The 122,347-nt window shown below is 46.3% G+C and overlaps 6 long non-coding RNA genes across 11 annotated transcripts; 3 read left to right on the top strand and 3 right to left on the bottom strand.

Moving 5' to 3' along the window:
* The first annotated feature begins 5,880 nt into the window (after positions 1 to 5,880).
* Positions 5,881 to 7,101, top strand: LOC310668230. The gene is made up of 2 exons (XR_014506663.1): positions 5,881 to 6,038; positions 6,078 to 7,101. It is a non-coding gene; the product is annotated as an uncharacterized lncRNA (long non-coding RNA).
* A 12,141-nt stretch (positions 7,102 to 19,242) lies between these two features.
* On the bottom strand, positions 19,243 to 25,660 carry LOC310667922. Its single transcript, XR_014506419.1, has 3 exons — positions 25,482 to 25,660; positions 22,224 to 22,565; positions 19,243 to 19,433 (listed from the first exon to the last, which is right to left on the bottom strand). It is a non-coding gene; the product is annotated as an uncharacterized lncRNA (long non-coding RNA).
* A 120-nt stretch (positions 25,661 to 25,780) lies between these two features.
* LOC310668017 lies at positions 25,781 to 57,220 on the top strand. 2 transcript variants are annotated; one of them, XR_014506545.1, is made up of 4 exons: positions 25,781 to 25,840; positions 36,799 to 36,912; positions 52,122 to 52,169; positions 56,631 to 57,220. It is a non-coding gene; the product is annotated as an uncharacterized lncRNA (long non-coding RNA). The 2 variants fall into 2 exon arrangements; XR_014506546.1 differs by lacking the exons at positions 25,781 to 25,840; positions 36,799 to 36,912 and adding an exon at positions 48,627 to 48,721 and having other exon boundaries at positions 56,631 to 57,179.
* On the bottom strand, positions 39,695 to 48,851 carry LOC310667941. The gene is made up of 2 exons (XR_014506456.1): positions 48,313 to 48,851; positions 39,695 to 40,051 (listed from the first exon to the last, which is right to left on the bottom strand). It is a non-coding gene; the product is annotated as an uncharacterized lncRNA (long non-coding RNA).
* Positions 57,221 to 59,516: 2,296 nt separating the features above from the next.
* LOC310668202 lies at positions 59,517 to 66,056 on the top strand. Its single transcript, XR_014506657.1, has 2 exons — positions 59,517 to 59,565; positions 65,688 to 66,056. It is a non-coding gene; the product is annotated as an uncharacterized lncRNA (long non-coding RNA).
* Positions 66,057 to 68,777: 2,721 nt separating this feature from the next.
* LOC310667930 lies at positions 68,778 to 99,498 on the bottom strand. Of its 5 annotated transcripts, none has more exons than XR_014506435.1 (3): positions 99,330 to 99,497; positions 96,232 to 96,447; positions 68,778 to 68,868 (listed from the first exon to the last, which is right to left on the bottom strand). It is a non-coding gene; the product is annotated as an uncharacterized lncRNA (long non-coding RNA). The 5 variants fall into 5 exon arrangements; XR_014506434.1 differs by lacking the exon at positions 68,778 to 68,868 and adding an exon at positions 75,241 to 75,398 and having other exon boundaries at positions 96,197 to 96,447; positions 99,330 to 99,498; XR_014506438.1 differs by lacking the exon at positions 68,778 to 68,868 and adding an exon at positions 75,241 to 75,398 and having other exon boundaries at positions 99,330 to 99,495.
* Positions 99,499 to 122,347: the final 22,849 nt, after the last annotated feature.

Genomic DNA, 122,347 nt, shown 5'->3' with positions numbered 1-122,347 from the left:
CAGCGCACTTAAGGCATGGGACGAAAAGAGATTAGGGTTCTTTGTCCTCTCGCTGTGATTATCAAAGTTTCTAACTGGTAAGAAGACTCCTTTCCCTTTGTTCTGCTTATCTACTGCCATGGGGGGAGGAAGCCAGTTCCCTGAAGCCTGACACAAAGATATGATTGTTGTACCTGCAGTCTGAAGTGGTATGGTCTGTTCTACGATCCCAGGGCTCTCCCACTTCATTCTGTTGTGGGTTTAGATACAACCTGGTTTCTGCTGCCAGCCCGTTACATAATTGTCGAAATTATTAATTTGTTCAGGGCGCTGGCCAGTCTTCTCTTCTCTCTGGAGGCTCTCTGTTCAAGCAGTAGTAGGTCTGGAGCTCAGCAAGGCATTAATACTCCGTGCCAGGACTTGGATAGAAGAAGGGTGGCAACTTTGCTTGACAAATCTATCAAAACAGAGTTTGACCTTTGATGGTTATTCATTGAGCTGATCGTCTTTGTAAGTGACTAAGGTAGTTAACGCATCATAAAAATCTACACCAGCGACTTGGCAAGTGTCCTCTTGGTTGCCTTGGCCAATTACCACATCCATCACTTAGGCTGATGGAATGAAAGAGCAATGTTTTATATGTAAATCACTCGCTGTACCATTTTCATTTTTCATGGGAAGTCTGCACAAGCCTTTTAAAATATCCATCTCCGGCACCCAGAGATTTGCTTTTATCTTTCACCATTAATATTTACCACCACCCAGGCATAGGAGATAGTCGCTGGGAAGTTCCAGTTTCCTTGCCAAGACAGACTTTTGTTTAAATTTATAATGGTCGCTCTTTGGGGAATAGCTGAGAAGTTAAGTCTGTGCTTTGTTTTGGATTGGCTTGGATTTGGAGCATCTCAAGTAAGAAAAAAGGTATCACACATCTGAAGAGTGTCATGTACAGTAGTGCTTTGAGTGTTCTGCTAAGACTGGGGAAGAAATCTCCACCACCCAGTTATGAAGCTTACCGGGTGATCATGGATGAGTCACTATCTCTCTCAGCCTAACCCACCCCCCAGAGTTGTTGTGAGGGTAAAAGTGGAGGGAGATAATGTTTGAATTTGTAGGCTACCCTGTGTGCTGGTCTTGGGGGTGTGTGTTACCGTACGGTGTGGTCCGTGTCCGGTCCGAGGCTGAAGCGGGGTCCAAGGCAGGGAGTCAGGCGTGGTCAGGAACTCTGGCAGAAAGCAGGACAGGGTGCCGGCAGGAACAAGTAACCAACAATGTTGCTCCCGCAACCTGGGACTGGGGCTGGCTGGCTTGTATCTGCCCAGAGGCATAGGGCGGCCCCGGTCCACAGGTGACTCGCCTCTCCTGGCCTGGAGGCAAGCACTCAGAACTGATTCGTAACTGGTTGTTGAGTGGAACCATATTCAGGAACTCGAAGCCAAGATGACTCAAGTCTCTGGCCCTCAAGACTTTCCCCAAGCCATGTCATTCTCTTCCCAGGTGGTTACATTCTGTCCTACAGGGAAGTGGGTGGCGCTGTCGTCTTAACTACTGAACTTCTTGGGCTTGCCGATCGGAAGGTTGGGGGTTCGAATCCCTGCGATGGGGTGAGCTCCTGTTGCTCTGTCCCAGCTCCTGCCAACCTAGCAGTTCGAAAGCATGCCAGTGCAAGTAGATAAATAGGTACCACTCTGGCGGGAAGGTAAACGGCGTTTCCATGCGCTCTGGTTTCCGTCACTGTTGCGCCAGAAGCGGTTTAGTCATGCTGGCCACATGACCTGGAAAGCTGTCTGTGGACAAACGCCAGCTCCCTCGGCCTGAAAATGAGATGCGCACCGCAACATCATAGTCGCCTTTGACTGGACGTCACTGTCCAGAGGTCCTTTACCTTTACTTTACCTTACATCCTGTCCTGACCCTTATCTGCATCCTTTTCAAGTGCTGGAATGTGCCCTGGCCCCATGACAGTTCCACTTTCTTGTCTGAATGAAGGCTGAGGGAGGGTGCAGTAACCTTGAACTTTTAAACACACACACACACACACACACACACACACAAATTCATTGGTTTTTAAGCAAATACAGATACAAGAACCATTAAACACTTATCCAGCAGTACACCTAATGGTGTTTGTTCTATCCATTGACTTTAGACACAAGCTTACACGTTCCATGTTAAAACCTATTACTTAACCTCTCCACTGAGAAGATGGAGCAGTTAGTATAACAAGTTCTTGATGTGGGTCATTAACATTCTTAAAGCAAGGGGTTCACCTTGGACAGTGTCTCTATTTGTCATGCCTTTAATTTCCCTTCTGTGTCTGGTGCAGTGGCGTAGCGTGGGTTGTCAGCACCCGGAGCAAGGCAAGTAATTTGCGCCCCCTAACCCGGGGCAAGGCAAGTAATTTGCGCCCCCCCCCCACTGCACTGTCCCTCCCCCAGATAGTCCCTCGCTCTCTCTCCGCACCGCATGCCTGGCACCCCCCCCTCCACAGTGGGCAGCGACCCGGCGGCTCGGATCGGATTCGCACAGCCAGCCCTGCAGTGAGAGAGAGTGAGTGAGCCAGGTAGGGGCAGAGAGCTGCGAGTGCGAGCGCGCCCCCCCCCCAGATGTTGCGCCCGGTGCGGCCGCCCCCCCCTGCACCCCCCACGCTACGCCACTGGTCTGGTGAGAGACATTGCTGTATCCCAGATATTATTTCCCCTATCTTCTTCTTATTTAAATATATATATTTATTTGCTTTTCTGTTACGTCTCATAATCAGCACATGCTGTGTTACAGTCATACATAAAAAAATAGCATAGATATAAAACATAAACATATGATAGTGATAATAATGTATCTAAATTATAATGTATCTGGGAAGGACGAGGTATAACAAAAAAAAATATTATTATAAATTCTTCCAAGATTTGAATCCTCTATGTCTTTTTTTTAAAAAAAAATATGAATTTTTTCTTTTCTTTTCTTTTACACAGTAGTCATCATAAATAATGAGAATAAAAATGTGCACCCCACTATCCAACCTCCCAAAATTTCAACACCTCTTGCGATGGTTTGACCCCTTTCCATTTTAACAGTAGAAAAACCCTCCATGTCTCCCCAAAATCATTTCTCCTGCATTTTCCCCATCTTACTTTAATGGCACATGTTAATTTATCATTAATAGCTATATCCCATTCCCTTATCTTCTATCCCCAACATCTCACTGCCTCTCCCCAGCATATGTCAGCAGTGGCAATTGCCTCACTTTGCCCAATGAAAGGGCTGGCCCTGACCTTTATGTATTGCACCACCACCACCAGCAGAGATCCAGACTTCAGGTCCACCCAGGCACGCCAGAGTTAAATTTGCTGGCATTCCAAAGGGAGCACTTTTCTTCTAACCTAATGAATGGAAGACGGACAAAAGGCAGGAGGTAAACAGTGAGCCCAGGCACCAGGCCCACAAACTTTTGTTTTGGTCCTCCGGTGAACAAGCGGCCTTTTGTTTTCTGCTTATACCAGCCTATGGAGCGCATCTCCAATTAGTGTAATTCAGCCCAGCTCTTCGCTGGAACTCTGCTGACAGTCACCACCCGCAGATGTCCTTTTAACAAGACTTGGACTGCACTGCCTGCCAGTTACATCGCTCTGCCGTTTCATTACATTTTGCAGATTATCACTGATATTCATTTTTAACTAGGTATTCATCCCTTGGCCTTCCCATGCAGGAGGCCACTGCATTTAGCTCAGAAAAGCCTTAGAGTGGCATAATCATTTCTTCCAGTGATTCAAGTTCTCATTTGTTCCTCTTGTGTGCACCGTGAATCCCCAAGGGACTAGAGCAGTCTTCCCTTCTTCTTCTTTGGCGATCACTCATAGCTGATTAAGATTGTCTTCCATGAACACGGTTTTAACAGTGAGTCCGTAAGTGACTGTGGAGGCCAATTCTGAATCCACACGTCCTTCCACAGTGGGGACATCGGTTTCCGGGTGGGAGTTGATCACGGTGAGGGTTTGCCAAGCGTGCCTTCCTCTTAGCACGTTTCTCCTTTTTGTCCTGAGTTTGAGCGTCTTCAAAGCCCACAATACCTTTGGTAAAGGCTGTTCTCCAACTGGAGTGCTCGCAGGCCAGGGTTTCCCAATTGTCAGTGTTTATACTACATTTTTTTAGATATGCCTTGAGAGAGTCTTTAAACCTCTTTTGTTGACCACCACTTTCCATTTTTAAGTTTGAAATAGATTAGTTCCTTTGGAAGACGATAATCAGGCATCTGAACATGACCAGTCCAACGAAGTTGATGTTGAAGACCACATTATGATAGACGGCAGAGGCCCCTGGGTCTAGCAGCACTTTTTGTGATGTCACATGTCAGCAATGTCATGTGCTAATGATGTCATAATGACGTATGTTTCCTTAACTCTCACAGCTGTAGCTGCTCCTGGCAAGGGGGCCACTATGTGATCAAGACTGGATCTACCATTAGGCAGAGTGAGGCGGTGAGACGAGTAAGCCAGCAGCAAATCACACTGAGTAAGTTGGAGTCAACTCTTTATTCACAAACACAGGAATGTCAGCCCCAATGAGAACGGCAACTCACCTCCGGCAGGTCTTGCTGCCACGAAGCACTTGCTGAGACTGAAGGTCCCTGCCTCCCCAGGGTTTCTCCCAAGCAATCTGAGGTGATGCCTGCATGAAGATAACTTTACCTCCATCCTCTTCATGAGGTTCTGGGAGAGAAGCTGTGAGGGGAGCTTGTCACAGCTGGAGGGGGAGACACCCGTGCCTCTTCACCAGCCTGACTCACCTCTGCTTCTTGGCCTCCCTCCTCTCCTACTTCAGTTTCTGCTGCTTATTCTGGACTTCTTTCTGCCACAGAGTCTCCCTTCTCACGAAGCCCTGTTACCTCTTCAGTTTGCAACACCTCCTCTTCCCAGTCATCCCACCACCAATCCACTCCTCTGAGTCCTCTTTCCTTGGAGGTTCCCCAGTGGGTTCCTCCCAACATTCCTTTGCATCCATCCAGTCCATGACAGACAGCTGTCTCAGGTGGAAAATGCTGGGAGACAGGCAGTAGTAGATAGGATGGTGGTTCGGTAGCAGGAGGCTAGTGCAGTGCAGATGTACTAGCTCAGCCATTTTGGCACTCCTCGCTGCCCCCTGATATCCACATCTCAAGTAGATATTCCCCATTTCTGACAAACCATTGTGGCAAGGGAAGTTACAACTCAGTCTAGTTACCGTTGGTATTCAACTCCCAGTAAACTCACAAAAATGTATAAAACAGAGTCAAATATATGTTGGAAATGTGTGGAAAAAGAAGGCACCTTTTATCATATTTGGTGGATGTGTAAGGTAGGAAAAGAATTTTGGGAAATGATATATAATGAATTGAAAAAAGCTTTTTCTCAAAAAACCCCAAAGCCTTTCTTTTAGGACTTATAGGTGCCAAAATCTCAATAGAGCAGAAAATATTATTTATGTATGCGACCACGATTGTGTGGATGTTATTGGCCCAGAGGTAGAAAGAAAATAAAGTCCCGACCAGAGAAGAATGGCAGATGAAGTTGATTATGTTGAAATGGCAAAAATAACCAGAAGGCTCAGAAATCAGGAAGACCAAAACTTTAATATAAGGAATGGGGAAAATTTATAATTTATCTTAGAAATCATTGTAAACAGTTATAATTGTTAGTAGGATTGGAATAATACTTGTAGCTTGAGGGTGTATTTTGGATATACAGTCATAGCTCGAGTTGAATGCGCTTCGGGTTGAGCGAGTTTGAGTTGCGCTCCGCGGCAACCCGGAAGTAACGCAGCACGTTACTTCCGGGTTTCGCCGCTCGCGCATGGGCAGATGCTCAAAATGACATCACGCCCATGCGCGGTAGCAGCGAAACATGACCCACGCAGACACGCCATCGTGTCTTGCGTTCCATTCGGGATGCGAACGGGGCTCCGGAACGGATCCCGTTCGCATCCCAAGGTGCCACTGTAATGGAGATGTAAAAGATCTGGATAATTATAAAAAATGCAGTAGGAAATTATTAACAATAGGACCCACAAAGGAGAGGAGGGAAGTCCAGTAGATTCTTTGGAATCTTGTTTCTGTGATGTAGGATATTTGATGGTAAAACTTTAATTTGAAAAACCAAATAAATAAATTTATAAAGAACAACAACAACTCAGTCTAGTTTGAATTCTCAGACTTGCCTCACGCTTCTCATTCTGGCTACCAGGACTCTGTCGACAATTTCCCCCCCTCTTCCCAGAGGCCACCTGAGGTTATTGTTGACAGGGCATTAGAGCGAAGTTTATTGTATGTGCTGCAAGACAGATTACGGCAAAATCAAACATCAGATTTTCTACCTTGGAAATAAACCGCCAAGTGACTAAGAAATAAAATGCACTTTTCCCGGAAATATGTAAACAACTATCATTCATGCTGAAGTTCCAATGGCAGTATATGAGTTTTTCAATTAAATTCAAGTCAGCCATGCAGGGACTATGACATCCGTAATTAAAATGTGTTACTTGGGAACTAATAACTTCGAAGCCGAGAGGACGTTTTTGTAAATCAAGTGTAAATACCATTCGCTGCCTCGGATGCTAGAATTATGCTCTCAAGTTTATTTCTGATTAACCACATTGCATATGTCTGAACTAGGACTATCATCCATTTTTATTGATCAGTCATCTGCTTTTTAACCAACTGATCCATTAATCACATAGATTTAAATAATGTGCATGTTGATGCAAACCTCAATATAAGTGTCTTTTGAGACACGGATTGAACGATAACTTACAACCGAACAAGGAAAAATCAGCTGCGGATGATTTGTTAGAGGAAATATTAAAGCTGAACATTTGTTTGTTTTCATTCATTGCCACAGTAACTCACAGTAACATTGCCACAGTAACTAAAATAGTTGGGGGGGGGGGGAGAGATGAATACTTAAGGTGCAGTCATCACCAAAGAATGTAAACTAAAATGCAGCCCCTTGCAATTCTCCACCTTATTTGTGGCCAAGAGCCACAGGGCGAACCATATCACCAGATTTCTCCAGGAGTAGCAGAAATTCCCAAGTGTTTTTTAGGAGTCGGGCTCCCCATTAGCAATGGCAGTAGCACAAGTGCTTTCTTTTGTTAAAAAAAACATTTTCCTGAAGGAGTATCAGCACAGCCTGGCAGCCATTTTGAAATTTCCACGAATCCTTCGCCTCCACATTACCTAGGCTAGGGGCATGGGTGTAGCTGGAGTGGGGTGGGGGGCAGTAAATAAATAAAAATACTTAACTAAAAGCAGAGATAATCAGAATATTTGAAACTGAAATGCTCGCTTGAGGCCGCTTGTACTGTAGAGCGGTCATTCAGTACCTTGCGGAGAGTAAAGATCTGGTTAAAGTTGACAATGGCAAGCATCTCAATGGGTTATGCTTACTGGGTATGCAGAAAAACTGCATTGGGGGAAAAGGAGGAATTTGAGAAGGAAGTGTTGAAAAGTTTGTTTTAGTTTAGATTTTTTAAAAAGATCAGATGAAAAAAGCATGTTCTTTGTAATTTTGCAAAATATACTCATTAACAGCATGAAAGGTACTCCCTGGTGTTTTTTTTTTTTTTTAAAAAAAATAACTTTCTAGTTTTCAAATGACTGAAGATTTTGACAGATTTTTCTGAGCACTTGGGATCAAAAGAAAGTAATTTATAACAACTGGGTGTTGTTGTTTTTTAAATTTATGCTTTTTGGGTTTATACATTTCACTAATTTTGCAATCATTTTAACATTTCAAAACTTGGCTTCCTCCCCCCTCTTTCTGTGGTTCCTTAAATTTATTTTTAATATCTTCTGCATATCTGGATTAACTTAATTTGTTCATTTATGCATCTACTTTAAATATATACTCTTATGAAACTGCAGGTTATTACAATAATCGTGCCAATGTTCTCATCTGTTTGCAAAATGGTCAATAAACCATTTCCATTTTTTAATAAAAAGTTTGTTATCTTGATTTCTTATCCTTCTGATAAGCTTCGCCATTTCTGCATATTCCATAAGTTTTTGTATCCGTTTGCTGGGACTTCTGCTTCTTTCCATTTGGGGGCGAGTAACATTCTCGTCACTTTAGTCGCAGACGTGAATAAGTTTCTGTACAGTTTTGGTGCTTCTGTCCCTATAATTCCCAAAATTATAAATTGTTGAGACATTTCATTCCGAATCTGCTAGACAGAGGATGCTGACAGGTGGCTGCCCTGCCCCTCCAACATAAATCCCAGCTATGCCCCTGCCCAGGGGTAGCACTAATGCTTCCTCTGCTGCTAGGCACACAACATTCCCGCTATTGAAATGGTTCCTTCTAACTCCCATGGAGGTCAATCTGCATAGCTAGGGTCTTATCCAAAGATCTCAAGAGAATCGGTGAAGAGGAGACTGTGGGATGTGATACACAAGTAGCAGTCAAATACAACATTCCTTGTTTTCCTAGAGTGGACATGCAAGGGGATGTTTGGTCCAGCCAGTTGGAACTTCCTGTTTCCTCCTGGGCTGGGACATACTTCCTTTGCATATGACCAGAGGTGGGCGTGACCTTACCTGTGCAGGTAACAAAAGCACAAGGCACACAGCTCTCTCTCTCTCTCTCTGACTTCTTCCGTCGTGGGAGCAACAGCTTTTTAGCTAGAGATGCTCTATTGGCTTTCAGCCAAAAGAGGACACCGGAATTATTCCCATATGGGATAGTTCCGCATGTAAATACTTTGCAACTAAGTCTGCCTTCAGGGAGCCAACTGCGGACTGATGATGTTGTGAGTAAACTTCTTTTGTTGACTTTAAATAAGATTGTCATGTGTTTATTCTTTTGAGAGGGATAAAATGGGGAACTTACCAGGAACATATAATTCAATACTGAATTGTATGATAGTGAGAGGCTTAAACAAGCCTGCAACCAGCCACCCGCTGTGTGTTTGAAAGGGGAATGTATCCTGCTAAGTAAAGGGACTTGCTAACACAAGTTACTGCACCATCACTGCAGATGGTGACAGCAGTCACAAAATTAAAAGACGCCTGCTCCTTGGGAGAAAAGCAATGACAAACCTAGACACATCTTAATAAGCAGAGGCATCACCTTGCCAACAAAGGTCCGTATAGTAAAAGCTATGGTTTTCCCAGTAGTGATGTATGGAAGTGAGAGCTGGACCATAAAGAAGGCTGATCGCCGAAGAATTGATGCTTTTGAATTATGGTGCTGGAGGAGACTCTTGAGAGTCCCATGGACTGCAAGAAGATCAAACCTATCCATTCTGAAGGAAATCAGCCCTGGGTGCTCCCTGGAAGGACAGATCCTGAAGCTGAGGCTCCAATACTTTGGCCACCTCATGAGAAGAGAAGACTCCCTGGAAAAGACCCTGATGTTGGGAAAGATGGAGGGCACAAGGAGAAGGGGACGACAGAAGACGAGATGGTTGGACAAGGTTCTCGAAGCTACAAACATGAGTCTGACTGAACTGCGGGAGGCAGTTGAGGACAGAAGTGCCTGGCGTGCTCTGGTCCATGGGGTCACGAAGAGTCGGACACAACTAAACGACTAAACAACAACAACAACAACAAACACAAGTTAGGAAGGATATTAATAAACAATATATCCTCTCCTGCCTTCCTGAACATTCCCACAGAGACAAGGCAAATGGATACCTGATACATGGAAGACCATTGTATTACATTACTGGAGAGCATCAAGGGACTAGATATGATAATAGAGAGAACCCTTCTGTAGATGAGGACCAGCAAGTTTTCCTGCTAGTCGCCTCTAGCTCAGTCTTCCAAATCTGCCCACAATCCTGTGGGCCAGTTCATCTCATTCATTTGTTTGATAGATTGAGCTTTATTTCAGTTAAAAAAACCCACCCCACATTATTTAATTAGTGCTGAAACACTAAGCGTGATTGCCCAATTATTGCCTGCGAAACATCAAAAGTGTTTAATGTAATTTTTTTTGCATAGGAATTGTAGCTCAGAAGTGGTTAATTTAAAAAAAGGCTGGGCATTATTGCATTGGTGGATAGTGGAAATGCGCCAAGCTTTTGAAAATAAAATTTAAAAAATCAATTCTTCAATTAGTGCTATAATGCTCTTTTATTTCAATGCTAATTGCACATATATTTCACTATATTAAAAATACAGCCCTGGAAAGCATTTTTTAAAACGCTGATTAAAAACAAGCATGCCACCCACAGAAATAGTCTTAAATATAGCAAAGGGGTCTGCCAAGAGATGGTCCTTTTGCTAGCTCAATACATCCCTAGGCACGTTGAAACCATTCCTTTTTTTATTTTTCATTTCACTTTTATTTATAATATTGCCTTTCTACATTACTATACGCAAAATGCTATATAAGGTGAAGAAACAACAAAGATCATACACCTTATAAATACTGTATTTTTTGCTCTATAAGACTCACTTCCCCCCCCCTAAAAAGTAAGGGGAAATGTGTGTGCATCTTATGGAGCGAATGCAGGCTGCGCAGCTATCCCAGAAGCCAGAACAGCAAGAGGGATTGCTGCTTTCACTGCGCAGCGATCCCTCTTGCTGTACTGGCTTCTGAGATTGAGAATATATTTTTTTCCTTGTTTTCCTCCTCCAAAAACTAGGTGCGTCTTGTGGTCTGGTGCGCCTTATAGAGCAAAAAATACGGTAACTTGTACAAAAATGTCTTCTAAGGCTGGAGGTTGGGGCAGGGTCCGTGGAAAAAGACTTTGCCTGATGGCCAAGCAGAAAGTCTCTCTCCCTCATCATGGCTCTGGGAAGGGCAGAAGAAAGGTTTCTCTGGGTTCCTTTCCCATTCCTTCCAAAAGAGTTTCCTGCAGTTGGGGGGACTGTGGGGGTGGAAAAACTGCAGGGAAAACATAGGAGGACAAATATTTGATTATAATGTCTGCCAGATGACCCAGAAAAAGTGAATAATAATAATAATTTTTATTATTTATATCCCGCCCTCCCCAGCCGAAGCCGGGCTCAGGGCGGCTAACAACAATAAAACAGTACAACAGTACAACACAACACAAAACTCTAAAATCTCCCTGGGAGAAGAGTCAATGGAGGAAGACTGGAAAAAATTCAAAGTATATTTACAGAAATATTGCAAAATTAATGAATGTTAGAAGAATATTGGAATGAAATTATAAGGTTTTAGCAGAAGTGTTATTAAGAATTATATGAATATTAATTGTTAATGGGATAAAGTGGAAAATTCAAAGTTAAAATGTGTTAGGATAAATTATAGAATAAAAATTGAAGAAGAGGGAAAGGATTTGTTGAACCAGCAATTTGAACTAGAATACAAAAAAGGGAGGTGTGAGGACGTTGAGGAAATAAGCAAATGAAAGATATAGATATAAAATTTGGATGTGTGCTTAAATGTTTTTGTTTTCTTTATGTTGTGTTGTTGTATTGTATTCTTTTTATTGTTGATGTATTGTTTGTTGAAGTTATGTATTGTTTTTCTTTATTGTCTTTCTTTTCATAATTATAAAATATTCAATAAACATTATTTTTTTAAAAAAACCACACACACAACACTCTAAAATCATTCATTATAAAATTAATTCAAATCAACCCAATGGCAACCATTGGGCCAATGTTTGGCCCACTTTCAGAGAGAGTGCATCGGATGAATATTCTGCATTTGTGAATATTAATCCTTCCCCTGCTGAAATTCCCTCTGCTGTATCTCCCTCCCTTCCCTGTTTTGTTGTTTCTTCCGCTGCTAACAGTTAAGATTTGTAGACCTATTAGGGCAGGAGCAGGCATTTCGCTGATATCAACACCGCCAGGGACATCAACATTTGCAGCTGAGAATTCCAAGGAGAATTTGGGGAACAGATTTCTGTTGCAGTACATGACGTGAAGGGAATTCTAGGTGAACAGGAGATACTGCAGGGGGTACTTGAGTAATTTCCAGTGCTGCTGCAGAGCTCTGCCTGATAAGATGGCATCTGCAGGAGGGGTGAGATGATTTTTCAGGTATCCTGAGTCCAGGGTGCATAGTAGGAGTTTATATACCAATATCAGCACCTTATAGGTAAAGGTAAAGGACCCCTGGATGGTTAAGTCCAGTCAAAGGTGACTATGGGGTTGCGGCACTCATCTCACTTTCAGGCCAGGGAGCCAGAGTTTGTCCACAGACAGTGCTCCGGGTCATGTGGCCAGCATGGCTAGACCGCTTCTGGCGCAACAGGACACTGTGGCAGAAACCAGTGCACACGGAAACACCGTTTACCTTCCCACCACAGCAGTACCTATTTATCTACTTGCACTGGCTAGCTTTTGAACTGCTAGGTTGGCAGGAGCTGGGACAGAGCAATGGGAGCTCACTCCGTCATGGGGATTCGAACCACCGACTTTCTGATCGGCAAGCCCAAGAGGCTCAGTAGTTTAGGCCACAGCGCCACCCACGTCCCAACTCCAACTCCAAGGAGCGAGTGGCAATGGCAGCAGCAGTGGGCGATGCATTTATTGGAGGGCAGATCTGCTGCCCCTGTGGGTTCTGCTGCCTGAGGTGGTTGTTTCACCTTTCCTCATGGGTGGGTCAACCTGGGCTGGAAAGTTCATAGTAGGGGCCACAGCCCATCTCTTCTGTCAGTCTTTCTTTCTTTCCTCATTCCAGTTATATACACACACACACACACACACACACACACACACACACAGTGGAACCTCGCAACCCGCAGCGTTCGCAACCTGTAGCGCCGCTTCTGCTCACGTGCGGGTTGTGATTCGGCACTTCTGCCAAGCGCAAAGCGTGATTTAGTGCTTATGCGCAAGCGCCAAAATCCAGAATTCACCTGTTCCAGTACTTCTGGGTTTGGCACAGTGCGCAACCCGAAAACGCGTAACCTGAAATGTCTGTAACCCGAGGTACCACTATACCATATTTTTGCTCTATAGGACGCACTTTTTCCCCTCCAAAAATTAAGGGGAAATGTGTGTGCATCCTATGGAGCAAATGCAGGCTCCTTGGCTTCAGCGATAGCAACGCGAAGCCTCCGAAGCGCAGAGGGAGCGCTCCCTCTGCACTCTGGAGGCTTCATGTTGTTTTCGCTGAAGCCTGAAGAGCGAGAGGGGTCGGTGCGCACTGACCCCTCTCACTCTCCAGGCTTCAGGGATAGCCGCCTGAAGCCTTTGGAGTGCAGCGTGAGTTCCCTCTGCGCTCTGGAGGCTTCGGGTTCCTTTTGCTGAAGCCGGGAGAGCAAGACTCTCCTGGCTTCAGCAGAGAGGGAGAGCTGCGCAGCGCCCCTTCAGCCAAGCGGGAGGAGAAATGGAAGAGGCTCCGTTTCTCCTGCCGCTTTGCTGAAGGGGCGCTGAGCAGAGAGGGGGAGAATTTTCCCCCTTGTTCTCCCCCTCTAAAACATGGTGCGTCCTATAGTCGGATGTGTCCTATAGAGCGAAAAATACGGTATCTATATCTATATCTATATCTATATCTATATCTATATCTACACACACACACACACACATAGACCTTTTTTCTTTATGCTCTACAAATTGGAGAAGACAGGAGATTATTTGGATGGCCTCATGGCTTGATTGTGAATGTTATAATTGCACTTGAAACCTTATGCAAGTCTCAGCTATGAGGGCAGGCGCTTTTATTACACTGTCTAGCGCGTGACTGGCGAAGGCTCATTCTGAGCTGGCCAGCCTTGGCCAGATGCAGAGCTTCGTAAAGCACCGATATTTATACAATATTTATTGGAAGCAGATTTTGGCTCGGCATCAAGGCAGCCGCATCAGAGCAGATGTGTGAGTCACTGAAAGGCTCCTTCTACACTCCGGCAAGTCGCCACAGCTGCTTTGGTTAACCGACAGCTCTTTAGATTATAATGAATAATTGGCAGTCAGACAAAACAACGGCTCTTCCTACATGAACTCATTAGCCTAAACTGTTCAGCAAAAGTATACAGAAAAGGGAGAGCCTTAACCAAACAGTGGTGGAACTAGGCCAGAGGCCTCAGGAATAGCAAAATACAAAAGCGATCTGTTCGCTCTGCCTTTGCTTGCTTTCAGCCAATGGCTACCGAACCATAGCTGTCAACTTACAGATTTGAAAATAAGGGACCAGCAACCTCAAAAATAAGGGATCAGCAGCCAAAATAAGGGATTTTCCGAGCACAGGTATGTTCAACTTCTGAGCACCTCCAAGCTAAAGGCAGAAAGCCCAGCCAGCAGTCAAACGAAGCCTCAAGCGGTGGTTCCCACAGCGCAGCAATCCGGCAAAGGGGATGCAGCAAGGAAAACCACCGTCCCCTCTCTGCTGGGAAGTGCTGAGCAAAGGCGAGTCTCCAGGCAATGCGGCCAATTTGATTGGCACAAGGCATGCAAGCTCCACCCCCCAGTCGTTCTTATTGGGTGAGCAATACAGCCACGCAACACAGCTGGAGCTTCCCTCCTCCCTGGCCAGCAGGGAGGGAGGGAGAGGAGCTGCTTCCTTTGAAACCCGGGAAATTTAAGGGACATCATCAATAAGGGACAGCAGCAGGACATGGTGCTTGGATAAGGGACTTTCCCGTCAAAAAGGGACATTTCTCACTCCTCCCCCAACTGACCCTCCTCAACCCCCAAGTTTTGGTGTCCCCTCCACCCACAGAGCATTTGCTAGCAGAATAACGGCAAGTGCCATCGCCACTTCACCAATGGGACACAGCCCACACGCCCTCCACCGTCCTAAGAAATCCCCTTAATCTCCAATTTTATTTTATTCTTTGATAAATTGACAAAAAGAACAATGCACACCAATAAATGAATTTTAGAAAGGGGCAAGATTAGACACAGATGTACAAAGCATTTTAAAAAGAAATCAAGACCTCTTGCATTCCACTCTGCTCCCTCTTTCTTTCCACCCAGGGCGGCCCTGCCCTCTGCTTGCCCCTCAGAGCCAGTGTATCATTCAGGTCTGGGCCTCTTCTCCTCCTCGCCCGCAGCCTCTTTGATCTGCCCAAGGGAGGAAGCTGGTAGCGGGAGCCGTGGAGAGTCAACGGGGTGCTCTCTTGCAGCTGCCACCATTTTCATCACTCAGGACAAGCACCGACTCATCCTCCTCCCTGAATGTGGCACTGGTGGGGGAAATAGGGACATTCCAGGATCAAATCAGAAGCCGGGACTTTTGCAAAACAAATTATGGTGTAAAAGATTAAAATACAGTGGTACCTCGGGTTAAGAACTTAATTCGTTCTGGAGGTCCGTTCTTAACCTGAAGCACTACTTTAGCTAATGGGGCCTCCCACTGCCGCCGTGCTGCCGCGCTGCCGGAGCACAATTTCTGTTCTCACCCTGAAGCAAAGTTCTTAACCCGAGGTACTATTTCTGGGTTAGTGGAGCCTGTAATCCGAAGTGTATGTAACCTGAAGCTTCTGTAACCAGAGGTACCACTGTAGAAAGAAGGGGGGGGGGATGAAGTGAGAAGGAAACAGTTTACTAAATGTGAAAGTAGAACTCTGCTGAGGACGAAGGAAATCAATTAGAAGAAAAGAAGAACTGAAATACAGTTACATGTTCATTGTCCATTATTTGTTCCGTATTGGTTTTTGTATCTTCTTTTGATGTTTTCTTCCCCCCCTTTTCTTTTATTAGTGTTATGTGTTTTTGTGTTGCAAAATAATTTAAACATATTAAAAAAACCCCAAACAAACCAGAAGCCAGGACGGCTTTTGCAATTCCGGACTGTCACTGGAAAATCGGGGCGCTTGGAGTGTATGTCGCAGTGCACCCACAATTTAGCTAGGTTTGCCCAGTTGCGCTTGTGCCAATACGGTCATACCTCATGTTACGTCCACTTCATGTTACCCGCTTCATGTTACATTCTTTCAGGTTATGTCCCGTGGCGACCCGGAAGTACCAGAAAGGGTTACTCCTGGGTTTTGCCGCTCGCACATGCGCAGAAGCGCAAAATGACGTCACACGCATATGCAGAAGTGGCTAATTGCAACCTGCACATGCGCAGAGGCACCACTGAGGGTTGTGTTCTTTTCAGGTTGCGAACGGGCCTCTGGAACAGATCCTGTTCGCAACCAGAGGTACCACTGTACTGATTTTATTATTTTTGTGGAGTAGGATGATTTCAAAAGCGGGCCAAACGGGCGGCCAAACGGGCAGGGAACTCTGTGCGCTAAAAAAGGCATGATGCCATATTTTAAGGGATGAGTAGCAACCCTCAGTTCTGCACACACTCATATCTTCCATCCAGGCAAACTGAGGCATCGTCAGAGTCCAGCAGCCACTCCAGACAGGAAATTAAGGAGGGTATAAAGCAGGTTTTAAGGGACGCGGGTGGCGCTGTGGGTTAAACCACAAAGCCTAGGGCTTGCCGATCAGAAGGTTGGCGGTTTGAATCCCCGCGACGGAGTGAGTTCCTGTTGCTTGGTCCCTGCTCCTGCCAACCTAGCAGTTCGAAAGCACGTCAAAGTGCAAGTAGATAAATAGGTACCGCTGTGGTGGGAAGGTAAACGGTGTTTCCGTGCACTGCTCTGGTTCGCCAGATGCGGCTTAGTCATGCTGGCCACATGACCCGGAAGCTATACGCCGGCTCCCTCAGCCAATAAAGTGAGATGAGCACTGCAACCCCAGAGTCATATGTGACTGGACATAATGGTCAGGTGTCCCTTTACCTAAAGCAGGTTTGGTAGGGGTATGGCTGGGGAGGCGGACTCTGAAGTGCTGCATAAATACTATAATGCTAAGCATGATAGTTATGCTATCATATTGGCTATTGGTGCTGTTCCACAGGATCTGGGTACAGAGGGGGAAAACACCCTAGAATTTGAAGTCTGGTTATGTTATCTGGGGGATGTGACTGTACAGAATCCATTGCAGTGGATGCAACGAGGCCCATTCAAAGCTACATATCCATAGAATGTGGTTATGTCATAATGGCTCAGTCGACCACTTTTCTGCAGGGGATGAAACCAGACAGTTACATCAGAATTAGTCTGCTGGCTTCTCCAAAGGCTATAAAAATTGGTGGCTCTTCCACCTGGCAGGTGTCTAGAGGGGAGAGACGGCTCAGTTTCTCCATCAGTCGGGCTGGGTTCAACTGCCACTGGGCCCCTCTAGAACCAAAAAGCTTCCATATGCAGCCATTCCACCCGGTCATTTGTAAAGTGATCTTGCCCGACCTTTGAATGTGCATATTTTCCACTTTCCCCCACCATCTTTTCTTCCCAGTGTGTCTTGTTGATTGGGCTGCAAACCGTTCAACCGAAGACCTGCCTATTTGATTCTCTGCACAGTCATGCAACACAGTTTTAAGTCCTTAATTGAGATTGTCTAGGACCAACAAATCCCCGCCCGCCCCCCAACTCTATAACAACAGCTTATGTATGCAATACGATATGTGATGGCCTGGGAATTGGATTCAGAGGCTGAACCTGAGGAATCCCAGCCTGCATAGGAGTCCCCGCCTCCAGGACCAGCTGAGCCGGGGCTGGGGCTTGAGCCTGAAAGGTCCTCACCTGTGCCGGATCCTCAGGAGCAGGCACCAGCTGAATCTGCTCTGGCTCCTGAGGGGATGGAGGACCCATTGCCTGCAGGTGCTCCACTCTCAGCCCCATCAGAGGAAGTTGAGGTGGCCTCTGGGTCCAGTAACCCTCTAGCTTCTCCTGAGCTACAGAGGCTCAGGGCAGAGAGGCAGAGGGAACTAAGTTCCTGCAGGAGGAGTGCTCGCCTCCAGGCCAGGAGAGGCGAGTCACCTGTGGACCAGGGCCACCCTATGCCTCGGGGCAGATAAAAGCCAGCCAGCCCCTGCCCCAGGTTGCGGGAGCAACATTGTTGGTAGCCTGTTCCTGCCTGCACCCTGTCCTGCTCTTCTGCCAGAGTTCCTGACCCCACCCGACTCCCTGCCTTGGACCCAGCTTCAGCTTTGACGGACAGCCTCCATACCACACCCTCGACCTCGGACTGGACTCGGACCATGCCGCATGGTAACCCCCCGGGACCAGCACATGATATCTTTATTGTCATTGTCCCATTCCATACAATGAAACTAAAAAATCTACATAAGACATTCAAAACCCCCTAAAAACTCCGAAACCCCATTTTAAAATATGATATATTATAGAGACTCCTTATGCTGCATTTAGAACCAGAATTGCATTTGGGTAGAAACTGTTTCTCAGGCAGCTAGTCCTGCTCTTTATAACCCTATACCTTCTTACAGAAGGCAGAAGCTGAAAGCAATCATTTCCAGGGTGCGTACTATTCTGCGCTATCTCTGCAGCTTTCTTATGGGACCTGACAGCATAGATTTGATCTTAGGTGGGAAGAGTGCACCCAATTATTCTCTCCGCAGTCTTTACAAACCTGGACAGCATTGTTTTTCCCCTGGCCGTGCAGCTCCCAAACCACACACACAGACCATAAGTTAATACACTCTCCACAGTACAATGGTAAAATGCCATCAACAGGTCCTTTGAGAGGTTGTTTTTACGGAGGATTCTCAGAAAATATAACCTCTGCTGTGCTCTCTTCATCAGGTCTTTGCTGTTTTCTCCCCAGGTTAGGTCATCTCTCAACTCCATTCCCAGAAATCGAAACACCGAGACCTGTTCCACGCACTTCCCCTCAATAGTAAGTGGCTGAATATTCAATTTACATTTCCTAAAGTCCATAATAATCTCTTTTGTTTTCTTTAAGTTAAGGAGTAAGTTGTTTTTCCTGCACCACTCCCCCAACTGCTCAACTTCCTTCCTATAGGCGGCCTCCCCCTCTCCAGCCGTGATTAAACCAACCACCGTTTTATCATCTGCAAACTTAATGATCTTATTACTGGGGTATTTGGGGGCACAGTCAGCTGTATAGAGCTTATATAGAAGCAGGCTCAACATGCACCCCTGCGGCGTCCCCATTCATGATGTGATCTGCAGAGACGTGGGAACCCAACCTGACCCTTTGGGAACGGTCTGATAGAAAATCTAATATCCACCTGCACAAACACGGTGGAAGTCCCAGGTCTAATAATTATGGGGTGAAACTTGAGGAAAACTTAAGACTCGAGTTAAACACCGTGTCTAATAACTAGATTGCCAGCTCTGCCGGCTATGTTCACAACTCCGTCATTTACGCAGACAGCTAGGGAGGAATTGGACAGCCGTGTCAGATCAGCCCGAAAGAGCTAATGAGCGCTTGTATGTTTCCCTGTGCCCGGGGCGAGTGTCACTGCCATGCCCAGGGGGCAGAGGATGCCAGCAGCCAGCCAACGCTGTATCCCATCTTGTGCTCACATATGCTTCATTCCGGCATCTGGTACTCTCCTTTAATTAATGCTCGTTTCTATGTGATAGAATGTGTCCGGCCACAGCTGAGAAGGTTGAATTTGCATCCCAATGTTTGAGGCAGTGAAATTCACTATCTGTTACCAGTATGGGACCAGGAGCTAATTTTTTCAGCAGGTCCAGTTGGCTGTCAATCATACTTTTTGTTTGGCTTTTCCCTGCAAAAGATAATATGTCATGATGGCTCAAGATGCCTGGAGATATTATTTAAGGACGCCACTTAGTTTTGCTGGGCATTATAGAAGTACGTTTATATTATTGTAACCTGTTTTTATTGCATTTTAAAAACAATGTGTATTCAACACGGCGCAAAGGGGACTTAGCTGCATTTATTGTTTACATTCACATATATTTATATGAATTGAATTTATATACCACCCTATACCCAAAGGTCTCAGGGAGGTTCACAGAAAAGATCACAATACAGTGGTGCCTCGCAAGATGAAAAGAATCCGTTCCGCGAGTCTCTTCGTCTTGCGGTTTTTTCGTCTTGCGAAGCAAGCCCATTAGCGGATTAGCGCTATTAGCACTATTAGCAGTTTAAGGGCTATTAACGGCTATTAAAGGCTTAAGGGATTAGCGGATTAGCTGCTAAAAGGCTATTAGCAGCTTAGCGCTTTAGAAAAAGGGGTTGGGGAGCGAAAAAACCCCCTCAAGAATCGTAAGACATTTTCGTCTTGCGAAGCAAGCCCATAGGGAAATTCGTCCTGCAAAGCACCTCTGAAAACGGAAAACCCTTTCGTCTTGCGGGTTTTCCGTCTTGCGAGGTATTCGTCTTGCGTGGCACCACTGTATATAAAATCAAAATAAGAACAATAACCCAATAAGACGCCCCAAGAGCCACATTTTAAAAGGGTATAGGATGTCAATCAGGTCAACCAAAAGCTGGTTAAAAAGGAACATTTTATCTTCTTTTGAAGGTAAAAGACTGTTTATGTACGCAACAACTGTGGCAAGAATTCTTTTAGCCCAGAAATGAAAACAACAAGAACTACCAATGAAAGAAGAGTGGCAAATGAAGATGATGAACTTTGCGGAACTGGCGAAGCTGACAGGAAAAATCCGAAACCAGCATGATCAAGTATTCCAAAAGGACGGGAGTAAATTTATATGATATCTGAAAGATTATTGTGTAAACAATCAACATCACCAGCAGGGTTGTCTTAAGACTGACAACGAGAAATTTTCTACCTTTCTATAGTTATATAGAGTCATTCTGTAATGAGTGTACAGTGGTGCCCCGCAAGACGAATGCCTCGCAAGACGGAAAACCTGCTAGACGAAAGGGTTTTCCGTTTTTCAATGCGCTTCGCAGGACGAATTTCTCTATGGGCTTGCTTCGCAAGACGAAAATGTCTTGCGATTCTTGCGATTTTTTTCTGCTCCCCACCCCCTTTTTCTAAGGCACTAAGCTGCTAATAGCCTTTTAGCAGCTAATCCGCTAATCCCTTAAGCCTTTAATAGCCGCTAATAGCGCTAATCCGCTAATCCGCTAATAGGGTTGCTTCGCAAGACGAAAAAACCGCTAGACAAAGAGACTCGCGGAACGGATTCTTTTCGTCTTGCGAGGCACCACTGTAATTAGAATGGGAAAACGTTTGAATTGCAATGATATGAAGGTTAATTTTGAAAGCCATGAGGTGGAAGGAATTCAACAGGCTCTAAGAGTCAGTGCGGTATAGTGGATAATGATTGTGTGTGTGTGTGTGTGTGTGAGAGAGAGAGAGAGAGAGAGAGAGAGAGAGAATGTTTTTGTCTGGCAAACTTCCCTGGGGAGAGCATTCCACAGTCAGGGAGCCACTGCAAAAAAAGGTCCATTCGTTCTTGGATTGCCACCTCCTGCACCTCTCGAGGAGGAGGCACACGAAGGAGGGCCTCAGAAGATGATCTCAGGGTCCAAGCAGGATCATGTGGTTATATCCCACCTTTCTTCCAGTAGGCTCAAAGTGGCATACAGAATTCTCTTCCCCCTGCCCCTCATTTTAACTCCCAGGTCATAATCCAGCACTCTAATCCCTACACCACGCAATGTACGGCAATAAAAGCTTTCTGGGAAATGATATATAATGAACTGGAAAAAATGTTTAAAATAACTTTTGTAAAAAAAAAACAAAAAAAAACCTAGAAGCTTTTTTATTAGGAATAGTAGGCACCGACATCCCAAAGGAGCAGAAAAGACTTTTTATGTATGCAACAACAGCTGCGTGGATGTTACTAGCCCAGAGATGGAAAGAAAACAAAGTCCCTACCAGAGAGGAATGGCAAACTGAGCTGATGGACTACGCTGAAATGGCAAAACTGACCGGAAAGCTCAGGAACCAAGATGACAAAAACTTCAAGAAAGAATGGGGAACAAATATAATTTATTTAGGAGGCCACTGTAAGCAGATGAAAACATTAGCAGGGTTTTAACAACACTTGTAATGTAACAAATACTGTGGACAATATGGAGAGATACAAAATATAGACTGTGACAGAATATGCAGCTGAAAATGTTGACATTAGGACCCACGGAGGGGAGGGGGAGGTATTGAGATTCAGAGAAATCTCTGTACAGTGGTACCTCGGGTTAAGTACTTAATTCGTTCTGGAGGTCCGTTCTTAACCTGAAACTGTTCTTAACCTGAAGCACCACTTTAGCTAATGGGGCCTCCTGCTGCTGCTGTGCCGCCGGAGCACGATTTCTGTTCTCATCCTGAAGCAAAGTTCTTAACCTGAAGAAATATTTCTGGGTTAGTGGTGTCTGTAACCTGAAGCGTATGTAACCTGAGGTACCACTGTATATGGAAATGTATTTGCTTGTTTATAAATTTATAATTGAAAAAACAAATAAAAACATCTTTTTAATAATAATAATAATAATAATAATCTCAGATAGGAAAATAGCTCCTCCCCACCCCAACCTCAATTCTCTTTCCACCATCACTCCACCTGCTGCCTAAACCTACCTGTCGAATGTGCAAGGCACTCTTGCCTGTCACGTTTCAAAATATGAAATTCAAACAAAGGCATTCCCCTGACAGCGCCAGTTTCAGAATGTTCCACTTCATCCTTTGCTTTGTTATTTGCAGCTCAGCCGCAACCATCTGCTTCAGGAATTTGCATAACCCTGGAGCGGCTGCCTCGGTATGCAGATTAAGCATTCAAATAAGGCAAGGGAGCCTGCCTTCAAGGAGAACTGCAAGGCTGGATTTGAGGCTCAAACATCACTCTCAACATTGCTCACCACAGGAAACCTCCGGGTAAATACACGACCATCCCTTGCTCAGTTGATGGTCTGATCCGATGAGCTGTTGTGGCAGAAAAAGAAGTGGATTTTTAGGCACGACGGCTGATGATCCAGATCAGTGACCAGGCATGGCCTTGCGCCTATGTCACGAATGACACTTTGCCAACTCAGAAACTTGGGCCTATTGCCTAAATAATAATTTAAAAAATGGTGCTGTGCTGGTCACATTAGTAAACTGGCTTACAGTCTAACATAAGAGGTAAAGGGACCCCTGACCATTAGGTCCAGTCGTAGCCGACTCTGGGGTTGCGGCACTCATCTCGCTTTATTGGCCAAGGGAGCCGGCGTACAGCTTCTGGGTCATGTGGCCAGCATGAGTAAGCCGCTTCTGGCGAACCAGAACAGCGCATGGAAACGCCGTTTACCTTCCCGCCGGAGTGGTACCTATTTATCTACTTGCACTTTATGTGCTTTCGAACTGCTGGGTTGGCAGGAGCAGGGACCGAGCAACGGGAGCTCACCCCATCGCGGGGATTCAAACCGCCGACCTTCTGATCAGCAAGTCCTAGGCTCTGTGGTTTAACCCACAGCGCCACCCGTGTCCCACAGTCTAACATAGGTAAAGGTAAAAAGGTAAAGGACCCCTGGACGGTTAAGTCCAGTCATAGGTGACTATGGGGTTGTGGCGCTCATCTCGCTTTCAGGCCGAGGGAGCCGGCATTAGTCCCCAGACAGCTTTCCGGGTCATGTGGCCAGCATAACTAAACCTCTTCTGGCGCAATGGAACACCGTGACAGAAACCAGAGCGCACAGAAAGGGCATCTACCTTCCCACTGCAGTGGTACCTATTTATCTACTTGCACTGGTGCTTTTGAACTGCTAGGTTGGCAGGAGCTGGGACAGAGCAACAGGAGCTCACCCTGTCATGGGGATTTGAACCACCGACCTTCTGATCAGCAAGCCCAAGAGGCTCAGTGGTTTAGACTACAATGACACTCGCATCCCTAGACACTCCTAAACAGAACCATGTATGTACCCATAACAAATTCACTTCCTTTGGTGTATTCTTGGATACTGAAATCTCTCTCTTTCTCTGTATTTTTACATTATGTTTGAGGTGGCTGTCAAACTGGTTGCTTCCCTATTGATGAGAGCTTGTGGATTTTTCTTTACACACTCTTTTCCTCTCTTTTCCTCTCTTGTTCAATCTCAACAACACCTTCTGCAGCCAGAACTCCTTTTGCCCAGTGTGATTGACAGTGGACTCTTCCTGCTCCCCATCATGGTCACCCCATCTTTCAGTTACGCTTATGTCGGCTATGGTTTTAAGACAAAACTGCCCCCTTTCCCTTATAGGGTATCCAAGAGCCCGTATAGAGTCCTTATGTAGGTTCTCTATCAGTAGGAGAAGATAACAGAGGCCAACCAAAGAATATTGAGAAGTAAGGCAGCTAGCAAGCCTGATCTTCATTAACTGTTGCAACAGGGTGCTCGCTCACCACACGCAGGAGGCAGGAGGGACCCTGAACAATGGTGCGCAAGCCCTTATATAGACTTTTGAAATTGCCCACCCTGTAGCTCAAGACCACCCCCCAAAACACCATACATACATCACTGAAGGAGGCGGTCTCCAACAGAAATCATGTTTGTCAGGCTACCTGATAATGGTCACTGATTGCTTTACTTGGGCAGCCTGGCCATTCCTTTTGAGATGCTAAATACTTAGTTCCTGAATCCAGGTCACAGGCTCACCCTATTCCTACACAAATATGTCCTTAAGACAGGATTTGTGAGCAAAGAGACAATGGGGAGGCTTTTCTCATTTCCTTCCTCACTGCAGAGGAATATTTGAGGTCACTGGGAGAGTAAAAATGGTTTCAGGATTGTTCTCCTGTACTATTTCAGACACATGGTTTATATACTTACGTATGTGTTTGCCTTGTACATTTATGAACAGTTAATTTATATATTTGAGACCTTAAATTCTTATAACACTATGATTATTAATGTCTTGCTTGCTTAACCTGACTACTGCCATTTTCTTTTTAAAGCAGAAAATGCCTTTGGGAGATGGGAATGCTTTTGAGCCTGCAAAGTCAGCCATTTGTAATTGATACGCACGCAACCGCTAAAGTCTTGTTGCCTTATCAGCCTCTTCCAGAGTTCTATTATTATTAGTGATGAATGTTTGTCTTTTTTTGGGGGAAAAAAAGGCAATCGTTGTATCAGACACAAAGGACAAAGCAGCCAAAGGAAAAATGAACCACCTCCCATTATACTTACATCTCAATGTAAAAAACAGCTCATCAATACAGTAGCACCTCAGGTTACGCAACCCTCAGGTTTGACTGGGTTTCGTGGTGTGCGCATGCGTATAACAATGATCCCCAGGTTGCGAAAACCTTGGAATCCAGCCGGACCTCTGGAACGGATCCCATTCATAATCCGAGGCAGTGGCGTAGCGTGGGGGGTGCAGGTGGGGCCGGACGCACCGGGTGCAACATCTGGGGGGGGGGCGCGCTCGCACTCGCAGCTCTCTGCCCCTACCTGGCTCACTCACTCTCTTTCACTGCAGTGCTGGCTGTGCGAATCCGATCCGAGCCACCAGGTCGCCGCCCACTGTGGAGGGGAGGGTGCCAGGCGTGCGGTGCGGTGCGGAGAGAGAGCGAGGGACTATCTGGGGGAGGGACAGTGCAGCGGGGCGGGGGGCCCAAATTACTTGCCTTGCCCCGGGTTAGGGGGCGCAAATTACTTGCCTTGCCCCGGGTGCTGACAACCCACGCTACGCCACTGATCCGAGGTACCACTGTACAGCCCTGGCTATTATGAGCCGTTGTTGTATTGGGGGGGGGGCGCGTGCAGTAAGGTGCATCCTTCTAGCAGAAACAGAATAAGACCAAAGTGTAGCTCATACATAAGCAATAAGCTGAAAGCCAAACAACTGAATCATAATTACGATGGACGCCTTGGAACTTACAGGAGCTGGGTTGTTTTAGCAGAGTGAAATAGTTTACTGAAGAACTGGGTTTCCTCCAGAATGAATAGTTTTGCATCATTGAAAGGGGCCGGACACTTCTGCCAAGGGGGGGAAAAAGCAGCCCCAGGTTTTATTCTTCTTTTTCTCCTGCCTGCTGAGCTTGTAATTGGAATTTTAATAAGTATTGTTACCTGGGGGAAGGAGGGGTGGCTGCCTATGATGTCACTCATGATCTCACAATGGAGACATGGAGGTTTGCCCTGATTATTTAGAGGCAGCAAAGCTTCCTATTTCAAAAAGACAGGGGTGTTAAGGAGCAGATTTCTCTTCATCTGACGAGACGCTTGCCTAGGAGACAGGTAGGGTTGTTAGAGAGATACCAGAGCACCAATAAGATGCAAGCTCAGGAGCCTTGCTGATTTTTCTGCCATTGTGCCTGGGCTATATTTCTCTGATCCATATTTCCCAGTTAAACACATTATGGTCTTGCCCAGCCTGGTGGCCTTTGCTGATTGGGGCTGATGGAAGCTGCAGTCAATTTAAAAATCAAATCAAATCTGGAGGGAGGGCCCTGGGATGTGGAAAGGTGGATCTGTCATTACACAACGTGTTTACTTTCTTATTGTTACTCCCACCCTGCAGAAATAGTGGAAGGTAGCTGCAAGTAGGAGGAGGGCGGAGGAGACAGGTAAGTAGTCAGTGTGGTGTAGTGGTTAAGAGCGGTAGACTCATAATCTGGTGAACCAGTTCACACATAGCTGTCAAATTTCAGATTTGAAAATAAGGGATCAGCAGCCTCGAAAATAAGGGATCAGCAGCCTCACCTGTCCCAGGGACAGTCTACGGGATATCTAACAATTCGGGATAGCAGTGGGAAACAACACTGGAATAAGGGAATTTCCCGCAAAAACAGGGAAGGTTGACAGCTATGGGTTCGCTTCCCGCTCCTTCACATGCAGCTGCTGGGTGACCTTGGGCCAGTCACACTTCTCTGAAGTCTCTCAGCCTCACTCACCTCGCAGAGTGTTTGTTGTGGGGAGGAAGGGAAAGGAGAATGTTAGCCGCTTTGAGACTCCTCTGGGTAGTGATAAAGCAGGATATCAAATCCAAACTCTTCTTATTCTCCTCCTCCTCCTCCTCCTCCTCCTCCTCCTCCTCCTCCTTCTATCACCATCAACTGCAGTTCCCTCTAGCCGCACCTGATCCAACCTTTGCTGCTAGAATTTTATTTAAGCAATAGCGAAAGAAACTAACCTTCCCCCACCATAGCCCTGAGGATAGACTGCATGGTTTTCCAAACTTGGGTCTCCAGCTGTTTTGGGACTACAACTCCCATCATCCCTGACCCCTGGTCTTGCTAGCTAGGGATGACGGGAGCTGTATTCCAAAAACAGCTGGAGACCCAGGTTTGGGAAACACCCAGAAAACTGGGGGAAACTGATAAAGTGTGCCAATTTCAATGTGATGAGGAGGAACCTGGAAATCCCATGCCCTCCACCTGCAGCTGGCACAGTAGGCAGAACAGGTCTCTTCCCTCTGCAACCCCAAATAATCTGGTGTGAAAGGGGGGCAGATTTGGTGGGGAGGAGGCTGTGTGTGTGTGTGTGTGTGTGTGTGTGTGTGTGCTATCTCGCCCTCAGGATTGTGGGCAGTGGCGTAGCGTGGGTTGTCAGCACCCGGGGCAAGGCAAGTAATTTGCGCCCCCTAACCTGGGGCAAGGCAAGTATTTTGTGCCCCCCCCGCTGCACTGTCCCTCCCCCAGATAGTCCCTCGCTCTCTCTCCGCACCGCACGCCTGGCACCCTCCCCTCCACAGTGGGCGGCGACCCGGCGGCTCGGATCGGATTCGCACAGCCAGCACTGCAGTGAGAGAGAGTGAGTGAGCCAGGTAGGGGCAGAGAGCTGCGAGTGCGAGCGCCCCCCCCAGATGTTGCGCCCGGTGCGGCCGGCCCCCCTGCACCCCCCACGCTCCGCCACTGATTGTGGGTGCCCACCTTGCGATGGCCAGCGTTGACTTTTCCTCCTCCTATCTGCAACCAGTGAGGCACCCTTTTCCGTGGGAGAGACTCGGACTCATAGGCAGAGAGGCTGTGCCACCGCATCTGAGTCCCACACCTGGAAAAGGTGTGGGATGTAATCCACTGAAGCAGTCAAACAAACACCCCTTGTTTCCCTAGAGTGGGCACAGGGAGGGAGAAGTTATGACAGCCAGTATAACTTCCTGTTCCACTGGTCTGGAGCCTCCCCCCTCCTGCATGTGACCAGGGAGATGGGCCTGACCCTGGCTGACTCCATAAAAGAGCCAAGTCAAGCAGCCATCTTTCTCTCTTGCTGCCATGCTGCTCTCATGCAGCCATTTTCTTCTCTTGATGCTCTTCTCTTAATGGATTTTTGCTGTCTGCTGGCTCTCGGCCAGCAGCACACGACCTCAGTCTCCATATGAGATGAACTCAGTTAATAATAATAATAATAATAATAATAATAATAATTTATTATTTATACCCTGTCCATCTGGCTGGGCTTCCCCAGCCACACTGGGTGCCTTCCAAAAAAATATTAAAATACTGTAATGCATCAAACATTAAAAGCTTCCCTAAACAGGGCTGCCTTCAGATGTCTTCTAAAAGTCTGGTAGTTGTTGTTCTCTTTGACATCTGGTGGGAGGGCGTTCCACAGGGCGGGTGCCACTACCGAGAAGGCCCTCTGCCTGGTTCCCTGTAACTTAGCTTCTCACAGTGAGGGAACCGCCAGAAGGCCCTCGGTGCTAGACCTCAGTGTCTGGGTAGAATGATGGAGGTGGAGATGCTCCTTCAGTTTGTTATGTAACAACAAGCTAAAGTCTGCCTTTAGGGATCGTACTGTGAACTGCATGTGAGTAAACTTCTTGTTACTTTTAAGGAAAGAGCCTTGTGTCTTTATTCTTTTAAGAGGAATCAAAGGGGACAACAGGAATAATCCAGTCTGATCAAGTCAGAGAGGATTGCTTAATAATAATAATAATAGTAATAATAATAATAATTATTTATACCCCGCCCATTGAAGAGATTCAAATGAATCTGCAAACTAGCTTCATTTTGAGAGAAATCTGCTCTGCTACATGAGAGCCAGTGTGGTGTAGTGGTTAAGAGCGGTAGCCTCATAATCTGGGGAACCGGGTTCGCGTCTCTGCTCCTCCACATGCAGCTGCTGCGTGACTTTGGGCCAGTCACGCTTCTCTGAAGTCTCTCAGCCCCACTCAACTCACAGAGTGTTTGCTGTGGGGGAGGAAGGGAAAGGAGAATGTTAGCCGCTTTGAGACTCCTGAAGGGGAGTGAAAGGCGGGATATCAAATCCAAACTCTTCTTCCTCTTCTTCTTCACTAGCGTGACTGAAGGAAGGAAGGATCATATTTAATCAATATATCCTCTCCTGCTATCCTTAACATTCCCACCAAAGGTTGCTTTGCTTGCTGGCTGCGGAGGACAGAGGCGAACTTTTTCTCTCCCTGCTGGCTTTTTTCATTGACTTTGTGGGTGCTCAGCTCCCACAATTATATTATAGTGGGTGCCCAAGCACCCACAACCCCCTGTGTGTTGGCTCCTATGGGGTGTGTGTGAAGAAGGGGAAATCCCATTGTATGAGCAGAGGTTTGATCAGGAATGTTGGGTGTCGCCCTTGTCATTTTCAGCAGGGGCAAAGACAAGGGTTGTGTGTGTGTGTGTGTGTGTGTGTGTGTGTGTGTGTTGCTACTGCTGGTTCTGCAGAGGGCTGCCTTCCTTCCAAATAGTTCCTTCCCCCCTTTCTATGGGGGCTGGACGATGAGGACTAGGTAACTTGCAAACACTGCTGAGCAAGACTAGCTCATATATAAGAGTTGGTGAATAAATAAGGGAATGTTTTTATCCTTTTCGTCACTCAAGCTACCTGCCGCAGTAAACCACCCTTGTTGTCCAGAATTTTATGTAGAGCTGCAGGAATGAAAAGCAGGGTGAAAGCTTTCCGTTTGCTCATTTTTAGCCTTGTTTGGTTGAAGTTGGTATTATTAAAAGCATGCAGAGAAGAGGGGATAATGAACTTAACTCCCCAGTGGTAATTAAGAACCTCAGTCAAGCATGAGGATGAAAGAATGAACAATCATTTCCACTGGGAAACGGGCTTAGAGAAAGAATGCGCTTTAGAGAACTCATACTTGCACAAGGCAGCCACATAAGCAAAATTATTATCTCTAACCCCCCCCCCTTTCTTCTGCGTTTGCCTCAAGCCAAATTCTCAGATAATTTTTTTTGTACCAGTTAAGTCCTTCTTGGCAGGCCTGTTTACATTGGTTCTTTTTCGGTTGTCGATAACTAGTTAGGGTTGCCATATGTCTGGGAATTCCAAGATATGTCTTCTTTTTGGGGAGCCTACATGTCCATCCGGGGGAAATTTTACACTTTAAAACAAATGTCCTGGATTTTGGCCACCCTTGTTGTTGTTGTTGTTGTTGTTTAGTCCTTTAGTCGTGTCGCCTCTTCGTGACCCCCTGGACCAGAGCACGCCAGGCACTCCTGTCTTCCACTGCCACCCGCAGATTCATGTTTGTAGCTTCCAGAACACTGTCCAACCATCTCGTCCTCTGTCGTCCCCTTCTCCTTGTGCCCTCCATCTTTCCCAGCATCAGGGTCTTTTCCAGGGAGTCTTCTCTTCTCATGAGGTGGCCAAAGTATTGGATTCTCAGCTTCAGGATCTGCCCTTCCAGTGAGCATTCAGGGCTGACCTCACCCGACTCCTCACTTTGGACCTCGCTTTGCCCCTGACGGGCAGCCTCCATACCCCCGACCTAGGACCGGACTTAGACCACGCCGCACGGTATCACGCCCTTCCCCCCCAGGACCAGCACAACAAGGCACTGGGTACAGATTTTTCTTCAGAGTTTACTTCTGAAGCCTTTTTCACTTAGCATTCACAGTTTACATATGTTTGCATGGGTGTGTGTATTTGGGAGCAATGACCCATTGCCCCCTGCGTTCTCAGTAGATCCCACACAGTTCCCATCAGAAGTCTCTTTTATCATCAATTGCAAGATGCAATTATCCCAATTACATTGACTTTGCAAAGGGACACGCCTTACAACTTAAAAGCTTTGTCCTTGGAGAAGTGGTTTCTGAAAGCATATAACTAAGAGGAACGGCCTTTTTTTTAGAAAAAAAAAAAAGAACGAAAGTGCTTTCTCCTTTCCATCTCCTCTGTATTAAGGCACCTCTATCTCAAACACAGATAATGATCAAGGAGCCACGTTTCTCTGTTCAATAAGATGGACATGAAAAACACTTTGCCTTTTCATCATGGAAATAAAAAGGATCTGAAACTTGAAAACTCATTAGGCACGGATTGATGTTCAACTCGGCTTCCGAATGATCCTCACAGCAATGGTGGAGGAGCCAGATTTTCCCCTCGTGAAGACAATAACCTAGGTGGGTATTTTGCTGCTTGAAATCTGCTCAAAATGCAGCCCTTCTACTTTTAAGGAAATGTGAAACCATAATTGTTTTCTGTCAGACACCCATTTCTCAGAGACAGGCAACAGAGGCGCCCAAAGAAATGGTCTCTGGTCTATCAGCTAAAATCTCCCTCCCTCGCCTTAACCTGTGCATCCTATCAGATGCACAGATGATAAATTTGCATACGCAGGGAGAAAGTTTCCTGACTTTTTTTTTTTTGCTCAGATGGCATTGGTTCCCCTCATCTATTCCCTTCCCACCCAGATTTAATGAAATTTCTACCTAGCAAAATCATTTTAAAAGAGCTCTCAGAGAGGCTTAACCATGAGAAATCATCGTTAAAAAGAGATTATAGAATTGTAAAGATGGAAGGGACTGTGAGGGTCATCTAGTCCAACTGCCTGCAATGCAGGTATCTTGCGCCCAATGTGGCCAAGCCCACCCCACTGTCTCCTCTCTGCAAAATCACCATCTGGCTCCTCACTCCCAGAACTCTGTCCCTCAGTGCCTATAACTTCGTTGGACTGGTCATGTTGTTCAGATGCCCAGGGCCAGATTTAGATGAAGAGAGGCCCTAGGCTACTCCAACTGTGAGGCCCCCACCCCCACCCTCACAACTAGAAGAAAATGGAAGAGTGTTCTAAACAAAATTAAGTGAAACCAAGGATGATGACGGGTATTTAAAATTCTACAACTCACAATTTCTCCTCTAAAGGATGTAAGATATTATTGTTAAATACTGGAGGCCTGGGCAAGCCGGGTCGTCCTCTTATATACCTGCTGGGATTGTCAAGGCATCTGACTCTCACCTGAATCTCATAGCTCTCCTGTAGCTGCCTCTGATTGGTTACCATTTAACTCTTGGGGGAAATAATTAGCATGACACGACATGTGCATGAAAGTTGCCGAACCAATTAACCAACTAGAAGGATTGCACCAGGGCAATCTAGATGGATTTTATTTATATCTATAAGATTTTGCAGACTTTGGCTGTGAACCGGGGCCCTACAAAAAATAAAATAAAAAATCAAGTTGTGCCCCACTGTTTCAAATTGGGCCCCACTGGCTAGACCTGAGTCTCATAGTTGCTGGGCTTGAGTTGCCTTGCCCTTGCATGAAGTATTGGGTTTGCAATTTTGGGAGAGGGGAGACTGTGGCACTGGGGAGCAGGCAGGCTGATGAGGTCCCCCTAGATTTAGAGGCCCTAGGCTTCAGCCTACTTAGCCTATACATAAATCTGGCACTGCAGATGCCTGATTATTGTCTCCCAAAGCAACTACTCTATTCTGAACTTAAAAATGGAAAGCATAATGCTGGTGGTCAACAAAAGAGGTTTAAAGACTGTCTCAAGGCAAATCTTAAAAAATGTGGTATGAACACTGACAATTGGGAAACACTGGCCTGCGAGTGCTCCAGTTGGAGAACAGCCTTTACCAAAGGTGTCAAGGACTTTGAAGACGCTCGAACTCAGGATGAAAGGGAGAAATGTGCTAAGAGGAAGGCATATTTGGGAAATCCACACCGTGATCAACTCCCACCCAGAAACCTAGGATGTCCCCACTGTGGAAGGACGTGTGGATCCAGAATTGGCCTCCACAGTCACTTACAGACTCACTGTTAAAACCGTGTTCATGGAAGACAATTTTACTCAGCTGCGAGTGATCGCCAAAGAAGAAGAGCTATTGCAAGCTAGAAAATTACCTCCCATATTAAGGAAAACCCAGGTTCTCCAATTAGCGGTGACCAGCCTATCAGACCATGCCAGAGGCACTACTCTTCTCCCGCCTCAGACATCTCTGGCAGAGCGCCAAACTGCCAGGCCCCATTACTTGAGAGAGGAATGTGAAAAGGGATGAAGCTACATCGGCGGGAGGCTGCTTCCCTGGATTTTGGCACTCAGACTCCAATTCTTTCTGGCTAGGATTATGTTTTATTCATCAAAATATGCATAAAAGCATGCTCTAAAAGTTTGGTTAAGACATGCAGTATCTAAAAGCATGCAGTTGGAAGAATGTTAGTGCTGAAATGTTGGCTCCCACCCCCATGTAAAAACCAAATATCCAATGTATTTTAGTCACACTGAATCCCGAATGGCATGTAAATTCAAAGTGTTATCACTTTGAAACTCTGTCAGATGGTGCTGGATTTGTTCTTCAAGATTAATCTTGAGTTTTATCCCAAAAGGCTTGTTGCTGTTGTTTAGTCGTTTAGTCGTGTCCGACTCTTCGTGACCCCATGGACCAGAGCACGCCAGGCACTCCTGTCTTCCACTGCCTCCCGCAGTTTGGTCAAACTCATGCTGGTAGCTTTGAGAACACTGTCCAACCATCTCGTCCTCTGTCGTCCCCTTCTTCTTGTGCTCTCCATCTTTCCCAACATCAGGGTCTTTTCCAGGGAGTCTTCTCTTCTCGTGAGGTGGCCAAAGTATTGGAGCCTCAGCTTCAGGATCTGTCCTTCCAGTGAGCACTCCGGGCTGATTTTCTTAAGAATGGAGAGGTTTGATCTTCTTGCAGTCCACGGGGCTCTCAAGAGTCTCCTCCAGCACCATAATTCAAAAGCATCAATTCTTCGGCAATCAGCCTTCTTTATGGTCCAGCTCTCACTTCCATACATCACTACTGGGTTAGAAACCATTTAAAAAAACACCAACCAATGAAAAGTGGGGAATTTTCCGGGGAGCAGGTGATTCTGGGAGACTTTCTTTATGTGATGGAGCTCCTGAACAATGTGGTAGCGGACAGGCATCTGTTGCAATATATTTGACCTTAAGCACATGTTTGCCTGGCTGACTAGTCTATGGCTCTGTATGTAATAGCAGCTTGAAATGATCTGCCTTCACATTTCAAGACACATCTTTACATTGCAGTACACACTGGAGAGAGGGGGAGAGAGGGATGTTTTTGCCTGATGCCTCTTACCTGATTTGCCCACAACCCTCCCCTGTTTTTAATCTTGTGTAATGTGCTTTAAAATTATTATTGCATTTTAATTGTTGTAACCCGCCCTGAGGCCTTAGGGTGAAGAGTGGGAAATAATAATAATAATTGTTATGTACTGAGTTGAATAGGATCCAAAATGCAGCAGTCTGATTGGTCCTAGAACAATAGGATCCAAAACGCAGCAGTCTGATTGGTCCTAGAACAATGCAGCAGTATGATTGGTTGGCAGGAACCACCCAATCATTCTCCAGATAGAAGCGAATCCACAACCTGATTGGCTTACTGTAGAATTCCGGAATTAGCCAATCATGTGCAGCCCATTGTGTAAATAACGTATATAAAGCAGATACTTTGAGGGGACATTCATTCATTCCTCCTCACCACTATGAGCTGAATAAAGAGCATGAAATCACTTTGCGACTCTGAGTACATTTCAATAATAATAACCATTGCTTTTTTCTAAAAAACATTTTCTTGACTCAAGAAAATCACCATAGTTCAGATTGGAAAAAGTAAATACAGTGGAGCCTCTGGATACGAATTTAATTCGTTCCGGGGGTCCATATGCACACCAAAAATTTATATCCAGAGGTGCCACTTCTGCATGCGCAGCGCAATAGAATGCTTCTGCGCATGTGCATGGCACGCAGAGCTCTTCTGCGCATGCGCGAACAGTGAAAGCTGGAAGAATACTTCCGGGTTTGCCGCTTTCACAACCCGAAGTTTACGTTACTCGAGAGTAACGTAACCCGAGGGTCTACTGTACAGTAAATGGACAGAAGTACAAAGATTCACCAACTGTTTAGAGGTATGCGTACCCCTGCATACCCCCAGAAAAAAAGCACTGATGATGATGATAAAATAAAATAAAAAACACAATTCTTGGCTTACTCACAACGATGTCCATATTAATTGATAATAAAAGTAAACATTGGTCCCAGCTGCGCAGGAGAAGTAGACTCTCATTTGGACTTGTTCCAGCTCATTCACATCACACCAAATCATGGTTTAGGGCAGTGGTTTTCAACCAGTGTGCCGTGGCACCCTGGGGTGCCCCTGCATGATGGTCAGGGGTGCCATAGGCAACCCTGGCCTCTGTCCCTCTTCCCTCCCTCCTCTGATGCCCTCTCACGTCTCTGCCTCCCTAAGGCTCACACAGTTGCTTGTTGCAGCAGCCCTGGCTACAAGCTCCGCAGGTGAATGGTGCCTCGGGCGCTGGCCAGGGGGTGCTGGTTGCCAGGAGTTGAGGCAGCATCAGAATAAGCAAGCAAGTGGGCGAGGGAGCCCAGCCAGCGAGTCCGCCAGCCCTTGCTGTTGGGAATGGGCAGACAAGTCCCAGGCGCTTTTGGGGCACTGTGAGGAGGCACCTCTCTTTGGGGAGGGGGGTGGGGCAGGACCAGAAGGAGAAAAAAGGAGGCTGAGGGAACACTCCGCAAGGGAGGGTGTTCGAAAAAGGGTGGGAGGCTGCCAGCTCTGCAGGCAAGGGGTAACACCTGGAGTACCGTGTCCAGTTCTGGGCACCACAGTTCAAGAAGGACACTGACAAACTGGAACGTGTCCAGAGGAGGGCAACCAAAATGGTCAAAGGCCTGGAAACGATGCCTTATGAGGAACGGCTACGGGAGCTGGGCATGTTTAGCCTGGAGAAGAGGAGGTTAAGGGGTGAAATGATAGCCATGTTCAAATATATAAAAGGATGCCACATAGAGGAGGGAGAAAGGTTGTTTTCTGCTGCTCCAGAGAAGCGGACACGGAGCAATGGATCCAAACTACAAGAAAGAAGATTCCACCTAAACATTAGGAAGAACTTCCTGACAGTAAGAGCTGTTCGACAGTGGAATTTGCTGCCAAGGAGTGTGGTGGAGTCTCCTTCTTTGGAGGTCTTTAAGCAGAGGCTTGACAACCATATGTCAGGAGTGTTCTGATGGTGGTTCCTGCTTGGCAGAGGGTTGGACTCGATGGCCCTTGTGGTCTCTTCCAACTCTATGATTCTATGATTCGTAAATGGGCTCCTGAGCCCCACAGGGGTGCCACAGAAAAAATGTGGTTGGTCAAGGGAGCCGTGGACTCAAAAAGGTTGAAAAAAGGTTTAGGGTGTTATTCAAACATAGGCACAGTTTCTTGGACCTTTGCCTCAATTTCATGTTTTATTATAACTTTTTTAACAATACAAGGACTGAAATATACTCAGAGTCGAGAGTGGATCTCATGCTCTTTATTCAGCTCATAGTGGTGAAGAGGAATGAAAGTCCCCTCAAAGTATCTGCTTTATATACATTATTTACACAATGGGCTGCACGTGATTGGCTAATTCCGGAATTCTCCTGTAGGCCAATCAGGTTGTGGATTCACTTCCATCAGGAGCTGGATTGGGTGGCTCCTGCAGACCAATCATACTGCTGCATTGTTCTAGGACCAATCAGACTGCTGCATTCTGAATCCTATTGTTCTAGGACCAATCAGACTGCTGCATTTTGGATCCTATTGTTCTAGGACCAATCAGACTGCTGCATTTTGGATCCTATTCAACTCAGTACATAACAAGGACTATTATTTGTTGTCATACACAGATTTGAAATTTCTATCCCAGCTTTCTGTCCACTAAGGTATAGAGCAAATCTTGGAAGGAAATTGGAATGGTGGAGGCTGACTCAGTCTGATTGTCAGATGCCATCATAGATATGAGATGCCATCATAGATATGTTTGGGCCATAAAAAAAGAGCTGTTGATGGAAGGAAGGGGCAATTTCATCATTGCCTATGGGCAGCAAACTGTGCAGAAAGAGAAAGTCTCCGCTTCGGCCATTGCGTTCTCTTCACCTCTCCTCCTGCTCCTTTAACTCGTTTAATGAAGCTGTCACTCAATACAAGATCTTTCCTTCAGCAGAACAGCAGCCAAGGTCACTTCTTCATTTCACAGACTCCACAAAAAGATCAGGAGCTTGAAGCAAAGGTCAGATAAATCACCCCTTTCCCTGTGTAAGGAGAATTTAGTTGCCTGGACGCTGTTTGCTGCTCTTTGTACTTTTGCGAGGTAAGTGCTATAGTGCAAACATATTCAAGAGGTTCAGTTAGTGCCAGTTTATATAATACTTTATCAGTGAGAGAAGTTTTGATCCAAATGCTTGCCGATATGCACTCATGTGGGGAAACTTAAGTGTGGGAAGCACACAATCTTTCTTTTTTATATATAATAATATTTATTAGTTTTCCAACAAATTGAACACAAACTACAAAAAACCAAAAAAGAAAAAACATACAAAAATACAATACAATACAAAAAACACACACTACAAAACACTAGCATACAACTAACAAAACAAAACAAAACCCATTTAAAACACAATCCAATTTCAATATCTTGTCTTTCTTTCACTAATTTCCACGACCTCCTCACACCTCCCTTTTTGTCTTCCACTTATATTAATTGTTTCAGCAATTCCTTTCCATCTTCCTCTGTTTTCTATCCTGTAATTATCTTAACACTTTCTAACCTTATTTTTCCCTTTAATGCTCTAATAACCTATTTATACTTAGTTCCTTATAACATTTCTACTAAAGCCATATAACTTCATTCCAACATTTTTCTAACATTCATTAATTTTACAGTATTTCTGTAAATAGTCTTTAAACTTTTTCCAATCTTCTTCCGCTGACTCTTCTCCCTGGTCTCGGATTCTGCCAGTCATTTCCGCCAATTCCATGTAGTCCATCAACTTCATCTGCCATTCATCCCTGCTGGGTAAATCTTGTGTCTTCCAATATTTTGCAATGAGTATTCTTGCTGCACACAAGAAGCACACAATCTTTCAGGGACTGGGCAGGGGAGGAGTGGTACCCTTCCAGGGAGGAGGAGGAGGAAAACAGTACAGTGGTACCTCGGGTTACAGACACTTCAGTTAGAGATGCTTCAGGTTACAGACTCCACTAATCTAGAAATAGTACCTCAGGTTAAGAACTTTACTTCAGGATGAGAACAGAAATCACATGGCGGCAGCAGCAGGCCCCATTAGCTAAAGTGGGGCTTCATGTTAAGAACAGTTTCAGGCTAAGAACGGACCTCCAGAACAAATTAAGTTCTTAACCCGAGGTATAAATTTACAACAGGGGTTTGAGGGAGGTAGCAGTTCAGAGGCAGATGAGGGGAAAAGCTCATAACATCACCTCCATTGCAATAGAACAACCCTGAAAGAAGCTGATGAGCAGGGGGCCTGTGTTGTGTTTTCAATTGTCTAGCTAAATGCAATGTAGAAAAGATGCGGTTTGATGAGCGCATCTGGGACAGGGTAGCAGACATTCCTCCATACTCACGATAGCAGTTTCTTTTTTGAAATATTTTTTATTTGAGAGCCAGTGTGGTGTAGTGGTTGAGAGCGGTAGTCTTGTAATCTGGTCAACCGGGTTCGCTTCTCTGCTCCTCCACATGCAGCTGCTGGGTGACCTTGGGCCAGTCACACTTCTTTGAAGTCTCTCAGCCTCACTCACCTCACAGAGTGTTTGTTGTGGGGAAGGAAGGGAAAGGAGAATGTTAGCCGCTTTGAGACTCCTTAAAGAGAGTGAAAAGCGGGATATCAAATCCAAACTCTTATTTGGTTTTACAAATCTAAAATTACAGTAATACCGCACCACACATTCACAATTGAAAGATTCCTCTGAATCTCTGGACTTCCCACCTTTCCTTCCATGGGTTCTGTTGTCAAACTTCTTTTACTGCATCTTTTCCAGTAATCTATATTTCTTTATAACTCCATAGTTCTGGTTCCATTACAAGTGTTATCGCAATCGTGCTAGTGTTTTCAACTGCTTACAGTAGTCTCCTACCAAATATGGAGTCAAGTTGTACCAAAATGGAGGAGGAGGAAGAAGAAGAGTTTGGATTTGATATCCCGCCTTTCACTCCCCTTCAGGAGTCTCAAAGCGGCTAACATTCTCCTTTCCCTTCCTCCCCCACAACAAACACTCTGTGAGGTGAGTGGGGCTGAGAGACTTCAAAGAAATGTGACTGGCCCAAGGTCACCCAGCAGCTGCATGTGGAGGAGCGGAGACACGAACCCGGTTCCCCAGATTACGAGTCCACCACTCTTAACCACTACACCACACTGGTGTAGGACTAATGACTCTACGAAAATCCACATCCCTGTTTAGGTTTGCATGGGCATAGGACGTTTTTAGTGAAAATCAGGACTTCCCAAATGGGTTGTTGAGGCTAATTTTCAAACGTACTGATACCCAGAGCAAGGCCATGAGGTCAACCAGGCATACTAGGGGGTGAGCTAGAATGAAACATGCCAGATTACGAGTGGAAGAGCTTGGCAGACTCTGGAGTTTGCTGGTCACCTGCGATAACTGGTTTTACTGGTCAGTTCAAGAAAACATTTGTTAATTGGCAACCTGCCACCATTCAGCTGATGCCTTTGCCTGAATTCTCATTACTAGCTTTTACTTTTAATGTAGGAGCAGTGGGTAATGGCAAATAAACAAACCCTACATTCTCCTGGTTATCCGCGAGGGAATATGCCTCCGAAAGCTAGGTTTCTGCTCTTGAACTTCCATACCAGCAATTTTTAGCCAGAAGGCATTTAGAGTAGAAAGGGCAGGAAGGTAACCACCCCCTCCCCACACGTCCACTCCTCCTAAAGCTCTTCTTCATAAATAAATGCATCTTAAATAATCCAATAAGTAAACACCACCGCTGAAATGTAAGCAGATTTACTGAAAGATCCTGCCGGTTTGTTGGCAGAGTTGGAAGATACGATAGCCCAGAAAGAAATCAATAAGCACTCGGGTCTTAAGGAAGAAAAGAAAAGAAACTTGGCAAAGCTTGAAACTGTTTAATTATTTTGATGAGAGTGAGAAAGAAAGAGAGGGAGAAGGGAGGGAGGGAGCTTTCGGTGGAACCTGCTGCATCAGCGAAATTTCCTTTTTAAGTGTGCGACAGGCACCGCCATGCAGCGGACAGGACATTTTGCAATGCACAAGGCGGGTGGGAAAAAGCACAGGAGGGGAGGAAGAACGATGCGGCCTCCCTTGGGTGCAGGCGGATCTGAACAGCGGGATCTGCATCTCAAGGTATCTCCGGACTGTCGCTATTCTGTAAGAGCGATTTGACTGCAGACGGGAACTCCAAGTTTGAACAATCAAAGTGTTCTGCTTGCCGCAGTGCAACAAATCCACTGTAAAAACAAAAAAAGAAGACATTTTGCAGTCGGGAAAGTGATGGGAAATGCATCAAAAAGTGTGGGAAGAATGAATGATTAATGGGGAAATGTGTGTTTTTTTTAAATACATCCTGAATGCAGGATGAATACTCATTGACCTATAAGCATATCAGATCAAATGTTCCATTGTCAGGCTTCGGGGAATTGGTGCCCCCCCCAATGGCAATCGATAAGAGATCAAATGAAAGGAACGCCTTACCAGTTAGAATCTTTAATAACCATAGCGAGAGAACAAAGACCATATCTCCTAGAAATGGCGGTGCTCCCAATTAAGGGACACTCCCCCCCTCTGTCCCTATTAATCTACGTCACTCTTGTAATCTGAGCTTGTACCCTCTGTGCTTTCTGTTCTGACACTTTCTGAGCTCTCCCTGACTTTGGAGAAGGGGGTTGGATGCTGTCCAGAGACTGTGAATCTGTTTAACCCTCTCTCTCCCAGTGTTTCTTCTCCTAGCTGTTCCCCGTCCAGTATTTCCCAGCTTCTGCCTTTGGAACTATGCCCCTCTGCAAACCAGTGTTCCAAATCTATACTGTCCTCCTGCTCCTGGGAAGATTCAGGAGCAAGAACAGGGGGAGGGGATGGCTCCCACCATTCCTCCTTAGTGTAGCCCTCCTCAGCATGATCCCGGACATCCATAGAGACCAGACATAGTCTAACCAGCATGTAAGCTTTGCGCAAGCAAATGAGGATGAATGCTGAATATGGGTGTCTGGAGGAGCCTACAAGTTTATTGAGTCTGGTCCTGTTCTTCAATATGAGATATGCACGCATCTCTCAGTGCTGACACTTCTCCATCCACTCAGCCCCTTCCTTGAAAATGACATCTTATAAGAACACAAGAATTACTGTGCTGGGTCAGGCCAATGGCATCCAATTCCCACCATCTCATGCCTAGGGGGATCCCACAAGGAGGACCTGAGTGCAACAGCAGCCCTCTCCCCTCTTCTGGTTCCTCTGATGGTCCAGTAGAGCATGGCTATTGTGGCCTGCTCAGTGCCCGCTGTGGGGAAACTGACCAAACTCCCCTAAAACTCCCCTAAAACCACCTCTGCAGTGGCCCTCCTCCCAATGGGGCAGCATTTTCAGTTTTGCTTAGAGCAGCAAAACGTCCTGGGCAACAGTAAAAGGTAAAGGGACCCCAGACCACTAGGTCCAGTCGTGGCCAACTCTGGGGTTGCGGCGCTCATCTCGCTTTATTGGCCGAGGGAGCCGGCGTACAGCTTCCGGGTCATGTGGCCAGCATGACTAAGCCACTTCTGGCGAACCAGAGCAGCGCACGGAAACGCCGTTTACCTTCCCGCCGGAGTAGTACCTACTTATCTAATTGCACTTTGACGTGCTTTCGAACTGCTAGGTTGGCAGGAGCAGGGACCAAGCAATGGGAGCTCACCCCATCACAGGGATTCGAACTGCCGACCTTCTGATCGGCAAGTATAGGAGTACAGCATCTAGATCAAGGGAAGTAATAGTGCCACTGTATTCTGCTCTGGTCAGACCTCACCTGGAGTACTGTGTACAGTTCTGGGCACCACAGTTCAAGAAGGACACTGACAAACTGGAACGTGTCCAGAGGAGGGCAACCAAAATGGTCAAAGGCCTGGAAACGATGCCTTATGAGGAACGGCTAAGGGAGCTGGGCATGTTTAGCCTGGAGAAGAGGAGGTTAAGGGGGGATATGATAGCCATGTTCAAATATATAAAAGGATGTCACATAGAGGAGGGAGAAAGGTTGTTTTCTGCTGCTCCAGAGAAGCGGACACGGAGCAATGGATCCAAACTACAAGAAAGAAGATTCCACCTAAACATTAGGAAGAACTTCCTGACAGTAAGAGCTGTTCGACAGTGGAATTTGCTGCCAAGGAGTGTGGTGGAGTCTCCTTCTTTGGAGGTCTTTAAGCAGAGGCTTGACAACCATATGTCAGGAGTGCTCTGGTGGTGTTTCCTGCTTGGCAGGGGGTTGGACTCGATGGCCCTTGTGGTCTCTTCCAACTCTATGATTCTAAGTCCTAGGCTCTGTGGTTTAACCCACAGCACCACCCACGTCCCAAAACTCCCCTTAAACCACCTCTGCAGTGGCCCTCCTCCCAGTGGGGCAGCATTTTCAACACTTGATCTTAGCCAAATGGCCGAGAAGCAGCATTTTCAGTTTTTCTTAGAGCAGCAAAACGTCCTGGGTAACAGAGCATCTTCCAAACACAGTGGATGCTCAGGTTGCAAACGTGATCCGTGCAGGATGCACGCTCACAACCCGCAGTGTTCGCAACCCGCAGCAGTGTGTCTGCACACGCGTGGGTTGCGATTCAGTGCTTCTGCGCAAAGCATGATTTAGCATTTCTGCACATGTGTGACCGCCAAAACCCAGAAGTAACCTATTCTGGTACTTCCGGGTTTCGGCGGGTCCGTAACCCGAAAAAACGCAACCTGAAGCGTCTGTAACCCGAGGTATGACTGTACGGCCACATCCATCATGCCAGACTTTGTACTTCATTCCAGACTGGCATGGCTGGGCATCTATTTCTGCTGCATTCCTGAATGATTTTGGGAGCTTGCTCACGTGAGAAAAGCCATCTGCCTCGGATGCCCATCTGCGGAGGCGAGCCTGGGTTGCATAATGAGATTCAAAATACCAGAAAAGAAGAGAGCATTTTTTAGGCAGAAGTCAAACGGCTACAGAAATTTCCCCGAGTAGCTGCTGTCTCCTGCTTGTTCTTTGCACTGTGTTTTGAGCAATGTGCCAAATGATATGATGGGTGATCTTGGGGCATTTGGGTATGCTACAGTGCATTCCCCCAAGACTAATGGCTGCTGTGTTTCTGGCTTTAATTCTATATATATAAGATTGTCTATTCGCGTTAGGCAGGCTTACTCTTAGTGGCTATAGTTCTTGGCATCCAAAATCATGGCCCGATTTCCTAGGAAGTAAAGGGATTGGGAGTGCCATTAAAAGGCTGCTGCAGATCTCCAGTTACTATTCTTGTTGTTTGTGTTCTCTGCTTCCCCAAGTAGCAGACATTTTCAGGGCAGGTTTTCAAGGTCAAGTGCCTTGTGGGGACAGATTATCGGAGACCTACAGTATTTTAAAAGTCATATTTGATTACCTACAAATGCGCAGGTTGAGCGGCCCCGAGGGTGGGAGGAGGAAGCCGGCACAGGGACAGGCTTTGCTAGTGCTAAACCACCAAAATCTCACCACCACCTCAAAACCACTACAGTGGTACCTCGGGTTAAGTACTTAATTCGTTCCGGAGGTCCGTACTTAACCTGAAACTGTTCTTAACCTGAAGCACCACTTTAGCTAATGGGGCCTCCCGCTGCTGCCACACCATCGGAGAATAATAATAATAATAATAATAATAATAATAATAATAATAATAATTTATTATTTGTACCCTGCCCATCTGGCCGGGTTTCCCCAGCCACTCTGGGTAGCTTCTATAGAAACAAAAAATACAGTAAAATATCACAGATTAAAAGCTTCCCTGAACAGGGCTGCCTTAAGATGTCTTCTGAATGTCAGGTAGTTATTTATCGCTTCTCGCAATGAGGGAACCGCCAGAAGGCCCTCGCCGCTGGACCTCAGCGTCCGGGCAGAACAATGGGGGTGGAGACGCTCCTTCAGGTATACTGGGCCGAGGCCGTTTAGGGCTTTAAAGGTCAACACCAGCACTTTGAATTGTGCTCGGAAACATACTGGGCGCCAATGTAGGTCTTTCAAGACCGGTGTTATATGGTCTCGGCTCCCAGTCACCAGTCTAGCTGCCGTATTCTGGATTAGTTGTAGTTTCCGAGTCACCTTCAAAGGTAGCCCCAAGTAGAGCGCATTGCAGTAGTCCAAGCGGGAGATAACTGTTCTCATCCTGAAGCAAAGTTCTTAACCTCAAGCACTATTTCTGGGCTAGCGGAGTCTGTAACCTGAAGCGTATGTAACCTGAAGCGTATGTAACCCAAGGTACCACTGTACATGATCTTGTGACTCCCCAATGCTTCATCTTGCCAGTTGTCTCCAAAACTCGCTTCTTCTTCTTCCTGCTTGTTCCCTTCTCAAATCCTCTTAAAATCAAAGAATCATATAATTGTGGAGTTGGAAGGGACCCTGACGGTCATCCAGTCCAACCCCCTCCAATGCAGGAATCTCAGCTAAAGCATCCATGACAGATGGCCATCCAACCTCTGCTTAAAAACCTCCAAGGAAAGAAAGTCCATCACCTTCCAAGGGAGTCCGTTCCACAGCTCTTAGAGTCAGAAAGTTCTTCCTGATGTTGAGTTGGAATCTCCTTTCTTGTAACTTGAAGCCATTGGTTCGAGTCCTACCCACCAGAGCAGGAGAACACAAGCTAGCTCCATCTTCCATGTGACAGCCCTTGAGATATTTGAAGATGGCTATCATATCTCCTCTCAGTCTTCTCTTTTCCCAGGCTAAACATATCCAGCTCCTTCAACCATTCCTCATAAAGCTTGGTTTCCAGACCCGTGACCATCTTAGTTGCCCCCCTCTGTATATATCACAGCTCCATGTGAAGTTGCCTTATCCTCGCCAAAGGTGACCATTGGTGCTTCTGGGCCAGCCCACCCATGAGGCAAGGTGAGGCAAGTGCCTCAGGTGGCAGGATCCATGGCGACAGCAGATCCCAATGTCGATCATCCTTCCATCCTTGTTCCTTACGTAGATCTTCCCTCATCCCGGCTTCCCTAGAGCCATTTTGGGGTCCGCAACAGGTGCCAAAATTTCTTGGGCTGGCCCTGTCTAGAGACCAGGATTGTTTAGACCCATAGCTGAGAGCTGCCAAGAATATAAAAGGCAGAATCTTGCCTTGGAACCATGAACTCCAGCTTTGCTGTTGGAGCTCCAGGTGAGACCTTTGCTGTGTGTTCTGACAGCTTACCTGGAAAATTAAGATCCCTTGAGTGCTTGGTGTGGTGGTTGAGGGAAGCATTCTGGTCCATTCTTTAAAGAGTCTGAACCCCTGCCAGCTTGCAGACATAGAATCCTCTTCCCCGGCTGTCCTGCAGAGTGATCTTCCTTGAGGTCAGCAGCATCTCTGGACACAGTCCTGACAACCTGAATAAAGGGTGCATCTGTCTTGATGCAACTAATCATTACACTGGTCCGGATTTATTCACTATCACCTCCTATACCACAAGAAATGGGGACCCTGTGATCTTCTAGGTTGGGCTCCAACTCCCATCATTCCTTTGGCCTTGTTGGCATGGGATGATGGACAGTTGGAGTCCAACCATGTTTGGAGAGCCACACTTTCCCCACCCTGGTCTTATTTACATCCCAACTCTCTTCCCAGCTCGAAAGCAAACCAATTTATCTACAAGGAATTGGAATCTCGCCCTTCCTTGGTTGAGATCCTGATGGAGCCAGCTGTCATTATGCTGCTCTGACCATTTTGGGTTAGAGAAAATTTTCTTGGGAGAAAAGCAATGGCAAACTAGACAACATCTTAATAAGCAGAGACATCACCTTGCCAACAAAGGTCCATATAGTTAAAACTATGGTTTTCCCAGTAGTGATGTATGGAAGTGAGAGCTGGACCATAAAGAAGGCTGATCGCCGAAGAATTGATGCTTTTGAATTATGGTGCTGGAGGAGACTCTTGAGAGTCCCATGGACTGCAAGAAGATCAAACCTCTCCATTCTGAAGGAAATCAGCCCTGAGTGCTCACTGGAAGGACAGATCCTGAAGCTGAGACTCCAGTACTTTGGCCACCCCATGAGAAGAGAAGACTCCCTGGAAAAGACCCTGATGTTGGGAAGGATGGAGGGCACAAGGAGAAGGGGACGACAGAGGACGAGATGGTTGGACAGTGTTCTCGAAGCTACCAGCACGAGTTTGACTAAACTGCGGAAGGCAGTGGAAGACAGAAGTGCCTGGCGTGCTCTGGTCCATGGGGTCACGAAGAGTCGGACACGACTAAACAACAACAACAACCATTTTGGGATCCAGAGGATTTTCCTCCCTGGCAGCCTTTCCAGTATACAAATGTGTCCGGACAAAATTACTGGAGTGATTTTGCCTCCCCAGCATACATAGCATGTGGGGGATTTTTGAAAGTCAGTTGGGAACGAGCTCATCTGAGTTTAAGTCTTTGTCTCAGGCTTGGCTGCAGATCTAATTAAACGATGTTGGCTTGTTGTTAGTTGCTCATTTATCTGATCAGATTGCCCAGAGGCTTCATTCCCTTCTTTCTGTAAGATCTCCCAAGCCTTTGATTAAAAGACAGAAGACAAAATGGCACCCCTCCCCCTTTCCATTCATTCTGCACTTTGATGGAGCTTTCTCATTTACCTGCCCTGAGCTTTAAGGGAGGGATGGAGCAGTCAGTTCAGAGGAGCAAGGAGCTCTGCCTCCCTGGTTATTATCTTCCAAACCAAGCTCATCCTCCCCACCGCCCCACACGTTGCTGCATGGATTGTAACCACGTGGTCCTAGGCTGCAAGCTCAGACCTTGAAATAAGCTCTGTGCGATGGAGCCCTTCATCCAGAACTAAGACTCTGTGATGGGCAGTGGCGAGATGGAGGTAGGGAGGCCTGAGTAGAGCTGGAATGGAGTGAGAAAGAGGGGGTCAGGCCTGAGCGATGCTGTCATACGAAGCCGAAACAAATTTGCTTCCTGAACTCCTGCGACTGTCCTCCCCCCACACCCCCAATCTGGATGTGCACATATTCACCGTTCATCATCAGCATTCGACACGGAAAGATGCTGCAATGCCAGTCATTTGACACTATCTGACAGCTGGCATGCAGCAGCTGTCAGCGCTGAGCATTATCAGATAGGTAGCAGTTAGCCTCTGAATGTATATATATATGGACACCACACTGTCTAGCCCTGGGTTAGGCGCATGCGCACTGCTTCTCTCCTTTCGAAAATAGCTTTGGAAGATGTGTGTGTGTGTAAATTAGGTTTGAGTCATTTGGGTGGGGGGGAGTTGCAGCTGACACATGATAGCTGCCAGGATTTGACACCTGACTCTAGCAGCAGTGAACATTTGACAGTATCAGGCTGATGATGTAACCCATGCACCGACTCTCTACTGAGCACATGCAGCGATGTTGTTAAAGGAAGATACACCACTAGGTAAAAAGGTAAAGGACCCCTGAAACAAGTCAAGACAAAGGTGAATATAGGGTTGTGGTGCTTATCTCGCTTTCAGGCCGAGGGAGCCGGCGTTTGTCCACAGACAGCTTTCTGGGTCATGTGGCCAGCATGACTAAACCCCTTCTGCTGCAACAGGACACAGTGACGGAAACCAGAGCTCATGGAAGAGCCGTTTACCTTTCCGTCGCAGTGGTACCTATTTATCTACTTGCACTTGTGTGCTTTCAAACTACTAGGTTAGCAGGAGCTGGGACAGAGCAATGGGAGCTCACCCCATTGTGGGGATTTGAACCGCTGACCTTCTGATCAGCAAGGCCAAGAGGCTCAGTGGGACTTTCTTCATCATCACTTTTAATTTGTATACCGTCTTTCTATCTTACAATACCCAGGGCTGTTTACAAGTTCAAGAAACAAAGAATGTACACCTTATAACAATCTAATGCAATACAACAATGTGATAATAAAACATAATTTTAAAATAAGCAACCTACATCAACTAAAGCAACATTCAACAATCATTAGCATAGTATAGAATAGTATTAAGTACCAGCATATAAAAATTAAACAGAAATCCACTCTTAAGAATTACAATAAATAATTTCTAAACTACAATCAATAAAACAACAGCAAGCCACAGTGCATAAAATAATAAAATGCAAATTGAGAAGGAGAGACTGGAGGGTGGGGCAAGGCAGGTGGAAAGTTTCCAAATGGTCGAGCCCTTTCTCTGCCCAGTTTGGAGGACGAATCTGCCTTTCCAAAGCCAGCCCCGGCCGTCTGCGAAGGACAGATTGTATTAACAGCAAGATGCCCATCCCAGGCCCTACAAGCAGATTGCTGTTTGCCTCTTCATAAATTAGCTTTTATCAAAGGTGTCAGGATTTAAGTGAATTACCGCGCCTTTCAACAAATTACACGAGGTCCCCCCCCCCACCGTACTCCTCCTTATCTTGAATTGCTCTCGATAATGGCATCAACTGGACTGTTTTCTCTTTGCCCAAATTGATGCGCGCCTCAGACATTCAATTAAATGCTGAGCCATAGATTGCATTATGTAAAGGTTAGATGGGTCCCTGTTTGCAAACGAAAAGACATGAACCCTGCTCACCTTTGAATCGAGGAGGTCAACATGCCATTCATCCCCTACTGAAAGCCGCGCTCAGCCCAACGCCAGTCGCCGCTGTTTAAAGGCTTCTTGGAGACAAAGAGTCAATGACCTTTGCGGGGAAAGTTTTCATGAGGTCTTGGAAAAGTTACGTTCGATTTACACTGAACCAGCAATTGCCGGCGGGCTTAAACAAACAAAGCTGATTTGAAGCAGGAGGTCAGGTCACTTGGACGGCGCTTGGAGGGCAAAGGCTGCACGTAGCCCAGATTCTTTTGCTCCCGCCCTTCTTGTTCCCTCTCAGCTGCTGGCTTTGTGAATTTGGCATCTTGCAGATCTGTATGTTCCCTCCTGTCCTGCTGGTTGGGATTTTCCAGGCCTCTGCGAAGCTGCATGTTAGATGCTCAAACAGGTAAGGGATTTTGTGGCAGTGATGAAGCCCCAGGCAACAGCTGGATGGGCAGTGATGATGTCACAAAAGCTGAGGGGATGATGTCATAGTGAATCTGAGCAGCAGAGGAGAGCTTAGGAGTTGCTCTCAGAAATGAAACATACCCCCCAACATTTCTCCATGAAAATAGGGACGTCTTATTCAACAGCAGCAGCAGCAATAATAATATTTATAGCCCACCCATCTGACTGAGTAGTCCCCGCTACTCTGGGTGGCTTCCAACATATTTAGAAACATGTTGTTGTTGTTGTTTAGTCGTTTAGTCATGTCCGACTCTTCGTGACCCCCTGGACCAGAGCACGCCAGGCACTCCTGTCTTCTACTGCCTCCCGCAGTTTGGTCAAACTCATGCTGGTAGCTTCCAGAACACTGTCCAACCATCTCGTCCTCTGTCGTCCCCCTCTCCTTGTGCCCTCCATCTTTCCCAACATCAGGGTCTTTTCCAGGGAGTCTTCTCTTCTCAAGAGGTAGCCAAAGTCTTGGAGCCTCAGCTTCAGGATCTGTCCTTCCAGTGAGCACTCAGGGCTGATTTCCTTCAGAATGGATAGGTTTGATCTTCTTGCAGTCCATGGGACTCTCAAGAGTCTCCTCCAGCATCAGAATTCAAAAGCATCAATTCTTCGGCGATCAGCCTTCTTTATGGTCCAGCTCTCACTTCCATGCATCACTACTGGGAAAACCATAGCTTTAACATTTAACATAATAAAGCATTAAACATTTTTTAAAAACTTCCCTATACTGCCTTCAGATGTGTTTTAAAGGTTGTATACTTATCCCCTTGGCTCAGGGGTTACCCCAACATTTCTCCAATGAAAATAGGGACGTCCTAAGGAAAGGTGGGACATTCTGGGATCAAATCAGAAATTGGGACAGCTTCTGTCAATCCAGGACTGTCCCTGGAAAATAGGGATACTTGGCGGGTCTGGACGGAGTAACTGGGACCTAATTAAAGAGAAAGTGAAAATTGATAAGGGGACGAGGGAAAGCATAGCTGTCAACTTTCCCCTTTTCTTGCGAGGAATCCTATTTGGAATAAGGGAATTTTCCTTTCAGAGAAACTCTTTCAGAGAAGGCCAGGCCAAGGCAGCAGGAGGCAGAGAAGTTGGAGTTGAGGAATCTGTGGCTCTCTAGATTTTGCTGTACCACAGATCCCCTAATCCTTGATCGCTGGCCATGTTGACTGAGGCTGACAGATGCTGCAATCCAGCAACATCTGTCCTGAAGAAAGAGTTCTGGGCAAGGAAATAAGGAGAGAGATGGAGGAGCTTCGAAGCTGGGGGGAGCTAATATTTGGACCTCTAGATGCTGCTGCTGGGTCATCTGAACATTGGCCGAGATGCACAATCCTGTAGTTTGTTAAGGGTGCTGAGCGGGGTAAACCACAGTTCCAAGGATTCTTTTGGTGGTGTTGCTGTTTATTGAATTTATATATCCATGGGGTCTCAGTGTTAAATGTATAGTCTTTACCTAGTCCGAGCCTCTTGAGAACCAGTGTGGCGTAGTGGTTAAGAGCAGTAGACTCGTAATCTGGGGTTTGCTTCCCCACTCCTCCAGATGCAGCTGCTGGGTGACCTTGGGCCAGTCACACTTCTCTCTGAAGTCTCTCAGCCCCACTCACCTCACAGAGTGTTTGTTGTGGGAGAGGAAGGGAAAGGAGAATGTCAGCCGCTTTGAGACTCCTTCGGGTAGTGATAAAGCGGGATATCAAATCCAAACTCTTCTTCTTCTTAAAATATCTCATTCCATAGGGGGGGGGAGATGCAGGTGGGGAAAGAGGGAGAAAGTGCAATCCGGTTTCAATTTGTGGACTCTGCATTCTGGTTTTTATGTGGTCCCAGCTCAGTTTCTTCTCTCCAAAGCTTCTTATGGGTGACCCATCATTGCCAGATCAGAAGAGTAATTTATTCTGCACACTCTGTCTGTCTCCCTGCTGATGAATTGTTCCCAAATGGAACCTGATTGTCTCAGAGATTTATTCCACCCTGAAAACCCCTTGTGAAAATCTTACAAATAATTCTTGGTGTCTGGTGCCGTGAAAAGTTTGCAGAGAGCATTCAGGTCCGATCGGGTGAGATTTTTGATAGAGCTCTTAAGTCCTACAGGATATTTTTCATCTCTGTTTGGAGGAGACTTAATTACTGTTTTGAAATTTGATGCCAGTGTTTGCGAGGCAATGAGGGACACCGGCCCCTGTTTTATTTTATTTTGAAAAATGTGAATTATTCATGAACCAGCGGGCTGGCTCCTTTCGCTCACTGTCAGAGCCGCTCCACACTTTACACAGCAATTCTGTTTGCTGTGGGTACACTGGCATCTCCTGCAAGGAATGAATGACAGACATGTATCCTTAAATTCCCTTTAGCCACAATGGAGGTATGGGGTATTAGGGGAGGGGAGGGTGATATACCTGGCAGCCAAAAAGGTAAAGGTAAAGGGACCCCCTGACCATTAGGTCCAGTCGTGACCGACTCTGGGGCTGCGGCGCTCATCTCGCTTTATTGGCCGAGGAGGCCGGCGTACAGCTTCCGGGTCATGTGGCCAGCAGGACTAAGCTGCTTCTGGCGAACCAGAGCAGCACACGGAAACGCTGTTTATCTTCCCGCCAGAGCGGTACCTATTTATTTACTTGCACTTTGATGTGCTTTTGAACTGCTAGGTTGGCAGGAGCAGGGACCGAGCAACGGGAGCTCACCCCGTCATGGGGATTCGAACCGCTGACATTCTGATCGGCAAGTCCTAGGCTCTGTGGTTTAACCCACAGCGCCACCCACGTGTCCCTTATCTGGCAGCCAAGCAGATGCCAAATGTATCGCTCTGCTTTCCTTTGGACCATATCACCGAGGCCAAGAGTGGGGAGTCTTGTTGTCTGGGCAGCCTTGGACTTCCACACACACTGCCCAGGCTTGCGCCCAGGAGAGAAGGCACACTCCATTGTCTCTCGAGACAGATGGATGCCAACAAGTGCAGGAGTGCCCCTTCAGATGCCCAAAATGCAGTAATATTGGGGAAGCAATGCAGAACAACTGGAAAAGCAGAATTATATGTGGACAGTCCAGTAAAATTCTGGGAGGTTGACTTCACCCTCAGAAGTGCACTCCACTGTCTATTTTCCCCGTGTGGAGGAAATAGGCCCAGCCTACTGCGGCACCGAGGTTATGGGATGTCCTCCTGAATGAGTCTCAGCCAACTCCATTTCTGCTCACCATTTGGCTGGCAGTCAAGACATAATCATTGAAGGGTGTTTTTGTACTGCCTTATAACTGTATTTTTCTTTCTTTCAAAAAATATGTTGAGGTGGTCTTTTAATCTCCACGGACTGATAACATTTTACATTTCTGTTTTCTCCTTTCTGTTTTATTAGTTCATTTTGCTCTCTGATGGATTGCATTGTGCGGATTTTGTGAGCCGCGTGAGTATTGTTTAAAATGGGAAAGTAGGTTAAAAGTACCGTGTTATCAACTGTAGTCAATTAATGGCGCAGTGCTATCTCGTGCCTCGGAGAATTGCATAGAACTTAATAGTACACAAAATGGAAATCGTTGGACTGCGCCTCGTATGCTCTTTTTCCGTGAGAAACCCATGCATTTGTCATTAAAAACGAAAACAAAAACCCGCACCCAATTATTGTAAATATCCATCCATTTACTCTTCACCCACTTGCACGGTATTAAAACAAGATTCACGTAAATATCCAAGATGCTATGAGTATCGGTGACAATAGGCAAAGGAGAAATAGGGGGCAAAATCCCCCCAATTCCCCTTAAAGGAACTATCACTGGTTATTGGTGAGTTTCTAATAGTAGGGAAATATTGGCATATAATATGCATTCCGTGAGCCAACAGACCAGTTGTTGTTTAGTCGTGTCTGACTCTTCGTGACTCCATGGACCAGAGCACGCCAGGCACTCCTGTCTTCCACTGCCTCCCGCAGTTTGGTCAAACTCATGCTGGTAGCTTCGAGAACACTGTCCCACCATCTCGTCCTCTGTCGTCCCCTTCTCCTTGTGCCCTCCATCTTTCCCAACATCAGGGTCTTTTCCAGGGAGTCTTCTCTTCTCATGAGGTGGCCAAAGTATTGGAGCCTCAGCTTCACGATCTGTCCTTCCAGTGAGCACTCAGGACTGATTTCCTTCAGAATGGATAGGTTGGATCTTCTTGCAGTCCATGGGACTCTCAAGAGTCTCCTCCAGCACCAGAATTCAAACCATAACAGACCAGTAGCAGCACACTTACTTTGCATCAGAGGTGTTTGTGTGTGGGGGGTGGCCCCTTGTCAGGCTGCTACCAGTGACTCCCGGCTGGGTCCTGAGAGTGCTCCCAATGTGGTGCCTGCCAGCATGCCCTCCACCCTCATGCTTCGCCACCGCTACCTGTATGCTGCCAGGCCTGGCCGAGGGGGAGGCGGATGGCGCCACCGGTGCCACCCACCAAGAAGGGAGGAAGGCAGGAAAGTGTCCCAGGGTGGAAACCCCCCATCCCCCCAGCACATTCCTCCACCCAGCTGCCTAATCTACCAGGGGGTGCAACACTTGCCCCACACTGGCAAACCATGCTACACCACTGCTTTGTATGCAGAAGGTCCCGTGTTGAATCCCTGGCATCTTCTGGTGACCCTGGCCAGTTCCTAATCTACCAGGAGGCACAACACTTGCCCCGCACCTGCAAACCATGCTACACCACTGTTTTGTATGCAGAAGGTCCCGTGTTCAGTCCCTGGCATCTTCTGGTGACCCTGGCCAGTTCCTAATCTACCAGGAGGCACAACACTTGCCCCGCACCGGCAAACCATGCTACACCACTGTTTTGTATGCAGAAGGTCCCGTGTTCAGTCCCTGGCATCTTCTGGTGACACTGGCCAGTTCCTAATCTACCAGGGGGCACAACACTTGCCCCACACCGGCAAGCCATGCTACACCACTGCTTTGTATGCAGAAGGTCCCATGTTCAATCCCTGGAATCCTCTGGTGACACTGGCCAGTTCCTAATCTCCCAGGAGGCGCAACACTTGCCCCGCACCGGCAAACCATGCTATACCACTGCTTTGTATGCAGAAGGTCCCATGTTCAATCCCTGGCATCTTCTGGTGGCACTGGATGAGAGCTCTGCCACTCACCAATTCTTTCTCTCCCCCCGCTTTCTTTCTTACATTTAGATCTCACCTCTCCTCCAAGGAGCTGAGCTGGCGTCCTCCCCATTTTATCGTCACAACCACCCTGTGAGGTTGGTTAGGCTGAGAGTGAGTGGCTGGTCCAGGGTCACCTAGTGAACTTCATGACTGAGTGGGGATTTGAACCCTGGTCTCCCAGGTCCCAGTCCAGCACTCTAACCACTGCACCACACTGTCTCTCTGTTGACAATACTGAGCAAAACGGACCAATGGTCTGTCTTGGTGTATGGCAACTTCTTTTGCCCTGAAATTCAGGGCTCCATGAACAGTTTTATGCAGAAGCAGAAGCTGAGAGATGATATCTCCCCACCGCTCATTTCCTCACACGTGTCCTAGGCTTTTGCCCTGTCTATTCTGCATTCTTTTAATTTTTTGCCTGATGCTTCCACTAATTATTTTATTACATTGTGGAGCTGTTCCAGGCATTCTGAGCATTCTTGGCAGCAAATTACTGGCGGTGTGAACGTCGTTGCCTCCAGCTCTTAAATTGGCAGGGTGCAAAAATCGGGTTTAGATCTGTGCCTTTAGATGCGTTTTATATAAATAAATAAATGAGAAAGGCTTGCGAGAAGTTCTGTTGGGAGTGTTTAGCCAGAGGTCAGTAGAGCTTCTGACCAAAGTCCACCGAGAGAAAGTAGAGCCAAATGAATGAGAATCTTTTTCTTAAGTGCATTTCCTGCCCCAGCTTCGCTCAGTGGCCTAGTATAGGAATGAATTATCAGACTATAAAGTGGCTATGGTCATTGCTACCCCTCCCAATGCCCTCCCCATGTTGTACTGCAAGTTTAATATTCCTGTGAAATTAGCCATCACAGTCAAAAGGCTTTGGGTTATGCCAGCTATTTGCTGGGAGATTCGCATCGCCTCCCTCTTTGGCCCACGCTGAAGAGTAAATAAACTGACAGAGCTCAGCGCGGTGACTCAGACTTTTATCAAGAATTTAAGGAAATGAAGCAGATTCTAGTGTATGATTAACCTGGTACAGCAAATATCTCATGTCCTTGCCTATAACCTCCAGGCACCGAGAGTGCGTAACTGCACCAGGGCGGAAGCAAGGAAGTTAGCAATATTTTGCTGTGACCTCCATGGCAGCTCTCTGCTTCTCCCTTCCGTCCCAGGCTGCTCCTGTCTCTGCTTGGCGTAGCCTCCACCTGTTCATGTTTCCTGCTACACACACACACACACACACACACACACACGGGAGCATTATCTTGCAAAGATCAGCTCTCTGTGTATGATTTGCGTGTGCTCACCCGCCACCCTCCTGTTTCCCTCTGGTCGCAGTATTAATTACCGTATTTTTTCTATAAGACTCACTTTTTCCCTCCTAAAAAGTAAGGGGAAATGTGTGTGCATCTTATGGAGCGAATGCAGGCTGCGCAGCTATCACAGAAGCCAGAACAGCAAGAGGGATTGCTGCTTTCGCTGCGCAGCGATCCCTCTTGCTGTTCTGGCTTCTGAGATTCAGAATATTTTTTTCTTGTTTTCCTCCTCCAAAAACTAGGTGCGTCTTGTGGTCTGGTGCATCTTATAGAGCGAAAAATATGGTATTGTCCTGCCACTGGGCTTCAGCACCAGGAAACACAGCTTGATGGAATGTCTCGCCTGAATCACTCGTTCTCCACGACACATTTCTCATTTATGACATGGACACAAATACACAAATATGTATGTACCTGTGCACACACACACACACCCTTCAAAAATCCTAGGTAGTGTTATTTGAAGAGCAACTGTAATCAACAAATTACGCCAGTAGGACTACAAGAAGTTTTGCAAGGAGAAATATACAAAGTGTTACAAAGTAGAAAAAGACAGAGATATTGATTATGAGATTGAAATGTAATAGGAAAAAATAAGAAATGCATACTAAGAGATTAGATTGGAAAAATTTCAGACAGGACTGATGGAACTAAAAAAAAAATGAATAAGATGTAAAAGTATGTTTAATTACTGTTGGAAGTGATATGTTAAAAAACTAATAAAAATTTATATATATATAAATCCTAGGTAGTGTGCAAGAGCACAAAAGCAAAACTTATTCAACCTTCATCATTATGTCTAACAAATGAGGAAATTAAAGTCTTGTGGTTTGGGGATGGGCGTGGTTCTGCCTATTAACACGTGTGTGTGTGTGTGTGTGTGTGTGTGTGGTGTTATGTACTGAAGTTCTCACCCTGGGCCAGCAGGGGGATACTGTAGATAGTTATGCAAATAAGGGATTGAAAGTGATGTTCAGTGATTGGATAGTTTTAGAAAGTTGTTACAGTAACGTTGTACTGGAGCTCTATATAAGCAGGCTGGCTGAACCCTTCAGTTCAGTTCTGTCCTGGCCTGTGAATAAACAAGAGCTGTTTGAAGAATCGCTGTGTCGCCTGATATGTTCACCCACAACTTAACATATGCTAAAGGGGTAAAGGATCCCAGATGTTTACGTCCAGTAAAAAGGTGACCCTGAATACATAACATTTGGCATTGACCGCACCACACTCTACCAACTGAGCTACCCAGCTAAAAGAGCTGCTCATAGATGGCTACATTTCCGAGGCAGAGCTGAGGCTATGTTGAGATTTGAACCAAAGACTTTCACAGAGATGCTCACTGGGTAGATTTTAGCACTTATTGCTTAGATTCTATGCAAAATACATAGATTCAGTATCTGGTAGAGTTGCAAGAAATGTATTTTCTCTCTTTTTCTTAGAGGAATACATCATAACCAACAATTTCTGCCCAAGAACTGATGTCCCTGTGGTGGGACTGCTCATGCTTGCAATTACCGTGCATCAAATTTCTACAGGCTGTTACTCAGTGTCACCTAAAATGGTTTCAACGCAGAGCTACCGCTGGGGACATGTGAACCCTGCCACGGAAAGGGCTTGTCCCTTGGTGGTTTGCTTGTTAAATCTGTTGTAGAAAGCGGACGTGCCGGGGCCTGTTGCGGAATGTGACAGTGTGGATGAGCCAAGCATTGCAGCTTCACGAGGCTGTAGCTGAGCTGTTGATGTTTCTGCCTTGAAATGAGTAGCTAATAACTCATTTGCTTGGTCTAGCTGACTGCATTCATTGTCTCACCTGTCATTTACAAATGCTGGGGGAGATACTGTTTCAGAATCAATAAAAAGCAGTGAAATGCCCACTAAGGCATGGATATCTATGGAAATTTGGAGATACACTGTGTGCCACCCTCACCTTCCTTTCCAAGTTGAATTTCCTCCTACCTTGCTTTTCCCTATGGCTTCCATTTCCTCTTTCTCTTCACCCCAAGCTTGTGGACCTGTCCTATGCCACTGGGATGCAGGTGATGCTGTGGTCTAAACCACTGAGCCTCTTGGGCTTGCTGATCTTGGTCAGCGGTTCGAATCCCCGCGATGGGGTGAGCTCCCGTTGCTCTGTCCCAGCTCCTGCCAACCTAGCAGTTTGAAAGCACACCAGTGCAAGTAGATAAATAGGTACCACTGCGGCAGTAAATGGTAGTTCCGTGCACTCTGGTTTCCGTCACAGTGTTCCGTTGCACCAGAAGTGGTTTAGTCATGCTGGCCACATGACCTGGAAAGCTGTCTGTGGGCAAACACTGGCTACCTTGGCCTGAAAGTGAGATGAGTGCTGCAACCCCATAGACACCTTTGACTGGACCTCACCGTCCAGGGGTCTTTTTTATGCCACTGGGAAACCCACCAACCCACCCACAAATGGCTTACTTGACGTCAACCAAAATGGCACTCTTCTGATTGGTGATGCCAGTCCACAACATAGTTTCAAAGCTGAACACTGGAGAGGGAGATTAGAAGGGGCCAAGGCTAGGCAGTAGCAGTAGGTCCTTTCAAAGCGCTATGGCCCTAACTAGTGCCAGAGGACTCTACATACTGATTCTGAGCCTGATCCGTTAGAGCAGGCTTCCTCAACCTCGGCCCCCCAGGTGTTTTGAGACTACAATTCCCATCATCCCTGACCACTGGTCCTGCTAGCTAGCGATCATGGGAGTTGTAGGCCAAAAACATCTCAAGGGCCGAGGTTGAGGAAGCCTGCATTAGGGGGTAGGGGAGAAATTTGGTTCTCTTTACATCTTAAAGGGAACCAGCTGGCTTCAACTTCTCCCCGAAACAGTACCCAAGCTGAAACACAGCTATTCTTCAAAATGTTCACCCTTAATTTGGGGGGGGGGGGGATGTAGTCTTCCAACCAAACGATGGGTACAAAACTGACCCCTAGGGGAAGTGTGGATTAAAAATGCATCTAACATTAACATACAGAAAACTGTTGCATCAGGGAAAATTAATTGATGAAATGTATGTCAAAGAAGGAGCGCAAGGAAATGCTGATGTAAGTGCGGAAATGTGGCAAACCGGGAAATGATTGAAAAATAGGAAACTGGGACAAATCAAAATTGACATATTCATTCATATTCATTGGTTCATTGACATATTCATTCATCCCTACATCACCTCTGCTTACTGACAGTTGCATCCTATCTTCAGCCCCTCACTCTTCCCAAAGTCCCCAGGGTCTGGGTTCAATGGGATCCTGACAGGTTCCTAGAGGGGGGGGGGACTGACTACACAATGAGCAGAGTTTGTGTGTTTTGTTCATCTCAGACTCTGGAGAAGATGTTCCACTGTTGCCTTTTCAGGACAGGAATTATGCTGGCATTAGAGGACTGTCTTCAGACATCTTCTGAAGGTTGTATAGTTGGTTATCTTCTTGGCTCAGGTGTCGCATAACGCCAAACCCTCCAACATTTCTCCAATGACAATAACAACATCCTAAGGAAAAGGGGACATGGGTGGCGCTGTGGGTTAAACCACAGACCCCAGGACTTGCCGATCAGAAGGTTGGCGGTTCGAATCCCTGCGACGGGGTGAGCTCCCGTTGCTCGGTCCCTGCTCCTGCCAAACTAGCAGTTTGAAAGCACCCCAGTGCAAGTAGATAAATAGGTACTGCTCTGGCGGGAAGGTAAATGGCATTTCTGTGTGCTGCTCTGGTTCGCCAGAAGTGGCTTAGTCATGCTGGCCACATGACCCGGAAGCTGTACGCCGGCTCCCTCGGCGAATAAAGCGAGATGAGCGCCGCAACCCCAGAGTCGGCCACGACTGGACCTAATGGTCAGGGGTGCCTTTACCTTTACTAAGGAAAAGTGGGACATTCTGGGATCAAATCAGAAACTGGGACAGCTTCTGTAAATCCTAGACTGTCCTTGGAAAATAGGGAGACTTGGGGGGGTCTACATTTCGAAGCTCCATAATAATAATAATAATAACAACAACAATATATTTATACCCTGCCCATATGGCAGTTCCCAAAAAACATGATAAAACATCAAACATTAAAAAACCTCCCTAAACAGGGTTGCCTTCAGATGTTGAATACAATATTGTAGTAAAAGCAATCATGAAACTTATGGCAAACATGCTATGTTGTGATAGTATGGAGCATACTGGTTGCTAAGCATGCAAATGCGAATGAGATCAAGATGGGAATTTAGTTATGTCAGCTGGTGCCACAGAAGTAACGGTGGCTTTCTAAAGCAGGAGAATGCAGTCCTGTTCTAAGGGGGGGAGACATGATTAATGAGTATTCTCTCCCAGGTGAGGTATTAATATAGAGCGCCATGGCATGCAGAAGAAGAAGCATGTTGGATCAGGTCAGAGGTCACCTCGCAGGTGGGCACCATTGCCATTATAAGTTGGATTGTGGGGAGGAGAGGTGCGGCCATCACCTGCCCCTCCAGGAACTGGGTATTCCATAAAAGGAATCTGCAGGTCCTGGATCTCGTCCGAAGTCCGCTTGAGGGGCTAGGGCCATGCCAGGACCACAGGAACCCCGGGGTGAGCTTAGGTTGGTCCTCATCGACCTAGCTCCCTCGTTTGGTTTACCCCATTGGACGATCGCCCTGAGAGGTGGAGCCAGTTATAGTGGGGAGTCAATGCCTAAGCCAATACCGCTCACGCGATTGTATTTCATTCAATAAAGTTGTGGCCAAAAATTTTGCCCCAAAACTTAAGCTAATATAAGTGTCCGTGTGTATTTATTTTGGGGGTGGGTCTTGGGGCCTCCCCCTTCATGGATCACTGCCTTGCCGTGGCGAAGGGGCTTGAAGAACTCAGAGAAGCTATGAACTATGCCGAGCAGGGCACCCAAGATGAACAGGTCATAGTGGAGAGTTTTGACCAAACGTGATCCACCTGGAGTAGGAATCGGCAAGCCACTCCAGTATCCCTGCCAAGAAAACTCCATGGACAAAGACAACAGGTATATAAAAGTTATGACGCTGGAAGATGAGCCCCTCAGGTCGGAAGGCGTCCAACATGCTACTGGGGAAGAGCGGAGGACAAGTACAAGTAGATCCAGAGCTGATGAAGCGGCTGGGCCAAAGCCGAAAGGACGCTCAGTTGCGGATATGCATGGAAGCGAAAGGAAAGTCCAATGCTGTAAAGAAAAATATTGCATAGGAACCTGGAATGTAAGAACCATGAACCTGGGTAAGTTGGATGTGGTCAAAAATGAGATGGCAAGAATAAACATTGACATCTTGGGCATCAGTGAACTAAAATGGACGGGAATGGGCGAATTCAGTTCGGATGACTATCATATCTACTACTGTGGGCAAGAAACCCGTAAAAGAAATGGAGTGGCCCTCATAGTCAACAAAAGAGTGGCAAAAGCTGTACTGGGATGCAATCTCAAAAATGATAGAATGATCTCGATACGAATCCAAGGCAGACCTTTTAACATCACAGTAATCCAAGTTTATGCACCAACTACTGGTGCTGAAGAAACTGAAATTGACCAATTCTATGAAGACTTACAACAGCTTATAGAAGTGACACCAAAGAAGGATGTTCTGCTCATTATAGGGGATTGGAATGCTAAAGTAGGGAATCAAGAGATAAAAGGAACAACTGGCAAATTTGGTCTTGGAATTCAAAACGAAGCAGGGCAAAGGCTAATAGAGTTCTGTCAAGAGAACAAGCTGGTCATCACAAACACTCTGTTCCAACAACACAAGAGACGACTCTACACATGGACATCACCAGATGGGCAGCATCGAAATCAGATTGATTATATTCTCTGCAGCCAAAGATGGAGAAGCTCTATACAGTCAGCAAAAACGAGACCTGGAGCTGACTGTGGCTCAGATCATCAGCTTCTTATAGCAAAATTCAAGCTTAAACTGAAGAAAGTAGGAAAAACCACTGGGCCGGTAAGATACAATCTAAACCAAATCCCTTATGAATACACAGTGGAAGTGAGGAACAGGTTTAAGGATTTAGAATTGCTGGACAGAGTGCCTGAAGAACTGTGGATGGAGGCTCGAAACATTATACAGGAGGCAGCAACGAAAACCATCCCAATGAAAAGGAAATGCAAGAAAGCAAAGTGGCTGTCCAATGAGGCCTTACAAATAGCGGAGGAGAGAAGGCAAGCAAAATGTGAGGGAGATAGAGAAAGATACAGGAAATTGAATGCAGAATTCCAAAAAATAGCAAGGAGAGACAAGAAGGCCTTCTTAAATGAGCAATGCAAAGAAATAGAGGAAAACAACAGAATGGGAAGAACCAGAGATCTGTTCAAGAAAATTGGAGATATGAAAGGAACATTTCGTTCAAAGATTACCATAATAAAGGACAAAAGTGGTAAGGACCTAACAGAAGCAGAAGACATCAAGAAGAGGTGGCAAGAATACACAGAGGAATTATACCAGAAAGATATGGATGTCTCGTACACCCCAGGTAGTGTGGTTGCTGACCTTGAGCCAGACATCCTGGAGAGTGAAGTCAATTGGGCCTTAGAAAGCATTGCAAATAACAAGGCCAGTGGAAGTGATGGTATTCCAGCTGAACTATTTAAAATTTTAAAAGATGATGCTGTTAAGGTGCTACACTCAATATGCCAGCAAGTTTGGAAAACTCAGCAGTGGCCAGAAGACTGGAGAAGGTCAGTCTACATCCCAATCCCAAAGAAGGGCAGTGCTAAAGAATGCTCCAACTACCGCACAATTGCACTCATTTCACACGCTAGCAAGGTTATGCTTAAAATTCTTCAAGGAAGGCTCAAGCAGTATGTGGACAGAGAACTCCCAGAAGTGCAAGCTGGATTTAGAAGAGGCAGGGGAACCAGAGACCAAATTGCAAACATGCGCTGGATTATGGAGAAAGCTAGAGAGTTCCAGAAAGACATCTACTTCTGCTTCATTGACTATGCAAAAGCCTTTGACTGTGTTGACCACAGCAAACTATGGCAAGTTCTTAAAGAAATGGGAGTGCCTGATCACCTCATCTGTCTCCTGAGAAATCTCTATGTGGGACAAGAAGCTACAGTTAGAACTGGATATGGAACAACTGATTGGTTCAAAATTGGGAAAGGAGTACGACAAGGCTGTATTTTGTCTCCCTGCTTATTTAACTTATATGCAGAATTCATCATGCGAAAGGCTGGGCTGGATGAATCCCTAGCCGGAATTAAGATTGCTGGAAGAAATATCAACAACCTCAGATATGCAGATGACACAACCTTGATGGCAGAAAGTGAGGAGGAATTAAAAAACCTTTTATTGAGGGTGAAAGAGGAGAGTGCAAAATATGGTCTGAAGCTCAACATCAAAAAAACGAAGATCATGGCCACTGGTCCCATCACCTCCTGGCAAATAGAAGGGGAGGAAATGGAAGCAGTGAGAGATTTTACTTTCTTGGGTTCCATGATCACTGCAGATGGTGACAGCAGCCACGAAATTAAGAGACGCCTGCTTCTAGGGAGGAAAGCAATGGCAAACCTAGATAGCATTCTAAAAAGCAGAGACATCACCTTGCCAACAAAGGTCCGTATAGTAAAAGCTATGGTTTTCCCAGTAGTGATGTATGGAAGTGAGAGCTGGACCATAAAGAAGGCTGATCGCCGAAGAATTGACGCTTTTGAATTATGGTGCTGGAGGAGACTCTTGAGAGTCCCATGGACTGCAAGAAGGTCAAACGCATCCATTCTTAAGGAAATCAGCCCTGAGTGCTCACTGGAAGGACAGATCGTGAAGCTGAGGCTCCAATACTTTGGCCACCTCATGAGAAGAGAAGACTCACTGGAAAAGACCCTGATGTTGGGAAAGATGGAGGGCACAAGGAGAAGGGGACGACAGAGGACGAGATGGTTAGACAGTGTTCTCGAAGCTACAAACATGAATCTGACCAAACTGCGGGTGGCAGTGGAAGACAGAAGTGCCTGGCGTGCTCTGGTCCATGGGGTCACGAAGAGTCGGACACGACTGAACGACTAAACAACAAACAACAACTTGGGGCCTCAAGACGCAATTGTAGCTCAACAACATCTGGGGACACGCAGGTTGAGAAAGGCTGCTCTAGAAGAATAGAACTGGTCCTCACATATTCTGCCCAATGTATGAAGCTGCTCCTTCTATCTCAAACTCCATGCTGTTCATTTTCACTTGGGGTGAGCCCAGAGTTTTAATATTATGAGTGAGAGAGGGAAGAAAGCCCCACTCTCCACTACTATATTCATAATAATAATAATAATAATAATAATAATAATAATAATAATAATAATAATACATTTTATTTATATCCCGCCCTCCCCAGCCGAAGCCGGGCTCAGGGTGGCTAACAACACTAAAATAGTGCAACATTATAAAAACATTATAAAAATTAATTAAAATCAAAATTGATGGCAACCATAAACTAAAGTTTTGTAAGGATTGCCAAAGGAGGGAGTCAGGCTGCGCCCTGACCAAAGGCCTGGTGGAACAGCTCTGTCTTGCAGGCCCTGCGGAAAGATGTCAAGTCCTGCAGGGCCCGTGTCTCTTGTGACAGAGCGTTCCACCAGGTTGGAGCCGCAGCCAAAAAAGCCCTGGCTCTAGTTGAGGCCAGCCTAACCTCTCTGTGGCCTGGGACCTTCAAGATGTTTTTATTTGAAGACCATAAGTTCCTCTGTGGGGCATACCAGGAGAGGCGGTCCCGTAGGTACGAGGGTCCTAGGCCGTATAGGGCTTTGAAGGTTAAAACCAGCACCTTAAACCTGATCCTGTACTCCACCAGGAGCCAGTGCAGCTGGTATAGCACCGGATGAATCTGATCTCGCAGCGAAGACCCCGTAAGGAGTCTCGATTCATAATTTTATAACCCCCTCTCCCCACTTTCCTCCCTTTCCATGCTCCCTCTGTTCTGTTATTGAACTGAAGGTAGCCTCAATCAGTCAGCAAACAAGCCATAGATGGAGGCGGGCATCGCAGTGCCTGCTGTGGCAGAGCTTGATCTTAAGGAACCATCAGGATTACAGATCATTGCCTGGCTGAATGATGTCTTTCCTGGAGGAAGCTTATTAACGATGCTGCACTCTGAGGCTTGGCTTCGAGTAATAATTCTTTTAGCCGCACAAGGGAGCTTGTCACTGCAATCATTCTTCTTCACCGCAGGAGCCGAGTAGGACCTTCCATGTGAATCGAAGAGCAAGCCACTTATCTCCTGTAACTAACTCTGTGTTGGCCGTTTCCATGAAAAAAGTTTTCATTTCCTTCCTTGCCTCTGGAAACCATATTTATAAATGTTGAAACCTGTGACCCTCCAGACATTGTGGGACTGAAGCTGATGGAAGGTGTAGTTTAATTTCTACTTTAAAAGACCAGTACATATTCCAATGGTCGGGGTTCCCTAGCCCTCCAGATATTTGGACTGAATATGAGGAAATATGAGGAAAGCTGAAGCACTCCTTAACAGCAGGGCCTCAGGTATTATTTACAATACTCCTTTACCTGGCTGGGGCAGCGGGGATAGGACATCTTTTCTGAAAATCGACATGGCTTGTTGCAGAATGATGTTTTTATAGAGCCTTAAATTATTTCCATTCTGTTCTGTTGACGAAACAGCTGGCTTGCTATTGCCACAGATAGCTAAAGCTATGAAAGAAGCATTTCAACGTGTTTAGAAAACTTAATTTGAAGCATTTGTGATTTAAAGAATTGGGGAATTTTACTTCCTCAGAGTTAGGAACGGATGAATTTGTCAGTTTTGGTTTCTTTCAGTTCTAATTTTTCCAATCATAAATTCAGTCCTCTACATTTCTGCAGCAGCTTACAAATTTGTTTACATTTAAAAAATGATAATAATAAATCATCATGAAAACGCATTAGCATCTTTATTCTAATTTCTTCTAACCCAGACATTTTTGCGCGCAATCCCCCCATTACATTGCATCTTAATGTGCTATTTTCATTCATTTTAAGAGTGTTTTCTGTTTTTATGATGAATTTTAATTGTTCTTGTTCTCTGTGTGGTTCTTAAAAAACATTCTTTGCACACCACTTAGAAATTCTGAATATTATACGGTACTGTTGTACCTCGGAAGTCGAACGTTTTGCGACTCAAACATTTTGGCTCCCAAATGCCACAGATCCGGAAGTGAATGTTCTGCTTTGTGAACATTTTTTGAAACCTGAACGTCTGACGCGGGTTCCGCCGGTTCTGATCAGAAACCACGCCTTGGTTTCCGAACGTTTTGGAAGTCAAACAGACTTTCAGAATGGACTTCATTTGACTTCCGAGGTATGACTGTATAACTGTATGAACATCTGAAATGAAAATAAATTATTCACACTTTTCTGTAAAATATACATTTTAGCACGCATTGTTTGGTTAGAGAACTATAGTGCAAAATCTGGAGAAATGGGAATTTGAAGGACAGCTGTGTGTTAGTGCGTAAAGTGTGAATTTTCTCACTAAAATGCAAACAAGCTAAAAATTTATCTTCCCCGTCCTCACACAGTGTACAAGATAAGAAGCTGGGCTGCAGAGCAGGGAGAGGCAGCACTCTGGCCCAGGACTAAACTATTTCATGCTGGGAATGGATCGGTCCAGATATGGGCATGGCCAATCCTGCTGGTCAGTTTCCTTTTTCCTCATCCATCTTCTTCAGCCTCCTTGACACTCGCTCAACTACCTTCTTCCAAAGATGTTATCTGTCAGCCACAGTTTGCCTGCTTGACTAAGCATCAGCTCAAACATGCCCCGGATTGACGGATCTTTCTGACTTGCTTCCCTCTGAGGCTTTTGTCGGGGGAGGCTGCCAAGGATGGCAGCCTGGGAAATCAAAGCAAAGAAAGATCACATTGAAAGGAGGAAACCCGTTTTTACATCTCCTTGCTTGTATTTTGCTTTCCAGCTAGCCGAGCCTTTGATTCCGCCAACGGGTGGCAAAGGCGAGGGGGACAGAGGCTGCAGTCCTTGCGTACTGTTGGGTCATTGTCCTTATGTCATTGGCTGGAAGAGGGATCACAATGAATGTTCCATTATTTTAATGTTGTATTTTATTTTTGTTTTTAACTTTATTATTTGCCTTTCGGGGTCTAACAGTGCTCCTTCGTCAGGGAATAGGGTGCCACAAGTCTGCATCCATGTTAGTTGACTGGAGGGCATGTTTTCCTCCCTACAGTTTGATGTGTTCCACTACAGTCATACCTTGGGTTACAGACGCTTCAGGTTGCGTGTTTTCGGGTTACCTTAGAAGTAAACCTATCTGGTACTTCCAGGTTCGGCGTTGGCACAATTTTTGAGTCAATTGGAGAACTTCAGATTTTGCTAAAATTGTGACCCCGTGGCTTGAGGGCTGATTTCTTGGCATATGATAAAAAGCCTTCTGTTTCCACCACCAAACCTTTCGGGGGAGAATTTGCAACCGTTTGGCACCATTTTTGAGTCAATTGGAGAACTTCACTTGCGGAAAAACATTTTTCTGAAAAAATCCTTGAGCTGCGGGGTCACAATTTAATGGTGCCAAACTGTTGCCTCCCACATGGATCACGTTCACAACCCGAGCATCCACTGTACATTGAAGTCATCCTTTTCTTTGATTTTATTTTTGCTGAGATTTTAGCCATTTGTTATTTTTTAAAGCCCTAATAGAATGTACCAGGCAAATCCCGCAGCAGCCATATGAAAAGATTCAGAGGTGCCGGGTTGTCCGCAAGATTGTGGGGACCGTCATGCAGGTGCAATATGTGCAGGGCTACCTGAAATGCGGGCCTTGCCCCCTTAAAACAAATATTGAGGAGGCCGAGGTACCTTTGGCCCCCTAGAAGCACACCTGAAAAGACACCTCCCATGCCAAAAACCACACTCTGCCAGAACCCCTTTTGTAAAAGGTGATGGCTACCTTGCAAGAGAGGATTTTCTGTAAGTTACAGATGTTTGCAGTATCAGTGGATTGAGGCAATCCAATATCTTATGGTATATCATAGCTGTCAACTTACAGATTTGAAAACAAGGGACCAGCAGCCTTGAAAATAAGGGATCAGTAGCCAAAATAAGGGATTTTCCAAGCACAGGTATGTTCAACTTCTGAGCCCCTCCAAGCCAAAGGCAGAAAGCCCAGCCAGCAGCCAAACGAAGCCTCAAGCGGTGGTTCCCACAGCGCAGCAACCCGGCAAAGGGGATGTAGAAGGAAAAGCACCGTCACCTCTCCGCTGGGAAGCGCTGAGCAAAGGCGAGTCTCCAGGCAACGCGGCCAATTTGATCGGCACAAAGCATGCAAGCTCCATCCCCCAGTCGTTCTTAAACTCCTTATTGGGTGAGCAACGCAGCCAAGCAACACAGTTGGAGCCTCTCTCCTCTCTGGCCGGCAGGGAGAGGAGCTGCTTCCTTTGAAACCCGGGAAATTTAAGGGACATCATCAATAAGGAACAGCAGCGGGACACGGCACTGGGATAAGAGACTTGCCCGCCAAATAAGGGACGGTTGACAGCTATGGGTATATCAACTGTTTTGCATTCAGAAAGTGTCCATAATAAGCTACAGCCCAGAAATCTGGCAGGATTTCTTCATTACAGCACTCCAAACATCCCATCACTTTAAAAGAAAATAGCAAGCAGAGCAAGGAACTCAAGGAGCAGAATGAACCAGAAAAGTGACCTCATACAAATTACGATCATCCTAGTATGTAAATATGTTTCATATTCCTGAGCTCTGTCATATGCCAGAATGTTTTTTTAAATTATTCGCCAAGAAATAAACCATATTGGAGGAAACAAGTCCTTCCTTTCCCTCCCCTCCCCTTTTGCCATCTTTGCAAAAGTCAAAGCTGATGAGTTCATGTCTCCATCCGGTCCATTTCTTAGATCCCATTGCATAATGGGAATGGACTCAGTAAGTGACTATACAACCTTCAGAAGACATCTGAAGGCAGTCCTATAAAAGGAAGCTTTTAAAATGTTAAATGTTTTATTAAGTTTTTATATATGTTGGAAGCTGTCCAGAATGGCTGAGGCAACCCAGTCAGATGGGTATTATTATTATTATTATTATTATTATTATTATTATTATATTTTATTTTATTGAATAAGTAAAGGTAAAGGGACCTCTGACCATTAGGTCCAGTTGTGACCGACTCTGGGGTTGCGGCGCTCATCTCGCTTTATTGGCCAAGGGAGCCGGTGTACAGCTTCCGGGTCATGTGGCCAGCATGACTAAGCCACTTCTGGCGAACCAGAGCAGCGCATGGAAATGCCGTTTACCTTCCCGCCAGAGCGGTACCTATTTATCTACTTTCACTTGACGTGCTTTCAAACTACTAGGTTGGCAGGAGCAGGGACCGAACAATGTCACAAAGTCGCGGGGATTTGAACTGCCAACCTTCTGATCAGCAAGCCCTAGGCTCTGTGGCTTAACCCACAGCACCACCCATGTCCCTATTTTATTGAATAAGATGTCCCGATTTTCATCGGGGAAATGTTGGAGGGTATTTTATGGTACAGGCTTTTTTCCCCCAGGATCACTCAAATAAGTATATGGTGTTTCTATATCATGAAAAGTTCACCCTCAGAAAAAATCTTGAGCAAGTTTTTTGGGTGCTCTTCCAGATGAGGCTGTTGTCGTATACTCGCCTTGCCTTATTCACTGAATTTTTCACAGAGCCCGGTTCGTAAACTGCTCCTGTTCATAAAACAAGCTGCCTTTAAAAAAGAAAGAAAAAGCGGAGGCTGCAATTCATTGTCGTGTCACAAGTAAAATATATATAATTTCACCAAAAGAATCCTGGCAGGGGGAACAAAGAACAACTTGGGAGGGGGCGATGCCTCATTTGCCCCACCCTGGCCACAGTGCTAAATGGACTGCTTTCGTTCAGCCAAGTAACTTGAGTTCTTATTTAGTATTTTTCTGTTGTGAACCCCCTGTGACCTTCTGAGAAAGGGTGGCAAATAAATTGAATATACGAATAATAAAATAAATACGTCACTCTTTATAATCTCAAATAACCAGAAAGTGAAGGAATATCTGTCGAGCCTTAAAGTGTGTACACAACGAATTCTTATTTGCATTTCCTCCAGATTTCCATCTGCTCATTTCCATTCTCTCAAAACGAAGAAACACCTCCTGTTTAAGCATGTAGGTCATTGCTTGTGCCAAGCTGTGGCATAACAGAACGATGTGAATTCTGGAGATAAGACCCTTTATGGCACCAGATTTGTTCTGGACCAAACATGTCAGGTGGAATAAAGGGCTTGGAAACTAGATGAGACAAACTTTTGATTCTTCTGAAGAAAGCTGTGGCTCAGAAGTCCTTCAAGTACTGAAAACTATGACCCTTTACATTTTCCCTCAAGTTTGCTAGAACTGCCTTGCTGCTGGTAAATCTGCAAATCTTCTTACTTTTATCTCCTGGCCTCAGTGCTATCGTTGGAGGTACAGGTGGCACTGGCGACTTGGAGTGCCTTTGACCAGCTTAGGCTGGTTCTCTAGCAGTAGCCCTTTTTGGAGAAAGCAGACCTAGTCTCCTTTACACAAGCTGCATTCACATCCAGGCAAGATTACTGAAATGTGTTATACTTTAAAAACCCTTTTTGGAAACTCCAGCTGGTACAGAATGCAGCCAGTTTCCCTTCCCGCCACAGCAGTACCTATTTATCTACTCGCACTGGCGTGTTTTCAAACTGCTAGGTTGGCAGGAGCTGGGACAGAGGAACGGAAGTTCACCCTGTTGCGGGGATTCAAACTGCAACCTTCTGATCGGCAAGCCCAAGTGGTTCAGTGGTTTAGACCACAGCGACACCTGTGTCCTGTATTCCCAGTATAAAATATGCACAAGCCAAGAGAGAAAAGGTGAGACCACCTTTACAGATCAAACTTTTCCTAGATATGTTGGGAAGTTGTTTGTCCCATACAGAGCTCACCAACTTGCAATATCATTTTGCTAATTGCTTTAGGGGAACTGCAAACAGCAAACTAAATAGAGTAATCATTTATTTATACATGTAGGGAACCCCACCCTTCAATAAGTACCCAAAACCAAAAGATAAATGTTGGTGGTCATTCTTAGTGAACAGTTTTACAATACCAGTTTAAATGACGATTTGACCAAGCAGCTAAATCTTTCTTTACAGTCCCGAAGGATCATAATTCTTCTAGCCTAGTTGGGATTCAGAAGTGATTATGTTAATGCATAGGTAGCTCAATGGCTTTGCCGTCTGTTGAAAAGCAAATTGTAGTTGCAAACATCCCTGTGTCTCAATCCGAGTTGTGACATTCAATATTTTCTGACTTGAAATGATTTATTTTGAGGCCAGAGACTGCACCATATTGATTAAGTCCCAACACAACTGCTGGTAATGATCTTTCAAGATGAGATAAATAGAAAATCATATCATCAGCATAAAGTGCAATTTGTGGGATGTATTTTCAGTTGGCTGTCAGCTCTCATGGTCAAAACAACATCTGCTTTTAAGGTGCACAGAACTGCCAAGAAGAGGAAAACCCCAATGGGTACCCCTATTCAGTGCTTTTTTAAAAAAGGAAAATAGTTGCTGATACAGTGGCACCTCAGGTTACAGAGCTTCAGGTTACAGACGCTTCAGGTTACAGACTCTGCTAACCCAGAAATAGTACCTCGGGTTAAGAACTTTGCTTCAGGATGAGAACAGAAATTGTGCGGTGGCAGAGGGAGGCCCCATTAGCTAAAGTGGTGCTTCAGGTTAAGAACAGTTTCAGCTTAAGAACGGACCTCCGGAACGAATTAAGTTCTTAACCCGAGGTACCACTGTACTCATTATGAAGTTGTTACAGTAAGTGCCACACTTTTTAACAAAAGGAGGTGCTAGTACTGCGTACCCTTAAGCACTGCCCCATTTGAAAGAAACCTTTGGGATGTCCACCCATTGATAATTGATTGCTTTAAGACTGGTGATAGAAAAAACATACTAAAATCTAAGCACTGCATTCCACATGGAGTGCTGCAACAGCCTCTGCCAATCTGGTTTCCTCCAGATGTTTTGGACAACAACTCAGCATCTTCTGGCTGAGGCTTTCGGGAATTGTTGTCCAAAACATCTGGGAGGCCCCAGGTTGGCCAAGGCTGTATGTCCAACTCTGCCGAATGCCTTGTCAGCATCTGTTGACAGGAAGGAATAAGGGAATTGGGTTTTGTTTCACTGAATAAATTATGGAAAGTGTCCTCCTGACAGAGTCCATCTGCTGCTGCTAAGAAGTAAGTCCACCTTGAGTTGTTATGCATCAACAAATGTATTAATTCAATTTGCAAGGACTGCGATAAATGTTTTTGCATCTTGATTCACCGAAGCAATATGTTTCTAGATGAGTCTCTAGACCTAAGATATTATTATTAAGATGAAGTATGATGGAGAGAGAGAGAGAGAGAGAGAGAGAGAGAGAGAGAGATGAAAGGCCTCTCCAGACTGGAGGGTGGGGTTTTTTTGCAAGTGTATTCTGCAATGTATCATTGACACAACAAGAATGCATTAGTGGTGAATTTTACTGGACTGTCCACATATAATTCTGCTTTTTTCAGTTGTTCTGCATTGCTTCCCCAAAATTACTGCTGTTAACCCGAGCAACGCGGTCCAGGTCTGGTCCCGAATCCAAGGGTTCCGCGAGGAGTCAGTCCGACAGGGCCAAGGCAGTACACAAGGCAGGAAACCAGGCAAGGTCAGGCACAGGGTCTCAGGCAGGTTCTAGCAAACAGCAATGTTGCTCCCACAACCTGGGGCGGGGCCCGACAGCCTTTTATCTTTGTCAGGGTAACGACCAGTCCTGATCCTCCGGTGACTCACCTCCCTGTCTCGCCCAAAGGCGAGCACTCCTCCTGCGAGTACTCAGGTCTCTCCTTCTCTCAGACCTTAGTCTCTGCAGTTTGGGAGATGTCGGTGGGTTACTAGACCACCTCAGCCTCTCCTGACCCAACTGGTGGTAGAGCAGCTGTAAGTGATTGCCCGGCTGAAGGCAACAAGGTCATCCCGCATCTGGAGCCAGGGCAGGCTCAGGCCCCGGACTCAGCCCAGCTGGTGCTTGTTGCAGGGGAACCTGTGCAGACTGGGGCTCTTCAGAATCAGGCCCCAGACCCGGTTCAGATGCCACCTGAGGCAAAGGACCGGTGCGGACTGAGACTCCTCTGGTTCCGAGTCCGAACGCGAGTCCCAGGCCATCACAACTGCATTTTTGTCATCTGAAGGGGCACCGTTGCACTTGTTGGTATCCATCTGTCATGACAATTGAGTGTGCCTTCTCTCTGGGGCACAAGCCTGGGCAGTGTGCATGGAGGTCCTGGGCTGCCCAGAAGACAAGACTCCCCTCTTGGTCTCACTGATGTGGGCCAAAGAAAAGCAGAGAAATATATTTCATATAATCATATAATCATAGAGTTGGAAGAGACCACAAGGGCCATCGAGTCCAACCCCCTGCCAAGCAGGAAACACCATCAGAGCACTCCTGACATATGGTTGTCAAGCCTCTGCTTAAAGACCTCCAAAGAAGGAGACTCCACCACACTCCTTGGCAGCAAATTCCACTGTCGAACAGCTCTTACTGTCAGGAAGTTCTTCCTAATGTTTAGGTGGAATCTTCTTTCTTGTAGTTTGGATCCATTGCTCCGTGTCTGCTTCTCTGGAGCAGCAGAAAACAACCTTTCTCCCTCCTCTATGTGACATCCTTTTATATATTTGTCACCAGCCTGGCCACAGGAGTGATACAGGGTGCCATGCAAATGCCTTTGGACTCCACTCTGGATTTGTGTAGGATTTACTCCTTAGAGAAGCCTGAAATATATGCCCTGGGCATGGGGCCAAGCGCTGCCATTGGACTTATTCTTAACCTTGTTAAGCATAGCAATTTAATTTGCTCACATTGTAAATGCTTGTACAGTGGTACATACGCTTCAGGTTACATATGCTTCAGGTTACAGACTCCGCTAACCCAGAAATATTGCTTCAGGTTAAGTACTTTGCTTCAGAATGAGAACAGAAATTGTGCTCCAGCAGCGCAGCAGCAGCAGGAGGCCCCATTAGCTAAAGTGGTGCTTCAGGTTAAGAACAGTTTCAGGTTAAGAACGGACCTCCGGAACCAATTAAGTACTTAACCCGAGGTACCACTGTATGCATCACTATGTTTTTAAATTTGATTGGTTGGTAACTGAATTCTAGAGAGTTCTCTAGCAATTCTCATGTGATTGGTTAATGCTGGTTACATGGGAGGTATCTAGCGAAGGAGAGACTCCATTTATGTGAAGCCAGATGACTGTGTCTTAGAATCCACTGTGAACACTGCTAAGTTGAATAGAGTGTTGGAGGGCTTCTCCTCTGCTTGAAAAAAAGAGAGCAAAGCTGCAGGTGACGGTAAAAGTGGAAATCTCTCATAGGAGCTGCAAGGCATGGCCTAACTGAGATACGGAAGGCTGAGGGCTGAGCTCCGGAAAGAAAGGAAAATACAGTTGTTTGGAAGTTAGAAGAAGAGACTAAACTCATGCTTGGTGAAGCATGTGACTGTAAATATTACGTTTTAATTATTCTATAACTACAAGTTTCTTCAAGTAAAGTTTATGAATGTTCACTCTGGACATTGGTATAATTTCCAAAGAAGGATGTCAATCATATAAATGATTTCAGCTTCTTAGCTGCATTTTCACTACCATCATTTCAACAAACCTGTGCATATTAGAATTTTGCACTAAAATGCTTATGAAATTTCATGAGGACTTGAAAACAATATTGCAGACTGATGTCGAAATGTAAACTTGAGATGGGAAAATAAGAAACTGAAATTGTTGGACTTGCCCACCCCTCCTCCTTGGTTCACACTCAGTGGCTGCCTAAGGACCCACACTGACAACAACAAATACTAGCATTTCAAAGGAAACCCCTCTATGCCTGACAAGGTGTTATTTTCCAGCTTTTTTACGGTAATTTGACTCTACCTGAGGTGCAATTTTGTTTGACGTTTTGCATGCGTTGTGTGTGGCTCTGTAACAGCAATTCAGAGCCTTGCCAGATCGTTCTGTGTCTCTGTGATGGGTCAGGTTCAGGCATAGACAGTTGTGTCGTATTCAGCAAAAGCTTTTGTTAATGTCGTCTGACTCTGTGGCTGCCTGCCTGCCTGTTGTCTAATTTAATAGAAGCCACAAGTCTAGCCTGTTGTTGCTTATGCAGTCTACATGCCAATATTCTCAATTTATTTTAGAGGAACGACTTCACTCAAGTCAGCTGACGGTCAGGTTTTGTTCTAGATCCGTGCTCAGTGAACTTTTTAAGTATGAGAAAGGAAGGCTGAGGGACGGGAGCTGGAATTTTCTCCAAAAATTTCCTCACACTCCCCCCCAAAAACTTGTTCATTTGGTTCCACTTCCCATCCCACCACAAGAAAGATATATTTTTGCCAAATACATGACCCTGCCCTCATTCTGAATAGTCAAGCCTATTCACAACTAGTTTGCTATGACAGAAATGGACAGGTGGCCCCAACGAAGCAAAATGCATTGGTGTTGAAAGTCTTAAATGACTTGGGCCCCAAAAATCTGAAAGATCACTACCATCCTTAAAGGTCTTTTTCAGTGTTAAGATCAGCAGAGGGGTTTGTTCCGCCACCCCCAGAAGAAGAAGAAGAAGAGTTTGGATTTGATATCCCGCTTTATCACTACCTGAAGGAGTCTGAAAGCGGCTAACATTCTCCTTTCCCTTCCTCCCCCACAACAAACACTCTGTGAGGTAAGTGGGGCTGAGAGACTTCAGAGAAGTGTGACTGGCCCAAGGTCACCCAGCAGCTGCAGGTAGAGGAGCGGGGAATCGAACCCGGTTCACCAGATTACGAGTCCAGTGCTCTTAACCACTACACCACACTGGCTCTCAGAAGAAGAAGAAGAAGAAGAAGAGGAGGAGGAGTTTGGATTTGATATCCCGCCTTTCACTTCCTTTAAGGAGTCTCATCCGCTCTTAACCACTACACCACACTGAAGGGAATACTGACTCTGACACACAGATGTCTGTACTATGAGCCAAGGTTTCTCTTCCCCTTTGCTAGCCCGAAGACAGCACTCTTCCATACAATGAGACTGCAAAACTGCAGGGCAGAGCTGTATGGAGGTCCTCGATCATGCCCAATGGGCACAGAAAGCAGTCACCTTGCTGAAAACTCAGTGGGTCTGGATCAGGTCAGTGCCTGGATGAGAGACCAGCTGCGAACTCCATTCACAATCCCTTTTGCTCTATGAAGAAAAAAGGGAGGATATAAATCTACACAACAATAAACAAACAAATAAATAACAACTACTGATCATAATACTTAATGATTAAAAACAAATACATTTCCAGTGAAGCTGTGGCCCCTAAGGCTTATGCTTTGATTTCTAATCACCCCAGTAAGAAATTGGAAAGAGAGTCAGTTCACCACATTCTGTTATTTACCTAATAAAGGAGAGATTCGATAGCAAAATCATTTCATGCTCATTCTTTGCACAATGGTCTTTTGTTGGCAGCTCTTTGTTAAATGAAAACAGCGATGCAGAATGCCAGTCTTAATTAAATTTAGAGAGCGAGGGTTCTTTGGTGAAATAATGCAGAGAGACCACTGAGCCTCCTATGAAATAACTTGTGAACACAGCTTGTGTTCTGCAAGTGTAATCCTATCCCTGGTTGCCGTCGCAAAACCTCCCTCCAGCAGTCTGAGGCTGGTCCAAGTGTGTGATGGAGAAACTCCCAAGTCCTTTCATTACTATCGCATATGTGATTTGGCCAGATCTCTGTTGGAGCACTGCTGGCTGCTATGAAGTGCTATTATGGGTGGTAAAAGGGAAAGGACCCCTGGATGGTTAAGCCCAGTCAAAGGCGACTATGGGGTTACAGTGCTCATCTTGCTTTCAGGCCAAGGGAGCCGGTGTTTGTCCACAGACATCTTTCCAGGTCATGTGGCCAGCATGACTAAACCGCTTCTGGCTCAATGGGACACGATGACAGAAACCAGAGCGCACGGAAACACCATTTACCTTCCCACCATAGCAGTACCTATTTATCTACTTGCACTGGTGTGCTTTCAAACTGCTAGGTTGGCAGGAGCTAGGACGGAGCAACTGGAGCTCACTCCATCGCAGGAATTTGAACCGCCGACCTTCTGATCAGCAAGCCCAAGAGGCTCAGTGGTTTAGACCACAGCGCCACACACATCCCTGATGATGATGATGATACTTAAGCAGTTTGCCTTTGTGTCTAGCTTGATGTGTTTTCATTTTGTGGCCGAGTAGGTATTCAGAGCTGTGTCTCCCTGGCCCTAATCCAGCACTTCAGCTGCTAAACCACACAAATTCTCTGGCTGCAAACAAACAAATACAAGCTGCAGAACAACTCAGGGCACTCAAAGCCAACAACTCAGGGTGGCAGAGTAGGAGATGGGTTGTTCTGTCTCCTTGAGAACAAGCCACCAAGCCAAACCTGTTGTGTCAGGATTTGCCGATCAGAAGGTTGGCAGTTCGAATCCCCGCAATGGGGTGAGCTCCCTTTGCTCAGTCTCAGCTCCTGCAAACCTAGCAGTTCGAAAGCACGCCCGTGCAAGTAGATAAATAGGTACCTCTGTGGCAGGAAGGTAAATGGCGTTTCCATGTGCTCTGGCTTCCATCACGGTGTTTTGTTGTGCCAGAAGCAGTTTAGTCATGCTGGCCACATGACCCAGAAAGCTGTCTGTGGACAAATGCCAGCTCCCTCGGCCTGAAAGCGAGATGAGTACCACAACCCCATAGTCGCCTTTGACTGGACTTAACCGTCCAGTGGTCCTTTACCTTTTTTTTTTTACCAGGTTTGGAAAACTTGGAACAGAGTTAGCCCATGGAGAGCTATGAAGACACATGCATTGGGCAAGCAAAATTCCAAAGCAAGGAGTTGCCAGGAGGAAAAATAATCGAGGGTCTTGAGTTGAAACAAATACCCACCATTATACTGCAGGGTCTGTATATCACAAGGGCTGTCTTAACTGCTAAGTACTCCTATCAATTGGGTAAGTACTGTATTTTTCGCTCTATAAGACGCACCAGACCACAAGATGCACCTAGTTTTTGGAGGAGGAAAACAAGAAAAAAAATATTCTGAATCTCAGAAGCCAGAACAGCAAGAGGGATCGCTGCACAGTGAAAGCAGCAATCCCTCTTGCTGTTCTGGCTTCTGGGATAGCTGTGCAGCCTGCATTCGCTCCTAAGACGCACACACATTTCCTCTTAGTTTTTAGGAGGCAAAAAGTGAGTCTTATAGAGCAAAAATATGGTAGTTTGTCTAGAGTATGCATAAGAGTTTGTCTAGACGAGTAAGTATGAGAGCAATCCTTCCTTTTGTCTTGGCCACAGATGACTTGCAGGGTTGGCCCAGGTTGAGCAAAAGAGCAGAATCTGCTCTTTTTATATAAATCTCACTAAATAGCATTGTGTTTCTAAATGTTTCTAAAGTTTTTTTTCCCCTTCTGGGCCAACAGCAGCAATAACTGTCAAAACGCGCCATAAAAATGCTGTTTTCTTCCTGCATTTTGGCATTCCTTGATCTGTAGTGCTTGGTGTTCGCTGAAAGCCCTCAGGGCTAATGTCTCTCTTGTTCTTTGTTTAAAAAGTAACACGAGCTTTCCTTTTCTTTTTTTAAAACAACCTCCTATCTGAACAAGAAACAATAAAAGGCTTGAAAACTCTATAATGCTGCCAGCGTCCCAAGGTGTAAAATATGCCAGCTTTCTACATACACACAGCTCAGCCTCTTTATCCAAACTGGCAGGCAGACTTCAAAAACATTCAGATGGGGATTTTGATGAACAAGAAGGTTATTTATGTGAGACAGTCTTGCAGTTAAGCGCACATCCAAAAGTTAACTGTTTCTATGAAACAGTATAAAATATTAATTTTTTAAAAATACTGGTAAAACCAATAGACTTTTAATCAGGTGATATATGTTGTTGTTGTTTAGTCATTTAGTCGTGTCCGACGCTTCATGACCCCATAGACCAGAGCATGACAGGCCCTCCTGTCTTCCACTGCCTCCCACAGTTTGATCAAACTCATGCTGGTAGCTTCGAGAACACTATCCAACCATCTCATCCTCTGTCGTCCCTTTCTCCTTGTGCCCTCCATCTTTCCCAGCATCGGGGTCTTTTCCAGGGAGTCTTCTCTTCTCATGAGGTGGCCAAAGTATTGGAGCCTCAGCTTCAGGATCTGTCCTTCCAGTGAGCATTCAGGGCTGATTTCCTTAAGAATGGAGAGGTTTGATCTACTTGCAGTCCATGGGACTCTCAAGAGTCTCCCCCAGCACCATAATTCAAAAGCATCAATTCTTCGGTGATCAGCCTTCTTTATGGTCCAGCTCTCACTTCCATACATCACTACTGGGGGGAAAAAGAAGATACCTCTTATCATATGTGGTGGTTGTGTAAGGTAATAAAAAACATCCTGGGAGATGATGTATAATGAAATGAAGAAAATGCTTCAAGCAACTTTTGTTAAAAAATCAGAAGCTTTTTTATTAGTAATTATAGATATCCCAAAGCAGCAGAAAAGACTATATATGCAACAACAGTCGCTCAGATGCTACTGGCTCAGAGATGGAAAGAAGAAAGAGTCCCTACCAGACAGGAAGGGCAAACCAAGCTGATGGACTACACCTAAATGGAAAAGCTGACTTGAAATCTCAGGAACCAAGAGGATCAAAACTCTAAAAAAGGATGAGAAAAACTCATAATCTATTTAAAAGACCACTGCAAGCAGATGAAAACATTGGCAGGATTTTAATCTCATTTGTATTGTACCAAACACTATGGATAAGATGGATATAAAATATAGAATATAGAATATGGAATAATGTTGTTGTTGTTTAGTCATTTAATCGTGTCCAACTCTTCATGACCCCATGGACCAGAGCACACCAGGCCCTCCTGTCTTCCACTGCCTCCCACAGTTTGGTCAAACTCATGCTGGTAGCTTCGAGAACACTGTCCAACCATCTTGTCCTTTGTCGTCCCCTTCTCCTTGTGCTCTCCATCTTTCCCAACATCAGGGGCTTTTCCAGGGAGTCTTCTCTTCTCATGAGGTGGCCAAAGTCTTGGAGCCTCAGCTTTAGTATCTGTCCTTCCAGTGAGCACTCAGGGCTGATTTCCTTCACAATGGATAGGTTGGATCTTCTTGCAGTCCATGGGACTCTCAAGAGTCCCCTCCAGCCCCAGAATTCAAAAGTATCAATTCTTCAGCGATCAGCCTTCTTTATGGTCCAGCTCTCACTTCCATACATCACTACTGGGAAGACCATGGCTATAACTATACGGACCTTTGTTGGCAAGGTGATGTCTCTGCTTTTTAAGATGCTGAATATGGAATAATATGCAGTTGTAAATGTTGACAATAGGACCCGTGGAGGAGATGGGGGGAAGTTTTGAGATTCGGAGTAATCTCTCTATATGTGGATTTGGGTTGTTATAAACTTTTATTTGTAAAATCAAATAAAAATTATTATTTTTTAAAGGAAGAAGAAGGTAATGAGGACTCCCCCCCCCCCGACCCTTTTACAATTCCAGAATTGCATCCAGCCTCTGGCTCTGCTGTCCAGAGCCTCTCTCCATCCCAACCAGCTTGCTTGCTTGGCTTTTTCCATCCTCTTTCCATCTGCAGCTGCATCCCTCTCTTTGCAGGCTTCTTTCCTCCCTCAGCTCTTCCCCCCTGCACCGTCCCTCTGCACCCACTGTTCCAGCCACCCTGCCAACAAAGGGGTTTGTTCTTGGCCAGTTGAGTGAATGTCAACTGGATGTCACATAGAGGAGGGAGAAAGGTTGTTTTCTGCTGCTCCAGAGAAGCGGACACGGAGCAATGGATACAAACTACAAGAAAGAAGATTCCACCTAAACATTAGGAAGAACTTCCTGACAGTAAGAGCTGTTCGACAGTGGAATTTGCTGCCAAGGAGTGTGGTGGAGTCTCCTTCTTTGGAGGTCTTTAAGCAGAGGCTTGACAACCATATGTCAGGAGTGCTCTGATGGTGTTTCCTGCTTGGCAGGGGATTGGACTCGATGACCCTTGTGGTCTCTTCCAACTCTATGATTCTATGATTCTATGATTCTATCAGAGGAGCTCCAGGTCACACAGCAGTCAAGCATTTTCTGTTGCCGGTTTCTCCTGTGTGCCAGTTGAATTTTTCCCTCCTCCTTCTTTTTTTTTTAAAAAAAGCAGGAAGCAGCTGAATTCTGCACTAGTGCGCGCACACAGAACACCAGTCCTTTCTCGTGTTGATTTTCTTGCCCAATTAGACATGCCATTAAATTGCAAGACCTAAAGGACAGTAAATTCAAAGCGAGGTAAATAAATGCAAAGGCATTGCCACGCTCCCCCGAGTGTATTTAAATTGACACTGCCAAGAATAAACACATCTCACCTGCCAAGTTGCTAATAACTTCTCAGGGTGTCAAAATGAAGTTTTTTTTTTTCCCAGCAGCGTATGATCTGGCCTATTTATGCTGTTTCTTCATTTTGCATTCCCGGTTCCTTCCAGGACCCATGCAAATCAATGTGTCTGTTCAAATGTTATTTCTTTCTCTCTCCCCACCCCCCCACCAAAGAGCGTTTGTTTAATTTTTTTAACAGAAGAATCATAAAAATAAATGAACAATCCCCTTCGTAGAGAACATCGATAGTTGTTCTATAATTATATTTCAACATGCAAGCATTGATAACATTTATTAACTTCCCCCTAAGACCTAGGTTGTTTTTTTAAGTCATTGCATGGCTCACAGAGCAGAATCTGGCTCCTTGTGTTGGCATCAAATGGAAAGCACCCATGTATCTGTAAAGTAAGGTTACCAGATTTTTTTTCAATGAATCCGGGGACACTTTAATTAATTAATTAATTACTACACGTTTGGGATGTTGACGCTGCAGCGATGGCAGTGGCAGAGGGGCGGCCACCGCCTTAACCTCAACCACCACATTTCCACTTCCTCTGAGGTTTCTATCTGCTTTCTCCATGAGCCTGGGCAGCCCCTGAGTTGCTGGTTCTTCGGTGATGGCGTTGGTGGGGAAGCATTGCCACACTGCCTTTCAGAGCATCGCCATCCCAACTCCTACTTGCGTGCAAGCAGGAGGGGGCAGGGATCGCTCAGGCATCATGATGCCTCCCTTCCCATTGGAGCAGCCCCAATCCCATTCCTACTTGTGTGCAAGCAGGAAGGGGCGGGGATCCCTCAGTTGGGAAGGGAAGCTTCCCGTTCCTAACCAATAGATCCCTGCCCCCTCCTGCTTCCACACAAGCTCTGATAGGCAGCATGAAGCCTCCCTTCACAGCTTAGTTGCTGGGGTCAGAGAAGTTGGAGGCAGCCACCTTAGTAGCATCTTAGAGCTCCTGTACCACCATCATATGGGGACTTCTGAGCAGCTCCTGAAGCCAGCCAGAGCCAACTGCTCTGGGCTGCTGAGACTGCTGCTGCTGCTACATTTCCTGGGGACATTAGATGAAATCCGGGGACATTCCGGGGATGGAATTTGTCCGGGGACTTATTCACAAATCCGGGGACTGTCCCCTGGAAACGGGGACATCTGGTAACCCTACTATAAAGTGATCCTGGGATATTATCCCTTGGCTAATTCTACCACACCGAGCAAGCTTCGCATGCAGTTCCCTTTGCCAAATCCTAGTCACTCAGCCTCCCAGCATAAAACCCTCCTGCAATTTCCAGTGTTGGGCCAGCTCCCTATGAGCCACAGCTAGCAGATAGTTGGCCCAGTCTGTATGCAGAACTCTTCCGAAGGATATGTGTAGACAAGATGGCCAAAGCAGCCTCTGGAACCAGCGTCTGGGTTGTAATTTCTGAGATCATCCACCCAAATCATCTGTTTGTAGTTTTCTCAATCAATGAGTCTAACTCCTTGCATTCCCTCCGACCCTTAGGTGAGATGGTCGTATTGATCTGCATCTTTAGCAGTCATGATTTGGCACTTATATAGAGATGACGTTCAGAGCAGTTTCTCATAGCAGAGCAGATGTAGCACACAATAGCTATTGTTGTCAAACTGCTTCCCATTCACCACCTGGGATGGATAACTCCAGGTCTGCTTTTGTTTTCCTTTCCATTGTGCCCACGGACAATTTTAGTGATGGCTGCCACTTTCCCATACAGGAGCGAGTGGCACTGTGGTCTAAACCACTGAGCCTCTTGGGCTTGCCGATCGGAAGGTTGGCAGTTCGAATCCCTGTGACCGAGTGAGCTCCCATTGTTCTGTCCCAGCTCCTGCCAACCTAGCAGTTTGAAAGCACGCCAGTGCAAGTAGATAAATAGGTACAGCTGCGGCGGGAAGGTAAATGGCGTTTCTGGGCACTCTGGTTTCTGTCATGGTGTCTCGTTGTGCCAGAAGTGGTTTAGTCATGCTGGCAACATGCCTGGAAAGCTGTCTGTGGACAAATGCTGGTTCCCTTGGCCTGAAAGCAAGAGGAGCGCCACAACCCCATAGTCGCCTTTGACTGGACTTAACCGCCCAGGGGTCCTTTAAAGGTAAAGGAACCCCTGACCATTAGGTCCAGTCGTGACCGACTGGGGTTGCGGCGCTCATCTCGCTTTACTGGCCAAGGAAGCCGGCGTACAGTTTCCAGGTCATGTGGCCAGCATGACTAAGCCGCTTCTGGCGAACCAGAGCAGTGCACAGAAACGCCGTTTACCTTCCCGCCAGAGCGGTACCTATTTATCTACTTGCAATTTGACGTGCTTTCGAACTGCTAGGTTGGCAGGAGCAGGGACCGAGCAAAGGGAGCTCACCCCGTCGCGGGGATTTGAACCGCCGACCTTCTGATTGGCAAGTCCTAGGCTCTGTGGTTTAACCCACAGCGCCACCCGCGTCCCTTTACCTTTACCTTTACTTTTACCACCAGGGGTCCTTTACCTTTTTTGCCGGAGCACTTTCAAATTGGGCTGAAATACCAAATATATGTTGCTTTCATTGAAGCTTGCTGGACTATTCAGTTTGGCACATACCCGTTTTTGTTTCCCCAATGCTTTAATCCTGCGGTACTTAAATATGCATAGGCATTGGGCGAATGTGGGAATAGCACATACCAGCTTTTTTAAAAATGAAAAGAACAGAATTGACTTATTGCAGAAACCCCCATTGTGTTAAACCGCTGCATGCTTCTCGCCCCCATTTCTCAACATCTCCTCTTGATTTATCCCCATCTTAGATTTGTTGCCTCTCGGGCAACTATTGCCCTGGGATAAAATAAATAAATGAAATATCAACTCTGCCAGGGCTTTCCCAAAGTGGATCTCAGAAAGGGGTAATGACAGATAGCGACGAACACTTCCCACAGATAAAAGCAAACAGAAGTAAATATTTTATCAGCCTAGTGCAAGGGATGGCTTAATTTATTTTAGTGGGGTAGTTGGCACTCTTGCTGGGTAAAACTAAAAGGCACCACCCACAAGCTGTTTTCCTAGATTAGAGAACCTATAATTTATAAGAAATCTCTGATTAACTGAATGATGCATAAACAATTGATTAATTAGATGAGTAAAGGTAAAGGGACCCCTGACCATTAGGTCCAGTTGTGGCCGACTCTGGGGTTACGGCGCTCATCTTGCTTTATTGGCCGAGGGAGCCGGTGTACAGCTTCCGGGTCATGTGACCAGCATGACTAAGCCGCTTCTGGCAAACCAGAGCAGCGCACAGAAACGCCGTTTACCTTCCCGCTGGAGCAGTACCTATTTATCTACTTGCACTTTGACGTGCTTTCGATCTGCTAGGTTGGCAGGAACAGGGACTGAGCAACAGGAGCTCACCCCGTCGCGGGGATTCGAACCGCCAACCTTCTGATTGGCAAGTCCTAGGCTCTGTGGTTTAACCCACAGCGCCACCCGCGTCCCTACAAATTAGATGAGTACATACGCTTTAAATTTGCATATGAATAAAGCTATTGTTCTTTAATTGTTCTGAGGTGCTTTTTAGATGCTGCAAACACTGGTACCATCTTAGAAGAGACATTCCAAGTTTTGTGACAGAGGAGGAATGCCACTTCTAAGGTGCTGTCTTTCACCCAGGGTTTTAGGAAGTGCTTGTTATCTAAAACTCTGTATGCCTACTTAATCTAAATTCTTGTGTTTAGCACATGCACTATAAATCCCTGCTGCCCAACTAATAGAAGGTTCGTATTCTCTGTTAGTTGACTAAATAAGTTTCCGAGCACAATTCAAAGTGTTGGTGCTGACCTTTAAAGCCCTAAATAGCCTCGGTCCAGTATATCTGAAGGAGCGTCTCCACCCCCATCGTTCTGCCCGGACACTGAGGTCCAGCGCCGAGGGCCTTCTGGCGGTTCCCTCACTGCAAGAAGCCAAGTTACAGGGAACCAGGCAGAGGGCCTTCTCGGTAGTGGCACTCGCCTTGTGGAAGGCCCTCCCACCAGATGTCAAAGGGAACAACAACTACCAGACTTTTAGACGACATCTGAAGGCAGCCCTGTTTAAGAGAAGCTTTTAATGTTTGATGCATTACTGTATTTTAATATTGTGTTGGAAGCTGCCCAGAGTGGCTTGGGAAGCCCAGCCAGATGGGCAGGGTATAATAAATTATTATTATTATTATTATCATTTACATAACCTCAACATTTCTCCAATGAAAATAGGCCATCCCATTCCATAAGGATAATTTTACTATTTATACCCCACACATCTTGCTGGGTTGCCCCAGCCACTCTGAGCAGCTTCTAACATCTATAAAAACACAGTAGAACATTAAACATTTTTAAAGCTTTCCTATACAGGATTGCCTTCTGACAGCTTGGGGGGTTGGATAACTCCATACCCTGCAACATTACTCCGAAGGAAAAGTGGGACATCCCAGGATCAAATCAGAAACTGGGACGGCTTCTCTAAATCAGGTACATCCCTGGAAAATAGGGACAGTTGGATGGTCTGTAAATATTGCAGCCTTGAAAACTTGCATCCTGGAATAGCAGCCATTGAACCTGAGGAGCAAGAGATTGTAAACTTGTACTCTGAGAACATAGATGGAAAGGAAAAATGCAATGTTGTGCCTTGGCTTGCCTCATTACACAGCTGGTAGGCAGAATTTGGTTTCCAGGGCTGTAAATTGTGCAGGCCTAAATGGTTGGAAAAGCTTCTCATATATACATACATACATACATACATACATGTGTGTGTGTGTGTGTGTGTGTGTGAAAGTTTTTTTGACATACCATTTCCAACAGTAATTACACATATTTTTACATCTTATTCAATATTTTGACTTCCATCAGTCCAGTCTGAAAATTTCCCCATCTAATCTCTTAGTATACATTTCTTATTTTCCCTGTTACATTTAAAACTCAAAACCCATATCTCTATTCTTTATCTACTTTGGAGCACTTCATATATTTCTCCCTACAAAACTTCTTGTAGTCCTACTAGCGCAATTTGTTGATTACAATTGCTCTTCAAATAGTTTGTATACTTCTTCCAGTCTTCTGTAAATCTCTGTTCCCGCAGGTTTCGAATCCTTCCTGTCATTTTGTCCAATTCTGCAGGGTCCATTATTTTCGTCTGGCATTCTTCTTTCATCAGAATTTCTTCTTGCTTCCATTTCTGGGCTACGGAAAAGCTTCTCTTGTTCCATTTCTCCTAAAGGCACAGGAACAGATCCAGTTAAAAAGGAGGAGTGGCGCCTCTATACTACCATGAGAGAGTTGCTTTCGCCGCACCCGAAATCCAACACATACCCGCAGTGGGATCTGAATGTGCTAGACTTGCTCAGAACAGGTCCATGCAATCTGTTGCATTGCTCAGTCCCGGATACTTCTGAGGTATGCAAAACCCTCCTAGCTTCTTTTGCAATACTGTCCAAGGGGAGAAATTCCTTTCGCCCAAACTGTCACCTCATATCCTGCAGTAGGAGGTCTCGGTGCTTCTTATCGCTCCCGTTGCATGCCCAAACTGCATTGACTTGTCTGAACATGATCCAGCCCTGCTTATTTTAAAGCCACTTGAAAAATAATTTAACTCACGGACTGACATAGCAAATTACATATGGACGGTGGTGATAATATGTTCTTAGGTAGCAGAGGGGGTTGCAGATGGGAGAAATCGTTTCTGAACGCTCTCCCACGTTAGAAAAATTCCCTGTAAGTTGAAAATGAATGGAATCCAACAGGGAAGGAAGTTCTCCCTGCTGTGCTAATGGTCTCTGTTTAAGTAGGGCTTATCTGGCTTTTAAGGAAGCCATGGTTAATAAAAAGGGAAAGTGGGATTGGAAGCCTCAAATCTTCTCAGCAGAGAATGGAAGCTTGAGGTTGCTGCTACTAGTTCACGTTGCTCCAAACCATGGTTTACCAAGGCACTCATTATCATATCTCAGGTTGCTCCCTCATGCAAAAACATTCAAACAACACAACTCACTGCAGGTTTATTTTTTATTTATTTTTATTAAAAATATATATTCAATTTTACACTATACAGTCATACCTTGTGTTGCATTTGCTTCATGATAGGGATATGGGTGGCGCAGGGACGCGGGTGGTGCCGTGGGTTAAACCACAGAGCCTAGGACTTGCTGAGCAGATGGTCGGCGGTTCGAATCCCCGCAATGGGGTGAGCTCCCATTCTTCGGTCCCTGCTCCTGCCAACCTAGCAGTTCAAAAGCACGTCAAAGTACAAGTAGATAAATAGGTACCGCTCTGGTGGGAAGGTAAACAGCGTTTCTGTGTGCTGCTAGGACTGGTCCCATCACCTCCTGGCAAATAGAAGGGGAAGAAATAGAGGCAGTGAGAGATTTTACTTTCTTGGGCTCCATGATCACTGCAGATGGTGACAGCAGTCACAAAATTAAAAGACGCCTGCTTCTTGGGAGAAAAGCAATGACAAACCTAGACAGCATCTTAAAAAGCAGAGACATTACCTTGCCAACAAAGGTCCGTATAGTTAAAACCATGGTTTTCCCAGTAGTGATGTATGGAAGTGAGAGCTGGACCATAAAGAAGGCTGATCGCCGAAGAATTGATGCTTTTGAATTATGGCGCTGGAGGAGACTCTTGAGAGTCCCGTGGACTGCAAGAAAATCCAACCTATCCATTCTGAAGGAAATCAGCCCTGAGTGCTCACTGGAAGGACAGATTGTGAAGCTGAGGCTCCAATACCTTGGGCTCCTCATGAGAAGAGAAGACTCCATGGAAAAGACCCTGATGTTGGGAAAGATGGAGGGCACAAGGAGAAGGGGACGACAGAGGACGAGATAGTTGGACAGTGTTCTCGAAGCTACAAACATGAGTCTGACCAAACTGCGAGAGGCAGTGGAAGACAGGAGTGCCTGGCGTGCTCTGGTCTATGGGGTCACGAAGAGTCGGACACGACTAAACGACTAAACAAAAACAGAGTGTGCAGTTGCAGCAGTGTGGGTTTGTGTGTGGATCTTTAAAAACAGCAGCATACTGACTTTGAGAAACTATGAAGCATAATTTGTAAAAGCGAGGCAAGGATTGCAGCTCAGATAAGGACCCTGCCTTAGCGTAACCCGGGTTTGGCAACAGCTGATGATTCATTCTTTCAATCCCCTAATATTTATCTCTCAGCAACCAGGCATGAGTCAGAACAGGACACTGCCTTTCCAAGGACAGCTGGGAATGTTTATTTCTGCCTAGTCCAGTACACTGTTTCCAACAGAGGCCAGCCTATGGGAAACCCCTAAGTAGGGACTGAAGGCCACAGCTCACCCTTGCCTGCATCTGAAGCTCAGAGGTTTTCTGCCTCTGAAAATGAAGGCTCCATTTAAATATTACAGCTTACCTCTCCATTAATTTAACTCATTCCTTTCAACCATCTAAGCTTATGACCGTCTCCACAATTTGTGGTGGTGTGTTCCATAGGTTCATTAAGTGTTTAGTGAATGTGTACATATTTTCTTTGGTCCCTCTGTCCTAACCTACTGCCAACTGATTTTATTGGGCTACTGGGAATATTTGAGAGATGGGGAAGAATGTCACTGTTTCTACAATCTGTACACTCCCTCTCCCAAAATTGCAAAGCCCCAGATGTTTCACCTTTTCCTCGTGGAAGAGGCTTTTCACCCCCTTCATAACTTTGTGAAGCCACATAAAAAGCAAAGGTAGCTGTGTTGGTCCATAAGCGGGTGGAAAATCCTCCAAAATCCACAGCTGGACAATAATTTTACTGGCGCCAACCAAAATGTCACAAAATAGTTGCAAGCTTTTGAATTTTGCAGAAATATCCATCAAGCAAGATGTTACATGAAGCAGGAGATGGGGATAAGGATGCTTTTTAAAAAAATTTCCTCCTTTTCCTCCTCTCTCCTCTCTTTTCTGCTTCATGTAATGTTTTGTCTGATGGGGAACTTGAAAGCTTGCCACTATTTTGCCACATTCTGGCTGGTTCTAATAAAGCTTTTGCCCAGCTGTGGATTTTTCTACTGACTGTATTCTCTTTCGAGACGAGTTGAGTAACTAAAAATTAGCACCACATTTGCCAATGTGGTGCCCATGGGTGTAGGGGCACTCTTGAGATCTTCTGTTGACACCCATGAAGCCTCTGAGCCCCTCCACTCACTGCCCTCTGGGTCACAATGCAGTGAACGTGGTTACCTTTTTCTCCCTTGAAAAGTAAGTAGAGCGGAAAGAAGTTGGAAAAGTGGCACTCTTCCCCATTTCCTCTTTCAGTTCTGTATGCTTTCCAAGGCTCAGATAAATTCTGCTGGGTCTAACTTTTACCTAGATCCCTCGGAAAAGGAAAGTGTGTGTGTGTGTGTGTGTGTGTGTGTGTGTGTGTGTGTGTGTGTAGGGCCAGATTTAGGTTTGATGAAGCCCTAAGCTACTGAAGGTAATGGGATCCTTTATATGTCCAGCTGTCCTTTGTCAACAACAAATTGTCACTGTTTTTTGTGTTGAATATACAGTGGTACCTTGGGTTACAGACTCTTCAGGTTACATACGCTTCAGGTTACATACGCTTCAGGTTACAGACTCCGCTAACCCAGAAATAGTGCTTTAGGTTAAGAACTTTGCTTCAGGATGAGAACAGAAATCGTGTTCCAGCGGCGCGGCAGCAGCAGGAAGCCCCATTCGTTAAAGTGGTGCTTCAGGTTAAGAACAGTTTCAGGTTAAGTACGGACCTCCGGAACGAATGAAATACTTAACCCGAGGTACCACTGTATGCTATCTCGTAATTTATGGGCCTAATAACTCCATACACAACACTGTTGCTGTATGTAGATTTTATTTTGTTTGGTTTTTTTATCTTATATTTTGGAAATTTACACCCAGCTTTTTTCCCCTTTGCATTTTTTGGGGGCCCCCAAGAGAGTGGGGCTATAAGCTATAGCTTCTTTAGCTTATACATAAATCCGGCCGTGTGTGTGTGTGTTCTCTCTTTTTATCTCTTTGTGAAAGTGGGAGAGAAATGATCCAAGGGGAAAAACCCAAATGGGAATAAAATGTTGGCAAACTCTGCAGTCTTTCAAGATCCCCCCTCTGATATTGCAGTGTTTGTTTCCTTTAACTGAAAACTCATAGCATGCTGTTTACATGCATGCAATTCTTTTTTCTGGGGGGATGCAAGGGTACGCATACCCCTAAACATTTTGTGAATCTAAGTATGGCCTCATTGAGGGGCAGTATTTCAATATGAGTAAGAAAATGAGAGTACCCCTAAACATTATTTTTTTTAGAAAAAAAGCACTAGTGGTCAGTATTTGGTGTGCTTCTCCGGCAAAGCTTTGGAAGCTTGTGGATTTGGTAGAAATTCTCAGGAACTGTGAGATTAACAGCCCTGTGTACCCAGGACACTATTCTCATAAGTTTCCCCAAGACACTAAAATGGGAGTCATTGTCTGAAACCCCTCTATAAGAAACAGCATCTGGCTCTTCATCCTTTATCCTCCCCCCCTTTTTTTTTTACATTCTCACTGCTTAATTTCACATCCTATTGCTAGCAATCCCTTGCCTTTCATTTATGGCTGCAATGTACATCTGTTTTATGAGCCAGTTTTGCATAAGAAAAGGGACCCTGGGCAGTTAAACCTCCAGGACTTGGGGGCATTGCTTTTTAGGGTTTTCAAATGCAAATAGACCCTGTTGGGTAAAATTCCTCGAGAATTTTGCTCATTGTAAAACTATAATCCCCCCTCCCACTGCCCCAGGATGCTTTTCATGCCTTTTTTATTGAAGGTGGTGGCACAACTCTAGAGCAAGTGGCTGGAGAGAGGCCATAGCTCAGCAGTCCAGCGCATACTTGGCATTCAAAAAGTTAAATCAATGGCATCTCCTGTCAAAGGACTTCAGATAATAAGGCTGGGAGCGACCCCAAATCAGTGACTCAATCTAGGAACAGCGCTGAATGGGCCATTGCTTCCATGTACTACAAGGCAGCTGCATTATATATCAGACATTCTGAGTTCCTTAAGCCTAATTTGTTCCTAATTTTGTGCACAAAATTTAAGAGAAAAAAATACATTAGGAAGTATGGCAAAGAATCTTGTGACACCTAACTAATTTATTGTGATACGGCTTCTCCTTTGGCAATCACTCGTAGCTGAGTAAGATTGTCTTCCATAAACACGGTTTTAACAGTAAGTGACTGTGGAGGCCAATTCTGGAGCCACACGTTCTTCCACAGTGGGGACATAGGTTTCGAGGTGGGACTTGATCACGGCAAGGGTTTGCCAAGCATGCCTTCCTCTTAGCGCATTCCTCCCTTTCATCCTGAGTTTGAGCATCTTCAAAGCCCATGACACCTTTGGTAAAGGCTGTTCTCCAACTGGAGCTCTCACAGGCCAGGGTCTCCCAGTTGTCGGTGTTTATACTACATTTTTTTAGATTTGCCTTGGGAGAGTCTTTGAACCTCTTTTGTTGACCACCAGGATTATGCTTACTGTTTTGAAGTTTGGAGTTGAGTAGTTGCTTTGGAAGACGATAATCAGGCATCCGCACAACATGACCAGTCCAACGAAGTTGATGTTGAAGAAGAATCATTGCTTTGACACTGGTGGTACGTATCAAGTATGGGGAACCTTTGACCTTCCAGATGTTCCAAAACTACAACTTCCATCATCCCTTTGGCCATGCTTGCTGAGGCTGATGGGAAATGCAGCAACATCTGAAGAGCCAAAGGCCCCCCAACCCTGATATATATGGTATTTCATGGACTAGAGCAGGAATGGAGAACCTGTGCCCACCAGACCTTGTTTGGTTTCAGCACCCATCATCTCTGATCACAGGCTATTCTGGTTGGAACTGATGGAATCCAATAACATCTGGGAAGAAGAAGAAGAAGAGTTTGGATTTGATATCCCACCTTTTACTCCCTTTAAGGAGTCTCAAAGCGGCTAACATTCTCCTTTCCCTTCCTCCCCCACAACAAACACTCTGTGAGGTGAGTGGGGCTGAGAGACTTCAAAGAAGTGTGACTGACCCAAGGTCAACCAGCAGCTGCATGTGGAGGAGCGGAGACACAAACCCGCTTCCCCAGATTACGAGACTACCGCTCTTAACCACTACACCACACTGGCTCTCTGGAGGGGGTACAGGTCCCCCGTTCCTGGACTGATGAAGTGGACCTTAGTCCACAGAATCTTATGCCACAATGCATTTGTTACTATTTAAGGTGCCACAAGACTCTTGTTGCTTTTCCTGCAACGTAGACGGACACTGCTAACCCTTTGAGAATGGTTACATTAGCAAAGGGACATTTCACTTGTGTGGAATAAAAAGGACTTCTTAGAATTTCATTACTTGGCATGACTCCACTTGGCATTCACTCACAGGAGTGAATTCAGCCTTGTGGGCCTTAAAGCAGCCTTATACTTAAGGGAAGCGGGTGGCTTTGTGGTCTAAACCACTGAGCCTCTTCGGCTTGCTGATTGAAAGGTCGGCGGTTCGAATCCATGTGACGGAGTGAGCTTCCATTGCTCTGTCCCAGCTCCTGACAACCTAGCAGTTTGAAAGCACACCAGTGCAAGTAGATAAATAGGTACCGCTGTAGCAGGAAGGTAAACAACGTTTCCGTGCGCTCTGGTTTACATTATGGTGTCCCGTTGAGCCAGAAGCGGTTTAGTCATGCTGGCCACATGAACTGGAAAGCTGTTTGTGGACAAACGCCGGCTCCCTTGGCCTGAAAGTGAGATGAGCACTGCAACCCCATAGTTACCTTTGACTGGGGTCCTCTACCTTTACCTTTAGGCTTAAGCATTTGCCTGGGAGCCATCAGTGACAAGGAATTCACATGGAAGTCCATGCAGACAAGTGAGCAGGCTGGCAAAAGAGAGATGACCCTCCTCTGCACCCATCATAGAAACCAGGTGGGCTGCCAGCGAAGGGAAAACTACCTCCTCCCAACCAATAGAGAAATGCAACAGGCCCGTTGCAGGAGAGAACTCATGAAGACTCAGCAGATGGAAACTATTTTCCATTGCTCATTCCAGGAATATCCATGGTTTGGATGCCGTGGTTTTTAATTGTGGGTCGCATGGGCTAATACAGAGAAAACAGTCACATTGAACATGCGGAGAGTGGGGAAGGGCCGTGGTTCAGTTTTACACCATCTGTTTGGTACGGAAAAGGTCCCAGCTGTAATCCTGGCATCTCTAGGTAGGACTAGGAATGTCTCCTGCCAGAAATCCTGCTGCCAGTTGCATATAGACAATTTCTTCTGCTGCTGCTTCCTGCTCCAGCATTTGATAAGGCGCAAAAGGCACCACTTCCATTTAGATGAGAATTTCCTTTTTCAAAATTAAGCACCAAGTCGTTTGCATTTATTTCTCTGCCGATTCAGGAATTATTCCGAGAAATGGTTTACTTTTGAGATCACATTTTGAAGGTTACTTTCTCAGCCCAAAGGAGGAGAAGGATTAATCCTTTTTCTTTCCTCTGAAAGCCTGTCTTGTTAAAGAGCACAATTATAAAGCGGCAAAATCAAAAAGGACAATTATGTGGCTAATCCGGCAGCCATGTAATCGCATTATATACGGTCATGTATGGTGGTGGCAGACAGTTGCACCCACTCACAGAGCTTCGAGCAAATCCCAGCCTTGTCTCATTTGACTTTGTGAATTCAGAGTTTCCTAAGTCTGAAGAGTTCCTTTTTCACTGGTCTATTTAAGTCTTTCATCATGCATTCAGACCTTAGGCGGAAAGGGGATCTGACCAAATTGTGAAAACAGATGTAATTTTTAAGAGAAGGAGACACAGTCCAGTACAAACATGCCTTTTTTCGGTCTCCTGTTAAGAGCTTTTTTTTAAAAAAAAATAAATCCTGCAATTTTACAGTGTGGTTAGCTGGACTGTGCAGGGTATGTGAATTGGCTAGCACCCGTGTCATCACCAACTTGCCTTACAGGGTCATTATCAGGGCAGTGGAACTCTTCTTTTAAATGTTCTTGATTTGTGGGAAGGGTAAGGAGGGCAGAAAATGAGCAGCCAATAGAATTGGTTGAAGAATTCAGTTTCCTGAGAACCACAGTTTTTGGTGCGTGTGGGTTTTTTAAAAGTGTCTAACCCTTATGGATAGAAAGATATGCAGAGCAGTGTTCGGACAATGTCTGGTGAAATCTCAGAAGCCAAAGAAGGTGGTGGATAACATTGACACTAGTCTAAGTCTTAGCATCAGAATATCTGGCAGCCCATGTTCTCATTGTGGTGTCTAGCATATATACTTCTCAGTAGGCGCTGTGGGTTAAACCACAGAGCCTAGGACTTGCTGATCAGAAGGTTGGCAGTTCAAATCCCCGCGACGGGGTGAGCTCCCGTTGCTCGGTCCCTGCTCCTGCCCACCTAGCAGTTCGAAAGCACGTCAAAGTGCAAGTAGATAAATAGGTACCGCTCCGGTGGGAAGGTAAACAGCGTTTCTGTGCGCTGCTCTGGTTCGCCAGAAGCGGCTTAGTCATGCTGGCCACATGACCTGGAAGCTGTACTCCGGCTCCCTCGGCCAATAAAGCGAGATGTGCGCCGCAACCCCAGAGTCGGTCACGACTGGACCTAATGGTCAGGGGTCCCTTTACCTTTAGGCTACACTGAACACTTGTGGAGTTTTGGAAAACTGCTTGGTCATCATAGACAGACTGAGCCAAACTATTCCCCAAGAAAGTATATTATCAGTTGCCCTTTGGGAAGAATTATCAGTTTCTTTGTTTTTGTTTTTTTAATGCAGAAGATTCCTCATTTACCATTCCATGCTTACATCATGACTGCTGGTTGGTTCTGTTTGTCTGGCCTACGTTTCCACCTCAATATATTTCTTCGGTAGTTCCCCTCGGCTCTATCATGCATAAGGCTATAGAGAGAGGAATCTGCTTCCAGGACTTGGAGGCGCACAAAGGTGGCCTTTGATTGATGAGAGGCAGGTAGGGTGTTTCATTATGGAGAGTAGCTGTTGGATAATTTCATTAACCTGATGTGCACTTTTCATATTTCATCTTAATGCAGCCCTTAATCTTAATGGGTATTTGGCATTGCTAGAGTCTGCCTTGCAAGCTACCTATCCCTTGCTTTCACAGAACCTTAGTTAGCATTTTAGTAGCATGGGATAAAGCTCTTCTGTGGGGGTTTTTTAATGCCTGGTAAGCATGGCTCTCTCTCTCCTCCTTCTCCCTCTCCCTCTCCCTCTCCCTCTCTGTCTGTCTCTCTGTGTCTCTGATTTCCCATGGACATGTTTCACTTGATTTCAGTTGTAGAATTTTCACCTGTTGGAAGTTCGGTTTTCAATCGTTCGGAAGCCAAAATGTTTGACGCCCAAGGCATTCGGGAGCCAAGGTACGACTGTACTAGAGTAGATATGGGGACAGAGTTGGCATCTAGGTCTACCAGAGGGCCTAATCCCATACCCTCCAACATTCATCTGGTGAAAATTTGTTGTTGTTTAGTAGTTTAGTCCTGTCCGACTCTTCGTGACCCCATGGACCAGAGCACGCCAGGCACTTCTGTCTTCCACTGTCTCCTGCAGCTTGGTCAGACTCATGTTCGTAGCTTCAAGAACACTGTCCAACCATCTCGTCCTCTGTCGTCCCCTTCTCCTTGTGCCCTCCAGCTTTCCCAACATCAGGGTATTTTCCATGGAGTCTTCTCTTCTCATGAGGTGGCCAAAGTATTGGAGCCTCAGCTTCACGATCTGTCCTTCCAGTGAGCACTCAGGGCTGATTTCTTTAAGAATGAAATGAAATGAAAAGAAAAGACAAAATTATGAAATTAGGCCCCCCAAGAAAGTTTATGGGTATTGCCATTCAAATGGGATTCAAATGCAGGGTGGGGCCTACCTGCCCCCCAATATTTTATTCAAGTTGACACCCCTGCAGCCAGCCAAATGTATAGGTTGTTGCACAGGAGGAAATTCCACAACCTTGGAGCTGTGAAACCCCTAAAGAAGCATGCCTGGGGAAGCAGTGCAGGTTTTAGAAGCAGAAACTCTGGTGCATCGATGCTCACCCCAAGGGAAGTTGTCCATGCCCCATGAGAGGGAGGCAATCCTTTCTAGCTGTTCCCTGCCTTCGAGTGTAGTGACAAAAGAACATGCCTCCTGGAAACAATCTGGCGGTCCCAATTCTTCCAGTCTACAAATCTCAACATGTTCAGGGTGGCATGACATAACTGTTCTGAAAGCAATTTCTTCTTCTTCTTCTTCTTTTGACAAGACTGACAAAGACATCCAAAATCTGGGCCAGACTTTCCCTCAGGATGTTTCGGGAGAGCCAGAAGCCTTCTCTATCAGCTGCACTCCTGCCTGGGACCATAGATGTCTTCTTTCCTTTCATCTGAGGAAGGATTAAAGGCTGGCAAATGGAGGCGTCCGCTGAGATTAGCCCTGTCAGGTGAAGTTATACTCTTATCTCTTCAGCGCTGCTAGCAATTACTTCCAGAACATTTCAACTCATTTTACCTCAGCTGATGAAGGCTTGAGGTATGAGCTGAAATGTCCTGGAAGTAATTCTTAACAGTAATATAATTCTACTTGACATATTTATCCAACCATCCTTCTGCTAAAGACTATATACACTTTACTATATACACTTTATATCTATCGGTGAAATTGCACCTATCGTTTCCTTCTCTTACGGCAAGTGAAAGGACTTTGCAGTTCCATGCCTGCCAGTAACCGGTGTTATGAAGTCGAATGGAGGTTCTGGAGAAATTCTACACGGGTGCTTCTTCCCTGAGGGCCAAAGTAGACATGGGTGAGGCAGCCATATTGGTTCTTGACCACTGGGTTTTGGTCCTTTGCCTTACATCCCTGTCTCTTCAGACAATTTTCTCTCAGCCTGGTTCTCATCTGATATCAGAACTCACCTGGGGGAAAAGGGAGGGTAATTGAATGTGGTATGTGAGGACGGGGAGGGTTAAGTTCCCCTCACCTATGTATATCATTTCCACCTGTCCAAGAAACCAAAAGCAGGAAATATTTTTTCAGTCTGAGGGCCTTATTCCCTCTTGTGTAACCTTCTAGGAGGGCTGTTACATGCCAGGGGTGGATATCGTGATTTTATCTTGTGAACTGCCCTGAGACCTGTGGGTACAGACATCCCAAAGGAGCAAAAAAGACTCTTTATGTATGCGACAACAGCAGCACGGATGTTACTAGCCCAGAGATGGAAAGAAGAAAGAGTCCCTAGACCACGCCAAAATGGCAAAACTGAGCGGAAAACTCAGAAACCAAGAAGACAAAAGCTTTAAGAAATAATTTTTATTTATTTAGGAGACCACTGTAAGCGGATGAAAACATTAGCAGGATTTTAACTTCACTTGTAATGTAACAAATACTATGGGCAATATGGATAGATGCAAAATATGAAATAATATGCAGTTGGAAATGTTGACAATAGGACCCATGGAGGGGATGGGGGGAAGTCTTGAGATTCTGAGAAATCTCTTTTTATGGATGTGTACTTGGTATTGCCTAGGGCTTGCCGATCAGAAGGTTGGCAGTTCAAATCCCCGCAACGGGGTGAGCTCCCGTTGTTCGGTCCCTGCTCCTGCCAACCTAGCAGTTCGAAAGCACGTCAAAGTGCAAGTAGATAAATAGATACCCCTCCGGCGGGAAGGTAAACGGCGTTTCCATGCACTGCTCTGATTCGCCAGAAGTGGCTTAGTCATGCTGGCCACATGACCCGGAAGCTGTACGCCGGCTCCCTCGGCCAATAAAGCGAGATGAGCGCCGCAACCCCAGAGTCATCCGCGACTGGACCTGACGGTCAGGGGTCCCTTTACCTTTGGTAATCGCAATAAATTTACATTTGTAAAATCAAATAAATTTATAAAAAAAAACGCATAACAAATAAACATTTCAGCCGAGAGAGAGAAAGGCAGAGACCTGTGGGTATAGGGCTATCTATCTATCTATCATCTATCTATTATAATAACTTGTCCTGTTAGGGAAAACGTACATGTACAGACTGGGTACATGCATGCCAGCTTGGGTAATATGAAAGTTTCCCCCAACAAAGCAAATGTGGTCTCTGACATGGCATCTTGTTCTTCTGGCTACTCCTGAATGGCCTGAATTTTCCATTCTCAATGAGCCTTTTTCTGTTGCTTTGTTTTCTGTTCCTCTGCTTCCACCTTGATTTGTTTTATTCTTTTATTTCCTTCTAGGTGTGCTTTGACAAATCTAATAATTCTGTCCCTCAAAATAAGCCCCCCTCCCCTTTGCCTTCAAAGTAAGATTTATAGTTCTGCAAAAGACATCAGCGGCAAACATAAATTTACTGGATGTATTGCTTACAGCCAAATAATACTTTTGTGCAGTCTGATTTTCTTTGAGTCCTTAAGGTATAGTCATTCAGGGGTTTTCTGAACAATGCTATAAAGGGCTTGTGGTCTGCTTCAACCTGAAAAGTCTGGCCTTAGATATATGTTGATGAAAGCATTCACCAGTAAACAAGATTCCCATCTACTCTTTCTCAATATGTGTATCTTGTTTCTGTGTCAGTAATTGATTTAGATGAATACCCCACTGGCAGAAGGCATCATGTTTCTGTAGACATACTGTTCCCGTCCTAGACGGTGACACATCAGTTGAAGTTTTGATGGGCCAATCTGGAGCAGAAAACTAATACCAGCTCTTGTACATTGTTGTTTGACAGTAATTCATGATTTCTCCCCTTGCTCATCCTGGCATCGTTCGTTTTTATATGCCAAAGGTTTCCTTAGAGATGTTGCGTTTGTGGATAAGTTAATTTCCCCAGGTAATTTAGCATTCCCAGAAAGCTCTGAACATCTTTCTTTGATTAGAGTTGTGGCGACATTTCACTCATCTGAACTCTCCTCTGTCTGCTTAATTCCATCACCAAATGGAAGGGTGTAAGCCCTTCTTCACCTGGAGATTGTGCCTCCCCCAAATAATTCGGAAACCTCCCACACGTTCATCTGAGCTCTGTTTTTCTCTGCTCAGTTTTAGATTTGCAGCTTCCATTGCTTCTCCTGACAAGTCCTAGTCTGTGATCGTGTGTCGGGGACCGTGCTGAGGAGGACTGCACTGAGGAGGAATGGTAGGAGCCACCTCCTGCTCCTGATCCTGAATCTTCCGATGAGCAGGAGGATGGTAAAGATTTGGAACAGTGGTTTGCAGAGGGGCATAGTTCAGAAGGCAGAAGCTGGGAAATACTAGATAGGGAACAGCTAGAAGAAGAAACACTGGAAGAGAGAGGGTTAACAGATTCACAGTCTCTGGACAGCATTCACCCCACCCTTCCCCAAAGCCGAGAAGAGCTCAGAAAGTGTCAGAACAGAAAGAACAAAGGGTACAAGCTCAGATTCCAAGAGTGACGTAGATTAATAGGGATGGAGAGGGGGAGTGACCCTTAATTGGGAGCACCGCCATTTCTAGGAGATGGGTTCTTTGTTCTCTCACTGTGATGATTAAAGATTCTAATTGGTAAGACGTTCCTTTCTTTGATCTTCTTATCTACTGCCACGAGGGGAGAAAGCCAATTCCCTGAAGCCTGACAGCATCCCAGCAGACCCCATTGCTGATAATGGTCCCTGGCCACCATCCCCCCTTTAAAATAACATGTCTTTGTCTGACAGCCTGATTTTAGCAGCCATTTTACTTTCCCACAATGCTCCTGACATCATATGGGGCACTGCTCTGAGTGCTGCTGCCTACCACCCCCATCACCAGGTGAGCCTTCCAGGGGCCACCAATGGACCACTCAACTCAAGCCTCTTCATACCTGGAGCTGGTCCTGCACTTAGCCAAAGCACCACCTTTCTCAGCCACCCAATTGCACCCTCTTTCTGCCAATTCTGACGCTTAGGGTTGCATCCTCACACCCTGCCCATTGAGGTCTGTTGTACAGTTGCTGTCTCCATCACTTTGCTGCTTCCTCTGTCACAAACACCTGACCCAATACTCATGGCTTTGTGACATCAACAGTAATGTGGCCAATACCCACCCTCTGCTCAGAAAACTCTGCCTGCCTAGCAACCAGCGCACTTAAGGCATGGGATGAAAAGAGATTAGGGTGCAGATTGGTGTAGTGATGGCTGATGTCACAAAGATTTTGCTTTTACCCTCACTCTCACATGGACAGATTCACAGTCTCTGGACAGCATTCACTCCCACCTTCCCCAAAGATACGGAGTGTTCAGAAAGTGCTGCTTTTACAAAAAGGTTTAAGAACCTAAATGGCACAAATTCAAAGAAAGGAATACAAGATAAGCTGTTTTAGATTTTAAACAAATTTAAGAACAGGGATGAAACGCTCCCATGGTCTAGATGTTACTGCTGAAGCAACACTAGAATTTTCACAGTTGAGTCTTCAACCCTTTATTACTGTGCTTTACCTTCTTCAAGTTGGGCTTTGTTTAAAACTTGCCATTTAGGTTTTCAAACCTTTTTTGTAAATTCGGTATTAGAAACTGTACTTTTGAGTCCTCAATCCTTTATTACTGCGCTTTGCTTTACCTAGGTTGAGCTAGGATTATAATACTTCAGAATTTTTGGGCGTTCCACCCCCCTTTTTTTGAATTTTGGTCATTTAAAGTTTATGATTTTTCTATTTCCTTCTGAAGAAACTGAATAGTTCAGTGAAATGAGGTTTGTAGCCGGCATCTCCTTAAGGCTTTGTTCTATTTTAGGTTTTTCTAATTTTTTCCCTGAAGCTTTTTGATTTTTATTATTTAGTTTATTTCCACAAGATAATAAGCTCTGGAGCCAAGTGAGGATTCCCTCTATTGTGTGGACAGGTAATCCCTCCCCTACCTGGCCTGGTCTCCTTGGCAACGCTTCCCCCAGGTGGGATTGGACAACTGACTGAGGTAGGCGGAGACCTCCAGGTATCCCACCTGAGGGAAGGCAAAGCCAAGCCTATGCTGATGGAGCCGCTCCAGATCCAGGGGTTGCGCGCGTCCACGCAAAGGGCGCCCCCTGTTTTAAGCGGGGAGCGGTCATTTCCAGTTAATTACTTCTCGTTTCAGGGATTTTCATAGTATTTCACTTGGTTTGTGACGGTAAGAGGAGGCTAGTACGAATGTCTCTATACTAAAGACACTGGAGAAGCATATGCTCTGTTGTTTCTGTTTGTCCAGAGTCACAGGGGCATTGCCTCTCCACATAAGCAATCTTCCTACATCAGCCTTCAAGGACAGCTGGGACTTCAAGTTTAGCTAGATATGCCATAGGGGAGGCAGAGTGCCTGGAGGATTCATTGGCAATAAAAGTTGGGGGTCCTGGCTAGATCCAACTGGCGCTCAATGTCTGCAGTTTCCTGCCCAAATTTCATATCCTCCCCTTTCTATCTCCCCAGCACAAGGCTCTGCAAGAAAAGTCTCTCTCTTCATCCTAACAATGATCGCAACAATATTCTTGGCCTCTATGAACAAGCCGTGCCAACAAAGGTCCGTATAGTTAAAGCCATGGTTTTCCCAGTAGTGATGTATGGAAGTGAGAGCTGGACCATAAAGAAGGCTGATCGCCGAAGAATGGATGCTTTTGAATTATGGTGCTGGAGGAGACTCTTGAGAGTCCCATGGACTGCAAGAAGATCAAACCTATCCATTCTGAAGGAAATCAGCCCCGAGTGCTCACTGGAAGGACAGATCCTGACGTTAAGGCTCCAATACTTTGGCCACCTCATGAGAAGAGAAGACTCCCTGGAAAAGACCCTGATCTTGGGAAAGATGGAGGGCACAAAGAGAAGGGGACGACAGAGGACAAGATGGATGGACAGTGTTCTTGAAGCTACCAGCATGAGTTTGACCAAACTGCGGGAGGCGGTGGAAGACAGGAGTGCCTGGCGTGCTCTGGTCCAGGGGATCACAAAGAGTTGGACACGACTAAACGACTAAACAACAAAATGAACAAGCCAGCTCTTGGATCTTTCCTGACGTGGTAAACAGAGCTCTAAGGGAAAGCGCTTACGCTACGGAAGGCCTGCAAAGCCATTCTCATTCCCATGCAGCTTCATTCCTCTTCTGAGGGAAGTATGATTCATCGTCGAGACTAAGAGGAGCCACACATGCGGACGATGTATAAGGTCACCTACGGTAACAGATGATGCTGGATGTTTGGGGAGCAATAGAAATCCGTCTTCTTGTGTAAACCCTTCCTCTAAGTGGTCATATATCTTTTGTTATATCGCCGAGGATATGTCGGTGCTGCAGTCGAAGGATGCTGCTGGGAATAATGGTGACTTTGGAAGATGGAAAGTTTCGAAGGCCCCTCAGATGCTGCAGCTGAGATTAGGAGAGTGGTGTGCGTTTCTCCCAATGACATCATTCAGGAAATGCAATCAGCATGCAGTCAAGGTAGCCAGACACAGAGGCCCAGAGATTTCATTTTCATTATTGGATTTTGTAAAATGGCAGAGAAATCCACACCCACTGCTGAGGACTATATGAAGATTCTGTGGTGTTTGCATCTGATTATTATGCCGTTGTGGACACAGCCATGGCAGGAATGTGGAATTTGGCAATCAAATCATGGATTGTTAACAGGTGATAATCTAAAGCTATAATATATTAAGATAAAAGATTAAGATAAAATCAAAGAGGGAAAGGATTTGCTGAATTAACTAATTGAACTGGAATACAAGAAAGGGAGGTGTGAGGAGGTCAGGGAAACAAGCAAATGAAAGATAAGATATGGAAAGACTGATCTGTTTTTAACTGTTTTTACTTTGTATTTTCTTTTTCTTTTTATTCTTTTTCTTATTTTTGTAATATGTTGAAATTTTAATAAATATCTTTCAAAAAAAGAAAAAAAGAAATCCACACCCACTGCTGAGGACTATATGAAGATTCTGTGGTGTTTGCATCTGCTTATTATGCCGTTGTGGACACAGCCATGGCAGGAATGTGGAATTTGGCAATCAACACAAAGAGTGCACATGCTATAAATAGGGTTGTCATATGTCCGGAATACTGCAGTGTGCGGGCAGAAATCGCCAAAACAACTTTTCTTTTATATATAATTTTTATTAAATTTTCTCATTTGACATTAATAAGATCTCAAGGACTTCCCTTCTTCTCTGTCCATGGTTCATTTTACATATCGCAAATCCCTGCATATTTTACAAAAACTATACCATTCAGTATTCCACTATTGCATCCATCAAAACTTATTTACACTGTTGAATTTATCTTAATGCTGCCGGCGTTTTCAGCCGTACACAATTATTTCCCATATATTCAATCAACGTTTTCCAATCTTTTTTAAATGTATGTTCTTCTTGTTCTCTTATACTATATTTTAAATCTGCAAGTTGTGCATATTCCATCAACTTAAGTTGCCATTCTTCTTTGATTGTGTTGCCACCCTCCAGACCTCTCAAGGAAGAGGAACACGAAGGAGGGCCTCCGAAGATGATCTCAGGGTCCAGGTAGGTTCATATGGAAAGAGGCGATCAAGAATACTGATAGCCAGTTGGAAATGTGAAACAACACCTACAATAATAGATTGGCAATCGCTCATGCTAGAGTACTTTCAATTAGCAAAACTGACCTGAAAAGTCAGAGGAGCCCCAAATCAAAAAATTTTCAGAGAATGGAGACTATTCAAAGAATATATAAGATTATATTGTAATAATGATGTTATCCTAGGAGACCTGAATGATACTTGTATATAGTAAACAAATGAAATAAATATACTAGATGAATATACAGGAAAAGTTATAAAAGAAACTGTGCAATAAAATTAAGACAATAGAAAAAGTACAACGAGAACGATTGGGAGTTTCTTTCAGAAGACTTTATTAGAAAAGATAGAATGTTATAACCAATATTCATTTCTTATTGTTAACTCTTTTTTGCTTTTTATTTTTATTTTCTTTATCTTCTTTCTATTATATTTTTGTGTTTAATTTTGATGTAACTATTTGTAATATATATATAGGATGATATTTGAAATCAATAAAGACAGGGGTTTTTTTTAAAAAAAGGGAAAGAGGCAGTCCCTGAGGTACTGCTGTCCTGAGACGGAAGCTTCTGCCCAGCTTAGGGAGGGAGGCGCAACGCCAGGAGGTCAGGATGTTGGCGCCCCCACATTCGCCCTTGCAAGCTGGCACCTCTGGCCGTAAATCTTCTCCTACAAAACATATCACCGTATGCCACTGGGGGAGATGGTTGCTGGGGGGGGGGAAGCAGCAGGTGGAGGAAGGGTCAAAGGCCTGGAAACGATGCCTTATGTATGAGGAACGGCTAAGGGAGCTGGGCATGTTTAGCCTGGAGAAGAGGAGGTTAAGTGGTGATATGATAGCCATGTTCAAATATATAAAAGGATGTCACATAGAGGAGGGAGAAAGGTTGTTTTCTGCTGCTCCAGAGAAGCGGACACGGAGCAATGGATCCAAACTACAAGAAAGAAGATTCCACCTAAACATTAGGAAGGACTTCCTGACAGTAAGAGCTGTTCAACAGTGGAATTTGCTGCCAAGGAGTGTGGTGGACTCTCCTTCTTTGGAGGTCTTTAAGTAGAGCAGTGGTGTAGCGTGGGTTGTCAGCACCCGGGGCAAGGCAAGTAATTTGCGCCCCCTAGAGTGAGTGAGCCAGGTAGGGGCAGAGAGCTGCGAGTGCGAGCGCGAGCGCGCCCCCCCCCCAGATGTTGCGCCCGGCCCCCCTGCACCCCCCACGCTATGCCACTGAAGCAGAGGCTTGACAACCATATGTCAGGAGTGCTCTGATGGTGTTTCCTGCTTGGCAGGGGGTTGGACTCGATGGCCCTTGTGGTCTCTTCCAACTCTATGATTCTATAATTCTATGGTTAAGCACCTGAGTTCTGCTGCACATCGCACTTTCCTCTACTTGCAACTGTTTGGTAGTTGCGCGGGATCCCACCCCAGACCCAGTTCTGCCATTAAGGAAAGAGATTTGAATCAAACTTTGTATGCATATATGCACTAGGAGTCGTATTTCATTGTTCCTCGGCTGTTCGGAAAGGTCTTGTGCATGCAGGATGCTGCAAAAAAGGAATGGTTTTTTTAAAAAAAATTAAAAGCAGAAGCTGATGCAGTAAAAAAAGGACAGGAAAATTAATTGGCACTGCAGGCAGGGTTAAAATCTTGTAATGATAGGGACCAAGCTTGTAAATATAAACATTCACCATTAAAATGTCTTTTCAGATTTATAGCTTAAATTGAAAAGGCTGCAGCTGGTGGTAACAAACTGCCAAAATTTCTAGTAGACTACACAGAAACCAAGAAGACTATGTCTAAAACCAGCCATCCTTTCTCAAGTTCTCACTAAAGGCCTAGTTCTCACTGAAGTGGTAATGCTTTGTTTGAGGTATGCCACCTAACCTGCCCATTGCTACAAGCATGCTGGCAGGGATGGGACATGGGTGGCGCTGTGGGTTAAACCACAGAGCCTAGGACTTGCTGAGCGGTTCAAATCCCCGCGACGGAGTGAGCTCCTGTAACTCGGTCCCTGCTCCTGCCAACCTAGCAGTTCGAAAGCACGTCAAAGTGCAAGTAGATAAATAAATTCCACCAAGACCATATAACCCCAGTCCTGAAAGACCTACATTGGCTCCCAGTACGTTTCCAAGCACAATTCAAAGTGTTGGTGCTGACTTTTAAAGTCCTAAATGGCCTTGGCCCAGTATACCTGAAGGAGAGTCTCCACCCCCATCATTCAGCCCGGACACTGAGGTCCAGCTCCAAGGGCCTTCTGGTGGTCCCCTCACTGCGAGAAGTGAGGTTACAGGGAACCAGGCAGAGGGCCTTCTCAGTAGTGGCACCCACCCTGTGGAACACCCTCCTGTTAAATGTCAAGGAAGTAAACAACTATTTGACTTTTAGAAGACATCTGAAGGCAGCCCTGTTTAGAGAAGTTTTTAATGTTTGATGTTTTATTGTGTTTTTAATATTCTGTTGGGAGCTGCCCAGAACGGCTGGGAAAACCCAGCCAGATGGGCGGGGTACAATTATCATCATCATCATCATCTGCGGGAGACAGTAGAAGACAGGAGTGCCTGGTGTGCTGTAGTCCATGGGGTCATGAAGAGTCGGACATGACTACATGACTAAACAACAACAACAACATCATCATCATCCAGGACTGTCCCACTTTTCCTAAGGCGTTTCTATTTTCATCGGAGAAACATTGGAGGGTATGGAGTTATGCGACCCCTGGGCCAAGGAGATAAGTAACCATAGAACCTTTAAAAGAGACCTGAAGGCAGCTCTGTATAGGGAAGCTTTTAAAAGTATATTATGTTTTTATATATGTTGGAAGATGCCCAGAATGACTGGGGCAACCCAGTGGTTATAAATAATGGTATTATTCTTATTCTGGAATAGGACGTCCCTATTTTCATCAGAGAGGAACGCAGGTGGCACTGTGGTCTAAACCACAGAGCCTAGGGCTTGCTGATCAGAAGGTCAGCAGTTCGAATCCCCGCGACAGGGTGAGCTCCCGTTGTTCGGTCCCAACTCCTGCCAACCTAGCAGTTCAAAAGCACGAAGTGCAAGTGGATAAATAGGTACTGCTCTGGCGGGAAGGTAAACGGTGTTTCCGTCCTCTGCTCTGGCTCGCCAGAAGCGGCTTGGTCATGCTGGCCACATGACCCGGAAGCTGTACGCCGGCTCCCTCGGCCAATAAAGCGAGATGAGTGCCGCAACGCCAGAGTCTTCCGCAACTGGACCTAAAGGTCAGGGGTACCTTTACCTTTATTTTCATCAGAGAAATGTTGGAGGCAGTGGCGTAGCGTGGATTGTCAGCACCCGGGGCAAGGCAAGTAATTTGCGCCCCCCCCCCCGCTGCACTGTCCCTCCCCCAGATAGTCCCTCTCTCTCTCTCCGCACCGCACCGCACGCCTGGCACCCCCCACACACAGTGGGCGGCGACCCGGCGGCTTGGATCGGATTCACACAGCCAGCACTGCAGTGAGAGAGAGTGAGTGAGCCAGGTAGGGGCAGAGAGCTGCGAGTGTGAGCGCGCCCCCTCCCAGATGTTGCGCCCGGTGCGGCCGGGCCCCCCTGCACCCCCCACGCTACGCCACTGGTTGGGGGCTATGTTTAACTCAGGCACCCTCCCTCAGCTTCAACCTCTCTCCCCCAATACTTCACAGCACGGCTGAGATGCATGTGTATATGTGTGTGCAGGGAACATTTCACAAGGAGTGGAGCTATTTGTGAACTGCCCCCCTCCTGCCCTGCCCGAGCGGGAGTTATGAATGAGTCACTCAGCATGAGCGCAGTCAAGCAGCCCTCCCCACCTCAGCCTCCCAACGGCACGGAGCTTTCAGTACATCTCGGCGAGGCGAGCAATAAAAGCTTTTATTAGTTTGTAGTACTAATTTATTTCAGATTGATTGTTCCATTAAAACATCACTTTCAATATTCTTGCTGGGAAAGCATCGTAAAAACATGTGCATGCAGCTCGCCTACGTCCCGGCCGGGCCGGAGCCTTCACCTTCGCCGGCTTCTGGGAGAAATGCCTGACACCGACGACAAGCGTTGCATACCGATCAGGCCAGGTACTGTTTACACAATGGCATTTGCCTGTGCGACCATCCAAAATGGCGCCATAATTACAGCCGCAGCTGCATTGTCCCAAAGTAGGACACGTGAAGCAGGCAGAGGGAAGTGAGGGTTTCAGTGGGGGTGGCAGAAAAGCAAAGGGGGGGGGGGAGAGAGAGAGAAAGGAAATACGATGTGGAGGCTGGTTAGGGGAAGCCTGCATGGCCAGAACAGAAGGTTGGGAAGGTTTGGCAGATACTGTTGTGTTGTAAACAAAAATTGCCCTTTTCTCTTATGGGGTATCCAAGAGCCCATATAGAGTCCTTACATGGGTTCCCTATTGGTAGGAGAAAGTAGCAGAGGCCAACCAGAGAATATTGAGAAGCAAAGCAGCTAGTAAGCTTGATCTTTATTGATCTGTTGCAACAAGGTGCTCCCCTCACCAGTAGGAAAGGAGGAGGAACCCAGAACAATGGCACACAAGGCCTTATATGGACTTTTGAAATTGCCACCCTGTAGATCAAGACCACCCCCAGAAACATCATACATACATCACAGAAGGGGTGTAACCTAAGACCCACCCCCCAGATACATCGTACCTACATCACAGAGAAGGCGGTCTACAACAGAAATTTGAATGTTGTTTTTCTTCTGTCGTTGTTTATCTCCTGTCTGGCAGGTTACTTGATTGGATTGCCTGGGGAGCCTGGCCAGTCTTTTGTAATGATAAATACTTAGTTCCTGGGCCAGGTCACAGGCTCACACCCTATTCAAACCCAAACATACCCTTAAGACAGGATTTGTGAAGGAAAAGACAATGGGGAGGCTTTTCCATTTTCCTTTGACCTTGCAGAGAAAACATTTGGTCAGTTTGGGACCGTTTGGGAATCAAAATGGTTTCAGGTCGGTCTTCCTGTGCTGATCTATGTACGTGCTTGGTTGGTACACTTATGAACATTGAACATATATCTAAGACCTCAAAATTCCTATCACACTGGGGCCTGTCAACCAAGCAGCCGTGGCCTGGCTTGTTTCACCACCTGAGAAAAAATAGTGTTATAAGAATTTTAAGGTCTCAAATAAAGAAAAAATATTCATAAATGCACACATATCTAAATATAGGAACCATGTGTCTGAAATAGTATGGGAGAGCAATCCCGAAGCCATTTCGACTCTCCCCACGATCTCAAATATTCCTCTGCAGAAAGGGGGGCAAATGGGGAAAGCCTTCCCACTGTCTTTTTGCTTGCAAATCCTGTCTTAAGGGCGTGTTTGTGTATGAACAGGGTGAGCCTGTGACCTGGACTCAGGAACTAAAGTATTAACCATCACAAAAGAATGGCCAGGCTGCCCAGCTAATGCAATCAGTGACCATTATCAGGTATTCTGGCAGGCAGGATTTCTGCTGTAGACTGCCTCCTTCTGTGATGATTTTTTTTGTGGGGGGGGGGGAATCTTGGGCTACAAGGTTGGCAATTTCAAAAGTCTATATAAGGGCTTGCACACCGCTGTTCAGGGTTCTCCTCCCTCCTGCGTGTAGTGACCCTGTTGCAACAGTTCCTTTAATAAAGATCAGACTTACTAGCCGCTTTGCTTCTCAATATACTCTGGCTGGCCTCTGTTATTTTCTCCTGCTGTTAGAGTAACCCATTTAAGGACTCTATACAGGCTCCAGAATACCCCATAAGGGAAAGGGAGCAGTTTTTCTTATAGCAATAGTGTTATGTACTGAAGTTCTCACCCTGGGCCAGCAGGGAGATACTGTAGATAGTTTTCACTCAGGTCCACATATGCAAATAAGGGATTGAAAGTGACGTTCAGTCATTGGATAGTTACAGAAAATGGTTACTGTTGCGTTCTAGTGGAGCTCTATATAAGCAGGCTGGCTGAACCCTTCAGTTCAGTTCAGTTCTGGCCTGTGAATAAACAAGAGCTGTTTGAAGAATTGCTGTGTCGTCTGATATGTTCACCCACAACTTAACAAATAGAAAGGTGCTGCCGCCCCCCGCTCCATGAAAGCCTCATTTACATGGGTTCATTAAGCTGTTGCAGTAGGGACTGGCTATGGGGGTTCCCAGGGACACGGGTGGCGCTGTGGGTTAAAGCCTCAGTGCCTAGGGCTTGCCGATCGAAAGGTCGGTGGTTCGAATCCCCGCGGCGGGGTGCGTTCCCGCTGTTCGGTCCCAGCACCTGCCAACCTAGCAGTTCGAAAGCACCCCTGGGTGCAAGTAGATAAATAGGGACCGCTTACTAGCGGGAAGGTAAACGGCGTTTCCGTGTGCGGCTCTGGCTCGCCAGAGCAGTGATGTCACGCTGGCCACGTGACCCGGAAGTGTCTTCGGACAGCGCTGGCCCTTGGCCTCTTTGAGTGAGATGGGCGCACAACCCTAGAGTCTGTCAAGACTGGCCCGTACGGGCAGGGGTACCTTTACCTTTACCTTATGGGGGTTCCCACCCATTGGGATTCTGCCACCCAAGGTGACTGCTTTGCCTGGCCTCATGGTTGGGCTAGCCCTAAGATTGCGACCACCTTTTCAGGTACCTGTTGGGGTAGAGTCTGGCCGTAAAGCATGTTTGCTCCTTCCAGCGCTACACAAAGTGAGGGTGTACAGTGGTACCTCAGGTTAAGCACTTAATTTGTTCCGGAGGTCCGTACTTAACCTGAAACTGTTCTTAACCTGAAGCACCACTTTATCTAATGGGGCCTCCTGCTGCTGCCGCGCCACTAGAGCACGATTTCTGTTCTCACCCTGAAGCAAAGTTCTTAACCTGAAGCACTATTTCTGGGTTAGCGGAGTCTGTAACCTGAAGCGTATGTAACCCGAGGTACCACTGTACTGCTGTGCTGTCCCAGCCTAGGGCATTCTGAGTGTTCTCTCAGGTCATATGATCTGCTCTCTTTCTGCCCCCTTCCCAAAACTAGTTAGCAATGTCTAGGGCACTGCCTCAAACTTGGTTCATCTAGCCCGGTTTTGTTGACACTCCAGGGTCCCAGGCAGGCATTTTCCTGCAGATATCAGGCATTGAATCTGGGTTCCTTTGCATGCAGAGTGTTTGGTCTACCACTGAGCTGTGCAAATTCAACACGGGATCCAGTCTAATTCTCCTGGATCCAACTTTTATCCCGTTCTCTTGGGAAAACAACAGGAACAACAAGGTGTGCATGTACCTGCATGGCTGCTCATGTGCATTCTGTCTGAGTATAATGTGTGTGTGTGTCTTTGTGGGGGTGGGACTTACTTAGGGAAGGGGAGAAAGATGCACCCAGAGGGGGTGGTGTCCCATCGTACACTTGCAAAATTCCCAATGTTCCTACCCGACCATTGAATTTGGTGAGCCTTGGTCTAGCTACTTATAAGCAGAGGGCTTTGCCTGTAAAAAAAAAGTACATGGAGGCCCAACACTTTAATGTCAAAGAGGAGAAGGTGTTGAAAATACCAGCTCCAGGTGCTTCTGCAGTGAAAAGGGGCAACCCCCCCCAAAAAACCACCCCCACAATTGCAGTGTATTCCAGAAAAGGGTTGAAAATCGAGCCGAAATATTTGCTAAGATTCAATATTTACTAGACTCCCACCATTTGCCGTTCCCAATCTGAACACTAAATTTCAAATTTGTTCACATCTCGAACCGTCTGTTTCACCTTCAGTTTGGAAAGCTGGGTGCTTTGGATTTATCGGCTGCACTTGATTTGTTTTCCTTTTCGATTCTCCCTAGGCTGTAAATTTCATCCTAAACCGTCGGTGCGGCTGCATATCATTACAAGCTCGCCTTCAAATGGCAGTCAGATTTCAAATATTGAAAGAATCGAATGCACCGGATGTCAAATACAGATGTGAAATATCCAGCACACTTTCAAATATTTGAAGAAGGGCCTGGCCATATTTGAGATCAACATTCAGACAGAAGTATTTTGAGGGGAACAAATTAAATGTCGGCTCTGCAAAGTGGAACAGGATAGCAATGTCACTGGAGCTGCGGGCCTTACAGGCAATTTCTGCGGGCGGCACGTGGAGGCACATACACCTGTTGTCTACTTGTAGCACCTCATGATCTCAGTTATGTGGGACTGTTGATCTGTTTTGGGGGAATTGGTGGAATGATTCTGCTTTGCAGTACGGAGTTGGGCAGGTTGTATGGCTTTTCCCAGTCAGTGGAGACAAGCAAAACCTAATACAGTAGTACCCTGGTTTCCGAGCACCTTAGTTCTCAAACGTTTTGGCTCCCGGATGCCGCAAACCCGGAAGTGAGTGTTCTGGTTTGAGAATTATTGTGCTGGTCCCGGGGGTAAGGTACCTTGGGTGTAGCAAAGTCCACACGAAGAGGGGCAAGGTCCGAGGCAGAGTGCCGGGCGGTGAACAGGAACGCTGGAACAGGAGGCTGTGCAGGGAACAGGAACACCGGATGGTCGGGAACAGGAGGCCGAGCAGGGAACAGGAGTACCGGATAGTCAGGAACAGGAGGCCGAGCAGGGATCAAGAACGCAGGAAGGTCCGAAGCCAACAACGACGTTGCTCCCGCAACCTGGGGCCGGGCTGACTGGGCTTTTATCCTCTTCTAAGGCCAGGGGCGGTCCCGGCCCCCAGGAGCCCCGCCTCCTCTGGCCTTAAGGCGAGCACTCCTCCTGGGGGCAACCAGTTCCCTTCGCCTCTCTGCTCTAAACCTCTGCAGATCAGGAGAGGCCGAAGGGTTACTGGGCCCTGGAGGAGGCTCACCTGTGGCCACTGAGTCGTCAAGCCTCTCTGGGGCCAGAAGGGCTTCACCTGGGGCCAGCTCCTGATGCACTGCCACAGGTGCAGGCTCTTCAGCATCTAGGCCTGGCCCCAGTTCAGCCGGCCCTGGAGGCGGGGACTCCTGTGCAGGCCGGGATTCCTCTGTTTCATCCTCCGAATCGGAATCCCAGGCCATCACACCATCCCCCCTCCCAGGCCCCCCCCTCAACCGAGGGTCCGGACCCGGCTTGCCGGGGTACGTCGCATGGAACTCTCGGAGGCAGGCAGGTGCGTGGACGTTGGCCGCTGGTTCCCAGGAACGGTCCTCCGGTCCGTACCCCTTCCAGTCAATGAGATACTGCAGCTTCCCCCTGCGGTATCGGGAGTCCAGGATGCGTTCCACCTCGTACTCAGGCTCTCCCCGAACCAACACTGGCTGCGGTCGGGGACGGTTCGGGTGGAACTCGTCGGGTGGGGCCACCGGACTCAAAAGGGACCTGTGGAAGACCGGGTGAACCTTCAGGGTTGCGGGTAACCGGAGACGAAATGCCACAGGAGAGACTTGGTCTACGATAGGGAACGGGCCGGTGAAGCGGGCGTCCAACTTCCGCGAAGGTCGAGAGGGGTGGAGGTGGCGAGTGGAGAGCCAAACCAGGTCACCGACGCGAAGTTCCGGCCCCACCTGGCGGTGGCGGTCGGCCTGGGCCTTGTACGCTTCCTTGGCCTGGTGCAGTTGCTCCACCAAAAGCTGTTGCTGGGACTGGAGCTCTTGAAGCCACTCCGTCACCGCCGGGACTGCGGATGTCGGCAGCACCTCTGGAAACAGCCGTGGATGATAACCATAACTGGCCTGGAACGGGGTCTGCTGGGTGGACGCATTCACCGCGTTATTGTAGGCGAACTCCGCCAATGCCAGGTGGTCGACCCAGTCATCCTGCTGGTAGCTGCAGTAACACCGGAGGTACTGCTCCAGCACCGCGTTCGCCCGTTCCGTCTGGCCATCGGTCTGTGGGTGGTAGGCTGACGAGAGGCAGACCTCCGTCCCGAGGGTCCGGTGTAGTGCTTGCCAGAACCGGGATGTGAACTGAACGCCCCGGTCGGACACCACGCGCTCAGGTAGGCCATGCAGGCGGAAGACATGCTGAAGGTACAGCTGAGCAGTTTCCTTGGCTGTGGGTACAGATGGACAGGGAGCGCAGTGCACCATCTTGGTGAAATGGTCGGAGAAAACCAGAAGGCAGGTACAGCCACGAGACGAGGGTAAGTCCACTACAAAGTCCAACGAAACCGTGTGCCAAGGGTGCGGTGGAACTGGCAATGGCTGAAGTAGGCCGGGGGGTCGCCCGGTAGGTCCCTTGGCGCGCCGGCAGACATCACAACCAGCAACGTAGCGAGCCACGTCAGCCTTCAGGCGGGGCCACCAAAACTCTCGACTGACCAGATGGGTGGTCCGATACCGTCCAAAGTGCCCCGCTGCTGGGGCATCATGGGCCATCCGGAGAACCTCCAGCCGTAGTGGCCCTGGCGGGATGTACAAACGACCGTGGTGCAGCAGAAGGCCCTGATGCAGGACCAGCCCCGGATACTGTGGGCTGGACCCTTCAGCCAGCTCCCGGAGTCGTTCCTGGGCCCAAGCGTCGACCCGCTGCTGTTCCCGCACCCGAACCTGCAGTGGCTGCGCCTCCTGGGTGGCCAGGAATGCAGCCGGAGGTAGGATCGTGGTGGGTTCTGCTTGCTGTACCGTGTCTGCGTTGTCGTCAGGTTTCCGGGACAGGGCATCCGCCTTCTGATTCTGAGAGCTAGGGATGTAGCGGATCCGGAACTGGAACCGGGAAAAGAACAACGCCCACCGGATCTGTCTTTGGTTCAGCTTGCGGGTGGTCTGGAGGTACTCCAGGTTCCGGTGGTCGGTTCTCACCTCCACCGGATGTCGTGCCCCCTCAAGATGGTGGCGCCAGACCTCAAAGGCTACCTTGATGGCCAGTAGTTCCCGCTCCCACACAGTATAGTTACGCTCCGCTGGTAGGAGCTGGCGGGAATAGAAGGCACAGGGTAAGAGTGGCGCTTCAGGACCAATCTGTTGAGACAAGACGGCACCGAGAGCCGTACTGGAAGCGTCGGTCTCCACCACAAAGGGTCGAGAGGGGTCAGGATGTTGTAAGATTGGTGCCCTCTGGAAACAGGCCTTCAACCCCTGAAACGCCTCCTCTGCCTCCTTGTCCCAGGAAAACGGCGTCTTTGGGCGCAGTAGCCGGGTCAACGGGGTGGTGCGATGAGCATAATCAGCGATGAAGGTCCGGTAGTAATTGGCGAACCCCAGGAAACGCTGTAGGTCCTTGCGGTTCCGGGGTGCCGCCCATTCTTGAACCGCTGTCACCTTCCCCGGGTCCATTTGCACCCCATCTGGAGAGAGCCGGTGACCAAGGAAGTCCACAGTCCGCTGATGGAACTCGCACTTGCTGAGCTTTGCGTACAAACGGTGCTCACGCAAGCGCTGCAGCACGGTCCGGACATGTCCCTCATGGCGAGCCGGGTCACGGGAGTAAATCAGTATGTCATCCAAATACACCACCACGTACTTGTCTAACAGGTCCTGAAACACGTGGTTGATGTAGCGTTGAAACACAGCAGGCGCGTTGCACAAACCGAAAGGCATAACCAAATATTCGAACTGCCCGTACCGGGTCCCAAACGCTGTCTTCCACTCATCCCCGGCTCGGATCCGAATCAAGTTGTAGGCCCCCCGGAGGTCCAGCTTGGTGAACACCTGTGCCCCTTGCACCCGCTCCAGCAGCTCCGAGATAAGGGGCAAGGGGTACCGGTCTGGGACGGTAATTTTGTTCAGGGCTCGGTAATCATGGCAAGGGCGGAGTTCCCCACATTTCTTCTTAACAAAAAGCACCGGCGCCGCGGTGGGCGAGGTGGAAGGCCTAATGAACCCACGCTCCAGGTTCTTGCGCAAGAAGTCCTGCAAAGCCTCGCGCTCTGGCTCTGTTAGGGAATATAAGCGACTCACTGGTAAAGGCGCTCCGGGTTGGAGGTCTATGCCGCAGTCAAAAGGCCGATGCGGCGGCAGCTGGTCTGCCCCCCGTTCCTCGAACACGTCCTGGTAGTCCTGGTACACGGCTGGGAGCGTGGGTGCTGCCTCCTCTGAGGGCGCGGCCGCCAGCGTTCCGGATTGAGCATGGGAACATGGGTCTGGGAAGTGCACGGTCCGTTTGACCCAGTCAATCTGAACGTTGTGGGCCTCCAGCCAGTCCATCCCGAGCACCAGGGGGAAGCGGGGCATAGAGGCAATGTCCAAAGTTCGCAACTCCCGGTGCTGCTGGAGACACAGGACCAGAGGCTGGGTCTCCTGAGTAACGGCACCTGAACGCAGAAGTCGTCCGTCAATCGCTTCCACCTGGACCGGTACTGGCTTGTTCCGAAGTGGCACCTGATGATGGGCGGCAAAAGCAGCGTCCATATAGGAGCGGGTTGCCCCTGAATCTACCAAAGCATGGGTGAGGATCCAGGGCCCACCTGGAGGGTATAAACGTACCGAAACCATAAGATGTTGCAAGTCCATTGGTGCGGGCCCATTCTGTACGGTTTGGGACCCCCGGTAGCTAGGGCCATCAGCTACTGGGGTTGGCGGTTTCCCTGCGGCTGGCGTTTCTCAGGGCAGGACCGAGCGAAGTGTCCACTTCCGCCACAGTAAAGACAGAGATTTCCATCCCGACGCCGCGCCTTCTCTGCGGGGGAAAGGCGTGGCCGCACTGCCCCGAGCTGCATAGGCTCCTCCGTTAAATCAGTTGTGACCGTGGGGCTGCCGGAAAAAGCTGGTGCCGTGAACTGGAAGTGTCGGCGACCCCGGGCCTGACGACGATCCTCCAACCGGTCGCCTATTTGTAGACTCCGTTGAATGAGAGTGTCCAGCGTGGTGGGGCGTTCCATTGTGGCCAACTGGTCCAGTACCTCGTCCGAAAGCCCTTCGAGATACTGGTCCCGCAGTGCCGAGTCATTCCAGGTCAAGTCCTGTGCCAACAGCCGGAACTCCGTGGTATATGTGGCCACCGTGGACTTGCCCTGTTTCAAATGCCGAATCGCCCGGTTGGCTTGACTCTCTTTCTGGGGGTTGCCGAACGCGGCCTCCAAACGATTGCAAAACCCCGTATAGTCTGCCAGCAAGGGGGAGTCTTGCCTGAGTAGCGGCAACGCCCACTTGGCCGCCTGGTCCTTTAACAAGCTAATCAAAAAGTGCACCTTGGTACGGTCGTCAGGAAAGTTCCGGGCTCGCCCCTGAATATACAGTTTGGCCTGGGCCAGGAACATGGGAAAGCTGGCCGGGGCTCCATCAAATTTCTCAGGCAAAGCCACTGGGTACTTGCCCGGAGCCGGGGCGTCGGCCCCAGAAGCCGGTAGGGCTTCCAAGCGTTGCTGAAGTGCCTCAACCGCGTCACTGAGCTGCTGCACGGTGTGAGACAAGGCCTGGTTCTCCTGGGCCAAAGCCACCAGTGCAGCCGCCTGTTCAGCCATGGCCTCTGGCTCTTCCCGAACGCACCCCGACGAAGGGGGAGTGCGGGAGGTGGCGGGAGCAAACTGTGCTGGTCCCGGGGGTAAGGTACCTTGGGTGTAGCAAAGTCCACACGAAGAGGGGCAAGGTCCGAGGCAGAGTGCCGGGCGGTGAACAGGAACGCTGGAACAGGAGGCTGTGCAGGGAACAGGAACACCGGATGGTCGGGAACAGGAGGCCGAGCAGGGAACAGGAGTACCGGATAGTCAGGAACAGGAGGCCGAGCAGGGATCAAGAACGCAGGAAGGTCCGAAGCCAACAACGACGTTGCTCCCGCAACCTGGGGCCGGGCTGACTGGGCTTTTATCCTCTTCTAAGGCCAGGGGCGGTCCCGGCCCCCAGGAGCCCCGCCTCCTCTGGCCTTAAGGCGAGCACTCCTCCTGGGGGCAACCAGTTCCCTTCGCCTCTCTGCTCTAAACCTCTGCAGATCAGGAGAGGCCGAAGGGTTACTGGGCCCTGGAGGAGGCTCACCTGTGGCCACTGAGTCGTCAAGCCTCTCTGGGGCCAGAAGGGCTTCACCTGGGGCCAGCTCCTGATGCACTGCCACAGGTGCAGGCTCTTCAGCATCTAGGCCTGGCCCCAGTTCAGCCGGCCCTGGAGGCGGGGACTCCTGTGCAGGCCGGGATTCCTCTGTTTCATCCTCCGAATCGGAATCCCAGGCCATCACAATTATTTTTGGAAGCCGAACGTCCGACGGGGCTTCCACGGCTTCCACAGCCAACCAGAAGCCACGCTTTGGTTTCTGAATGTTTTGGAAGTTGAACGGACTTCCGGAATGGATTCCGTTCAACTTCCAAGGTATGCACCCTAATCTCTGAGTGGCGAGAGATTTCATGGGTACAATCAAGTACTTTGGGTTTGGTCTCCTCCAAACTGAAGGAGATAGATGATAGATATAGATAGATAGATAGATAGATAGATAGATAGATAGATAGATAGATAGATGATAGATAGATAGATAGATGATAGATAGATAGATGATAGATATAGATAGATAGATAGATAGATAGATAGATAGATAGATGATAGATAGATAGATAGATAGATGATAGATAGATAGATGATAGATAGATAGATGATAGATAGATAGATAGATAGATAGATAGATAGAGATGATAGATATATGAACAGATCTTATATCAAAGAAAATGGAGACTGGCGTCGTTCTTCTTCGATCACTCGTAGTCAAGTAAGATTGTCTTCCATGAACACGGTTTTAACAGTGACTCTGTAAGTGACTGTGGAGGCCAATTCTGGTTACACACTTTCTTCCACAGTGGGGACATAGGTTTCAGGGCAGGAGTTGATCACATTGTGGGTTTGCCAAGCGTGCCTTCCTCTTAGCACATTTCCCCCTTTCATCCTGAGTTTGAGCATCTTCAAAGCCTAATAATAATAATAATAATAATAATAAACTACCTTGCTGCAGCACCGTGTCTCATTGAACCTCACTCCTGGGAAATGTGGTCCCCACACCTCTCTGCCTTGGCCACTTTGAGACTCTTGCAGAGCTTCCACATGGGGTCTAGCCAAAGACCACTGAAGCAGACCACCCAACATGCTCCCCCGTCTGTTGCATTGCTTGTCATTCCTTATATATCTTGCACGGTTTGCAGATTATTCTTTTTGGGTAGGGCGAAAAGAAATTGAATGTTGACAGCTGAAACGCAGATGACACTGCTGTGCCAATTGCTTCTAAACAACATTGAGTCCAGAAGGCAGAAGCACCCCTGTGGTCACTCAGTTTCCTGGCCACTTGTCACACGCCTCTTGAGGCCTGGAGATTGATGGCTGTGATTTCACTTGACGTGGCTCTAAAATGTCTACGATTGATTGGTTATCTCCTGTCCGAGTTTTGTTTATACTTGGGGGCCTTGTTTGGCCTGGAGGAAGCTGACAAGTTTTTATTTTTACAGGGAGCTGGTACAGAAGAGTCATCATTGCACAGAAAGACCATATGAATTGAGGATAAGAGAGAGGAAAGGTCACTTAACTTCAGGCAAGTAGAATGCAACTGGAAATAGGTTTATGCATAAATCTGTGTTCGGAGCGTATCTCCTGATTTGAAGAAGGAAAGCCAAGAACAGTGACATGCAGAGTACCAATGGCCAGCCTCCTTTGATGGCAAAATGCTCTGCAACTGAAAGATCTAGCCATGCTCCAGATTCCTAGATATGTCAAAATTACTTACCTCCAGCAGTAGATGATTAGGAGGCGGCAAAGCCACCCCTTTATACTGTACACATCTCTCCCTTTATTTCATGTTTTAAAATTATCACTGTGAGGTTCAGATGCCTATTTTCCTGAGAATGTTAATATGTGAAGTGTCTTAGGCTGCAATCCTAGGGCTGCCATGCAGATGTACATTTTTTGTTTCTTCAGCTTGTAAACCGCCTTGAGTATTGTAAGATAGAAAGACAGTACGCTTCAGGTTACACACTCCGTTAACCCAGAAATAGTGCTTCAGGTTAAGAACTTTGCTTCAGGATAAGAACAGAAATCGTGCTCCAGTGGCGCAGCAGCAGCAGGAGGCCCCATTAGCTGAAGTGGTGCTTCAGGTTAAGAACAGTTTCAGGTTAAGAACAGAGCTCCAGAACGAATTAAGTACTTAACCCAAGGTACCACTGTATACAAATTAAAAAATGATGAGGATGATCTGGAAATTGGAGAGATGTCTGGGAAAATCCAGACATATGGCAGCCCATGGCAGCACTCCTGAGGAAAATCTCCAAAACGTCCAATTTCTCTCTCTCTCTCTCTCTCTCTCTCTCACACACACACACACACACACACACACATTCTGTTTTACAATTTAGAATTCTCATTTAAACATCCTTAAAATATCAATGGCTTCCCATTGGTTCCATGGTTCATTTTGCATATCATAAATCCCGGCATATTTTACATAAACTAAACCATTCAGTATTCCATTATCACATCCATCAAAACTTATTTACACTGCTGAATTTATCTTAATGCTGCCAACGTTTTCAAAGTGTACACAATTTCCCCCCATATATTCAATAAACATTTTCCAATCTTCTCTAAAAGTATGTTCTTCTTCTCTTCTTTTGTATGCAAACTGTATGTATTCCATCAGCTTAAGTTGTCATTCTTCTTTAGTTGGGACCTTGCTCATTTTCCATTTTTGAGATAACAAAACACAGGCTGCAGTAGTGGCGTACATAAATAACGTCCAAATTCTTTGTGAATTTCAGCAACTTTTCTGTCCGGATTTTTGAAATATGGCAACCCTACAATCCTAAACATGTTTACATAGAAGCAAGCCCTACTGAATTCAGTGGATTTAAGCAGGGTTAGGATTGCAACCTTAGTCTACTCCATATTTTTAGCCGCTGACTCATATTATTGCTAATGCTATGATTCTAGTGTTTTATTGGAATCTTATTGGAGGAAGGGCAATATGCAAGTGTCATAAACCAACCAACCAACCAATGTGTATCCTGTAATTAGCTGAATAATAATAAGCAAATTCCTGTTTTTCTCATATTCCCTCCAAACAGTTCTTACTGTTTTAGTTTAATTTACACACACACACACACCAGCAGAGACCGGGGAACCCTTCCTGCTGTTGCCGCTGAGAGATTCTTCCCACTCGCCAGCGTTTAAGGCTGCATAATATTTCGCTTTGTATTTTTCCCCCTTCAAAGATCTAAGAGCCCAGCCCAGGAGTGTCATGTTCTCTTTGTTTTTTTGCTGCTTCGCTGGGCTAAAAAGCAGATCGTGCAACGCAGAAGGTCAATTGCAACAGCTGTTTACCAAACAAAGGGCACGAGATGCCACATGGACCGGAATGCCGAATGAATCGGCAGGGCTCGTATCTGTGCTGTAACACCTGGCCCTAGCTCCCACCGGAGGTTCCAGCAATTTCGCAGGGCAGACATCTTTGCAACATCCAATTTTGATGCGAGTCCTCGTCTCTTTAAAAAGGATGCTGTCGGAAAGCCATCAAGCCAATGGGTCAATGCCCCATTCATATGTGGATTTTTATTATTATTATTCCTTTTTATATATTTTTTGCAAATATTTTCTAACAAAAGACTCTTAACCCCTCAATGCGGAATTGCAAATGAGCTCTGCATTAATGAAATATTAATTGATTGTGGCAATTACGAAGGTTTAAGAACCGTGAGACATGATCCCCTCGTGACTCCCAACTTACAAAAGCATTAACGGGTCTAATTAATAATGAATGTGCTAAGGAAGGCCTAATTAAACAAAGGTGCAATTATAAATATATAAGAGGATGCAAGGGAACCAGAGTGCACATTTAATACCATCATAATTTTTTATTTCGAAACTTTAAATCATAGATGATGGTGTCCCCCCCCCTTTTTTTAAAAAAAAGCATCAATTAATTAATATTTCATCCTGTGTGCTATCAAATGGATCCCGTGGAGCCAAGCAAACCACTGGCAAGGGAAATTGTGGATTGTACTTCAGGATATTCCTTCACGAGGAACAAGATTTATCTGTGTTCTGGATGTTTTCTATCTCGTTGGAGACATGAGCGTGTTATGCTGCATGTGCTTCCAAGAACACTTTCATAAATTGCCGGCATCACCCTGTTGAGTTTGGCAGCTTTGGCTTGCAGAGAGATGAGGTCAGGCAGTGGCCTGACAGCTCAGCACAGCCAGCCACTTCTGGGTAGTGTCTAGCAGCCCCCAAAGTCCCACAAAATGTGTGCAAGGCTTGTTTGGAAGGCCCACGAAGGGATAATTCTGCGTGAGGGCTGATTGTGTTAGTGATTAAGACAGCCAAGAGGATGGTGAGTGGAGGTGTCGCTTAGCAACCAGACAGAGTGGCATTTGTTTGCTGAAGTAAGAGGTGCTGTGTAGATATGAGGGAGTTTCTCCTCTGTGTGTTTGGTTGAATGTCTCTCTGATATGCAGGGGCGACCCATTCCATTTCCCCCCTTGAGGTGAAATGAGAAGCTGTCTCCCCACCGCTGTTACATACCCCAAAGTCTCATTTTCTAGGGTCATACAGTGGCAACTTCGGGGTTCCAGCAAGATCTTGTGAGAGGTCTGAGAAGTCTCACTGGAACCCCACATGAAGATGGAATCCCATCTTCCTTGACCATTAGCCAGGTTGGCTGGGGCTGATGAGAGTTTGAATCTAACAGTATCTGGAAGGCCCATTGCTTTTACCTGGGATAGCCCTCCAAAGAGAAGACTGTCCTCTGTAAATGAGGACTGTGGCCACCCTACGTGGTTCATCCTGTCCATTGCTCACCTTCTCTTCTTGAATGGAGGAAGCTCCTTCACTCTATTTTTTTTTTAAAGTAATATTTATTAGATATTTTATAGTTACAAAAAGAAAAAAGGTAAGAAAAAAACCAATACAAAAATTCAACAAACAATACATTAAAGATAAAAAAAAAATACAACAGAACAACAAGAAAAAACTAAAACATTTAAAAACACGTCCAAATTTCATTTCTTTATCTTTCATATGCTTGTTTCCTCAACTTCCTCGCGCCTCCCTTTTTTGTATTCTAGTTCAAATTTGCTGATTCAACAAATCCTTTCCCTCTTTCTCAATTTTTGTTCTATAATTTATCCTAACACAGTTTAATTCTTAATAACACTTCTGCTAAAACCATGTAACTTCATTCCAGTATTCTTCTAACATTCATTAATTTTGCAATATTTCTGTAAATATACTTTAATTTTTTTCCAATCTTCTTCCATCGACTCTTCTCCCTGGTCTCGGATTCTGCCAGTCATTTCCGCCATTTCCATGTAGTCCATCAGCTTCATCTGCCATTCTTCCCTGGTGGGGAAGCTCCTTCACTCTAACAAGCACGAGGAGCTGGTGGGCTGAAGTGAAGGACATGAGACAGGAGTTGATAATGCAGGTGAGCTGTGCACAAGCAAGCTGCCAGCTAGCTCTGAAGAGGCTCTTTTTATTAGCACAATATGCAAAACCAGTCAGACACATTTTGGGTTGTGCCCTTTACACATCTTCCAAACACGCGATTGTGGGGTGGTACAAAGTTATTTTGG

Source organism: Podarcis tiliguerta (assembly GCF_965153285.1).
Source record: "Podarcis tiliguerta genome assembly, chromosome: 17".
Taxonomy (NCBI): Eukaryota; Metazoa; Chordata; class Lepidosauria; order Squamata; family Lacertidae; genus Podarcis; species Podarcis tiliguerta.
The sequence above is the reverse complement of the archived record's forward strand: the minus strand, read 5'-3'. Positions and strand labels throughout refer to the sequence as shown.